Genomic DNA, 144179 nt, shown 5'->3' on the forward strand with positions numbered 1-144179 from the left:
GGCATGAGTGGTTAAAGAAAAGGTAATATTTGATATTTGGATAAGTTATGGAAATGACAGAAGACATGCATTTAATCACAAACTATATAGAGAAATTAAAACATTAAAAGAACGAAGGAGTTATAGTAACAAGGCAGATCACGTCAATGATAAAGATAAAGAAAAAAAATAACCATCGCTCAATATATGCTGTAAAATCTATATATGTATATGTATGTGTGTGTGTGTGTGTGTGTGTGTGTGTGTGTGTATGTATGCATATATATATATATATATATATATATATATATATATATATATATGTTTTCTTAAGTTTTCGCGGGTACTTACATGTATGGCCTTCAGCTTTGTTCGGGTATTTTATCTACACGTGGAGCAAGAAGATCTGCTTGTAAGTTTTGACGTGGTTTCACTATTCACTCAAGTCCCGATAAAAGAGACCCTTGAAATCATCAAAAATAAATACCAACCAGCTAAACACCTCATGGAACTAACAGAACACTGCTTAACCAACACATATTTCATATACAAAGGACAAAGATACAAACAAATAGAAGGAGCTCCCATGGGATCACCACTGTCACCTGTCATTGCAAACCTGTTCATGGAAAAATTCGAATCCAGAGCCCTGGCCAATGCCATCCTCAAACCCAAACTATGGTTAAGATACATCGATGACACATTCGTGATTTGGCCCCATGGACAAGAAAACCTAAACAATTTCCTAACATACCTAAACAGCGCACACCCCAAAATCAAGTTCACCATGGAAACAGAAACAAATAAACAACTACCATTCCTAGATGTACTAATCTACAAAAAAACAGATGGCACACTAGGACACACCATATACCAGAAGAAAACACACACCAACCGCTACCTCAATGCCCAATCCCACCACCACCCAGCACAGATAAACTCCGTGGCTAAAACACTAATTACTAGAACCAAACGCCTGGCAGACAAGACACACATTAAGACTGAACTATGCACCCTGACTAAAATATTGACAGCCAACGGCTTCCCACAAAAGCAAAATCACCAACTTGATCCACAAAAACACACTGAGACATAATAGAGACCCAGAAGATGAACAGACCCATGGAACAGCTGTCCTGCCCTACATAAGAGGCACTACAGACAAAATTAGTAAGATACTATACAGACACCACATCAAGACTGCCTTCAAAACAGACAGAAAAATAGCAGCCATCCTCAGAAACCCCAAAGACAAAATTGACCTGGAAAACCAAGGCATATACGAAGTCCCCTGTCCATCATGCCCGGCCACATACATTGGACAGACCAATAGAAGAATAAGCACCCGCCTGGATGAACACAAAAATGCAGTCAAAAAGCTGGAACACACTTCCTCACTAGTCCAACACATGGAAGCCACAGGTCATAGCATCAACTTCAATGGCACCAAAACCCTAGCCACTATAGAAAACCCTAACCACAGAATCATCAGAGAAGCCATAGAGATTGAAAAAAGACCAGAAAGCATGAATAGAAGAGATGATTCCACCAGGCTGTCAATCATTTGGAAGCCTGCACTCACAAACAAAAAATCTCCACACCACAAGCCAGGCAAACACCTGGGCACAAACAGATCCCCCCTGATACCTCCAGCTCAAACACATCCCAACCAGGCACCCAGATGAAGCCCAGCTTCCTAACTAATGATAGCCGTCCATTTACCCGAAGCCAAGCTGCACTAAAGGCCTCCAATAAAGCAACACAATGCTGCCAGCCAATCAAGATACAAAAAGAGCCAAAAAACAGACAGAAGATATTAGAGACACCAATCAAGCAGAACACAGCAAACTCCGAGACCAATAAACACAGACCAAGACTCCCAACCAATCAGGATGAAGAAAAAACCATTCTGGCACAGCAATAGGCTGCCCCAAATTTAAATCTGAAACCACTGTAAAAGTCTGACTCACAGACGGACATAATACAGAAGCCTGATGATGGCAGATGAGATTCTGCTGAAACGTTGCTACAACTTTAAAAGCACCACTACTATGATGTGGGAAAATACCCGAACAAAGCTGAAGGCTTGTTTTTTCTAGAAAAAAAAGAGATCTAGAACATGGATGTCAAACTTGTGGTGTCGCATTTCCATCACATGATGTATCACAACTTTTTTCCCTTCGTGGAGCTGGGGTGGGTGTGGCCTGCACATGACGCATCCAGCCCACAGGCTGCCAGCTTGACACCCTGAACTAGAAGAATCAATAGTCAATTTAATTTAGAATAATTCAAATCAAATCATATAGAGTAGTGGTTCCCAAAGTGGGCGGTAGCGCCTCCTGGGGGGGAATGGGATGCCTTGGGGGAGTGCTAAGAGGCAAGGGGGCTGGCAGGGGGACGCTAAGAGGCAAGAGGGGGCATCGAACATCGCCAAAGTGGCACGTAACATGCCACCGCTTCCGCATTGGAAGCGCCGGCTCCAGAGCGGTGCTAGTCAATGGGTAAAATTGCAGAGCCAGCCAGTGCCTTGAACGCCTCCCTGCCGCCTCTTAGCGCCCCTCTGCCGGTCCCCTTGAGGACGCAGCAGGGGGCGTTCAAGGCACTGGCCAGCCCTGCAGTTTCACCCATTGACTAGCACTGCTCGGAGCCGGCGCTTCCAATGCGGCAGCACATTGGGAAAAGCCACCACCACTGCTTTCCCAAAGTGCCGCCGCTGTTGCATTCTGTCTGTCCGTCCATCCATCCATCCATCCATCCAAAAGGTCTGTCTGTTTGCCTGCCTGCCTGCCTGCCTCTCTCTCTCTCTCTCTCTCTCCATCCATTCATTCATGTTCGAAGTGCCAGCCCTGCAGGCACATCGGGAAAGTAGAGCAAAGTCAGTCTGGGAGGGAGGGAAGGAGGGAGGGAGGGAGAGAGAGAGAGAGAGAGAAAGAGAGAGAGAGCTGATGCATCAGATTGAATGAGGCCTAGTTTACACTGAGGCCCTTTTCCACATTGAAACATCTTTGCCAGAATATTGAAACCACTTTGGCTTCTATTAAAGGTTTTGTCATGGTCAAGACTATCAGGAAGCTCTCACATTTTGTTGAGGATTTAAACAGGATCCATTGGACCAGATCTCCACCCTAAAAATTACTTTCCCCCCAAGGTATTACAGTGCCAATTCTAAAGAAGGCAAAACCCTTCTAACCCTGCTGGAGCAGGTGATTGGAATAGAACAGATATCTCATTATCTTTCTCCTCCCTCTCTCCCTCCTTCTTTATTTCTTTTTCTTTCTGTCCCTTCCTTCCACCACCACCCCTTCTTTGTCTGTCCCTTTTTCTTTCTTTCCCTTTTCTCTTTCTTTTCTTCTTCTCTTTCTCTCTCTCTCTCTCCCTCTCTCAGGCTCACCCCTTTACAACTCCCTCTCCCTTATTCTACCTCTTCCCTTCTTTGCCCAGCTGGACTTTGCCCTTCCCCAGTTTCCTCTGCAGCCGAGGGAGCCACACTCCCACTCCCTGTCAGCTATTCATCTTCCTCCTTGGATTCAGACTCTGACAGGGGCATGACATCCAGAAAAGTAGATGAAAATCTGATTTTCATGACCTCCTAGAAACTATTTTCTCTTCTTTTGAAAATGGAAATATATTCTACTGCTCTAAAGTTCAAATCAAGGATAAGCAATCTATATTTTAATCTGCAAGTAACACAATGGTTTGCCACTGATTCTTTCTACTAGGGTTGATATGAGTTGGTCTTCTATTCACATCTCTAAAGTATACTTTTCCATTACATTACATATGATCAAAAAATAAAACCAATCTTAGAGACAAAAATAAAATTTAATTAAATCTCTCTGGTTGGGTTGTTCACTGAATATTATTTCTCACTAAAGGCTTTACATTCTAAAATATAATACAATGAATTAGTATCTTTCATTGTCTTTCATTAAGGAACTGAATTGTACTAAGCCATAACTATTATACAAAACCAGATTCTTAAACTTGATTTGGTTTTTGATTATTTTTCTTATGAGCTATCTTTATAGTAGCCATAAATTTAAAGAATTGGCACTTTCTGCAATACTACAAGGAAATATGTCTTTCTGGAGAAATCTTTTAAAGAGGATACTGATCAAAGGGGAGAGGAATGATAACAAGGGAAATAAATGATTAGATTTCTAATGTTGGCACTGAAATAAACTAAGGACGCTATTTTCAGTTTATAAAAAATGTGTATTGTCTATTTAGCTAGATAGAACATGCATAGGCTAATAACCTGCTCAAAACTTGCTCAGATGAAAATCTGTCAAAGTACAGTATATAAATATAATTCTAATGTAATAATTTTAACACAATAAATATAGTGTTAAGGCAATACCTTGTGTTCTTCCTACAGAATTGGGAATAATGTTGAACCACTTTGAAGCATCTGTGTCATAAAGACCACGGCTGACTGGGAAAATAGATAATCAGGTGGATTCGGGTTTAATTTTAAACTTTTTTATTTCTAAAACCATAAATCTGGTTTCCAAGCTAAAGGCTGTAATCCTACAGCCACATATCTGGAAGGGCTTACTTCTGAGAACATGAGTATAGGATTGCATAATAAATATAATTGTCTATATTTGTCAATGACTTTACTGGGTTTGCTTTTCATAAGAATTAACATGTTCAATATTAGGTCTCAGCCTATTTTTCTTCATGCAATTCTCTATAGCTATTAACAAATTCCATTCATTTTTAGCTATGTTTGAGTGACAAGATCAGACAGCGATTTATTATGGGAAACCACGGTTATGATTATTTAGCTTTTACAAACTACAAGCACATCATAATGTTAAGTCTACATTGAGCAATATAAATAAGAGAATCAATTCAGCTTCTTCTATGTTGTTTTGAATACATTCATCATTGTTCATTTACCAAGTATTTTAAACTAACTTTTCACATTCTGGATTTGCTGTATTAACTGTTTGGGTTTTATTTGTTTGTTTGAAATCCTGGATCAAAATAAGAAGCTTACTTATAAAATCTAAGTTGCTCACTTATTAAACATAGTCAGCCTGAGACCTGCACTCTTTGAAATTGTTTGTCCTACAATGACTATGGATAAATAGATTAGGGTAAGTCTTCTCTGTTTTCCTTTTCATTTTGTAGATATTGATTTCCAGTCTATCGCATTTGGAGGCCAATTTTGAAATCCCACATAGAAACAAGCAAATCTATTTGGAGAAAGTGGGATTATCATGAATGTAACTTCTTTTTTTAACAACTCAATAGCAACATCCACCTTTGCTCTTTCTACAATCTTGGCCAATGCATGCACATACATGAGGTCAAAAGAGCTGCTGCCAAAATTTCTTGTATAGGTAGTCCTCAATGTACAACCAGAGTTGACCCCAAAATTTTTGTTGTTAAACGAGGCAGTTGGTAAGTGAATGTTGCCCCATTTTATGACCTTTCTTGCTACAGTTAAGTGAATCACTGCAATAGTTAAGTTAATAACATGGTTGTTAAGTGAATCTGGCTTCCTCATTGACTTTGCTTGTCAGAAGATGGCTGTCAACTCATAAAACATTTTGTATACATGTTGTATAGTTGACAAGAGAAAGAAGGGGGGGAGTTTCAAAGAGCAGGCAGCAGTATGGAATCAAAAATACATTCCATTCATATTTTCTTCAAACACTGATTAGTTGACTGAAGCTTCTGCCACACAAAAATCTAATTGGAGAGCATGATTGATGACTCTTGGCTATGGACATTTTTCATTGGATGATATACCCAGAGGGATGGGGGGAAAAGTAGGATCAAGGGTGACAGTGAATTACATATCTCAGAGTTGGCTACACCCAGATAAATGTTGGACATAGAATGTTACCTTCAAACAAATCTTTTTTAGTTTTGGAAGTGTGGCTCAAGGCTCATTATTTAATTGGAGTAACTGCCAGAATCCTGACAATGGCAATAGATGATCACTTGACTCCAGGACACAGCAACCATCAGAAATATGAGTCAGTTGTCAAATGTCTGAATTTTGATCATGTGACCATGGTGATGCTGTGACAGATGTGTGAAAAATGGTCATAACTCACTTTTTTCACTGCTGTTGCAATTTCAAATAGTCACTAAACGAGCTGTTGTAAGTCAAGGATTATCTGTAGCTCAATACTTCTACAATTTTACAAAGCAGGTCTATTTACACCACCCGCTAGCCAATCTGTCTACCAACAGCCCCTCCAACATTAAATCCATATCCTTGAAACTGACTGCCAATGCAAAAGTACAGTGCTAACAGATGGATCACAAATCAAAAAGTTATCTGTTATTCTGTGTGTCTTATTAGTATGACATCAAGCTCAAAATAGACTTGCAGGTTCACACTTAAAATTGACTCACCAAATGGTCAGGTTACAGTCAATTTAATAATTACAAATGCTCATCAGGGTTCTGAACCCCATAAATATCAATAAGAAAACAATCACATATTTCATTTGCCAGGTAAGGGGGAAGTGAAATTTCACTGTATGAATTAGTGCAGAATATTTTTCACAGGGTGCTGATCTAAAGTAAATAATTGCTAAATGATTCCCTGCCAAAGTCCTACCCATGTGGTCTGTGAATGGAGAAAAAGAATAGGCTGCACAAAAGAGATGCCAGCTCTGCCTAATCTGTGGCATTTGCTGTCTTCTGAATGGTCACCTCAGTATCTAGCATGTTCCCTTCAGGAGGATTTATAAATGAAATAGACTTCCTACCTAATTAGCATCGTTATACCCATGGAGTATAATTAACTTCACCTGACTGTGCTGTTCAGTGCACTCTTGCTAAAAATACATGGAACACCATAAAAAGCACAGAGAAGTAATTCTGAGATGAGCAAAAATGGCTGCAATTTTGATGATCGATTTATCTCAAATGAGCTGTATAGGCTTTCCAATCCTCAAATATAACCTGGATTAGAGAAGTCCTAGAAGTAAAAATAAAATAAAATTAAAGGTTTAGTCCAGTGGTGGGATTCAAATAATTTAACAACTGGTTCTCCCAGGTCAGTTTGGCTGTTATGGGACGCATGGCCCATCCCCATTCGCCAGCTCAATTGCACATGCGGGATGAGCCCCCCGTGATGGCCAACCTGACCCTGGGCAAATTGGTTGTTAAATTACCCCACACTATCAAAGTGGACCTTGGGTGCTACACTGCCCTGCAATAGAGAAATAGGCAACAAAGCAGCCGGCACAAGGGAAGGAGGAGCAGGAAGAAGAAAGAGGGAAAGTGGCTTTCTCCTTCTCTTGTGCCAGCCACTCCGTTGTCCGTTTCTCCATTTTGATAATGGGAGGTAGCTAATTTAACAACCAGTTTGCCCAAACCGGTGAAAACCAGCTGAAGGTTTAGTCCTTAGTAATATGCGGGATTGAAGGAATGTATAGGTTTCACTCACACATGATTGCTAAATTAAGCGTTTTCTGACTTTAGCACAATAAATGAAACCCTAACCTAAATAAACCATCTGCTATGGTTTGCTATGATAAAAATGGCACAAAGTTTCATGCTAGCTGTTTGAAGTCACTGACTGCAACTGCCAGGTTTTTATTTTAGTTGGTTTTAATATATTGTGCAAACACAATTGCGGAATATGTCATTTGCTAGGCCATCCCTGCATCCAGATTCTTATTTTTTTTAAATTCCACGAGCTTCCAATTTTTACCATTTGTGCTGCAGTGACATTTCCCTTTCTTGTTGTGTTTCTTTTATACTACCTACTGCACTTGTGAGACAAATATATCTGAAAAAGCTGCATTAAGATGATGAAGCAGACTTCAGGAAGGATAGAGCCAATATAGATATTATTCCTCCTAAGATTTAATTATAACATAATTCTTTAAAGACCTGGAAATGTATATCCATGACAACTATAATGCTGCATAAGAGTGGGGGCAGAATAAGCTGCCTCCCTATAATTTAGAACCTAAAGCGGAGAATAGAGTACCATTAAAAAAGATACTTCACTTCTTTTACATAGTCCAGTGAGGAGTTCTGTATCATTTTTACTAACTCATATAAAAGTTGGCAAAAGAACCATTGGATGGGGAATTTCTTGGCAACTTTTATGTACAGCCGTAAGCTTTATTTGGCAATGTGGTGGTTGTAATGTAACTATGCTCTTAAAACACAAAAGGGTATTTGGGAGTGGAAAGGGAAATCACAGTTAGGTTTAGGAACTGTGCCTCTATATTTTTCTATAGATCAAGGAAGGATATTTACAGGACCCCAGATGTTTCAGGTGGACAACTTCAGCGTCCTTCAAAACTGGCTCTACTAGGACTGGTTTCGCAAAATCTGAAGGGCCACAGACTCTCTTAGAACCATTTCCCCCCACATTCTTTTGGCAATTTTTGGCAATTTTAGTTAGACAAATCCTCCCCTGCCTCATAGGCTATTTAAAGCTTGGGATGCAATTGGCAATAGAGCCAGTCAGCAGTCATCACAGAGCCATATAGCTGAACCTGCTGGGTTTTCCCCAATTTCCCTTCTCCGAAAACAGGTTGATCCCTGCTACTTACAGATACCATTCCTGCTACAGCATGTAATGTTGCCAGATTCTGCACAAAATCTATCAGGTGCTGGCCTATGCTAAAAAGTAGTCCTAATGAGCATCTAATCTGTCATACTAGAGTTCTCTGCAATTTAATAGATTTCTTCTTCTTCTTCTTCTTCTTCTTCTTCTTCTTCTTCTTCTTCTTCTTCTTCTTCTTCTTCTTCTTCTTCTTCTTCTTCTTCTTCTTCTTCTTCTTCTTCTTCTTCTTCTCCTTCTCCTTCTCCTTCTCCTTCTCCTTCTCCTTCTCCTTCTCCTCCTCCTCCTCCTCCTCCTCCTCCTCCTCCTCCTCCTCCTCCTCCTCCTCCTCTTCCTCTCCTCTTCTTTCTCCCCCTCCCCTCCCTCTCCCTCCCATTGGTCTTCACAACTTATTAGGACATTTAATGATCATCATATTAGTGCATTGGTTTTTCTTTCTTTGACAGAAATACATGAATGTCCTTGGCAGTGAAAATATGAAAAATATTGGCAACCTGCCTTAGTCTCTACCTATAGCACAGAGTTGACTCGTTCATGTACTTAATGTTGAATCTGTGCCCACATATTGAGCATAAATAAATGGCTATGTTGACTCTATAACATCAGCTTGTAATATGCTGGAGTAATGCCCTCCAGTCTCTGCAGTTCATTTAACATCATTTATCAAAGTTGTTACACGTTGTTTAGTATTTTTATTCATAAAGGACAATGACATATTCTAAGTTTTTTTTCTTAACAAGAATATTCTTGCTGTTTACTATGTGAGATCACCTTAATTTTAGTCTTGAAATGTGTACTGTAGTATGAGAGTCCATTTCATTTTGCTAGAATACTACTACTTCCATTTACATCTACTTTAGGACAGCATAAATCTTTGTACACCTTTCACCTATGTCATCTTGAATATAATCTGATCAAAAGCCAGATCTAATGTCATATTAAAAATTAATGTCATAGCATTCCTTCTGAAAGCAAATTATCATTGATTGTACTGAACTGTTTCTTCAGTTTTAAGACAATAACTGACCTTTCTTCTTTTTGCCTTAACTTCAGAGTCTGTTGTCTTTTGTTCCCCCACTTGTTAGAAAACAGATGGGTTGTTTAAGAAAGTTTTTGTTTGTTTCTTTCTCGGTTTATTATGAACATGGTTTCAGTGATAGCCTTACTTTTAAGATTTTAATCTAGTTTTCCCCTCAAAATTTCATATAACAGAACTCTTGTTATAAAAGTTAGAAGGCTTGTGAGTTTGCATTTTTAATCACAAACTATTGAAGTTCTCCATTTGCAATGTATGCAATTCCTTCTTTTAAAGAAGCTGGGTTCATGGAAACTACATGTCTGTCATCATAGCGCTGTGAAGAATTCTATAACAATTTCAATCAGAAGTCCTAAAAAATAGCAATAGCACTTAGACTTATATACTGCTTCACAGTGCTTTACAGCCCTTTGTAAGCACTTTACAGAGTCAGCATATTGCCCCCAACAATTTGGGTCCTCATTTTACTGACAGAAGAATGGACGGATGAGTCAACCTTGAGCCTGGTGAGAATTGAACTGCTGAACTGCAGGCAGCCGATAGTCAGCAGAAGTAGCCTGGAGTACATTCTAACCATTGCACCACGACAAAAAAGATCAAAAGAGGAAAACCAACAGGGTCCAAGCTGATACTATAAGTGTTTTGGGGACCAATTTCTACAACCACTTAAAAGCATCATAAATTCTATTTTGTAGAAGTATGCTGTGTCAGAACCTTGGAAAGTGGCTAATATTGCTTTGTTACCAAAGGAAGGACAGGTTTTAACTTCAACTAAGAATTATAAACTGATTTTATTGCTGAATAATGACTATAAAACATTTACATCAATCCTGACTTATGGGTTAAAGAAGATTTTACAGAACTTACAGAACGATAATAATTAAGTATTATCAAAGGATAATATGAGAATTCTACTGGATATAATAGAGTATATATCATAACATAATGAGAAGTAGCACTGATTTTTCTGGGTTCAGACAAAACTTTTGACAACTTGAATGGGTCCGTTACATTTAAAGTCCTTGAAGATATACACTTTGGGGAGAATTTTAGGCAGAATATCAAATTGATCTAAACATTTGCTTTTCATTTTAATTTTGCAAGTGTTGAAATATTAGGATGAGAAATAATGGGTCTGAACTTTTTTTAAAGAAGAAGCTTAGAAATTGATATTTTTTTTGCCAATGACTGAGTTTAGATCTCATACTGTAACAGTCTCAGAATGATATTGAACACTTAATGAAGAAATTGGAGGACTTTGGTGCATTAGCTGATTTTAAAATAAATAAACAAAAAACAAACATGTTGGTTAAAAACATGAGCAAATAAGACCAAGAAAATTTGATGAAAAGGATTTAAAATGAAGAATAAAATTAACATTGGCTAACATGACAATTATATTACAGTATGCAGTGATATTTAAAAGACTTATTGAAGTGAGACAAATTACAACGGTTGGATAGAATTTCAATAATTAAGATGAATGTTTTACTGATGATGCTATTTTTATTTCAAACAAATAAATTGTAGCAAGGAACTAAAGAAAGAGATGGGCTAAGATTTCCTGGCTTAAAATTGTACAAGGCCTCCCACTCCCATCCCCTGAAGCCGTCCCATGGTCAATGGTATCAAAAGCTGCTGAGAGGTCAAGTAGAGCAAGGATGGATGCACTACCCCCATCCTGCTCCCACCAGAGATCATCCAAAAGTGCAACCAATGCTGTTTCTGCCCCAAATCCAGGCCTGAATCCTGACTGGTAGGGGTTGAGATAATCTGTTTCATCCAGAAACCTCTGGACCTGCTGCACGACCACCTTCTCAACAACCTTCCCCAAAAAGGGAAGATTGGAGACAGGTCAGACATTATCCAACCAGGTGGAGTCCAGCGATGACTTCTTAAGAAGAGGGCAGCCTCCTTAAAGTGCTGGGGTAGCGTCCCCTCATGTAGAGAAGCATTAATCACTGCCAGAGTCCACCCGCCTGTCACCTCCTGGGAATCTTTCACAAGCCAGGAGGGACATGGGTCTAAAATACAGGTGCTTGCGCACATACTCCCTAGGATCCTGTCCACTTCCTCAGGAGCAACAGGGTCAAACCATACCCAGATAACAGGGCAAGAACCTGCCTCAGAAGCTTCCACCGGATCAGCAACCACGCCAGCATCTAACTGGGAATGAAATCGGGTGATTTTGTCTTCCAGAAAATCCACAAATTCCTCAGCGCGCCCCTTCAGGTGGACCTCAATCTCCTCCTTCCCTAAGAGGAGATGGCTCACCTTATAGAGGTCGCTGGGCAATTATTTGCATATGCAATTAGTGTGGAGGAGTATTTACACTTCACCTCACGAATCGCCACAAGGTAGGTCTTAGTAGCAGCTCTTCCCCGTGTTCAATCAAGTTCATCTCCTGTTTTCCTCCAGCAGTGCTCTAGATCAGTGATCCCCAACCTTTTTGGCCGCGCGGCCCGGTACCGGCATCAGCTGGGCGCCGTGGGAGTACCGGCATCAGCTGGGCGCCGCCATCTTTTTTGATGAAAAAGTGCTTCCGGTGACCTCACCGGAGCACGTTTTCATCAAAAAAGATGGAGGCAGCCAGCGCTCGATGAGCTTTCCGGGTAGAAATGGCTTTCTACCCAGAAAAGCTCACTGGAAGCGCTAGCGCGCCGCCATCTTTTGATGAAGCGTGCTTCCGGTGAGCTTTCTACCGGAAAAGCTCACGGAAGCACTTTTTCATGAAAATAAGATGGCGGCGCAGCAAGCCATGGACCGGTAGGAGTTGTTCAGCGGACCGGTGCCGGTCCACGGACGTGGTTGGGGACCCCTGCTCTAGATGTCTCCTCATGCATTTCATCCCTCTCAGTTCCTCTGTATACCATGGGCACAGAGAGGTCTACGGGTGAGGAGAGGTCGCAAGGGTGCAATCCTATCCAGAGCCTCAATCACCTTCCTATTCCAAACAGTGACTTAAAGCTTGGCTGGACTGCATAATAGATCTGTAGTTATAACCCCCAGCTCCTTCTGGAACCTATCTGGGTCCATTAGTCGATGGGGACAGACCAATCTAATAGGTCCTGCCTCCCTGTGGGGAGATGCAGGTTTTGAGAAACTCATTGCCACCAGACTGATCTGACCATGACAAGGGGACCAAGGAGAAGTCTACCAATTCCAGGTCACATAGACACTGCTCTGACAAGAACACAAAATCGGAAGTGTGACCACTATTATTAGTCGGGCTCTGGATAATCTGGGACAGGCCTATGGAAGTCATGGTTTCTATAAAATCTCGGGCTACCTCCGACCCCAGAGAAGGCAGGTTGAAATCCCCCAGAACTATAAGCCTAGGGAATTCCACTGCCAGTCCTGCGGTGAGGTTCAGGAGCCCAGGAAGGGAAGCTGCCATGCAGCAGGGTGGCTGGTATAGCAGAAGCAATCCCACCTGATCCCTTGAGCCCAATCTAAGAAAAAAGGTCTCACAGCTGGGGACTTTTTAAACAGTGCCTCTGGAGGCTAGTAGAGATTCTCTGATGACAACAGCCACACCTCCTCCCCAGGCCTGAGGTCTAGACTGGTGCCATGCTGGATAACCCATTGGCACATTTCTGCAAGAGGAATGCCTCCCTCTGGGTTCAGCCAAGTTTCAGTTATCCAAGCCAGATCAGCATCCTCTTTGAGGATCAAATCGGCAATAAGGCTAGCCTTATTGCAAGCTGATCTCACATTTAAACGCAGCAGTCTAAAACCAAGGCCACCACAGATCTGCTGACCAGAAAAATGAGGTGAGTGCAATGGGGCAGAACATGAGATTGGTACAAAACACTAAGGTCATGTTCCCCGTGCCTGCCCTCTCTCTTGTCTCCCATATCTCCTGTTACTCGACACCACTGAAATAGGATGCCCTCCTCTGCCTTCCCTGAGAACCATTCTATCCCCCATCCCCAACCTTTTTCAACAATTACTGCTATTGAGTTAGGTTTCACCTAATCTGTACCTGTACATTTGGCTTTTCTTGCCTAAGTGTAAAACCTTAATTTTTTTCTACATTAAATTTCATTTGTTAGTGTTCAAGTTTGTCGAGATCCATCTGGATCTTGAGCTTGTCTTCTGGGGTGTTGCCTATTCCTGCCAGTATTGTGTCATCTGCATGTCACCTTCTATTCCCTCATCTAAATTGTATATGAAAATGTTGAAGACTGCTGGGCCTAAGACGGAAGCTTGTGGTACTCCATTGCTTACTTCCCTCCATGTAGATGTAATTCCATTAAAGAGTACATGTTGAGTGTGATTTGTTAGCCAATTACAAATCCATCTGGTGGTGATGCTGTCTATCCCACATTGTTCTAGCTTATCAAGAAGTAGGTTGTGGTCTATTTTGTCAAATGCCCTACTAAAATCCAAGTATACCATGTCCACAGCATTTTACTGCTCCACTAATTTAGTCACTTTGTTAAATGATTTGGAGCAAAGTTTGGGTTTAGGATGCCATAGATACACAACAATTTCTCTCATTCTGTTCGTTCCTGCCATTCAACATCGTTTTCCATTTTAAATTTCCTAATTATGGCAGTTGGTAATATAATACAGTTTTTATAAGTACAAGTTCACCTCCAGATTAAAATATCCCAGACTTTAGAGAAAGAAAAAAAAAACTTTAAATATCTTGAACTTTTGAAGGCCAAATATAAACCTATTTTCAGAACATTTATGCTCCAGTTAATATCTTTCTCTTTCCTTCAAAGTTCAAACATTCAAATATAACTACCTCAGAGAAGAGTTGAATTGATAAATATATTTCCTAGAATTAATTAGTATTTAGCTACATTTAAAACATGTAAAACTGAATAACCCTTTGTTCATAAAAATATCTCCTACAACAGTGCCTGTCTTCCATCTTCTCAATGTGTGTCATTATGCATTTTGTCTTCCCCAGAGGGCATAAAGCATTCTTGAAAGTCTATTGTTTATATGGGGATATAAAATTTCATAACACATCTTTAATCACATACAGTGTCAGCGGAAGGAAAATATCACACAAAGCCTTTTTTTAAAAAAAAAATCTATAGTATCATTATCTATTTTAATAGGACTTTTGTTGCAATTCTTGGAATTTATGTATACTTCAGAGCTCATTTTGTCTACAGGGAGATGCCATTTTCTCAGACAGCAAATGCAACATACTATGGATGAGAACTTATAAGATGCAGTACATATATAGTTTAGTTATAGTTATAGTTATATATAGTTATATAGTTTTTTATATATAGATATAGTTATAGTTATATGCATATATATATATATACATACACATATAGTTATAGTTATAGTTATAGAATATATATATATATATATATATATATATATATATATATATATATATATATATTCTTAAGTTTTCACGGGTACTTACATGTATGTTATTCAGCTTTGTTCAGGTATTTTCCACGTCATTATAGTTGTGCTTTTAAAGTTGTAGCAACGTTTCGGCAGAATCTCATCTGCCATCATCAGACTTCTGTATTGTGTTCGTCTGTGAGTCAGACTTTTACAGTTGTTTCAGTTTTAAATTTGGTGCTAGCCTACTGCTGTGTTAGAATGGCTTTTTCTTCATCCTGAAGAAAAAACTGAAACAACTGTAAAAGTCTGACTCACAGACGAATACAATACAGAAGCCTGATGATGGCAGATGAGATTCTGCTGAAACGTTGCTACAACTTTAAAAGCACAACTATAATGACGTGGGAAAATACCTGAACAAAGCTGAATAACACACACACACACACACACACACACACAGATATATATATATATATATATATATATATATATAGATAGATAGATAGATAGATAGATAGATAGATAGATAGATAGATAGATAGATAGATATAGATATAGATATAGATATAGATATAGATATAGATATAGATATAGATATAGATATAGATATCTATATTTGTATAGATATAGATATCTATATATATCTATATATATATTTGGTTATTCGGGTTTTTCCCACGTAAGATTGGAAGTATCTAGGCAACGTTTCGATGAAGTCTCATTCATCATCTTCAGGCTTGTGTCTTCAGCTCTGTGCTTCTCAGAGTGATGTGAGCTTGCAGCTGCTTCTTCCTTTTAACTGCTAGTGGGGGTGTGACTTGATTGGGTGGGGGCTTGGCTGTATTCTGATTGGGTGGGGGTGTGTTCTCATTGGTTGGGGGTTTGGCTGTGTTCTGATTGGTTGAGGGGTTGGCCGTGTTCTGGTTGGCTGGAGGTGTGTTCTGTTCAGGTGGGGGCTTGGTTGTGCTCAGGTTGGTCTTAGTTGCTGGGGGATTTGAGCTGGTGAGCTGTGATCTTTCTGTTTGGCTTCGAGTTCGTGGTCGTGCCACTTCTTCATGGTGGGGGTCAGTTCGCTTCATGTATGGCTCGGAGGGGTTTGAAGTGGGTAGTGATGCAGCTGCAGTGCGGCTTCTGGTCCGTGGTCATGTCTCATCTTCTGTGTGGGTGTGAGCCTGCTTTTTACGTGGAAGTGTGGTGGTGGCATCTTGTGTGGCCCTCGTGGGTGTGGGTCTGGTGTCATTCTTCATGTTAGGTACTCGTCTGTTCGTGAGGGCGGGTTTCCAAATGGCTGGTAGGTGGGAGGTGTCATCTCTTTTATTCATGCTGTGTGGGCGTTTTTCAATCTCTATGGCTTCTCTGATTATTCTGTTGTTGAAGTGTTCGGTTTTGGCAATAGTTCTGGTATTTTTAAAGTCAATCTCATGTCCTGTGGCTTTGAGGTGTTGGACCAGGGAAGAGGTCGGTTCTTCTTTTTTGATTGAGTTCTTATGTTCTTCAATGTGTGCACTAATTCTTCTGTTAGTTTGTCCAATGTATGTGGTGGGGCAGGCGGTGCAAGGGATTTCATATACTCCTTGGTTTTCTAACTCGATTTTGTCCTTAGGGTTTCTTAGGATGGTGGATATCTTTCTGTTTGTGCAGAATGCTGTCTTAATGTTGTGTTTTTGGAGGATCTTGCTGATTTTGTCTGTAGTGCCTTTTATATATGGGAGGAGGGCTTTGCCGTTCTCTTGTTCTCTGTCTTGGATTTTGGTTGGGGTTTCTTTTTGGATTAGGTGGGTAATCTTCTTTCTTTGGAATCCATTGGCTGTTAGTACGTTGGTGAGAGTGTGTAGTTCGGTTTTTAGGTGTTGTTCGTTGGCTAAGCATTTTGTTCTGGAGATGAGTGTCTCAGCTACGGAATTGATCTGTGCTGGGTGGTGGTGTGAGAGTGCGTGTAGATAGCGGTTAGTATGTGTTTTCTTCTGGTAGATGGTGTGTCCTAGGGAGCCATTGGATTTTTTGTATACCAAGACATCTAGGAAGGGAAGTTGATTGTTAGCTTCTGTTTCCATGGTGAATTGTATTTTGGGGTGTAGGCTGTTGAGGTGTGTGAGGAAATTGTTCAGTTTTTCTTTCCCATGTGGCCAGATTATGAAGGTGTCATCTACGTATCTGAGCCAGAGTTTGGGTTTGTGATCATATTTTTCTAGAGCTTGTGTTTCAAAGTATTCCATGTAGAGGTTTGCGATGACAGGTGAGAGGGGTGATCCCATGGGTGCTCCTTCTATTTGTTTGTATTTTTGTCCGTTGTAGGTGAAGTATGTATTGGATAGGCAGTGGCTGGTCAGATCTAGGATGTGCTTGGGGAGGGGTGTATTTGTTTTGGATGGCTGTCAAGGCTTCTTTTATTGGCACTTGGGTGAAGAGGGATATGACATCGAAGCTCACTAGTAGGTCGCTGGGTTGTAAGTTTTGTTTCTTTATGATCTCGATGAACTGGAATGAGTTTCTTACATGTGAGTTGATGGATTCTGCATAGGGCTGTAGTTGTTTGATGAGAAATTTGGCTAGGTTTTGTAGAGGTGAGCCTATGGAGCTGACTATTGGTCTAAGTGGGGTTCCTTCTTTGTGTATCTTGGGGAGACCATAAAGCTTAGGGCATCTGGATGATTTCTCTCTGGGTATGATTCTTTGCTGGATTTCTTCACTGATGGGGGAGGCTTTTATTTTGGATCTGGTGGTTTTTTTCTAGGTAGGTGGTGGGGTCTGTCTTTAGGGGTTTGTATGTGGGGTCTTGGAGTATCAGACTCGAAATCACCAACATCCTCTGCACTAGCAAACCACCCAAAAGCAACTTATCCAAAGAAGAACAAACTGCACTACTTAACCTGAAAGAAGACACCAGCATAATAATCCTACCAGCAGACAAGGGCAATGCGACAGTGGTTATGAACACATCTGACTACCAAACCAAGTTAACCAACCTACTCCAAGATATATATGGTATTCAGCTTTGTTCAGGTATTTTCCCACGTCATTATAGTTGTGCTTTTAAAGTTGTAGCAACGTTTCGGGAGAATCTCATCTGCCATCATCAGGCTTCTGTATTGTGTTCGTCTGTGAGTCAGACTTTCACAGCCATTTCAGTTTTAAATTTGGGGCTAGCCTACTGCTATGCCAGAATGGTTTTTTCTTCATCCTGATTGGTTGGGAGTCTTGGTCTGTGTTTATTGGTCTTGGAGTTTGCTGTGTTCTGCTTGATTGGTGTTTCTAATATCTTCTGTCTGTTTTGTGGCTCTTTTTGTGTCTTGATTGGCTGGCAACATTGTGTTCCTTTATTGGAGGCCTTTAGTGCAGCTTGGCTCTGAGTAAATGGACAGCTATCATTTGTTAGGAAGCTAGGTTTCATCTGGGTGCCTGGTTGGGGTGTGTTTGAGCTGGAGGTATCAGGGGGAACTGTTTGTGCCCAGCCTGGCTAGTGGTGTGGATATTTTTTTGTTTGTGAGTGCAGGCTTCCAAATGATTGACAGTCTGGTGGAATCATCTCTTCTATTCATGCTTTCAGGTCTTTTTTCAATCTGTATGGCTTCTCTGATAATTCTGTGGCTGAGGTTTTCTATAGTGACTAGGGTTTTGATGCCATTGAAGTCGATGCTATGATCTGTGGCTTTCATGTGTTGGACTAGTGAGGAAGTTTGTTCCAGCTTTTTTACTGCATTCTTGTGTTCATCCAGGCGGGTACTTATTCTTCTATTGGTCTTCTATTGGACCAATAGAATTGGTTCTAGAGTATTCCAGACATTGACCACTCTGTTGCTGAAGTCGTATTTCCTGCAATCAAGTTTGGTGCGGTTAACCTTGAGTTTGTATCTATTGTGTGCTCTTGTTGTTATGGTTGAAGCTGAAGTATTCATTGACAGGTAGGACATTGCAATGTATGATTTTATATAATATACTTAGATCGGACCTAAGGCAGCGTAGTTCTAGGTTTTCTCAGTCTAGAATTTCAAGTCTGGTGGCATAAGGTATTCTGCAACGAGTAGAGGAGTGGAGAACTCTTCTTGTGAAATATATGGTGCATAATGACATCATGAAACACATCTCATAATTTTGACATCACTCTAACTTGCTTGTGTAATAAGACCATCGCTGGTTGGTTCCCCATAGCCATTAACAGTGGTGAAACTGTAATCTGCATCAGGAAAAATCAGAAGAAGGCAGCTACTAGGTCTTTCAAGATTTTTTTGATAAATGGGGGTGGGAGATCTTGACTTTATTCTTGCCACCTCGTGATTATACAAGATTCTTATCTTAGCTGTTGCATGATGATATTTTGCAAACTGTATTATCCAACTGAAGTTATTTATTGTATGGAAAATATACCAAATTAATCTCTTATACCTACAACTGTTTGTCCAACTTCCCTGCATAATTATCCCTGACAAATCTCTTTCCTTTGCATAAATCTTCAGTGACTTATCTGTTTGAGACTTGACATGCATACACCTAATATTATTGTGATTATCTTGTGATTAACATCAGTAAGAAAACTGTTCTGATCAGTTGAAGTTGGTTCAGATTCCTTGTGGATGAGAGTTAGATATGCTCTTTTCTGTATCTTTAGGATTACTTTTGTTACTTGGGTTTCATTCATGCAGTGTGCAGCAACAGCCAAAAAAAGCTAATACAGTCCCTGATTGTATAAACACAGACATAGAATCAAAATCATGTGATATATTAGTACCGCTTTATAAAACCTTAGTAAGACCACACCTGGAATACTGCATCCAGTTTTGGTCACCACAGAACAAAAAAGATGTTGAGATTTTGGAAAAAGTACAGAGAAGAGCAAACAATATGATTAAGAGCCTGGAGACAAAAGCATATGAAGAACAGTTGCAGGAATTGGGTATGGCCAGTCTAGAGAAAAAAATGACTAGGATCAAAATAACTGGAATAGCAATATTCCAGTATTTGAGAGACTTCTACAAAGCACCAGAAGGCAAGACTAGAAAAAATTGATGGACATTAATCAAAGAGAGAAGCAACCTGGAATTAAGGAGAAACTTCCTAACAGTGATGACAATTAACCAGTGGAACGGCCTGCCTTCAGAAGTTCTAGGTGCTTCATCACTGGATATTTTTAAGAAAAGACAGGACAGCCACCTACTGTATCTGAAATGGCATAGGGTTTCCTGTTTGAGCAGAGGGTTTGACTAGAAGACCTCCAAGGTCCCTTCCTTCTCTATTCTGATTCCTCATAATGCTCAAGAATTGCTCCACCAATTCTTCATTTTGTGGAATTGTGCCATCAGCACATCTGGATCTAGTCCATGCCTTTGAATGCATGAATGTTTTAATGTTTTCCTGCTAAGCATTTCGTGTTATTTTTTTTCATTTGTTACAATTCCTTGTGATTATCTTTACATGTTTTTGTAAGCTGCTCAGAATGGTTAAGAAAGTGGGTGGCATGTAAATTTTATTGGAATGCGCTCCTTCCTTATTGCATTCCATCATATGATTTCCCCCTATGTAGACATGTTGCAACACAATTTCTTAGCTTCATAGTGGTTGGCCATGGAGTCTTCAGGGCTCCATTTTATCTCCTAGACTCTTTAACATCTACATAACATTTTTGAGAAAAGACATCTGGGGATATGGTTATTGAGCACTTATTGAGGTGCTGTTAGTAAGCAGATGACACCCACCATTACCTGTTCTTTTCATCTAATACAGGTGAGGTGGTTGGCATTACGAAGCAGTGCTAAGGCAGATTAATGGACAGTAAACAGGCTTTAGTATAGTTGGTGGGCATCACTCCAGTATGAGTGATGCTGGAGGAATCCACACCTGCTCTAAAGGAGCAGTGTCAACTTGCGAAGCTTTCCTGATCTGCTCTCGAGTTTCCATAGGCAGGGAGATGGGAAATCGCGCCTCACAGCTACACCAAGGAATTCATACCTCAGTCAAAACAAAACACAGCCTAGCCAGCAGAAGTCAAGACCATTTCCACTGAGACCCACAACAGCTGGAGGGAATGACTTCTATGACCCGCAAAATTTCATCATTGGGAAATGTGACTGGTGATACACACTTTTGAGGGAGGGAGATACAAGGTCAGAGGCAAGGCGTGAAATGGGTGAAGTCAGAGCTGGCTTCACCTAGGTAGTGCCGACATGGTGCTCCTAATAAACAACTGGATTTTTCTTGCTAAATGGCTTGAGACTTAGGGTATTGGCCAAAACCCTGACAAGCAGTTTCACAGTGTGGTTGTCAAGCCTGAATTTAGTTGGGTGGTGGAATTGTATGAATTCAGCTTGACACACTTGAGTACTGGAAGGGAGGGAGAACTGTGGTGGATGGAGCAAAACCATATAGCTGGGTGATGTGTCAGCTGATTCCAATGGCTGCTTGGCCAAAGGAAGGAGGAGTGCAGTTGCCAGGAAACTATTCCATATCCTGGTTAGACAATGTGACATATTGTTTTGCAAAAATGAGTAAATTCTAATTATAGTGACATGGAAAGCCGGAAAACTTTCAGTACTGGCTTTCCACCAGTTAATGCCAAGATGGTGTAATTAAATAAAATTGTTCTTTGAGGAATCACAATGCCTCTGAGTTTCTTTTATAATGATTGCATTACTTGGAACCTGATGGTGGTTCTCCTAGAACCATCATTATCACTAGAGACCCAGATAGCTTCAGTGGCCCATAGTCCATGTTCTCGGCATGATTGAGAACTATGACATTGTGACATGCCCCTGTTAGAATCTGACTCTGAGGGAGAGGAGGAACAGGGACAGGGAGTGGGAGTGTGGCTCCAGAAGTTGTGGAGGAAACTGGGGAAGGGCATAGGCCGGCCGGGCATTCAGAGGAAGACCCAGGCCCATCCCCTCTTCATCTTAGGGCATGCAGGGAGGAGAGGATAAGAGAGAAACATGAATGGCATGGTCTACAGGGGAGGAAATGGCCTTGATCCCCTTCATAGACTGCAGCTGTGAGGCTGTTTAAAAGGACAAACTGCACATGGGCCAGTGCTGGAAACAAAGCGTGGAAATTTCTAGTTTGTCAGTTCTTATCTGAGGTCTGGCGTCCTTCCCAGTGTGTGTATTTTGATATCAGTGGACATTTTCAAGCCCTTATCCTGCCTTGTCTCATTAATTGCTTCAGTGTGGTTTGTGTTGTTTTATTCTATTTATAATTTAAATGTATTTTGAGTTTGAATGAAAGTTCTTCCTTTTAGCAATTGTTTGTGGGGGAGTTTTTTCTCCATTCAATGATAATTGGACTTTGGAAGCTAAGTTGAAGGAATTAAAGGGACTTCACATGTTTTTGTGACTTTGTTGCTTTTGTATCCCACTCTGGGTCATCACACATTGCCTGGATAGAGATAGCCTCACAACAATTATTCACACACTGATACTTTCTCTGTTGGATTATTGCAATGCACTGTGCCATGAGCCTGATTGTAAAATATTGAAGAAACTATCAAAAATGACCTGAAAACTATAGTTGAAAATAAAGCAGCTAGAAGTTGAAAACAGAGCAAGTAGATTGGTCATTATGCCTGTTTATGTATCTACCCAGCCCCTAAGATCTACCCTGACGTTCTCTTTCAGATTCCCCCATTGGAGGAGATAACAATAAGCATTTTTCCCCCTATGGTAGCATGTTTCAATCCTCTTTCTCCTTGGTAAGGTAAAGGTTAGGAGAGGAAGAGAGAGAAAAAATTTCACCCAATTCTGATTAAAACCAACCAAACAAAAAGTTTTCAATTTCTGGTTTTCTCCTGTCAACCTAGAGAAGGATAATTTTCTATTTTTCAAGGTTTGCTCAGGAACTGGGCAGAGTCCGATTAAATTACTTTCAGAGTAATCTGGATTTAATTTGGTCAGTTCTGAAACTGGTAGTTTCTTAATGGCCACAATTGGTATGTGTAATTCTTAAGATATAATTTGAAGATGGGGTCAGTTTGAACAGGGCAAGAACTATTTTCTTCTGAGATTTTTTCTCTATTCCCAATTCTGTTTGCTTGTCCAAATATACTACAGTACGTCCTTCCATTAAATTAAGGGTTTTGCTGAACACAACAGAAATAACCTTTCGCTCCTGCAGTGGAATTCACTATATCATTCTATTTTCCAAATCCACTCTGTTGCCCAAATATGGTACATTCAGAACAGATGTAAGACTACTGGAATGGAGATTAAGAATCAATTGTTGCGGTGAAATAACTGGAATAACTGGCACATATCCATTGAATAACACAACTATATTCAGCTCTTTGCCTTTTTCCAATGTTTATTATAGCCAGAACATAACAGAGCCTGAATAAGCATAACAATACACAAAGTTTGCAATAGTCCTTTCTCTCTGTGTCTCATTTGGACAACTCTAGTAATAATATTACATCTAATAATGCATTGTTCTGAGGACTAAATGCCAAACATCCAAACTACTTTTTAAGTGACCTTCCCAAATTTTCAACAGATAATTTTTATTAAGGAAAGGTCACTGGATTTGCCACTTCCATTTATCTATTCAGTCATTCCGTATATTTATTTACAACAGAGAATAAAAATGGGAATGTATTGTGAAACTTTCAGAGAAGAAGACATTTGTATTCAGTGTGCCTAATGTGATTTCATGTAATGACCTTCACAAAGAAAAGGAGGCTGACAGAAGCCAGTAGACACAGAAAGTCAGTGTTACAGAAACACTTTGATCAGTGGGATAAATTACTTCCAATGTTTTACCCTTACACTAACCAGAACAATAATAGGAGTGTATTAAGAATAGCTTCTTCCATTTTCAAATGATCCTGCCTTCTCTGGTGGACCTCCTTGATGGATCTAAAAAAAATACCCTGATAACTGTCACATAGCAGGAAAGAAGTTTCAGAATAGGATCAGATCTCCAGATTTCAGTAGAAATTTGGATAAATAGGCTCTGAGTGGATAAAGTTTGCAACTAAATATTTGATCTTCTAAGGATCATGCAGTCATCTAGCGATACCAATGGATGAAGCATGCCCAAAATGTATCATTCTATTTTGAAGAGATATAAGTTTAGGAATGAGAGCAAGTGGCATCTGGAAGGCAAACTATTCCTATTTTTATACTTCACACACACACACACACACACACACAGAGAGAGAGAGAGAGACAGAGACAGAGACAGAGACAGAGACAGAGACAGAGAGAGAGCGCCAAGAAGGCCAGATTTTGGTTTTGGGGAACTTTTAAGGTCAAAAATCTTGTAGGAGACAGATTGCTTCTATTCCTACCCTTATTCCTACTCTCAAATCTGAAGAATTACCCACCTTTCCACCCTATGACAAACAAACAAGCAAATCCTATGACAAACAAACAAGCAAATCCAACAGTTCATTTTTGATATTGAAATTTAGCATTACAGTTTTGAAAGCTGAGACCCACAAGCAAGGTTCTGATGGCCAGATGTAGTAGAAGGTTTGCTCACAAAGGACAGAAACTGTCACTGTTTGACAGTGAGATGATGGGCCATTGTGCATCTCTTCAAGTAGCTTCCTTTCTTCAGGTGTAGAAGAAGATGCTGTGGATACAATCAATGTTGGATTGAGGTTTGTCTATCAGTAGGTTGGCTTAAGTGTAAACAGAAGAGGAACTCCATTTATTATTTAATTGAAGTAGCAATGAATAAATCTATGATGAGAATGGCCCTCGCCATAGGATAGACTCCTACCTTGCTAAAACTTAACCATTGTTCCCTTTCATGTTGGCAAAGGAACAAACATTTTTCTTTCTGACAATGGCTGTGATGTAATATAATTCCAAAATATTCCAGAAAATTAAAATGTCAACTTCCTTTTTGCTATGCATGGTGACCCAAAATGGGACCAGAGCATGGGTATAAGAAGGCCAGGTACTACAACTGATACAATGGTATCTATAGGAGGTAATTATCTGTAAATGTCTGTAGTTACCATCATTTTATAATGCCTCTTTCCTAGAATCTCACGTACTATGGTAGATGCAAAGCCTTGCTTCGGTTCTAGTCTCCATGTGAGATAATTAGGTGGGGAAAAATATGTGCTTTCTAAAAGTCAACTATACAGAAGACTAAGATATAGTTTATGGGATATGTTCAAATTCTTACAAGATTAAGAAACACAGAATATTCTTCTGAATGTCAGCAGAGACAGCATATCAGCTCAAAATAGCAACAGCTTGTTTCACAGTTGATGGCAAACTTCTTCTGGAGTTATTTCTCTTCAGATGCTTACAGGTCTTTTAGGAATTCTTCTCCACTTGTCTTCAATAAAGCATGTCAACGTGTGTGCCATTCTGCTAACTAGTAAGCTGTCATCCCATCAGGAAAAGGGATTCATAACCCATAAGTTTTGGTGCTGGTTACAAAACACTATTAGCATATTTAAGTGTTACCAAGTCACGGTGTTCAAATTTGAGTTTAGTATTATGAATTATCACATTTGATCTTTTAAGTTCAACTTTTTTTTTCTTTAGTAGCCAGTCAAAAATTATAAACAGAAACATATCTTCGGAGTAAAAAAAAAAAGTTCTTGTTTGCATAATTGTATTAAATGTGTTTTTTTTAAAGCTAAAAACTGATATAATGTGAGAAAAAGGAAATCAAAAGGATATCTAAAAGTGCAAGAAAAGAGAAAAGGAAAGAAAGAAAAAAAAATACAAAGAAGTAGCTTTTGAACTTTACCACAATTTTAAGTATAATTATAAATTTATCTCTTACTATGCAGTTATAACAAAACTCTTTTCTTTCTATTCTATTCTGTTTAATCATTAAAACCATAAATTGTAAATTCATTTTTTTCTCTTTTAAACAAAAAGTCCATAAATCCTTTCCAATCACCAATAAACATAGATATTGTCTATTATCTGAACAAGTCAATTTAGCCATCTCATCTAGTTGTAACATCTTCACCAAGCATTCCTCCATTATGAGTAACGTTGCTTCAATTATCATGTATAAAAACAAAATTCCATGACTATTTTTCCATCAGTCCCAAAATAAAAAACTTGGCTTTCATTTGTATATTAATCTTTAAAAATCATTCCAATCAGTGTGTGTATTTAAATCCAAAATTTTCTAGTTTTTTTGTACATCCACTATACACAATAAATGCCCTGTCTTGTACTAATGTCCAACATAAATCTGATGTGCCTTTATACATTCTAGACAATTTCTGTAATGACATATACTGAAAATACATCATCTTATAAAAATTCTTATTTAAAATTACAATATAAATTTAAGTCCTTTATATATTTTGCCATTCTTCCATCTGGATATTATAACCAAAAAAAATTAGCCTACTTTATCAATCGTTCTTTCACTTACTTTTCTTCTGTTTCAAATTTCAATGAAGTTTCCAATTTTATCAATTATATATTCATTTGTACACAACTGTATTTCAAACTCAGTCTTACAATATTCAAAACCTCTTTTCCCTAGTTTAAATATTTTTAATAACTGTAAGTACAAAAACAATGTGTTCATCTACCAAATCAAGTTCTTCTCTTGATTTTATTTTACATCCCCCTTGACAAAATTTTAGTATTTTACAATAAGTTAATATTTGCCTATTATTTCTTATCTGTAAAATGCTTTTCGTGCCAAGAACTACAAAAATGTTCTCAGGCGCAAGATGGGTTTGAATCTATTCCAAATCCTTAGTATAGCACAACTAACAATGATTTTTTAAATCCACATTAACCTTAACTTTATTGTACCACAGATATCCATGCCACCCAAACCTCAGGTTATATTGTTCTACCTCTAAGAGTCTTCTATTTCTTAGCAGCAATGACTCTAAAACAGAAAACTACAACATACAATTTCAAATCAGGTAAACCCAATTCTTCTCTTTTAGTACGTTATAGCAGTTAGATGTATATACCACTTTACAGTGCTTTATAGCCCTCTCTAAGCAGTTTACAGAGTCAGCATATTGCCCCCAAATAGTTTGGGTCCTCATTTTACTGACCTTGGAAGAATGGAAGGCTGAGTCAACCCTGAGCCTGGTGGGATTTGAACTGCCAAATTGCAGTCAACTGGCAGTCAGCAGAAGTAGCCTGCAGTACTGCACTCTAACCACTTTGCCACCGAGGCTCTTATATTTAACTTTTTTTTTTCCCCACCACACAAATTTAGATATAACCTTCTGTCATTCTTTAAGTGGTTCATCAGTTGTCAAAACAGGTATTGTCTAAAACAAAAACAATTCTAAGCAAAATATTCCTTTTCCTCACAGAAATTCTCCCCAGCAATGACAGTTGTAATTTCTCTCATATTAGCATATCTTTTTAAATTTCATTCCATGTCTTAACATAATTCTTTTGAAATAGCATACAATTCATATTTATCATAGTGATACCAGATACATTCTTATCAATCATAAAACTCATTTTATTCATCAGGTCTCTTTGAGCTTCTATTTTCATATTTTTGTTAACATTTTCATCATCTGTTTATTAATCTTGAAACCTCCTACTGTACCAAATTCTTTTAAATTCCCCATGAATGTTTCATTTCTCTTTAAGAGATCTTCTAAAAGCAACACCAAATCATCTGTAAAAAGAACTTATCTTGTAAGCCTCTTTTTAAATCTTTAACCCCACAATTCTTGGATCTTCTTTCTCTGTTTAATATTTTAAAAACAAATATAAAAAAGAGAAGACACAGTGCGCAATCCTATCTTGTTCCTTTTTGCATCTCACAGAGTTTTGTTAGATTCTTCATTGACAATTATTGGTGCTTTCATGAAGTATAAATTGATCTTTCCCATTTTATAAAGTTCTCTCCAAAATTCCTATCTTCCAAAACCCTAAAGATGAAAACCTATTTCAAATTGTCCAAGATCTTCTTTGAATCTAAGTGAATGTTTGGTCTAAGTACACATAGCCCATTTAATGTATATATCCATGAAAATACAACAGCATGCTTGAATGGACCGGCAGACCAAAAATCAGGAGAAGTCAAAATATGACCGTTGGATAAAAAAGCCATCTAGGACATAAACTTCCATGGCTTTCAAAGAACAGCCTAATTCATCTTCTAAACCAGGAGTGTCAAACTCGATTTCATTGAGTATCATGGTTGTGTTTGACCTCGGGGTTGGGGGGAGGGATTGGAGTTGGCATGGCCAGCATGGGCATGGCCAGTTCAATATCACTCATGTTGGGGTGCCTATGGTGGCCTGAGAAAATGGGCTCCCAAGCTCTGTTTTTGGCTGCAATGTCCTCCTGCAACCTTCTACCAGTGAAAACAGAGCTCAGGAGGGCTGCCTGCAACCGTCCCAAGCTCCGTTTTCACTGGCAGAGGCACCACAGACCAGTCCTTCACTGTTTCCAGGGTGGCCCCACAGGCCAAATCAAAACACCCTGTGGACCAGATTTGGACCCTGGGCCATGAGTTTGAAACTGTAAAGATATTCCATGACAAGATGGGTTAAATCAAATGGTCAAAATCCAACGTTTGTAAATTATAAAATAAGAGATGAAAAGAAATCAATGCATTGTAACCTGCCCAGAGACACCTGATAGTGAGATCCTAAAGGTGCACCATATTCCCCTAAGAAATATAAATCCTTCTATTATCTACCATTCAGTCAGAACTGAAGAAGCTTCTTGGATGAGAAGTGAAACATCTTCAAGAGAAAAAACACAGAAAGTCCAGTTGCCTTTTGAAAAAAAAATCACCTTTGAGACAGCCATGACCTGGATGACTGCGAATCTCCAAAGACATTGATGGTGAGATGGGTGACATACACATTTAATAAATTTTTTAAAAATCTCTCTTTGTACATATGTATGTAGAATTTAAAAACTTCTCTATGGTTCATTGTTTTATTTGTTCCTATCTGCCTGCTACTTCTCATGTTTTCTACATTGTGAATTATTGCTGGAATCATGAAGCTGCCAAACAACTTTGGTTAACTATCTGAACACTAATTTAAATAACTTCCTTGCTTACATTAGTTGGGAAAATATTGATCAGCGTCATGCATCTATAATTGATAAATTATTTATAAATTATAATTGTCCATTTAGTGCACTGATAAATTATATTCAGTTTGGGATTCAATAAACCTTTTCCATCATATTGTGCACTGTTTCTTTCTGTGATGCTAGTGTCCACCAAAGGCAATGATTCTCACAAACTAGAAGGAAAGTTTCTCTTCCAAGAACCACCTTCCCCATTCGTTCCCTAAAGTCAGAATTCACACTCGTTCTACAGTCTCTAACACAGCCAATCTTTATGTTGCTCACATTACACAAGAAAGGAGAAGAGTGATGGGGAATCAGGAAGAGATGAGGTAGACGATGCAGATATGGTGATTTGTCTCTCTGCATACCCATAGCTGAAGTCAGTGATCTTCAATACAATTCTATTTTGGAAACAGCATTAATTTAATGAAGTTACAAAGATCCATACACGGATAGAATAAACACACTCACTAAATAGAAACAAAGGAGGTAAAACTTCAACACAATCATTCATAACAAGCAAACTTCCTTTCAAGACGAGCATGGATTTTGGACACGGGAATCAGAGACATCCTAGAAAACAAAAATAATACTGAAAATTGTGTTTTGCTTAGAAAAATGTCAATTTTCCATTTTAAAAAAATCATGAAACGTATATACAGTTTAAAAAATACATAAGGATGTTAACAGACAAATGGGAAGAAAGCTTGAAAGGAGCCAAGAAAGATATCAACAGATATATGAACAGATACATGGACTGTGTTGGAGACCAGAGTTCTAGAGAGTCCATTCATTAAATTGGTCTCAATAAAAGTCATATCCATCCATCTCCGCAAACAATGATCTGACAGACAGACAGACAGACAGACAGACAGACAGACAGACAGACACAGACAAAAATGAACACCTGCATAAAGTGAGTCATTTTTGGCAATTATCCACCTGAGTTTTTCAGAACAACTTGGGAGATGTTGACAGGTGGCATCAAAAAGAATTATGAAAAAAATTGTTTTATTCTGCTCAAAAGGTCAAAATGCTTTGAATTCATAAAGGGATACCAACTAGCCAAAAAACAAAGATTCACAAAATGTCTGTACGCATGTAAATCCAATATACCTAGTCTTTTTTCTCTACCAGGTAAATAAATATAATTTATTTTACATTACAATAACTTTAATATTTCACTTTCTCTGTTTCTGATTCTCTGGTTGATTGTCTATTTTGTCTGTAGATGTTATTAATGTCTATGTATTTATTGATGTTCGGGACATGGTGGGTCAGTGGCTAAGATGCTGAGCTTGTTGATCAGAAAGGTTGGCAGTTTGGCAGTTCAAATCCCTAGCACCGCGTAATGGAGTGAGCTCCCATTACTTGTCCCAGCTTCTGCCAACCTAGCAGTTTGAAAGCAAGTAAACTTTGATGGGAAGGTAACAAGATGCACCTTCGGCATTTAGTCATGCCAGCCATATGACCACAGAGATGTTTTTGGACAGCACTGGCTCTTCAGATTTGTAACAGAGATGAGCACCGCCCTGTAGAGCTGGAAACAACTAGCATGTATGTGCAAGGGAAACTTTACCTTATTTATTGATGGCTAATTTGTCAATGTGCCAGGCTTCTAGAAATTCCCTGGTGTTTTTGGATTTGGCCTGGCCAAATAAACACATAAAAATTAACATCTAGAGACTATGCAAACAAGACAACCAACCAGCCCAAAAGGAAGCAAATAGACCCAAGCGCTTCTCCACCATCAATAAGTACCCAGATCAGCATAGATTAACTCCAATGTTAACATTAGACCAACAATCAAGTACACAATACCTCAGTCAAGAGCCTGCCAAAGTAGCCAGCAGCCAGCAGCCCAACCAAAGAATCTCTAAGAGCTCCTTCACCAACACTGACAGGGCAAGCCACCAGAATATATAAACTGACAGCAAATAGCTCCCCTTACTAGCACAGATGAGGTTACCTAGTTGGGGTAATGAAACTTCTGCAAGTACACAAGCAAGCTCAGGGAGTACCAAGGGCCCTTCAGATTAAAAATTGTCATTATTTGGAAACTAGAAAAATCGGATTTGTTCTGCATTGCTATCTAGTCTTCTCAGAACTATATTTATGTAAAATTAGACTGGATTTCATTGGTCATGGCACATATTCTTGATTTCTTGATCTTATATAGGTTTCTTATAGCTCAGAAGCAGGTCTGTGAAATATCCTGTTTAGATATACAAACACAAATCTATATGCCTATATATGTTGATATCATTCTTCTCAAGAACCTCCTTGCAATGATTCCTAGATAGAAACTTATTGAGGACTCTGGAAATTTTCCAAGGCTTCAGTGTGGACAGATGGCTTAAAATCTGCCTTTTCCCACTATCACTCTAAACTCAGACCAAATTACACTGCCTCTTTGTCACTACTATAGTTTCTTTCCTTTCTTTTTTTTTTTCCTTTAGGGTTTCTGTCAAAACATATGTGCTTTAAAAAGATAATGTTTGGGCTCTTTTTCCCGTGACGGATCTGCATTCTGTTTAATTATCTTTCAACAAATGGCCAAGTAGTGCCCCATTACTTTTCTGAAAAATGGATTAAAGGCTGTTCAGTATTGCAATCTCAGTAGGCTTGCCTATTCTAGTTGTCATACAGCCTTCAAAGTCAGCCATATGCAGGGAAGTGCAGAGAAAATGGCCAGAAATCCACATCGCTTAATATCAGCTCAAGTCCAAAACAAGATACAACAGACAAGATCTGCTATCACGAGGATAAAACTTCAAGTGGATACTTGTGCAGAACCAGGCTTGGAATGATTCAGAGGAGGAACCTATTGTCTTGCATGCAGTACTTACCTCAATTTTAATTCATAGCCATTCTACATGGATTAAATGTGACACCCACATGACACCAAGTGATATCAGACTAGTGTCTGACAATGAATGGACTATAAAGGGGTCCCAAACCATATGGGGCTCTCAAACCTCCTTTCCATGGTTTTGTGTAGCTTCTTGATGAAAATCAGTATCTTCACAAAATCGAGGAGGAAATCGTACAGATTCTGATATGACCCAATCGATATTCATCATTTCCAACTTTACTGGTTTCCAAAAAAAAGTACAAAGTTAAAAGATAAATACAGAGAAAAAAGAAGAAAAAACTCAGGGGAAAAAAATAAAAGTGGAGAAAAAATAGAAAATAAAGTAAGAGAGATAGAAAAAGAATGACTTCTGACTTTCTTTAGTACAGATATAAATTTTAAAAGTACAACAAACGATTGCTCTAAGGATAACATTTGTCTACATTACTTCAATAATCTTATATGTTACTGATCAGCAAATCCCAAAGTCAATTTTTCATTCAATTTCACCATTTAATCAATTCTATCATCTTCACCATCCATTCTTCCATTGTAGGTTTTTGTAAGTTCTTCCACCTTTAAATATAGAAAAGTCTCACTGCCATTATCATATAATAAAAGTTTGCCCATTAACTCCAAAAAAAATGTATCTGGTTACATTACAATGATACTTCCACTTTTAAAATATCCTGCATCAAAATACATCCCAGTATATTCTAACTTTCTTACATGTCCACCAAAGATGAAAAAAGATATTCCCTCAATTTGGCAACATCTCTGGTCTGATCAACAGTGGTAACACTTTGGCGGTATCAACAGAGGGAGAGCATCAAGATCATAGGGAATGATAATACTGCTGTATATTCTACTAGTGAGGACACACTTGGGACACTGTATCCAGTTCTGGCCACCACAACACACACATACACAAATGCTGAGGCCTAGAAGGAGTGCAGAGAAGCACAACAAATATTATAAAGGGTCTGGAGGCTAAATTGTATGGTAAATTGCTAAGGGAATTCTTTAGCTTAATGAAGAGAAGGCTTAGGAGTTGCATGATAGTCACCTTTCAACACTTAAAGGGCTACCACAGTGAAGAGGAGGTCCATTTATTGTTCATAGCACCTGAGGGCAAGACAAGAAGCACATGGGTGAAGGCTCATCGGAGAGAGATTCAATCTGGAAACAAGGAAGAATTTCCTGATAGTAAGAACAATTAATCAATGGAACAGCTTCCCTCCTGGAATTGTGGGTGCTCCATTAGTGGAGGTTTTTAGGAAAATATTGGACAACCAGTTGTCCAGGATGGTATAAGTTCTCTTGCTTTGGGCATACTAGAAGACCTCCAAGATCCTGTTCAGCCTTATGATTCAACATCCCTCATCATTATCACCTTGCTCATTTATTTCCTGACTTCTTCTTTCCACCGAAAAAAACCCCATTAGGTGCTGTTTCCAATCCAACGGAGACAATAAAATGTTTAAAAAAACTAATATCCAGGTCAGCAGTGGGATCCTAACTGTTCCACTACCGGTTCGGTGATTGTGCATGCACCTAACACACACACACACACACCTAATGCACATGAGCAGCTTTCCAACACACCAGCCTGAGTGAGGCCTGCAGCACCAATCATCTGAGAGGATAAAGAAGAAAAAGGCACAGGGGTGGATGGGATGGATGATCCTGCTCTTTTCTTTCTCCTCTCACCTGATCGTTGGAGGCTTTTTTTTACTACCAGTTCCGCCAACCGGTCTGAACCAGTAGCATACCAACACTGATCAGGGTTGCCATCTGGCCGTTTTTCCGGCCAAATTCGAGAAATCTGTTTGGCCATGAAAAATCGTGTCTCCGGCCAAATATATTTGGCGGAAATTTGGCCGTATGAAAGTTGCTTGGCCGTGAAATTGAAATTTTGGCCGAATACCTGTTTTCAATACAATATATATATAATTGCTATTTTTGTGTCATTTTATTTGTTTAGTGATTATATTTTTCAATTGGGGGAATCCCCTAAAAACCCTCATGCCCTAGCTCCCCCTCCTCAGGATCGCTGCATTTGGCCCTGAGCTTTCCAAACGGTAGTAGCGGTTATTTGAAGTGAGCTGCCTAGCCTGGATGTGAGTAAAGAAACGCAGAAATTCCCATGACGTCACGTCACGTTGTCGAATAAAGACTATTTTTATGATTTGATTATTTAAAAACAGTTAAAAAAAAAAAACAATATATCCTCATGTTATATTGCATAAAAAATTTGGGCGGGAAAATTTGGCTGTGAGAGAAAAAAATAATTTGGCCGTATTTTGACTTGAGTTTGGCCGCAGAGCCAAGCTGCGATCTGGCAACCCTGCCACTGATCTAGGTTGAGTATAAGAAAAATGGATCTTTTCTGTTCTGATGAGTCAAGGCTTTCTTGTCTTTTCTCCCCGTCCTCTCCACAATAGAGATGATCTGATGAGAAAAAAAGAGAGTTGCTAATTAACAAACTTTGCCTTGCATTTGTATCTCCTTAAAACACACAGAGAGAATTTTCTTGTTGAACTCCAATGTCTATCAAGTTTAGCTAGCATAGTCAATGGTAAGATGTGAGGAATAAAATTAGCTGCATTTTAGCTAATGCAGCATGTGTCAACCACCTCACTGTTTCTCTAAATCCTTGGTGACATCAACAGACCTTCAAGAAGGCCAAAAACTGATTGTTCCATCCTATTCTAGGGGTTATATTTTCAACAGTTATTTTGATCAAGCAGAAGTCCTCAATCCCTTCCAATGAGAGGTAGAAGAATGGATTTGGAGTCAGGGTTTCACACTATGCTATTGCAATGATCTCTCTGCCACTCGCATCCATTAATTATTGATTACTCCCCTTATCCCACAAACAGTCGCTGTACCTAATTACTGAAAATATTGCAAAAGATGAATAGAGTATGTTTACAATATCTGGTTTATAGATATTAAGCCTGTGGGAAGTAAGTGCACTCTTGTTCAACGCTATGTTCTATATGACAGCTGAAATTAATTTAGTCTGCTTTGGTGTAAAGAAAAGTGCACTCTGCCTTGTAAAGAGGTAAGGTGAAGCCATTGCATCACAATTGGTGGCTGGACCTTGAAGTCAGGGGAATTGGTGCATGCTCTATATATGCCCAGAAACCACTTTCCTTAAATAAGACAGCATGCTACCCTGCTTTGCTGCTGTTCATAAATGCAAGAACATTCACCTTGAAATTTTGCTTGGAGAGAGTACATCACTCAAACCTTTAACTCCTTCAGACCTCTGCATGTGACTAATGGATATGCTTCCTATCCATTTCCCTGACTTCTATTCAAAATAGCTGGCATTTTGTTTGTCTTCTGCAATTGGAAAGAAAAACCCCTTCGATTTGCATTCTAAAGTCAGTGGCTGAATATAAGCAGAAAGATGTCTCGCGTACTTGCAGCTACATGGAAGAAATTGCATAGAGAAAATGGGGGAGAGCAGGCATTGGATAGTGTTAGTGGAGTTGTGACTGAAAAGGTACGTAAATAACAAAATTTCTAAACCTGGCTATGAGAAAGAAGTCCAGACATTATGAGGCTGCTGAATGAAATACAGGTAATCCTTGACTGACACCAGTTCATTTAGTTACGGTTCAAAGTTACAAAGAGCACTGAAAAAAGTGACTTATGACCATTTTTCACACTTATGACTATTGCGACATCTCCATGGTCACATCATCAAAATTTAGACACTTGGCAATTGACTCATATTGTTCTTTCCCTGGTATTGGTGCCCCTCAAGTTTGGAGGCCCTGTACTATTTGTCTGAAATGGTACAGGGTCTCCTGCTAGAGCGGGGGTTTGGACTAGAAGACCTCCAAGGTCCCTTCCAACTCTTTTGATGTTCTATGTTATGGCACAATTTTGGACGATTGCAGGGTCCCATGATCATTTAGATCCCCTTTCATGACCTTCTAACAAGTAAAGTCAATGGGGAAGCCAGATTCATTTAGCAACTGTGTTACTAACTTAACAACTGCAGTAATTTATATAACAGCTGTGGCAAGAGAGCAATATAAGTGTATTAAGATCACATATGCTATTCTAAAATGGCATCAACACCAGTGAGGGAGGACAAGGATTTGAAAAATCACACTTAGCATGAAAGTTGATTGTAATGTTTGAAACCTCTGGTACTACAATTGAGCGTCCATATGAAGTGGCAAGTAAGATCAAACTGATGCCAGCTACGTCATTTGAATTACGCCATTATGCCATCACTGTTGCATTTCAGGAAGATATGACAAACATCAATCTTAAATGAAAGGATATGGAGAGTGTTGCTGCGGACCAAGAACTGTGGTACATGCTTGTAGCTCAATGTGCTGAGCATAGAATGTGATGATGTTGTCACTGTGGTTTTCACCAGCCAGAATGATGGCAATGTCACCACGAAATCATTTTGCAAATGACATGATTATACAACTTTTTTCACAGTCTGACACAACATAAATCATGTCATTTGCACAATAAAGCTCTCATACTAGTGTCATGATTTGCTACTTCTGTGGATGATGTATTTATCACATTGGGAAAGCTCTTCCCAAGTCTTCAAGAGAGAAAGGAGAGAGGAGAGGAGAGAGGTGGAGAGAGGAGAGGAGAGAGAGGAGAGACAGCATAAGGAAGCATAAGGAGTTATTAACAATATCTACTGGGAGAGAAGTCTTAAAATGAAATATTTATCACATTAATCTGAAATATGCAAGTTTGCAGTTCTCCATCAATCAGATCATCTGCTTCACCTGATACAAATCCTATTGCAAGAAAGATATGAACTAAATCTTGAAAAAAGAAACTCATTACAATTGAGACACATCAGTAGCCTTTGTCAACATATCACAGAAATATACCCAGTGGTCTAGTTAAAGGATGAGCACTAAAAATAAATAGACATGTAAAAAGACATCTGAGTTTGCATTTATCATTTCTGTGGATTTGATTTATCACCATTTTAGATATGCTTCCATATTTGGATTTCTTTTTAATGACAAATACATATAGCTATTGGGCAGCAACCTGTCCATGACTGGTTGAAATAATGTAGAAATTATGTTCATGGAAGTAGAACATTAAGTTGGCAGAAGGAAGATTGATTATTGATAGCCCTTCAAAAATGAAAACACAGCTTTGCATTTTAGGGTTCTTTTTCTCGCCAAATACTATTTATAGCGCTATTTGCATACTGGAGTAAGGAATAACATGCATATTACAGGGGATATATTAAATTAACTGCAACACTAAAGTAATGGTGTCAAGGGTCAGGTCAAATGAGGAGTATGATTCCTGGAAGATGGGTGTTTGGGAATGAAAAGCTTTCCCCCAAGAATATTCAAAGCATGAAAGGATGTGTTGGTCTACATATGCAATGAATTAAATAAGTATTCTTTTGGAATTGCATTAATAGTAACTTTCAGAGCAACAAGGGTGCATCTCTTCTAAGCATCATTTACTCTCCCTGACTCCAGGTGACTTATAAGGATAAAACCAGGGGTGGCATTCAATTTTTTTAACAACCAGTTCTGTGGGCGTGGCTTAGGTGGTGGGCATGGCTTAGGTGGTCATGTGACTGGGTGGACATGGCTTGGTGGTCATGTTATTGGCTGGACGTAGCCAACTCAATATCACTCACATTGAGGCACGCATCTCCTTGCCTGGCCTCTCATGTCTGTGGGGATGCTGCAACAGTCATAAGTGTGAAAAATGGTCATAAGTCATTTTTTTCAGTGCCATTGTAACTTTGAATGGTAACTCCACACAAGCAAAGTACCAGCAAAGGATGGGGGGAAAAAACTCCAGAGAAGTTCCTGAGACAGGAAGTCTAGTCCTGCCAAGAATGTAATAAGGGTTAACGGAGAGGCAGTTTCTGTAAGCAACACCAGAATGTTTCCTTCCTGCCTTCCTTACAGGATTAGGCCAATAATTTCTTCTAACAACCGGTTCTCCAAACTGCTTAGAATGTTAACAACCGGTTCTAGCAAATAGGTGCGAACTGGTAGAATCCCACACCTGGATAAAACATGCAAAATAAAATGATGATGGTAATGATGATGATGATTTAATGCATCTGATTTAATGCATAATAAAGTCAAGGAATCAACTTCAGACAAGTACTTTTGAAGAATTCACAACATTTTAAAGTCCAAATTGAGTAGTGGAAACATCATAAAAGCAATAAATACCTGGGTTATACTGTGATTTGATACTCTGCAGGAATAATTGATTGGACGCAGATGGTGATGGACAATTTGGACAGAAAAACAACGAAGCTTATCACTATGAATCATGCCTTGCACCCTAAAAGTGATGTTGATCAATTATATTTACCGAGAGCACAAGGTGGTTGAGACCTCCCACAAGTAAAGCAGACTGTAGAAAAAGAAAGACACAGCATGAATTACTACATCCAGAAAAGTGAAGAGCCAATGATTAAGGAAGTACATAAAGGAGGCCTTTTGAAGACAACCAAGTCAAAAGCTGAATACAAAAAAGAAGCAATTGAGAAGTGAACTGAAAATTGGAAAAGCAAAGCTATGCATGGCCAATACCTGAAAAGTATTGAAGGCAAAGCTGACCAAAAGCTTACTTGGAACTGGCTAAAATCAGGAATACTGAAAAAAAGAAACTGAAGGCTTTATTTTGGCTGCTCAAGAACAAGCCTTAGCCAAAAATTGCATGAAGGCAAAGGTTCAGTATGTCACCACCAACAGTAAATGCCACCTCTGTAATGAGAAAGATGAAACAGTTGACCATTTAATCAGTGGGTGCAGCAAAATTTTACAAACTGACCTCCTAGAATGCCATAACCAAGTTGCTAAAATCATTCACTGGAAACTGTGCCAAAAGTTTGGATTTGAGTCTAGTAACAATTACTGGGAACATCTGATTGAGAAGGTTCTGGAGAATGACAAAGTCAAGATCTTGTGGGACTGCAGAATTCAGACTGACAGGCACTTGGCTCACAACACACCTGACATAACAATAGTTGGAAAAAAAATGGTTTGGTTCATTGACATTGCAATACCTGGTGATGCACGAATTGAAGACAAGCAGCAAGAAAAAAATTACAAAGTACCGGGACCTAGAAATTGAAGTTGAGTGACTTTGGAAAAAGAAATCATGTGTTATCCCAATTGTAATTGGAGCCCTTGGAGCAATACCTAAAGGGCTATCTCACTATTTGGAAATTCTGAATTTATCAGACTTGAATACCCTGATTCTACAAAGAACCACCCTACTTGGAACAGCTTATATCCCCCAATGCTACCTTAACAGTTCCTAGGTCCTTGGTTAGGACTTGAGCTGTTGAGCTACCAACCAGCCCCAAAGGCTGTGAATCTTACCAAAGATTAACAACAATAACAACAACAACAACATAAAAATAAAAAATAACAATAATGCACCACTTGAACACCACTGGCATTGACAAATTTGCTATCAATCAATTGCAAAAGGTGGCTTTACTCAGAACAGCTTCCATTCTGCAACGATATCTATAAAACCATCAATATCCAGATCTGCTTATCCCAAATCCTTACAAAGACAAAAATGTCAAATCCAGTCTGAACATCTGGCTGACTGTGTGATGATCAATAACAACAACAACAACAACAATAACAATGGTGACAATGATCAGATGAAATGAATGTCTATGGAGATTCTCAGGTATTGGTTCTCCCAGAGACGATTTTTCAAAACACTAGACTTTCTTTGTTGTTTCTTGAAGACATTTAACTTCTCATCCAAGAAGCTTCTTCGATTCTGACTGAATGGTGGAGAATGGAAAGCTTTATATTCCTTGCAGTCATCTGGTAATTAGCACTCTCTCTGAGAGCCACGGAGGCCATTGGGAGGTTTATCTGTGTTCTCGGGATCACCTGAACAATACAAATGGGTGATTAATAGTTCTAACTGTCAGGAAATTTCTCCTTAAATTCTAGGTTGGTTCTCTCCTTGATTGGTTTTCATCCATTGCTTCTTGTCAGGTGCTTCGGAGAACAGGTTGACTTTCTCTCCCTCAATCAGAAAGGTCAGAGGTTCAGCGGTTCGAATCCCTAGCACCGTGTAACAGAGTGGGCTCCTTCTCCCAGCTTCTGCCAACCTAGCAGTTCGAAAGCATGTAAAAATGCAAGTAGAAAAATAGGAACCACTTTGGTGGGAAGGTAACAGCATTCTGTGTGCCTTTGGCATTTACTCATGCCAGCCAAATGCCCACGGAAACGTCTTCGGACAGCCCTGGCTCTTCAGCTTTGTAATGGGGATGTGCACCACCCCCTAGAGTCGGAAACAACTAGCATGTATGTGCAAGGGGAACTTTTACCTTTACCTTATATTAAAATAAAGTGAGTATTCTTTAACTTTTTTTATCATTCTGAGAATTTCAACAAGCTACATCAGATTGAGCTTTGTCTCTTTGACTCTTCCTTTGTCCGTATTTAATTGGCCAGTGAGAATTATTTTACTTTCAGTTTTGAGGAAAGCAGAATTTCACATCTTTGGGTAATAATCCTTTCAACATCCCACAGTTTCAAAAGAAAAGGATTTGGCACTGTTTGCTGTCAACATTTGCTTTTCACTCAGCCCATGATGCATTCTACCTACCTGACTCTTGGCACAGGGCCCTTGAAACTGTTATTTTAGGAATCTCTCTCCGTGGACTTGATATTAAATAATTGAGACATGAGGGACTTGAGACTGACTTTGTCAATTGTCTCAATGCTCAAACAGAATAAAATCCAAGCTTGCAAAAGTCATCTTCTTTAACCCAAGTGGAGGTTGCAAAATGAGCTGGTTTGACTGAGCATTTCTGCTTAGGCTTCACATTGCAGGATAGCAAAGACAAAAGAAATGTAACAATTAACTGCCTGGGGGAGAGGGAGAAAGGGTGAGGGAATGGGAGGGAGAGAGGCAGAGGGATGGGAAAGAAAGGGGGCAGGAGAGGGAGAGGGAAAGGGGAAGGGAGAGGATAGAGAGAGAGAGCAGAGGGGGAGGGCAAGGGAGGGAGGGGATGGGATGGGGAGGGACAGAGGGAGGGGCAGAGGGATGGGAAGGAGAAGAAGAGGAAGAGGGAAAGGGAGGGGAGGTAGGGAGAGTAGAGGGAGAGGGCAAGGGGAGGGAGGGGGAGATAAGGGAGAAGGAGAAAGGGAGGGAGAGGGAGAAGGGTGGGAGAGGGAGAGCTGATTTTTTTTTAAATATAATCCACCTTACCGAGGGACATGACTGTATTTTAATTTTGGTTTTGCCTTGGTTTCTGATCCGCCTTGACTATCTTGAAACTACAATCCAATTAAAGCAGAGCAAGATAACTTAAGGTCAAGCTCCATATTCCATTATTCAGTCCCTTTAAAAACAGAGACAAGAGAGCTGTTTAAGTCTGAAAGAAAGTTAGCTCTTCAGGCCACTAATATAAAATGCTATCTGGTTATTTGAGTCTCTCTTCCTCCCTTGCCTGGCTACTATCTTTTCCATTTTAAAAGAGGCTAATCTAGGGCTGCGTTTTCTCAACTTGTTTATGTATTCACTTATTTATTAAACAAATATATATATATTGCTACCCAACTGATTCACCAGTTAACTCCTGCAAGTAGAATTACCTTTTAAATATAAGCATTTAAAATCCTTCATTTACCATTAGTGTATTTTAAAAGCTGGAGGCAGGAGAGCTGAAAAAAATGGAAGTTAAAAAAAAAAACAATCCTTAATATTATATTTTGTGAGGTAGGGGGAGCCCTGAAGCTGTAGCTGAGGGAGCAAGAAGCAAGGAAAGGAGACCGGGGTGGGGGTGGGGGGTTAGTTCTGTCAGGTTTTTGGTGGGAAACTTTTGGGAGAAGAGTTGACTGGAATCCTGAAAGGTGAACTGGGGGGCATTTATCTCAGACTAGGTTAGAAATTGAAGAATTAGAATTTTTTAGTTAGAATAGCCATGGAGCTTCCCTGAGGCAGGGAAAGGCAGGGAAAGGTGAGAAGGCAGTTCTGTCAGATTTTGACGAGAAAGTTTTGGAAGTGAGAGTTGGCTTGAGTCCTGAAAGGGGAGAGGAGATGGCGAAGGCGAGCTGACCCAGGCAAGTAGGTGATCAAGTGACCAGAGAGGGTGTCAGGTGTGATGTAGGCAAACTGATCAAGGCAAGTGGACAAGCCAGTGACCAGAAGGGGCGCCAGATGTACCAGCAGATGATGGAAGCGATCTGACCCATATGTGTGGACAAGCCAGTGACCAGAAAGGTGCCAGACATTCCAACAGACAGTAGCGGTGATCTGAGCTGGGCGAATGGAGATGCCTGGGCAAGAGATCAGAACAGACTGACATCAAGAACGATGGACATTGAGCCACCCAGCAAGTGATTGTATAGTGGAGAAGAGTCTGGATACCTGTAAAAAGTGAGGTAGAGAAATCCGATTTTAGCAGCCACTTTAAGGGTAGTGCTAAATATATATTAAATAATTGTATTGCTTTTGCACCCAGATTCCTTGTTATACTAACAAATCACAGAGACAATATTGTGATCTCTGCCTTTTTTTTTCTTTGCCTGCAGCAATGAAAACTTATCACATTAGATAGATTGAAAGTTACTGCATTCATCTTTGAAAGAAAAAAAGGACAAGTACAAAAAATGGAAAGAAGGACATACAACTAAAGCAGAATATCAGCAGATAGCCAGAATCTGCAAAGACGAAGTCAGGATAGCAAAGGCTCAGAACGAACAAAGACTTGCAACAAAAGTCAAAGATAATAAAAAAAAGTTTCTTCCAACATATAAATAACAAGAAAAAAATCAAGGAAACAGTCGGTCCACTAAAGAGAGAAGATGGTGAGGAAGTAACAGGCAACAGAGAGAAAGCAGAACTGCTTAAATCATTCTTTGCCTCTGTCTTCATGCAAAAAGAAACTATAGCTCAACCTACCAAAAACATAACTGTAAAAGACAGACCAGAAATAAAAGTTAAAATAAGCAAAAAAATAGTAAGAGAACACCTGTCTGATCTTCATGAAAACAAATCACCGGGGCCTGATGGATTACATCCCAGAGTTTTAAAGGAGCTGGCAGAGGTCATCTCAGAACCACTGCACCATATCTTTCAAAAATCCCGGAGCACCGGGGAACTACCAGAGGACTGGAAAAGAGCTGATGTGGTTCCCATTTTCAAAAAAGGAGAAAAAAAACAGACCCAGGAAACTATAGACCAATCAGCCTAACATCAATACCCGGGAAGATACTGGAAAAGATAATAAAAAAACAGATCTGCCAACATCTAGAAACAAGTAACAACTAGCAGTCAGCATGGGTTTGTTAAAAACAGATCATGCCAAACCAAACTTATTTCATTCTTCAACACAGTGACTAAATTAGTAGACCAGCAAAATACTGTGGACATAATATATTTAGATTTCAGCAAGGCATTCAATAAAGTAGACCACAACCTACTTCTTAGTAAGCTAGAAAAAAGTGGAACAGATAGCACCACCCCTAGATGGATTTGCAACTGGCTGGCAAACCATACTCAACGAGTAGTCCTTAATGGGTCAAAGTCTACATGGAGGGAAGTAAGCAGTGGGGTGCCACAAGGTTCCATCTTAGGCCCAGTACTCTTCAATATCTTCATTAACAACTTAGATGAGGGAATAGAAGGGGAACTTACCAAATTTGCAGATGATACTAAGCTGGCAGGAATAGCTAACACCCGAGAAGATAGGCTCAAGATCCAGATGGATCTTGACAGACTAGAGCACTGGGCCATATCTAATAAAATGAAATTCAATATAGAGAAAAGTAAAGTCCTACACTTCAGCAAGAAAAACCAAAAGTACACATATAGACTGGGTGAAACCAGGCTCAATAGCAGTAACTGTGAGAGGGATCTTGGAGTCTTAGTGGACAACCAGCTAAATATGAGCCAGCAGTATGCAGCAGCTGCCAAAAAAGCTAATGCAATCCTAAGTTGTATTAACAGAGGGATACAGTCAAGATCAAGGGAAGTACTAATACCACTCTATAAAGCCTTAGTAAGACCACATCTAGAGTACTGCATCCAGTTTTGGTCACCACATTATAAAAAATATGTTGAGATTCTAGAAAAAGTACAGAGAAGAGCAACCAGGATGATTAGGGGACTGGAGGCTAAAACATACAACGAATGGTTGCAGGAACTGGGCTTGGCTAGTCTAGTAAAGAGAAGGACCAGGGGAGACATGATAGCGGTCTTCCAATATTTGAGGGGCTGCCACAGAGAGGAAGGGCTCAAGCTATTTTCTAAAGCTCCTGTAGGCCAGACAAGGAATAATGAATGGAAACTGAACAAGGAGAGATTTAACCTGGAAACAAGGAGAAACTTTCTGACAGTGAGAACAATCAACCAATGGAACAGCTTGCCCTTGGATGAGAGAGAAAGTCTCACTTGAGACTTTCAAGAAGAGATTGGACTGCCATTTGTCAGAAATGGTGTAGGGTCTCCCGCTTGGGGGGGGGTTGGACTAGATGACCTACAAGGTCCCTTCTTCCAACTCTGATTATCTGTATTAGATTTGAAGTATAATTTGCAGGTCTTTAGATCAGAACTTGGGAAACTATATTTCTCTTTCCACTAAGTAACTGCCTGCAACACAGAGAAAGAACATCCAATGTTTGTTTATTACTCCCCTTTCCATACTGGAAAACTGAACTGAACCAAACGCAGCTTACAAAATAAAATGAAGTGTAATTAATAAAATCACAAAAACTGGGTTTTTAAGAGGGGGGATACCTTGAGTCCTGGGTGTCAAAATCTCATTTCTCTCAACATTTATTTATCACATTTATATTTCTGCCCATCTCATACAAAGCAACTCTGCATAGTGTATCATCATCATGATGTATGAGAAGCCAGAGATTGCATTGCAACATCTTTATTCATTTTGGCTTCATTAAAGTTAGGAACAGACACTGATGTGTAATTCTTCAATTCTTCTGTTTTAGAAAACAGCTAATTGCTGGCAGTTAGAGAAAATGCTTCTATTCTCTCTTACAATTTAACAAGGTCCTTGCAACTAACTCTTTCACTAGTATACAGGAACAACACTGATTTATTCTTCCTAATAGGTTTTTTATGTTGCTTCTCTCAGATTATCTAAAAGGTTGTTCATTTGTTCCTTAAATACCAGGTTTATCTTCCTTGTACTCCAAAGATGTAAAATGCAAATAACACAATGTCAATAAAAGTTCTTTAAATGCATATTTAGTATGAGAATGGTCATTTATCTGAAGTCAAATTAGATTATTCTGCTGAGTGTTCTCAATAAAGACAAAATGTAAAGCAATTTTACTGGTTAAACTGAGAGTGCTGTTTTAAGAGATTGGAAGCATTCAGGCAAAATGAAAACATACTAACTGAGTCAAAAAATTCACTTTCTCCAGGGATTGTCTAATATTCTATGAGAAGAGACTATTAGCAAGATTTCATGTCATCTCCATTCCCTGGAAAAAGACCAGGCTTTGTGGTAAGTTCTGTAAGAGAGAAAATGTTTCCTTAAGTGTTTTTTTAACTAACTCTTTTTCTTGGAGGAGTACATATGCATAATAGGACAACTGACTAAGTTTTAATATTTCCATAACACAACTCACTGTACAGAGCTAGCTTAACTCTGTAGGAAGTTAGCACCCACCCCTCTCCTAGAAGAATTTCTATGTTTTCTAGAATTGCCAGAAATATTCTAGGAAATATTAAAACACAGAATATTATATTTCCCTGGATGAGAAATGGACAAATATGTTTTTTTTAGGCAGGAAGCAGACTCACTCTTAATAGCCCCCATCCTCCTCAATAGCCCACAGCAAATGTCAGCACTTAAGAGATAAAGAGTTGGCTAGGTCTATTTATAAGCAAACTGTCTAGGTCTATTCATAAGCAAATACCCTCACTCAAGATCCTTCAGGGCAAAGCCATTAAGCCATAATAGGAATTGCCCCAAACCCCTTCATTACATCACCCAGCATCACCCAAGATTCAACCAAGCTTGGGACTCAAGACAACCTACAAAATTACCCCTGCATGGTCCATGGGAGTCTGACAATCAATCAGGATTACATTTCTTGCCACAGGAACAGAAAGCAAGTTCAAAGCCCAACAGAGTGTATAAATATACCTCATTCTCCACTCATGTGGTCAGCTACCTAGAATCACACCTGCTTGGTGGTTCTGCTTCACCATCAAGCCATCTTTCCAATCAGCCTCCATGTTTCCAGTGTCTTTCTTCCCACTTGGAACTGAACCCAAGTGGACATTTCTTCGAATAATTTGATGCATGATTGTTCTGGGATTCAGTAAACTGGATTGTTTGTACACTTTCTAATTTAGTGCAACACATTATTATGCTCATTGACTCTTAGTCAAACAAATTGTGAGGATATGACTTCAATTTGTCTGCTGAGAAATCAGACTTGGGGAAAAAGCAAAAGGATAAATTTATCATGCTGCCCAGGGTTGTTGCTTACAATTCATAAATGTGACCACGGGAACAAAACTGGATGATAAAAATGATCAAAATGTTGTGGTGAACTCTGAAAAAAAGACACTTCTAACAGTCTCAGCCTTATTTCAACTTCTGAAGAGCAGTGATTTTTCAAAAAAAAAACAAAAACATCCACGATGACTTTTATGGGATTAGTAAAGATAATATCAAACAACAGTGGTCATTCCAATTTATTTGACTAAGAAAAGAAATGGAATCAGATAACTCCTATGATCTTTTCAAAAGAAGATAAAAATGGCAGGAGAGAAGGGTCATGTTGCACAATACTGTATGCTTATCCCAGTCAATGCAGACTAACTCCATAATGCTATCAGACCTGGGCTGCAAAAACCATAGATAATCACAAGGTGGCAGCAAAGAGACAGAGAAAAATCTAACTTGCTGTTACCATCTAGGGCAGGGGTCCCCAAACTTGGCAACTTTAAGACTTGAGGACTTCAACTCCCAGAATTCTCCAGCCAGGTGGCTGGAGAATTCTAGGAGTTGAAGTCCACAAAGTCTCAAAGTTGCCAAGTTTGGAGACCTCTGATCTAGGGGTTGTGTGGATTTTTAAGTCTGCATCTACAACTCAATTTATACCCACTTGTGATTCTGTTGATCATGCTAATTGAATCAAAAGAAATCATTTAGTGCATTTAGGGTTCTGTCCACTGTTTCCAGGTATCCCGTGAGCATATGCACAAGAAACATACTGGCAAGGCAGTGGTGGTATTCAGCAGGTTCTGACCTGTTCTGTAGAACCGGTAGTGGAAATTTTGAGTAGTTCAGAGAACCAGCAAATACCACCTCTGACTGGAGATTTTACAGTATCCTTCCCCTGCCACACCCACCAAGCCACGCCCACAGAACCGGTAGTAATTTTTTTTGAATCCCACCACTGTGGCAAGGTATATTATATCCCTAATTTTCATCACATCTGATTTGTTAGAATTTGTTTAAACTTGTACAAGGTTAATTCTTTGAGTCTAAATCTTCCTTCCTATGGATCAGTTAATGAAAGCCAGTGTTTTCTTTTTGAGTTTTCAGCAACAAACTTATTTACCTCCTTACTCCCACTGAACCAATGAGGAATTCTGAACAAAGTCAAAGAATGATAGTCATTGGAATAAAAACAATCAAAAGAAAGTGCACTTTTACAAAAGGGCATGGTACTATTTGTTAGCTCCTAGGCTATCCATGCAAACATTTCTAGTGAATAGCTAAAGCAGTTTTCCTCTTGTTTGAGTTCAGGAAATCCTAATTTGCAAAACTATATTTTGTAATTTGATATTTTTGAGCTTGTTGGGGCTTTCTTGGGGCTTGGGGGGCAGGTACTCATGATAGTTCTGATTTAGTACTGCTTTATAAGACTTTGTAAGACCACCGTTGGAATACTGCATCCAGTTCTGATCCACAATATAAAAAAGATGTTGATACTCTGGAAAGAATCCAGAAAAAAACAAAAAGGTGATTAGGAAGCCTGGAGGCTAAAACATATGACGAACAGCTGCAGAAACTGGGTATGCCTAGTCTAGTGAAAATAAAGATGAGGGATGACATGATAGTAGTGTTCCAATATGTGAGGGGCTGCCACAAAGAAGAAGGGGTCAACCTAGTTTGCAAAGCACCAGAAGGCAAGACAAGAAGCAATAGATGAAAACTAATCAAGGAGATATCCAATCTAGAACTAAGTAGAAATTTCCTGTCAGTGAGAAAAATTAACCAGTGAAACAGCCTGCCTTTAGAAGTTGTGAGTGCTCTATCACTAGAGGCTTATAAGAAAAGTTTGGACAGTCATTTGTCTGAAATTGTTATAGTCTTCTGCTTGAGCAGGGGTTGTGGGTCCATCCCAACTCTGTTATTCTGTTAAGAGTGTGTCTAAAGATTCAAGATGGGCTGGAAAGTTGTAATGATAGTAATGTAGCACAGAAGTGCAGGCAGGCAGGCAGGCAGGCAGGCAGGCAGGCAGGCAGGCAGGAAGGAAGGAAGGAAGGAAGGAAGGAAGGAAGGAAGGAAGGAAGGAAGGAAAGACTTTGGGTTCCATGTGCATGTGGTTATTGAAATGTTTTGCTGGTAATAGAAAAACTCTTGACGTTTTGAGGTGTCCAATGAAAGAAGCTTCCTTCATCCCTGGTAATAAGACAAATCTATCCTTGGAGCATCCTGTCTTAGCAAAATCTTTCATTCAGACTTTTCATACATAGGTTTATGATGGCAGGGACTTTATGAAATTGTAAGAAACTATCATTTCTCCACCTTAATGAAAGATCCCACAGAATATGATTCAGATGGTGCCCAATGGGGAGGCCAAGATGTGATTTTAAGACCAAGAAAACTGCACAAATGCGTTTGGCTATCAATCTATTGCATTATTTGTAATGTTTTCTGCTGGGACTATCAAAATATTGGTAGGAAGTCTCACTTGGTCTGAAAGGGATATGCTGATACTGACTTTTTTTTTTGTAGCAATGTGAAAGTAGCACAGAGGGAGGAATGACAAGTCATTTTTTCATGCATGATTACTCTCAGAAGAGAAAACAACCGTTAAGAATTGCTGAGTGGTAGAAGCACTGATTTGCATTTACTCATGATATGTACCTGGCTGAACTTGATAGACACTATTTCCAGGACAATATACAGAGGGATTATGCCCAACAAATGCAAGTAGACATATAATCCATCCAGTGAATGGACATATGTTAAATATCATCTAGTGTACATGTGTGAAACATATTTTATATAATGCAGAAGCTAGGTCAGATTTTTCCTAGAATACATTCACTATCAGAGAGTATTATTTTTTTCTTAAGATAAGCAGGGCTATTTTACAGAATTTTTCCAGAATTATCTTCTGTCGATGTTATTATTTCTCCCAAAGACCTCAAAAGAGGATATTAAAACGTAAAGAGGTAGCTAGGTTGTTGCAGATGCTGTAATTTGCAATGGTAAGTCAACATAAAAATAACAATAAACTTAGGCAGGGAAGTATCTATGCCACTGATAGTGTCCCTTTCCTTAGAAAGAAATCTGTATTTGCATTATAATAACCCTAGTCTCTACTTCTATTTTGATTTACTATAATACTAAGGATCGTAAGGTTCATGTTCTGTTTTTTAAATAAACCATCATTAAGCAAAGGAATCTCTCTCTCTCCCCCTCCCCCCATGCGTGTGTATATGTGTGTATGTGGAGAGAGAGAATGAGAGAGAGAGAGAGAGAGAGAGAGAGAGAGAGAGAGAGAGAGAGAGAGAGAGAGAGTTACATGATAGTATATCACAAACACACATATAAAGTAACACAAAACAATGTTGTATGAAAAAGGACCAACAAAAAGAGTTCTTCAATGAGACCTGAAAATATTCCCTATAGAAAAATTGTCCACCCATAATTAAGATAATGGATTTTGAGAAGATATTTGCCAATAACTAAAAAAAATATACAGTGAGGAACTTTGTCTAAAGGACATCTTTTAGGCCAGCATAATTTGGAGAGAGGATACATCAGACAAAATAACAATCCACCATTATCTCACAGGGTGCATTTTCAGATGTATTCATTTTAAATTATGAGATGGAGATGGAGAGAAATATTCTGGTTGCCTGGAACAATTCTATGCATTAATATTAACCAGCCATGCAATGTGTTCTATCACGGGAAAAGTTATTTCACCTCTGCGACACATGTGAGCTACATTTACTACTAAACCTATGAGATGGCCCCACCATCACATCCACACATGCAGAACTGTTTAAAGTGACCTCATAAGAAAACATCAAGCTGAAGAACCAGTCGGGAACCTGTTGCCCAGCAAATCAAATTGTTTCTATTCACTGATCATATCTCAAAGGCAGTACAGCTGTCGTGCGAACCTGGTAGAAAGGGGTAAATAATAACGTGAGCCAGATGGGTGTATCAAAAACATTCCAGTGTTATGCTGTAATTAACAACATGCTTTGGCCACAACAAGTGGTAGCTAAGTAATCTAATAAACTAATCAGCATAGAGTGTAATGAGCCTGGACTTTCCCCAAGAGTGTCTAACCATAGCATGAAGATGCCCTGAAAACATCTTTTTCTGTCATATCCTCACATCTGTCATATCTGTCATGAGCCTTCATATCATCTCCAGCTCATGAATGAGACAGGGTTAAGTCATCCTTAGCAACAACATTTTGTTTCCTGATTTTTCCTACACACTGTTAAAGTACTATCATGGCACATCAAATCTTTGACAATCACTCTCTTGGAAAGAAGTCAGAGGACTCCAATGGTTAGGAATAGAAACACTGAGATGGGTAGCAATTGGCAATGAGAGAGCAAATTTCATGCTAGTGTGGTTTTCTGTTGAGTCAGGGTTGGGTGGAGAATGCTACAATGCAATCATCCTCTGTGATTTACGTGCATTTATACAGCTGAAGAAATGTACATACCAGAGTGGTGTTCTGTTTGCAGGAATCCTAGCGTTTCATGAATAAGCAAACACATTTTCTGGTTCAACAATCAGTTGAATTATGATTTCTGCCAAAGTGTCATTATGTAAATTACAGAACTGCCTTAACCATTTACAGTATTTGTTTTAATTTTGTCAATAGCCATGAAATCTGTTGAAGGAGAAGTGGCCTCTTTTTTCCCCTCAGGGTTTATTCAATTCTAATTGTAAAGTAAACCCTGATTTAACAGATTTAACAGATAATCAGAGTTGGAAGGGACCTTGTAGGTCATCTAGTCCAACCCCCCGCCCAAGCAGGAAACCCTACACCATTTCTGACAAATGGCAGTCCAATCTCTTCTTGAAAGCCTCAAGTAATGAAGCTCCGACAACTTCTGAAGGCAAGCTGTTCCATTGTTTGATTGTTCTCACTGTCAGAAAAATTGTCCTTATTTCTAGATTGAATCTCTCCTTGATCAGTTTCCATTCATTATTCCTTGTCTGGTCTTAGGGTGCTTTGGAAAATAGCTTGACCCCTTCCTCTCTGTGGCAGCCCCTCAAATATTGGAAGACCTCTATCATGTCTCCCCTGGTCCTTTTCTTAACTAGACTAGCCAAGCCCAGTTCCTGCAACCGTTTGTTGTGTTTTAGCCTCCGGTCCCCTAATCATCCTGGTTTCTCTTCTCTGAACTTTTTCTGGAGTCTCAACATCTTTTTTTTTTTCATGTGGTGACCAAAACTGGATGCAGTACTCTAGATGTGGTCTTACTAAGGCTTTATAGAGTGATATTAGTACTTCCCTTGATCTTGATTGTTGATCCTGACAAAAGTAGATTCAAATTCTAAATGATCACAATTGTGATCTTTCTCCTAATATTTCTAGCTCTCTTTAAAATATGACTGAATGAACAGAAGGGAGTGCGGGGTTGCTTTACAATGATAATGAAAATTTGAATGAGCTCCATAGAAGAGAAGAAATGAGGATGAGTTATATTAAACTTTGAATGGAAATTGTCACACAATGGGTTTTTTTTGGAATATTGTTTGGAACAAATAATCATGGTAAGGAAGGAATATTTATATTTATTCTAAGGTCACATGTGATTTCTGAAACTTGCCACTCAGCTTTGGAGAATCTGTTATATCTATATCCAAGTTACTTTACTTCCTGTAGCAAGAATAGACTGGATGTTTAAGGGTTATGGAATGTAGTTCAAGATCCACCAGATGTAAATGCTTGGGATCCAGAAAATGAGGACGATGCCAAGAAGCTTGCTGACTTTAAACAGAACAATGAACGAGCTCTTTGTATAATTGGACTAATACTGAGTGAGCAGCAGCTAGTCCATATTCGTGGAGAAGAGTCTGCTGCTAAGTGTTGGGAGAATTTGAAGAGGATTTATGTTCGTGACAGTGTAGGTGCACACATACATCTTACACGTAAACTGTTTAGAGCACGTCTTCTGAAAGGTGGAGATATGTTAGCTCATTTGAACTTCATGAAAATAACTTTTCAAGAGCTATATGAAAAGGAACTGATATTTTCAGAGCTGCATCAAGTTTACATCATTCTTTCCTCATTGGATGAAAATTATGATGATTATGTATCTTCACTGGAAGTCCTGACCAAAGATGAACTGACATTAACTGACATAACTGGAAGGTTGTTAGAAGAAGCAAGAAGACGACTGGATAGGGACCAACTGAGGAAGGAACAACCACAAGAAGAGGATTTGTCTTCAACTGCCTATACTGTTAGGAAATGTTTTTCTTGTGGGGCTAGGGGACATATAGCTAGATTCTGTAAGAAAGGAAAACAACAGAATACTGGTAATCACCAGAAGGCTAAGAAGAATGTTAATTTAGCTATGTCTAGCAATTCAACTGTAAACCATGATTTGTGGGTGGTTGATAGTGGAGCATCACAGTGCATTACTAAAGATAGAGAGAGGTTTGTAAAGATGTCCATGAGTAAACAACATGTATCATTGGCAAATGGATGGAAGATTAAAGCATCTGGTGAAGGTACTGCATATTGTTCTTGTGTAAATGAGCATTTAACTATGTTATATGTACCTAAACTGAAATTTAATTTATTATCAGTAAGGGCTTTAGTTAATCTTGGTTATGTAGTAACCTTTAAGGTAGTAGTATGTAGTAACCTTTAACTGTATAATAGAGAAAGAGGGTAACTTTGTGTGTAATGAAGCCACAAATGCAAACATTTGACTTTTTATTTAGCATTGATAAACAGCAGACTTTTTCATGAAAACAGAGACTCACTGAGACTTCTTCTGAGACTAAGACTAAACAACCCAGGTTTCTGGCTCCATCTTATGGCCATATGAGAAACCACACCCAATTACACTTTTGCATTTTCTTAAAGATACAGTTTTAAAATGTTTATCCTGGTTTATATATTTTCAACCCAAATACCTGTTAGGTGACTTATATTCCTAACATTCTCCCCTTTTGGGTAGGACAATATATACAACCTTACATTCTAAGTCCATAATCTTCACAGCAAGCCTTATGCTTTATAGAGCCTTGGGCCTTCGATAATGATCTGCTATATTGTTTTCTGATATACAGTATTCTAACTTAATCATCTTACTTTGCACACATTGTCTCACATTTAAATATCTTAAATCTGTTTGTTTCGTTCTTGTTTTAACAGCAGTATTTGAAGCCATTTGTATTGCTGATTGGTTGTTTTCATAAACAACAATAGAATCTGTTACATTAATTCCCATGTCAATTAGTAGTTGTTTATACAAAACTAAATATGTACATAATAAAGACAAACATGAGAATTCAGCCTCCATTGTTGACAAACTTAGATGTTTCTGTCTAATAGACCTCCATCCAATCAACACCTTTCCTAATAATACTACAGTACCCGGTGCAGATTTTCATGTGTTTATGTCTGTAGCAAAACTTGCATCAGCATATGCAGTTAAATTCAGTTCATCTTTAGGCTCCAAATACAGATTGTAAGTTTTTCTATTGGGGAAACTGATACTCAGTACTCAAGGTCTTTTCGCACAAACAGCATGTTTCCCACATTCTTTTGATTTGTCCTTTAGCAGGACAGAGTATTTACATTTATTAGACTAGTCCCATTCTGTGTTTTGCCTCCTTTTTGGTTAGTTCAATTCTTTTCAGTTAGCCCTAATAGATAGCTACCTTAAAGTAATCCCCTACAATAAATTATTTTGCTTGGGTGAGAACGATGTCCTATGATATGAATCTTATGTTTGTGTTTCTTTTGTGCATATTTTGAGATATTTCTGACTTAATATGAGTCAACTTGTCTTCAGCATCATTTGATTGGTGTTTAACATTTTAAACTTAATAACTGTATCAAAGTGTATTAAACTCAATCACTGAAGTTTTGGTAGCAGCTATATAACCCTGGCTTATTGAGTAAATCCTTTTATTATCCTACTTTGTGTATTTTTTGGCAGCAGCTACGTAACACTGAATAACTGGGTAACTAGGATTAAAGTCAATCACTTAGTTTGGTAGTAGCTTTGTAACACTGGCTAAATGAGTAAGTCCTACTTTATGTGTTTTTCGCAGCAACTATGTAACACTAACATTTTTGGCTGCAGGTATGCAACTGTCTAACTGGGCAAATCCTTTTATTGTCCTACTTTGTGTCTGTATATGCATGTGTACAACTTTTAATCTGAAATATAGTGTTGTTCTTCAGGTTTAAGCTTTTTTATTGTTCACTTTTGTATTGATTTGTGTATGTGTGTGTATGTGTGATCTGTCATTGCTTTGTTTCTATTAATTTAATTTGCAATAAGGCATCTGCCATAAAACAGTAGATTTCAGGATCTCTCTGTTATATAATTGGGCTTAGGAGCTATCTCTAGAGGAAGGCTGTGGACATATAGAGATGGTAGGTAAATAGGCAGGCAGGCAGGCAGATATAGATCAGAGGGGGTATTTAGCAGGTTCTGACTAGTTCTGGAGAACCAATACAAGAAATTTTGAGTAGTTCAGAGAACTGGCAAATGCCACCTCTGACTGGCCCCACCCAGTGGTGGGATTCAAATAATTTAACAACCGGTTCTCTGCCCTAATGATTTATTCCAACAACCAGTTCACCAAACTGCTCAGAAAGTTTAACAACCAGTTCTCCTGAACTGGTGCGAACTGGCTGAATCCCACCACTGGCCCGCCCCCATCTATTCTTTGCCTCCTGAGTCCCAGCTGATCAGATGGGTCTTCTTTTGTTGCCCTACACAGGAGAATGAAGCTGGAAAGCAGGTTAGTGGGGTGGGGAGGGAATGGGATTTTGCAGTAACCTTCCCCTGCCATGCCCACCAAGTCAAGCCATGCCACCAAGCCATGCCCATAGAACCGGTAGTAAAAAAAATAAATGAATCCCACCACTGATATAGATCCTCTAGATCAGGGATCCCCAACCTTTTCGACGCCGCGCCCGGTTCCGACATCAGCTGGCGCGCGCTGCCCGTGCCGGCGTCAACTGGGCGCCGCCATCTTTTATGACGAAAAGGCGCTTCGGTGACGTCACCGGGCGCTGTTTTGTCATAAAAGATGGCGGCGCGCTTTCTGGTGAGCTTTTCGGGTAGAAATGGCTTTCTACCCGGAAAAGCTCACGAAGCGCTAGCGTCGCCATCTTTTATGACGAAACAGCGCCCGGTGAGCTTTCTACCCGGAAAAGCTCACCAGAAGCGCTTTTTACCAAAAAAGATGGCAGCGCCCAGCAACCAGCGGCCCGGTAAGGCTTGTTCCGCAGGCCGGCACCGGTCCGCGGACCGGCGGTTGGGGACCCCTGCTCTAGATAATCTCCCCCATATGCCCCCCTCTCTCATAAGAGCTCTAGAATTACAGAACTTGGAACAATTCATTGATCCCAATAGATTACTCAAGGACCCTTTGACTATGCCTCAGAACAATGTAACGTTCCAGGTCAAAGTGGAGGAACTCAAAGAGTTCTGAAGAACAATTCCCTTTTCTTATTTTTTATTATTCAAATAAAATAAAATCAAACCTTTATTGTCAATGCACAACATGTAGACAATGAAATTGAAATGAGCCTCCCTTGATGCAAACATAAAGTACATCTCAATAACAATAAATGAAAGAAATAGAATCCCTAAACCCAAATAAGTAATAACTAGAATAACTATATGTACATTTCCATATACATATATGTATGTAACATTATATTACATTATACTGGTATGAACATGTTGCACATTACACTGGCCCCTCAAGTCTATCATATTAAATCTAACTGGTGTTATGTTGTGTTCAGAAGTCTGACAGCCCATAGATAAAAGCTATTTTTCACCCTATTTGTTCAGCTGGCTATGCTTCTATATCTCCTGGCCATATATATTATGATTATTATTATTATTATTATTATTATTATTATTATTATTATTATTATTATTATTATTATTATTATTATTATTATTATTATATCATCTTGGGGATGATATCACATCTGGCACCATAAATCTAACTTGGTGAAACAGAACAATTATTGTATCTATATTGATTATAAATTAACTGATGTTTTTCCTTCCAACATTGTTGATCAAGGCAAGGTAGAAAAGATTTTCTATTCAGAAGTCAAACATCACCTACAAAAGTACATAAAATAGGTATAACCATCTCTGCTCCTTTAAGAACTAGAACTTAAGGAGAAAGAGTAAGTGTAGCAAGTTTGGGGTACATATTTTCAAGCTAGTAGAAGAGAGGAATACTGAAGATTTGGAAATTAGCAAAGATCAGAAGGAATGGACAAGCTGATATGAGAGTAAAACAGTCAAGTTTAATGAAGAAGTTGACAGAAAATCTGAAAAGCAGTAAGATCACTAGCAAAGATCAGAATATAATCAATTCTGCTAGAGCAATATCTTGAATAAAATTGACTTCACCAGGTAACACAAATAAGGATTTGCATTAAGAATCAAGGTGAGTTACCATCTGAATTAAGCAGAAACTAGAAAAATAAAATAGAAATTATTTGGACAATTATTTAGAAGAAAACTGAGCATCAAAATCTGCTTAAAATCAACTTATACAGCTACATGGTTGAATAAAACTGGGATTTTGTGTTGAGAGCATAATATTTTATAGTGCCCCAAACTGTCTACTCAAATCTTTGCTGGATTTACACTGTTCTGGATCCTTATTCAAGGTATATTCAGAACACTGGCAATGGTGAGGTGGGTGGATGAGAGGTTGAAAAAAAGATGTGATTGAAGCCCGCACCCCATTTTTTAAATTATAGTGCATAGATATAACACACAAGGAAATGGGTGGGGTTTCAATTATGTTGCAACTGCCATCTTGTCTTTTTTTACTGCAGGGTTCCCAGTGATGTCAAATATTTTAATAATTAAAGCATACCATAGCTCATCAAGTGAAATAATAATTTAATTTAATGTTTATTACAGTTCTTCCTTCCCACATCTCAGAAATCCTCCATCAAGATTTCAATACACACAGATATATATACAGTCAAGCTATTCTCCAAAGCACCTGAGGGCAGGACAAGAAGCAATGGGTGGAAACTAATCAAGGAGAGAAGCAGCTTAGAACTATGGAGAAATTTCCTGACAGTTAGAACAATTAATCAGTGGAACAACTTGCCTCCAGAAGTTGTAAATGCTTCAACACTGGAAGTTTTTAAAAAGATGTTGGATAACCATTTGTCTGAAGTGGTGTAGGGTTTCCTGCCTAGGCAGGGGGCTGGACTAGAAGACCTCCAAGGTCCCTTCCAACTCTCTCTTCTCTTCTCTTCTCTTCTCTTCCATTCCATAGATAGATAGATAGATAGATAGATAGATAGATAGATAGATAGATAGATAGATAGATAGATAGATAGATAGATAGATAGATAGATAGATTATATCTGCACATTGATTATAGAACAAACAAAAGTATACGATATCATCAAGAGAGTAAAAGAATTGAAATGGAAATGGACTGGTCACATAGAACTGCAAAGAACTGACAGCAGATGGATCAAAGTAGTCATAAAATGGATTCCACTTGATAAAAAGTGCCCACAAAAGAGATCTAAAACAAGATGGATCTATGACATCAGCATGTCATTGTGGGCCCAATTGGCAAAAGAAAGCTCAGGACCATATTGGTTGGAAACATGCAGAAGAGGCCTTCATCCTGCAGTGGATAAATAATGGCTAAAATGATGGTGATATACATTACATATTTTATATACAGTATATATATATATATATATATATATATAATAAATACAATAGCATGTATTTGAGTCCATCTATATGACTCAGCTCCCTGTTTGGATTAGAAAATATTGCTTCAGCTTCTCTTGGCTTCACATCAAAGCACAGAAGCCAAGTTTTTCTATTATCAGCTTGGCACTGCTGGAATCAATAAGGCATTCTGAAGTGTTTATACTCAAGTATACCACACCATATTGTGAACTGGTCAGAGAACACTGAAAGGACATCTGCTTGACCAGGATTTCCTTCATTGCCCCAGTTATGAAGAAATGAAAGAGAGGACAAAGGACCATGACAGCTGGGCAACAGTCCTGTTGATTTCGTAGTGATATGAAGGCAGTTTATATTCTGGTAGTCGTTTGTTGGAGGGATGCAATGGCTCAGTGGTTAAAGCTGATAGCCTGAGTTTGAGCCTCGAGTGCTGCCTAATTGGATGAAATTTTGTCCTTCCCCCATCTCCTGCCCTTCAATTCAAAAGCATGCAAGTAGATAAATAGGTACCATTTCGATGGGAAAGTAATAGTGTTCTGTGTGGTCATGCTGGCCACATGACCATGGAAATGACTTCAGACAATGCTGGCTAAAAAATGGAGATGAACAAATGGAGATAACTGGACAGGAGAAAACTCCCTTTTTTCAAAACTTCTATGCAATCAGAAGATTAACAATATTCAGCAGATATGTTGTTTACTCTCAAGATATACTTGATGAGATTCATCAATGCAAAATCAATATCATCTACTTATACAACTGAATGCATTGCTATGAATCACTTTCATAACCAATGCATTTGAGAAAGAGGCCTAAAATGTTGTAAACAAATGCATAGATTTTAAAATGCATCTTAAAACCATACTGCAAACACAAGAGAAAATCTTCGGATGTGGAAAAAAATGTTTCTTATAACCTGAAAATGACAGGGGAAAAGATCTGTGGAAGCCCATGAGATGCCAAATATTTGTTGAATTAATTTACCACCATGATAAATCCTGCTCAGTAATAGTGGGCAGTTTATAGTAGAAAATAGTACAGGGTCACATGATAGTAATTGCAGCAGAAAATATATATTAGCAGAGGAAAATTTTAAAAAATTGGATTTCTAAAGGAATGGAAAACCTTTTATTATTATTATTTTAAAAAATTAAAAATCCAATAAATAACCATATAGTTTTTTAATCACCTTTTCATCAGTACCTGTCAAAATCTTATCTAAATCAGTCAATTTATCATAAAATCCCTCTGTCTTAAAATCTTCATCATACCTTGAATGTATTTGCACATATGAAAACCAGTTCATCTTTATACCTTGTTCCTCTAAATTTTGCATTGATTTAAGTTCACCCTTTTCATCCAGTATTTCCCCATATCTAACTGTTTGTTCCTTCTTATATATTATAGGATAAGAAAATGCTTCAATGGTCGATAACCAAACTGGAATTTTCAAATAACGTTGTCTTTTAATCTTCTCCCAATTCAACCACAAAGACTCCCTTATATGATGTCTTCTAAAATAACCCTATGTTTTAGTTCCCTTATACCATAGAAAAGCATGCCAACCCAACAACAAATCATGTCCTTCTAATGTCAACAATCTAGTCTTTCTTAGTGTTATCCATTCCTTGGCCCACATCAAGTTTGCAGCTTGGTAGTACAATTCCCAATTAGGCAAACCAAAACCTCCTCTAACTCTGGCATCTTGTAGAAGTTTTAACTTTATTCTCGCTTTTTTGCCTTGCCATATATACTTCAATACAATTTTATTTAAATCTTCAAAATAGTCTTTTCCAAGCCTAATTGGTATTGTTTGAAACAAGTATAAGATTCTGGGTAAGATATTCATCTTGATTGTTGAGATTCTCCCTATTAATGACAATTGTAGATTTTTCCCATTTCATCAAGTCTAAGGCTATCTGCTGTTTAAGTTTAATATAATTATTCTCTTTTAATGTACTACATCTTGGTGTCAAATATATCCCCAAATACTTGACCTTATTCGTAACTTGAATTTTCAATAGGTCTGCAAGTTCTTCTCTTTGTTTTGATAACATATTCTTCGTCAAAATCTTTGTTTTATCTTTATTTATTTTCAAACCTGCCACCTCACCATATGTCTTTATCTTTTCCAATAATTTTGGAGCTGTTTCTAAAGGGTCTTCCAAGATAAAAGCCAGATCATCCGCAAAGGCTTGCAATTTAAATTCTTCCTTATTAATTTTCATTCCCTTTATACTTTTATCATCTCTAATATTTCTATTCAACACTTCCAAAGTCAATACAAATAGCAAAGGTGATAGGGGGCATCCTTGTCTTGTACCTTTTCTTATATTAATAGAGTCTGTGAATTCTCCCTCTATCATTACCTTTGCCGTTTGCTTATGGTATATGGCTTCTATTGCTTGAATAAATTTTCTGGCAAAACCCATCTGTTCCAATAGTAATAACATAAATCTCCAATTCACATTATCAAATGCCTTTTGGGCATCTAAAAATATCAAAGCCATTTGCTTTTCGGGATGTGCCTCATAATATTCCAAAGTATCCAGGATTACTCTCATATTGTCCTTAATTTGTCTCTTTGGTAAAAATCCATTTTGATCAGGATGAATAAAGTTATTTAAGTATTTTTTAAGTCTTTCTGCCAAAATTGAAGCAAAAATTTTATAATCTTCATTTAATAAAGAAATAGGTCTATAATTCTTGATTTGCAATGGATCAGCCTCTTCTTTTGGAATAAGTGTAATATAAGCTTCTGACCATGTTTTAGGTATCCTATTCTTTAACATAGCTTCATTCATGACTTCTAGCAATGGAATACTCAATGATTCTTGTAGTGTTTTATAAAATTCTGCCGGAAGCCCATCTGGACCTGGTGCTTTCCCATTGTTTTGCTTCTTAAGTGCTTCAGTTAATTCCATCATTGTTATATTACTTTCTAACATTTTTTCAGTCTCTTTAGGTATCCTAGGTAAATTAGCATTCTGTAGATACTGTTTGACTTTTTCCTCATCAATATTCTCTTGCTTATACAGTTGCCCGTAGAAGTCTCGAATGATTTCCTTTTTCTCTTTATTACCATAGCAAACTTGGCCTTGATCATTTATCAATTGTAATATTTTCCTTGACTCTTTCTCCTTTCTCAATTTATATGCTAACCATCTGCCTGGTTTGTTTGCATCTTCAAAATAGTTCTGCTTAGCACTTCTAATTTTCTGTGCCAATTCTTCTTTCTCTATTAGACCCATTTTATGTTTAATTATGTCCAATTTTAATTTAATATCTTTTTTCTGTGGCATTTTCTGCAGTTCTTTTTCAAGTCTTTTATGCTCATCTTCTAAAACTTTAATAGCTTGCCTTTTCTTGATATTCTTTTTTCTTATATAATCTATTATCAAGCCTCTAGCATATGCCTTCATTGTGTCTCAAACATTCTGTATTGAAGTATCTTCTTTTTTATTTTCTCTTTAAAAAAAAGGCCAATTCTTTCTCCATCCATTGTGCAAAGTCTTTTTCCTTTACGATAGTATTATCTAACGTCCATCTCGATCTTTTTTTTTGTCCTTTCCATTTAATTGTCATTGGGTTATGGTCTGCCCAAGTACTTGTTTCAATGTTTGTTTCTTGAATGTTAGATATTAGTTCTGTTGAGATCCAAATCATATCTAATCTGGACCATGATAAGTGTCTATTTGAATAGAAAGTATATTGTTTGGTTTTAGCATTTCTTTCTCTCCATATATCTTTTAGATTTAATTCATCTGTCATTTTAAAAAAGGATTTAGGGAGAGTCTTTCTATTTTGCTTTATTATTGTTGCTGTATAGTCCAATTTTTTGTCTACAATTCCATTAAAGTCTCCCATCATAACTATATTAACATAGTCCAATCCAATTATTTTCAAATGTAATTTTTTGTAGAATTCTTCTTGTTTATCATTCGGAGCATAAATTGCAATCAGGAGTGTTTTCATATTATTATCCATTATTTCCACCATTAATACTCTTCCATTCTCATCAGTATATCAATTTAGCTGGAATAGTCTCTTTAATGTAAAAAACCACTCCTCTTTTCTTACATTGAGTCAAGGAAGTGAATATTTTACCTAATTTTGGCTGTACCAACAATTGTTCATATTGTTTTTTAATGTGTACTTCTTGTAGACAAATTATATCAAATTTTAATTTCTCTAATTTATGAAAAATTTTCCTCCTTTTAACAGCTGAATTAAGTCCATTTATGTTCATTGTAATCAATTTTTTCTCTTCCATGATTATATTTTATAATTGGGTTTGGCCGCTCTCGTAGATCTTGGATATGGGATTGATCTAGAGAAATGGCAAAAATTGTGGTCTCAAAATTATAAAATGACAATGTCAACAGCATATAAAGAAAATTTGTATAAGATGTTTTACAGGTGGCACCTTCTCCCGACAAGAATAGCAAGAATGTTCAAGAATAAATCTGAAAATGCTGGAAATGTCATCAGATACCTGGCTCATATTACCATATGTGGTGGACTTGTGAGGATGCTAGAAAATATTGGACTAAAATTCGCATGTGGTTGGAAAAAATGACAAAGAAACATATAGACTTGAAACCAGAGATTTTTTAATTGGGAATCTTAAATGATACATACAGTAAAGATTTGAAATACCTTATTGTAAATGTATTAACAGCGGCTAGGATTGTATTTGCTAAAAACTGGAAAAATGAGAAAATACCATTGCAGGAAGAAATTATTAAGAAAATATTGGAGTGTGCTGAGATGAGTAGATTGACATTTGAAATTAGAGAACAAGAGGATAAACAATTTTATGAAATTTGGGATCTTTTCTATAGATGGTTGGATGATAAAACATAATAAATAGAATATTTAGAATTTTAGATAATAATGAATATATAAAGAGACATTTTTTTCTTTTCTATTTGATATTATAATGTTTTTAGGATAGATCTGGTATGATTATACGATTTGCTATTAAATAAACTAAGTAAATTATAGCTATCTCCTAAAGCATGAATGAATAAAATTGGAGTCAAATGATTGTTTAATAGTGATACTAGGGTATATAATTTTTGATTGATAATATGAGTCATTATGTAATGTAACTGTAATTGAGACTACGAAATGGATGCACACAAAAATTGGTAAACCAACCAACACACTGTTTGTATATTTATGGAAAGTTGGATGTTTTTTATGTTTTGTTTGTTTTGTTTGTCTTTAAAAACTAATAAAACTTTTTTCAAAAAAAAAAAAATTAAAAATCCCTTTATGTTGTACTGAAAAGACAATAAGGATCCTTTCTTTGTAGGAAGATTGTGGAAACAAAGCTGGATATCTTCTTGATAGTTTATGGTATTACATTGTCCCACCGCTTATTTATTTTAAAAGTGCTAAAGACTATTCCTTTTCAGCAAGTTTTTGCCAGTTATTTTTTTAATGTAATATTGTTTTTTTTCCCTTATGTGTGCATTACTCATGTTTCCATGATTAGGACAGCCTATGATTATTCAATAGATAGGTTTTCAGGATGATGCTGTATATAAGAGTAAGATGACATTTTAACCCTCTTTTTTTAACTTTCTCATGTTCTTGCTTAATTATACCACCAATTCAGATTCTTGGTGATCCAATAAGCATCATTCCTCCAGGATTGTCTGCTACTATAACTTCTCTCAAGGCCTTGCTTGCTTGTTTCATTAGAGATGGTATAGAAAGCAAGAAAGCCTTGACTGGATTATTTAAGAATCATCACCTTGACAAAAGGAGACTGAAATATTTTTTTTAAGTCCAGAGACATACAATTCAAAGTAACATTCAGAAGCAGCTCAGTAAGATGCTATCCTGATTCGCAGTAATATAAGAAGGCAGAAGAGTTGTACACATATGGAAGATAGCTTGATGTTTTTATGTTTTGTTTGTTTATGTTTGTTTTTAAAAACCAATAAAAAATAAAAAATAAAAATAAAAGAAAAAACAAAAACAAAAAAAAGAAGGCAGAAGAGTTGTAACCCAACCAGCCATGCAAGATTCTGTTATAACCGCCTATCTCAATTAAAGTAGTTTTAGCCTTCTATGAAGTTGATTTCCTGATCTGGTCTAACTAGTGTGGTTGCTGAATGGTATTGAATTAAGTTGCCTGTTTCAATTGATTTTGATTTTTCCAAGGATGAAAACCATCTCTAGTTCATCTTGCCTTTACATTATGTATTACAAATGTTTAAACTTTAGCTTTATTATTGGCGTTTCCAGGAAAGTGTCTGGTTTTATTTATATGCCAACTCAAGTGTGGGATCTTTGGCAACAACTTCAGATCCAAAGGGACTCTTTTCAAGGAGGACTCTCACTGAGTTCTACCAGTTACAATAAGCAAGACCTATTGAAATTTAAAAGTTAGGGTTACATGAAATTCAGTAAGTGAATTATTTTCCATTTAGAACACATTTATTCCCTAACACATCACATTGGAGACATTCGAAATTTATTTTTAGCAGCTTCCTACAATCCCATGAGGAGGGGTGGTCTTTTCAATGATAATGAAAAAACTTGCATCTGACTGTTTGCATAATAGTTTCCTGAAAGTTAATTAGTCTGGGAACCAGCTGTTACACAAAAGCATCCATTTCTCTTTGTTCTGCCTCTCACAATCTTATGTTACAACTGGGAAAACCACAGCCTTGACAATTTTAAGATTTTGCCTAGATTCATCATCTCTTTATTGCATGGCTCAACTCACTATCCATGTGAACTTCTAAAGCTAGGGAGACAACTTCAATTATTGCTTCAGTGTTTCTCTATCTATTTGCAGTGGATTGGCCCTGCCTACTAACATAGTTGTTCGTAGGTAAGGAAATTCGTTATGTCTTTCTTGCTTCAAGCTATTAGAATGGCATCATCAGCATATCAGTAGTGCTGATGACAACCCAGCAATTAAAATTCCAATTTCTATTTCTTTTTGTCAACACTTTTCATGATCTGCAGGTAGTCCTCAAGTAACAATGGCAATTGGGACTCAGATTGCCGCCACTAAGCAATAAAGTCATAAAGTGCAACATCACATGACTGCTTCATGATGGCAATCCAATCCGGTTGTTGATGTAACCCCAAGATGCACAGGTCATTAAGTGGGAAGCAGCAAGAGTCCCAGATAAGGAGTGCAACAGTGCCACAAGGAGGTGGTGGAGGCCCTAGAAGGGGGAATGGGACAACTTGTCACAGCCAACTTGCTGTGGCCAACTTGCCGTGGCCAACTCATCACAGCCAACTCATTGCAAGATAACTTGCCAGGGCCAACTCGCCATGGGCCAACTTGCTACAGGACAATGTAACAATTTTATTTAATTATTTAAAGTAAATAAAAAAAAATATTTTAATTTTTGCCATTCATATTTCATTTTGCACCTTCCTTGGCATCCTTTCTTTAATGATTCTTTTCCACCATTTCTTTGAAATTAGCGTAACTCTTCTCCCACAGCAAGTTGTCCTGTGGCAAGATGGCCGTGGCGGATGTACTGCAGCAAGTTGGCTGGGGCAAGTTGGTCATGGTGAGTTGGCCATAGCAAATTGTCATAGACCCTCTGGGAGGCCTGAGGTACACAGCAGTTGAGTTGGGGGAGAGGGGGCTGTGGAGTGGTGTGATCTCAGGAAGCAGAGGGAAAAAAGAGCATGGTACATGCACTGGAAGTGAAGAGAGTTGGGTGGTGGGGAGACTTACATGGCTGCCAAACACCTGAATTTTGTTTACATGACTGTGAGGGGTTACAATACCTGGGACTTTGAGAATCAATTGTAAGTCCCTTTATTTAGCACTATTATAACTTTGAACAGTCAATGAACTAATGGATGTTCAGCAAAAACTACTCGTATTCCTCATTTAAGTTATATGCATATTCCTTTCCTAATCTTTAATGCTCCATATTCTATTTGCTTTCATATAAATAAATTTATATCATATAAATTCTTTAATAGACAAATAATGTGGCTCAGTGCACCCATGTTTTTAAGAGCTATCCAGTTTATTGTGGTCTACACAACCAGAAGATCTTGTATAATTAATCAAGTAAAAGTAAACATATTTCGGGAACACTGTTCTCTTTTGCATTATCCATCAGATATGAACAACATGATTTCTGATGGCTTTGCTCCTTCTGAATCCAATTTGTACATTTCTCACTGTTGAAATCTAGACTGCAAAAACTTGAGCGTACAAACAAAAGGTTAAAAATTATTTAACAGTAAGAATTTTCTTTAAGACTTCTCATTTTCATATTGAGTTATACAGATCTTTTCTAGTCCTTTGGCTACAGCTATTTTTTCAATATAAGCTTAAAAATTGTAAGTAGCAATTTCATTGTATGATCTTGTATGATTTAAAAAGTTTTGCCCCTCTAACTTTCTTGTTAGTAATATAGTCTAGGTTTCACTTAATTTCACTTTTGGAATATCTTCATACACTTTATTGATGCTGGCACCTTTTCTGTACAGTTCATCTATATATTCATCTCATATTTTTCTTAGATCTTTGGCTTCTTTGTCATTTATCGTGTTCATTTTTGCACGAAAGGATTCCTTGGTTTATGTAATTTTCTTAAATGGATCTCTCTCAGCTTTTCTAATGAACGTTATCCTCAATCCTTTGCAAAGCATATTTAAATATTACTTCATTTCTTGTCTTCCACAGTTAGATTGGCAAATAGTTTTCACTCCCTTTTACTTTCTGCTGTGCCTCAGTTTTCTCAAGCAGGACACCATTTCATCTTATTTTAATTTTTTTCCAGTTTGTAGTATTTTTTGTTTGCCTCATCTTTAAATACGGCACTGGCTGAACTTCAGAGTTGTTCAGGCACTCTGTCATATTATCTTTGAAATTTGCTATTTATGTTCACCACATGATCTTATGAAATATTGCTGAGCTTGTGTCTTTTTGGTCTGATTATTTTGTTTTATATGTTTTCTTTCATTTAAGCTGTCATTTTGCAAGGAGTTCACAATCAAAGCCAAAGTCGGTACCAGGTCATGCATTGGATGAGACAGGACAATTTCCCCATCTGTCTTTGCAGAATACAGAATTCAGCATGATTTTTCAGGCAGAACTGTATTTCTCGATCTTCTGCTTCATTTCATATAGCATGGCCAAGTTTTCCTATCATTTCAAATGCCATTTTCTTTTAAGTAGTACGCCATCATTTTAGGGTAGTGATGGTGATAAAATTAGATGTTACTGTGGAATGGATCAATTTATACTTCCTCTGAATATGTGGTTGCAGTACAGACTTAGATGAGGATCACATTGGTTGGCCTATCTTTGACTTGACTTGAGATAATTCTTTATTTGGGAAGGTGAACCTGAACACTGATTTTATCACCCTTTCATTAATTGAGATGGTTACTCCATGTATTTGATTTCCCCCCTCCTTCTAATTGATTTCAGTTTACTATTTTCCAGAATATCAGTGTTTGGTCTTGGCATTTCTGTTCTGACATCCTGCACATCAACAGTTTACATATTTTTATAGCATTCTATTTTCCTTTTGCCCCTAAGCATATCACTAGCTAGATGTCTTTTTGCTTCAATTCAAGGCATCATAAGCCATAGTGCTACTTATGCTTACAATCTGTCCTTAACTCATGGATTTTCAAAAAGCTTCAGACTTGAGCTTCTGGGGTCATATTTAACAGATTTAACAGACAATTAGAATTGGAAGTGACCTTGAAGTTTTTCTTGCCTAAGTGTAGGACTTTACTTTTCTCTACATTGAATTTCATTTTGTTAGATATGGCCCAGTGTTCTAGTCTGTCAAGATCCGTCTATCTTCTCGGGTGTTAGCTATTCCTGCCAGCTTAGTATCATCTGCAAAATTGGTAAGTTCCCCTTGTATTCCCTCATCTAAGTCATTAATGAAGATATTGAAGAGTACTGGGCCTAAGATGGAACCTTGTGGCACCCCGCTGCTTACTTCCCTCCATGTAGACTTAAACCCATTAAGGACTATTCGTTGAGTACGGTTTGTCAGCCAGTTGCAGATCTATCTGGTGGTGGTGCAATCTACCCCACTTTTTTCTAGCTTACCAAGAAGTAGGCGGTGGTCTACTTTGTCGAATGCCTTGCTGAAATATAACTATATTATGTCCACAATATTAGTCACTATGTTGAAGAATGAAATAAGATCGGTTTGGCATGATCTGTTTTTAACAAACCCGTGCTGACTGCTAGTTGTTACTTTACTTGTTTCTAGATGTGGGCAGATCTGTTTTTTTAATCTTTTCCAGTATCATCCTGGGTATTGATATTAGGCTGATTGGTCTGTAGTTTCCTGAATCTGTTTTTTTTTTCTCCTTTTTTGAAGATGGGAACCACATCAGCTCTTTTCCAGTCCTCTGGTAGTTCCCCGGTGCTCCAGGATTTTTGAAAGATATGGTGCAGTGGTTCTGAGATGACCTCTGCCATCTCCTTTAAAACTCTGGGATGTAATCCATCAGGCCCCGGTGATTTGTTTTCATCAAGATCAGACAGATGTTCTCTTACTATTTTTTTTTGCTTATTTTAACTTTTATTTCTGATCTGTCTTTTACAGTTATGTTTTAGGTGGTTGAGCTATAGTTTCTTTTTGCGTGAAGACCGATACAAAGAATGAGTTAAGCAGTTCTATTACCTCTTACTTCCTTGCTGTTCTCTCTTTTTAGTGGACCGACTGTTTCCTTGATTTTTTTCCTGTTATTTATATGTTGGAAGAAACGCTTTTTATTATCTTTGACTTTTGTTGCAAGTTTTTGTTCGTTCTGAGCCTTTGCTTTCTTGACTTCATTTTTGCAGATTCTGGCAATCTGCTGATATTCTGCCTTAGTTGTAGTCATAGTCTTTCCATTTTTTTGTACTTGTCCATTTTTTCTTTCAATTTGCCAGAGAGGTCTTTGTGCAGCCGTGCTGGTTTCTTCTTGGATTTCTTGGTTTTTCTTCTTCAGTGGTATTGTGCTGGTCTGGGCTTCTATGATCGTACCTTTCAGAGTTTCCCAAGATTCTTGTGTTGTTTTCCCCTTTAGGATTTTCATCCATGGAAACTTTCCCAAGTTCTCTCTGACTTTATTAAAATCAGCTCTTTTAAAATCTGGTGTCATTATGTTCTATTGCTTGTATTTGTATTATGTTGAATTCTAGTATGACGTGGTCACTCTCACCCAAGGTTCCAAATATTCCAGTATCTTGTTGATGTTTTCATGGTTGTGGAAATCTGTAAGTTTTTTGTGGCAGAATCTGGGAGTAGGGTTGCCATTTTTCCCCAAGTGATTTATTTTGAATGGGATTTGTCCTCTGTGCCCTTTATTTGCATATCTTGAAAATGTTGGAAATTTCAAAACATTGTTCATAACATCATTGATATGTGAAATCTCAGAATTTGAAAACAACATTTAATACAGCACATAAAATGATCCAATTGAGATTGGCATATGTGGGCCTGATTGGGGTAGATTGCAGGGGTGATACACAGATATAATTTTATGTCATTTTATTCTATTTTACATGTTTAAGTATTAAATTATTTTATTTTATCCTATAACTATTGTATTTTGCTCTACTCTTATTTTAAATTGTTTCTATAGGATTTTATTGGTAACATGGGTTTGAACCTTGTATGTTAATCATAATCATAATCATAATCATAATAACAATAACAACAACAACAACAACTGGATATGGCTGACCAACAAAACACTGAAGAAAGTGTTTGATTAGTGATTTGTAACATGAAACCCAGCATAGTTATTGCATTTGCTGTGTACACTGTCATTTTTGTGTATAACAATAATAATGTGAAATCCCTTAATCATTATAAATTAATAATCTATACATGAATTGTCATCAATTGTAGAAAGCATCAGCTTACAAAATAATAAGGTGTTCCAGCATTGACTATATTAGATCCATTTTCCGATTAGGATTTCAGGTTTTAGATATTTTAGATTTTTAGATCATTCAACTGCTTTGCATTCTTCTTTGCTAAACATTATGGAACTTCCGTGTCTAGACTTGCTCTGCAAAGAGTTAATATTGTAGGAAAGAACATTAGGAGGAACTATTGCTTCAGAACAGAAGGCGCTCTAAGAACTCTATTTTCTCATTTTTCAATTCAAAAACTATTGAGTCACCACCATGTTTGAAAAAGGAAGCTAAAGACAAACCGTGCCACATTTTGTTTCTTATTTTTACACAGGAAGTTTATTACTTTTACATAAGCATCATCCAACGGTTTATACTTTTCTTGCAACTTCTTAAATATAAATTATGCTTTAACTCAAGCTAATTCCTAGCAATTTTATAGGCAGCTAGTTTGCCTTCTTAGATAAAGGTCATCCGATTGTCCATATTTTGCTTACAAGTCTTTAAAGTATAACTGCAGTGCCAGTTGACTCTTTGTAATGCCATTGACATAATAAGTGACTTTCTTGGCAACATTATGAAAATGATATATGAATGTTTTCTTCCAGACGGTTTTGTTGCCCTTGCAGTCTAGCCATCAAACCTAGGAGCTCATAATAGATCTCCATGGAAGTACTGGCCAATTCTGACCTTGTTTAGTTTTTAAGAGCAGCCCAGATCAGCAAGCTGTCATCACCCAGCTGGGCATTTTGACTATACTTTTTAGAAATACTCAGTATCAGAGCTTTTCTCTGAGGGAGGGGGGTCAAGGAGAGGCAAATGATAAAAAACATTGTCTAGCTGTCATAATATAAGCTGTTCCCCTTTTGTATATGCTTTGTGCCTTGGTGTATACATACCATATAAACTGCAATGCTGAGACACTGCCACAGCTTCTTGCAGTTATCTTTGCTAAATACAGTATGTATGTTCTTCACTGTGTACTTGCTAAAGCAAAATATGGAAGGTCACACATTAACATTTCTTTAACTCACATTGCTATTCAAAGAGGACACTGATTTTCTCTTTACTAACTTTTGAATGCATACCTTGACTTTGAAACGGATGTTTGCTTTATCTCTTGGGAGATGTCGGTAGATCAACTTAGTTATTAGTAGCTGAAAAGATGTAGCTTAGGAAGTCTGTTGTAGGAGCAAGTTAATCCTGTAAATATTAAACATGCCTCTGAAGGCCTTCTGGTGAGCCTAAAACTTAGGCTCATTCTCCCATCCACACTAGGGTGGAGCTGGCATAGCTAATTTCACCTTCAGAGGGTTTAAAAGAGAGAAAGGTTAACTGGGATGAAAAGCCTATATAGAGAAAAGGCCTACCTCCCTTTCTAGCAATACTAGCCAGGAAAACATTAAAAATCGTGTAGAATTGATAGCTTCACTCAAGGGGTAAAGAATAAAACTCTACTTGATAAAAGACTTAATGAAATACATTGGAGAATAAAGACCTCACCCGATACAATAGCTGCTTTTGAGTCTATGTAAGACTCTTTTGAGTCTTTAAATTATTGCTATCCACTTTGCTCTACCTTAATTGCCCTGTTAGTCCTTGAGTACAATCAAGAGCCTGAACATTTTAAAATGGAAAGAGGAGAGGGAAATGATTTTCATACTCTGGGGGAAAAAAAGCTTGAATATGAAACTGTTGACAAGATGGATTGTGTTTCTTTCCATTTCCCCCCTTAATATTAAAGGAACTTACAGCAACTCATTAAGTATTGATTAAGGAACAATAGGATAAAATGTTTAAAACTATCAAAAGTTTTTTCTTTATGTGTGCATGTGCGCACATAAGTACAGTGAACTGTTTCATTGCATATTAAAAGAGTTCTAATCCTGTATTCAATATCTATATTCAAAATCTTTGTGTGTATAAATTTTCTCAACCTTACCATTAAATGTTCACTTAATTCAAATCTTCTATGCTTTATTTAAGAACAGATTACATATTTATTCAGTTATTAAACCATAAACATTGATTGAATTTATACTTTCACTTCACACTAGAAACTAAGCACAACTTTTTAGTCATCTAAGCTTGATTCCTGCTAATCAAATGGATGTGCAGTTTTATAAAGGGAAATCAATCAATCAATCAATCTTTATTATGGCCACAGACCAGCTCCACAAACAAAAGCATTAAAAACAATAATAGTAAAAAACAAAAATAAAAAACAGACAGAATAATATATTGCAGTTGGTGGTAGATTATCAGTGGGTAGTTAAAGTTTGCCCAATTTTACAATACAGCATAGCAAAATTTGATCACATTTCAAAGAAACTACTTTGTACCAATCTGATAACAGTAGTTGCACATAAAATGATCGGTATTTGCCAGATATTTTGTTAGGTAAGGTGTTATAAATTGTGAGTCTTATAAAGGGTAATCTCTCTCTCTCTCTCTCTCTCTCTCTCTCACACACACACACACACACACAGACAGACAGACAGACAGACAGACAGACATAGACATAGACACCAGTTTCTGGGCAGAGCTTCAATAATCAGTCTGCATTCATTCATTCATTCATTCCATAAAATGTTGCTGTGGAATATCAGTGCATCTATTTCTTATCTGGGTACCTGATAGAAGTCGACTCCCATAATATCTCAACTTGGATACTTCTGCCAATTCTGGGAACTGAAGTCCACATTTCTAGAAAGTACCAGGCTAAAAACAGCAAATGTTCAGTGAATAAATAATCCTACATTTGTTCAGTGAATAAATGGTCCTACATCAACCTTCTTCAATCTGATGTTCTCAGGATATGTTGGAATTGCAACTTGCACAAATCCTAAAAATCCTGAAACATCTGGAATACTATCATTTGTTTCCTTATAAAGGCTCTAAATCCCCATGCTGGCTGGTCAATTCTGGGAATAGAAATTCACAAGTCTTAAAGTTGCCAATGTTGGACAACCCTGCTGTAAATTATGCATAAAATGTAGATTCCGCATTTTTAGAAAAATTATCCTTCTTTATTTTTTGCCAGTCATGTGTATCTTTAAGAGTGCTTGTGATCCTTGCCAGAAAAACTCATAAAAAGAAAAATATAAGCTCTAGCACCTATCTCTTAAATGCATTCAGTAGAAAACTTAACTTAATACAGAGCCAAAGCAAAGGAAGTTTTTCACAGCATGGGGTTATGAGTCCTCAAATCAGGGAATACAGATTTCATAAAACACAGATTTTGTAAGCTTTGCTGAGCTTGTCAATTCGTTCTGTGAACCCCACTTTTCTAACTCTTAAGGCTCTCCAGGTATCCAAAAAAACAACACAATCAGAAAGATAAAAGAGTTAAAGTAACTCACCATCATCATTTGACATAAAAGATCAAATGACTCCCAGTGCAAAGTGTATAGCAATTCCTTTTCATAATTGGGAGTATTTTTTTCCTTTAATTTGTTTATATGTTCTTGTTGCTTTGGGAAACATTATGCTTTCTAAAGTCCTGAGATCTAGAGAGGATTTTTTAAAGGTTTGAGAAAATCTACTACAGTACTAATGAAGGATTTTTAAAACACACGGTTCCTTCTATATCCCACATTGTGTAGAAACAGTTGAACTGTTTACATACCAGGTGTTTCATTTTCTTTGCAGGGTGTGCCTTAATCAGGAAATGGTAATGCTTAATGCTATCTCTACTATCTTTTTAACGTTTCGGCAGAATCTCATCTGCCATCATCAGGCTTCTGTATTGTGTTCGTCTGTGAGTCAGACTTTCACAGCCATTTCTGTTTTAAATTTGGGGCTAGCCTACTGCTGTGCCAGAATGGTTTTTTTCTTCATCCTGATTGGCTGGGAGTCTTGGTCTGTGTTTATTGGTCTTGGAGTTTGCTGTGTTCTGCTTGATTGGTGTTTCTAATATCTTCTGTCTGTTTTGTGGCTTTTTTTGTCTTGATTGGCTGGCAACATTGTGTTCCTGTATTGGAGGCTTTTAGTGCGGCTTGGCTCTGAATAAATGGATGGCTATCATCTATTAGGAAGCTAGGTTTCATCTGGGTGCCTGGTTGGGGTGTGTTTGAGCTGGAGGTATCAGGGGGAATCTGTTTGTGCCCAGCTGGAGGTATCAGGGGGATCTGTTTGTGACTTCAATGGCACCAAAACCCTAGCCACTGCAGAAAACCCCAGCCACAGAATTATCAGAGAAGCCATAGAGATTGAAAAAAGACCTGAAAGCATGAATAGAAGAGATGATTCCACCAGACTGTCAATTATTTGGAAGCCTGCACTCACAAACAAAAAAATCTCTACACCACAAGCCAGACAAACACCTAGGCACAAACAGATCCCCCCTGATACCTCCAGCTCAAACACACCCCAACCAGGCACCCAGATGAAACCTAGCTTCCTAATAGATGATAGCCATCCATTTACTCGGAGCCAAGCCGCACTAAAAGCCTCCAATACAGGAACACAATGTTGCCAGCCAATCAAGACAAAAAAAAGCCACAAAACAGACAGAAGATATTAGAAACACCAATCAAGCAGAACACAGCAAACTCCAAGACCAATAAACACAGACCAAGACTCCCAACCAATCAGGATGAAGAAAAAACCATACTGGCACAGCAGTAGGCTAGCCCCAAATTTAAAACTGAAACGGCTGTGAAAGTCTGACTCACAGATGAACAAAATACAGAAGCCTGATGATGGCAGATGAGATTCTGCCGAAACGTTGCTACAACTTTAAAAGCACAACTATAATGACGTGGGAAAATACCTGAACAAAGCTGAATACTATATATCTATATATATCTATCTATCTATCTATCTATCTATCTATCTATCTATCTATCTATCTATCTATCTATCTATCTATCTATCTATAGATAGATAGATAGATAGATAGATAGATATATGTTTTCTTAAGTTTTATAGATATATATAGATATAGATATATAGTATTCATATATATATATATATATATATATATATATATATATATATATATATATATATATATATATATATATATATATATATATATATATATATTTGAGTAAATGAATCTTATTAGGAGCCAGTCTATATTTGGATGACCGTTACTATGTGATAACATGAATAAACTGTTAGCCACACCTGCTGAATCCAAATCAGAATCCATAAATGTATTCAAATTTTCTTTTATGCTTGAATTAAGTACACTGCCATTGCTTCAGCTTTTAAAACTGAACATTGTTAGATCGGAGGTGGGTCGGGACGAATGAGGCGAGACCATTCTGTGAGTTCAGCTCTTTATTTGTAATAAGAACAGTCTGAAGAATACAAGCGCGGCAGCCCTTCATATAGGGCTGGCTCGCGGCTCGGCAGCCAATGGCAGCGCTTTGAATCTCCCGCGATCGGCACAGCCAATCGCGGTAGCTTCTAAGCGCTCCAATCATGGCCGGGTTGCCGACCAATCAGGTCTTTGTCCGTCGGGACAATCGGTTTCGAGGGTTTGGAGTATGCTAATACAGCACACCCCTCCCCTCTTGGTTTCGTCTGTCGGTGCGTCGTGACGTAGTCGCGCAGGTAGGCGGGCCTTCGTACCTACCTAGTTGACTTGCGCAGAATCAGTTCTTGTTTGGTTGTCGACCGGTTCGGAGGCCTCCTCTGTTGCTCTGGTTCCCAAGGATGGAACCGCCTGGAAGGTCGGGCTGGGCCTTTCTTGGTAGCTCCCTCCCGGTCTACCCGGGCTGGTTGAGCTGCCGTCTTGGCTGTTCCTGCGGGAGCTTTCCGGGCTGGTTGAGCTGGCCCAGCTACTCCTTCCTGGTGATGTTCCTGGGGTTGCTTGTTCGGTTGGACCCTCGTTTGCTGGTGAGTAGGACTGGTTTATTTGTGGGTTTTTGTTCCAGGTGGGGTTTGTTCAGCTTGCGCTAGGGGTTCCCTTTTTCATTAACGCTTTCCGTTCCCCCTTCTAGTTTCTTGGTCGGGTGTATGGTTGTTAGCTATTCCAGACCTTAGCTGGTTAATGTGCCGTTTCAGTGTTTCCGTCGGTTGTTTCTAGGCGGTATGATATGGGCCCGGTTATTTGGGTGATCGTTGCTGGTATCCATAGTGGTTCCCCCGACAGGTTTTTTGCGTATACGGCATCCCCTATGATAAATTGTCTGTGTTTGCTGGAGGATCCCGGGGTTTGTCGGGGGTGTATGTGGGGTGCATTCTATCTAACGTTGAGCGTAGTTTCCTGCCCATCATTAGTTCCGCTGGGCTTCTGTTTGTGGTGGCACTTGGCGTGATGTGTTGGATGAAGAGCAGTTTATTAATTTTGTCCTGTATATTGGTTGTTTCTATTTTCTGAATGGCCTTTTTGTGTATTGTACCATGCGTTCCGCTTGTCCGTTCGCCGCCCGGGTTTGCGGCGCGGTTAGTGCATGGCGTATGCCCAGGCCTGCCAGAAATTGTTCAAATGCTAGTGCGGTGAACTGGGGCCCGTTGTCCGACACTATTACGTCCGGCAGGCCGTGTGTGGCAAAAGTTTGCCCAGTTTTCCGCTTCTGTCGTGGTTGATTTCATGGTGCTTACCTCCAACCAGTTGGAGTAAGCATCCACTGTGATGAGATACATATGCCCTTTGGTTGGCCCGCTTGAAGTCTATGTGAATCCGAGACCACGGTCCTCTTGGTGTTTCCCATTCATGTATTGGGGCGGCGGGAGGACTGGGTCTGGACTCTTGGCATTGATTGCACCAGGTTTCAATCTGTTTGTCCATGCCTGGCCACCATACATAGCTTCTGGCCAGGCTTTTCATCTTGACCATCCCTGGGTGCCCCTCATGCAGCATTCCCAATACCCTTTCTTGCAATGCCTCTGGAATTACTACTCTGTCCCCCAAAGTATACAGCCCCTTTCGGTAAAAGTTCGGTTTGCCTGTTTCTGAAGGGTCTGAATAGTTCGATCCTTGTCCCCTTCCGGCCATCCCTTTCCAACCCAGCTTAGGACTCGCGCCCAGCCGCTTGTCTTTATTTGTTTCTCTGGCAATGTCTGGCGCAGTCACTAGTGGGTTGGGCATTGTCTCTATTTGGAATACCTCCGTCGTGGGAGCCGGGTCGTCTTCGAGGTCGGGCAAGGGTGAAGCGGCTCAGGCGTCTGCGTGGGTGATGTCCTTCCCGGGTCGGTGAATCAGCTGGTAGTTGTATGCTGACAGGAACTCAGACCACCTTGTCATTCTTGGTGATAGAATGTTCGGTGTGGCCTTATTTCCTGCCAGGATCCCCAGCAATGGCTTGTGGTCCGTAATGATTGTAAAAGTCCTACCGTAAAGGTATTCGTGGAATTTCTTGCGCGCGGCGATGACCGCTAGGGCCTCCTTGTCGAGCTGGCTGTAGTTCGCTCCGGTTTTGAAAGTGTCCTTGATGAGAAGGCGATGGGTGCTTCCCTTCCGTCTGGTAGCTGGTGGCTGAGGATGGCGCCCGATTCCAAAAGCGCGTCGTCGCACGTTACCGTTAATGGCAGAGTCTCGCTGTACTGGATTAGTACCGCGTCAGATGTTAGCAGTTTCTTTGTGTTGTTGAAAGCGCTCTCCTCCCGTGCTCCCCAGGTCTAGGTGGCTGTTTTATCTAACAGCCTATGCAGCAGTTCCGCCATGGTCGCCTTTTGGGGTAGGAAGACATTGTAAAAGTTTAACAGTCCCAAGAAAGCCTGCAGTTCCGTTTTGCTTTTGGGTCGTGGCGCTTCCCTTATGGCTCTCAGTTTCTTTTCTGTGGGGTGGATGCCATGTTTGTCTAGGAGGTACCCAAGGAACTCGACCCTTTCAGCCCTTAGCTGGCACTTCCCTTTTTGACTTTGAGTCCCGAGTCTCTGAATTTCTTCAGTACCTCCCTCAACCGGTTTTCTAGTTGCTTTTCATTTTCGCGGCCACCAAGGCGTCGTCAAAGTAGGGCACCACCCCTCTATGCCCTGGAGGAGTCTTTCCATGAGGCTTTGGAAGACCCCGGGTGCCACGCTGACTCGAACTGGAGCCGGTTGCAACGAAAAGCCCCCGGTGCGTTACGATGGTCTGGGCTTCGGCGGTTGTGGCGTCGACCGGTAGTTGCTGATAGGCTTGTGCCAGGTCGAGCTTTGCAAAGACCCGGCCTCCCCTCAGTGAGTGCAGAAGGTGTTGCACAACTGGGACGGGGTATGCGCTTTGTTGGAGCGCGTGGTTGAGGGTGGCCTTATAGTCCCCACAAATTCTCACGGACCCATCTGGCTTGATGGGGGTGACTATTGGGGTCTCCCACCTGGCATGGTCAATTGGCTCCAGTACCCCTTGTGCGATGAGCTTATCTTGCTGCTCATCGATTTTGGGCTTGAGGGCAAATGGCACCGTCTGGGCTTAAGGCGGATTGGTGCGATGGTCGGGTCAATATTGAAAGATATAGGGGACCCCGGTACTTGCCTAGGCTGTCATCGAAGACTTCCGGAAGTCCTCCACGAGTGCCGCTTCCCAGTCCGACTCTGCGGTGTTGTTGATTCCGGTTACTTCATTGCCTAGCGACGCGAACCACTGTAGTCCCAATAGGCTCGGCCGGTCCCGGTCAATGATGGTCAGGGTAGTACTTGGTGTGGTTCTTGAATGTGACTTTAAAATCTGCCAACTACAGGGATACGGTTTAAAATCTGCCAACTACAGGGATACGGTTTCCCTGGTAGTCTTTGAGGGTTAGTGCTTGATCTTCCAGTTCCTTTCGGCGGATTGAGGGGACCAGTCGCTTGATGGTGTGCCATGAGACCATGGAGAGGGAGGACCCAGAGTCCACCTCCATGTCGCATGGCTGGTCTTCTATTCCCACCGTGACGTATACCTTCCTGGCGTCTCTTGTTGAGGAATGGCCACGATGATGGTCTGGTGCATTTCCTCCCTTTGCCTTGCTTTGTTGAGCCGCCTGTTCCGACCTTCTTGGCTCCAACGGCTCTCTGACTGTCGGTCTCTGTGGCTGTTGGGGGTGTTTTCTTGTCTGTGCGGGCTGCCATCTCGGCGCCGCGGGCTGTAGCGTCTTCTATTTCTGCACACTTTGGCGATGTGCCCTCGTTTGTCGCACTGCCGGCAAACGGCATCTAAGAACCGGCAGTCCGATCGGGGTGATCGCCTCCGCAGCCAGCGCACTGTAACCTCGACTTGCGACCTTGGTTTTCCCGATGCCCTCGGGCCGCTTGCAACGGTGGATCTCCTCCTCGTCGTCCTCGGTTCCCGAGAAGGAGTCTATGTCACCGTGGTGTGTGGTGGCGTCCGGGGTCATTCTCGGGTCACTTCTCGGTGTTTGGTGCCGTCTCGCTGGTCGCTGCTCGGGCGTGATGCTCGATTGTCGCATCCGAGCCGCCGATTTCTTGGCTGCTTCTGCCGCGGATATGTCGGTCAGGGCGTCGGCAAGGGAGATGTCGCCCTTTGCCATGATGCGGCTCTGGAGGATAGGGTCTCAGAGCCCCAGGACGATGCGATCTCGCAGGGCCTCGTCCAGGTCGGGCGAACTCGCATAGGCCGCCCAAATCTTGTAGGGCCGCTATGAAGTCGCCAAGCCCTTCGCCATCGCGCTGGTCCCACCTGTAGAATTCGTGCCGACGGATGAGGATGGGCACGACGGGGCGTAGTGGCTTCTCAGTAGGGGTTCGAGTTCGCTCCATTCCATGGTTTTAACGTCCTCAGGCTTGGCCAAGGCTTTGGCCATCTTAAATACGGTCAGCCCGCAGTGTGCGAGGAAGACGGCCCGCTTCTTGTGACCGTTGGCATCTTTAAGATTGCTACACTCGAGGAACATCTGGAACCTATCGGTATAGGATTCCCAGTCCTCGGTAGCGGGATTGAAGGGTGCGTGTGGCGAGTTGACGCCGGCCATGCTGCTTGCCGCTGTGTGCTGCTCCGCCACGTGCTGGGTGGTCTCTTTGTCTCACAATCCCATCCTCGTCGCCAGTGTTAGATCGGAGGTGGGTCGGGACGAATGAGACACGAGACCATTCTGTGAGTTCAGCTCTTTATTTGTAATAAGAACAGTCTGAAGAATACAAGCGCGGCAGCCCATATAGGGCTGGCTCGCGGCTCGGCGGAGTAATGGCAGCGCTTTGAATCTCCCGCGATCGGCACAGCCAATCGCGGTAGCTTCTAAGCGCTCCAATCACGGCCGGGTTGCCGACCAATCAGGTCTTTGTCCGTCAGGACCAATCGGTTTCGAGGGTTTGGAGTATGCTAATACAGCACAAACATGTTCCCAAGTATCATTATGTGGCACATACTAGATCTATATGCATTATTTAGGAGAGGAACTGGATAGTGAACTTTAGTTGATTTCCAAGGTCTGCTAGACTAGTGAGTCTATTTATGTAGAGAATTTTAATAAAGTGTTTACATGATAGGAAGAGAAAAGGCCTATTGCTGCAATATTCATATCAAATAATATGAATTTTCTCAAACATTATTGCATTTCAGCTAAATCCCAAGGCTCTAGCAAGATAAAGGTTGGTTCCTAGTCGGAATAATAGTGTAACTAGTCCTAATAACTCGACAGCTATGTTATTAATTTTTATTTATTTACAATGCTTGTATTGACTGCCTCATAATGCAGTGTTTTGGAGGGAAGGAGGGATAGAGGGAGTCATTATCTATGGTGATTCATTGTCTGAGATGATTCCTCAAGTCATTCAGGTCATGGTTTTCCCGAAGGTGGGTTATTATTGTTGTTTTCCAAAGGACAACTGGACTTAACTTTGTTTTTCCTTGAAGACATTTCACTTCTCATGCAAGAAGCAGAACTGAAGAAGCTTCTTGGATAAGAAGCAAAACTTCTTCAAGGAAAGACAGAGATAGTCCAGTTGCCTTTTGAAAAAAAAAAAAAAAAAGCACCTTCATATCTGCCCTTCCATTCCAGTAACATTACTGGCAGCTCTCTAGTCATTCACCCATAAAAATAAAGTGGTAAAGAGAGATTAAAAAAAATGGGGGTGAAGAGACAGACAGAGATATCACCATTCTTAGGGAATGAAAAAAATGTATAGAAAAGACAGACTTTTAAAACTCAAAATTAAAGGGTGAATACCATCACTCCACCTCCCATTCCTGCTTCATTATGTGCGTAAGACGCTCTCATGCAACGGAATACTGTAGTATATTGGGAAAGCAAAATAGAGAAAAAGTTGCTTGCATAATCCATCTCTCCAGCTGACTTAGCAAACAGTGGAAGCCCTGAGCAAAATTTAATCAGGAGTAATAATTGGACTCCTTTCCATTAGACTTCAGATATAAAGGATTAGATTTCAGAGATGTGTGATTTAACATTTTTTGAAAAAAAATACATATTTGGTTAATCAGAAAATGTCACATTATCTCTCCCTTTAGAGAATATTTTTAACAGTCTTAGTCAATATTAAAAGCTTAGGGTGTTGTTGTTTTTTAAAGACAATCAGGTGAACTTGAGATATAACTGAAATGACAGGTTTGTTTGTTCCTTCTATGTATTTTTGTTGTCTAAAGTTTTTCTTTCCTTTGTTTTTGTGTATGGTAAATTGTTTATTTTTATTGTATATTATTTTATGTGTCTGTTTGAAAATGATATTTGGTGTTGGGGGGGGGAAGTAAAAAATAAATGTAGGACTAGGATTACTTTTTCTTCCCTTGTGAATAAAGTGATATGCATTTCAAGCCATTTTCTTGTAACAAAACTGAATAGTGTTTTGTGTATTGTGCTCACCAAATTGCATCCCCAATCTCTGTTATTTTAATAGTCCTTGGCAGGAAATATAATCTGGCTACTTTCCAGTCAATTCTCAGCAAGGAATTTATTTCCCACCGTACAATCTCTCAGTAGACCTAATAGACTTACATTCATGGCAAAATCTCAGATACCAAACTATCAGCTGGAAGAGGTTCATAGCTTCCCCATCAATGATTTCAGAAGAGATGAGTCCTTGGTAGTGGGAAGATTGTCTTTGTTCAATTTTGGGCAAAAGTCAACTCTCCTAAGTCAATTAAGCCATTTCCCTTTGTCACTTAAAGAAGAGTAAAATTCATGTTCCTCTTGCTCTTTTCATTTGATTGTTTTACCCTGCCTTTATTATTTTCACAAACAACTCAAGATGGCAAAAATATCTAACACACCTTCCTCTTCCTACTTTCTCCACAAAAACAGCCTTGTGAAGTGAGGGGTTGACTGGGCCAACCTTGGGTTGGAGAGGGTGATTGGGCCAAGGTCACCCAGCTGGTTTTCATGGGAATAAGGTTGGAATTAGGTGGGAATAGAATTCAAGGTCTCCCAATTTCTAGCCTAATGACTTAACCACCAGACCAAGCTGGCTCCTTTATTTCCCTCAACCACGTCAATTGCTGTGCCATCACATTTTTTTGGGGGGTGGGGGGAGAGAAAGTAGGAGAAGGAGCAGTCTATGCATTGGTCAGCAGTGGTGGGATTCAAATTTTTTACTACCGGTTGTTTGGGTGTGGCTTGGTGGGCATGGCTTGGTGGGCATGGCAGGGGAAGAATACTGTAAAATCTCCATTCCCTCCCCACTCCTGGGGGAAGGTTACTGCAAAATCCCATTCCCTCCCCACCCCACTAACCTGCTTTCCAGCTCCATTCTCCTGCGCAGGGCAACAAAAGAAGACCCAGCCGATCAGCTGGGACTCGGGAAGCAGAGAATAGATGGGGGTGGGGCCAGTCAGATATGGTATTTGTTGGTTCTCTGGACTACTCAAAATTTCCACTACTGGTTCTCCAGAACTGGTCAGAACCAGCTGAATACCACCTCTGGATAACAGGTAGCTTAGACAACAAACATCTCAGAAGAAACCATTCCTTGGACCATAAAGAAAAAGGGGAGAAAATTTCTTTCAAACTTGCAAGATTGAAGTAGTCTTATATCCCTTTGAAGTATATTTGTGTGCCTTTGAAGTAGTCCACCCAAGAAGCACCAACCAGAAGTACCAACACTACTTTTATTAAAATAACAGAATCTTTAAAATATGAAAGCACATCATCTTCTCCCTTGCCTTGGTGGTCCTAAAAACTAGGGGTTGTCCCTTCTGAGCCATTAGCTGGGCCTCCATTGATTCATACCCCCCCCCCACCTTTTCTCTCTTTCTCTCTATGTGTGTATTTCTCTGTGTCTTACTTTGTCTTTCTGTCATCAACTGTTTATTTTTCTCCTATATATTTATTCTGCTCTCTGTCCATGTGTCTTCTCATATCCACCACACTTTTTTCTTGCATCATTATTTCTGTCTTTTTCTGTGATTGAAGACTACATTCCCAACTTTTCATGATTGACCCAGAAAATTGAAGATACAACTCAACTTCATGAAATAATTATATCAATGATACTGGTTAAGAAATCTTCAAAGCTTCTGCTGACACCCTGCTCTGCTTTAGATGTACTAAAAGAAAATATTTTGCTGCCAGTAACTTGTTTCTTGTCTAAATGAACTGAAATCGCAGTTTCCGCATTTCTAGAGAGGGCACCATCCATTTTGTAAGTTCACAGGATAAGCAACACAATGACCAAACAAATGTTAAAAAGGGCTCTGGATGAATGTAAATGAATTAATGAATGCTCTATGTGAACATAGAGAAGAATGGCTTTCTATCCACCCATTCAATTGCACAACATTGTGATAACTTTTGGTGAGAAAGAGAAATAATTGGAACTTAAGTATCTCTTGTGATCCTATCTTAGCTAATAATACTTTAAACATACAACACCATTTGCCAGCTTGTTCTGCATAGTTAGACATCTCTATACACTTGTTTGAGGGATTAAAAGCAAAGTGTTCTATGAGTTTTATTCTTGATGGATGTCCATGCTTTTTTTCCCAACAATTTTACTTGGCTAGACTATAGCCCTGGTAAACTCTCTTCCAAGTTCTACCCCAGGCTCATTCTTGTTTGGGTTCTCAAGGATAGCCATGTTTGAGAAGATGCTACAACCTGCTTTATACACTTTCAGGTGTGGATATTTAATGGATTATTATATATATTTTTGGGAATGAAGTATTTCAATGAGGACAAATGATTCCAATGATGTGGTAATTATATTTCAATTATACCAGACTACAGTCAGCTCTGAAATTGTGAGCATTTGAGGACTTAAAGAATAAGATGCAATGTGAAGGAAACAATGTTCGGATGTGTCACAGCTAAATCAAAAATAGATATTTTATTTATATTTTCATTCACCAGAGTCAATGATTAAGCTAATTGAAGCCATTAATTCAACTGATTTTTTTCCACACTGAATCCAATGTCTATTTAAAAGACGAACAGCTAATGTTGCTATCAAATACTGGAGAGCATCAGGAACAGAAGAAAACATTAAAAAGACAAATCTATATTGTCCACTTAGAATCACAGATTTTAAAATGGCCATTTCAGATACTGAGTCCAACATCAAGCAAAATACAATGTAAAGCAATCCTCTGAAACTAATGCCTTTGCTTGAAGACATTCAGTGAAAACAAGCATATCACCTCTTCTGGTAATACATTGCTAATGGCTTTCCTTTTTCCTCTATCCAGTTGCTCATCACTCACACATGCCTAGGTTGTTCACTATAACTCACAAATGGTCTTATCAGCATATACAATCTTGCTGACAAGACATTAAATGTCTATCATCAGGTATACTGTGCATCATAAAATATATCTTTCTCTCAGAGATACCTAATAATAGGTGATGGTTTGTCAATGTCCCTCAAGGGTTTCTTGGTAAATTCAAACATTTTTCCTTCAGGTATATGAAGGCACAAGGAGAAAAATCCTTGATATCCATTGTACCTTCAGTAAGACAGTTGATCTGATACATGTATGTCACCAACCATCTGGTGGTATTGGCTAATGTATCTGTTGTTCTTTAATTGCATTGAAATCATTTGGACCAATGGATGCCACATTATAGCAGCATAATTTAATTTGGAGCTTTTCATTATACTTACGTTACCCTTCGGAATTGGATCACAGCCATAGAATCACCCAGGAGTGGCCAGCTATACATCTCCTGGACTGCTAAATACACACCTTTGCAGAGTAGAATGCCTGTTCTTTTGCAGAAGACAATTCTACCATGGCCTTTTTTGGCCAATACCTCTGTCAGCTTCAAAATAATAAACATATCTTTTTTCCTTCATAAGCTTTTCAACCACATTCTAACTATAGCTTTTTAAATCTTTATTAATAACTTGGCATGAATTATGCACACTCATCCTACTGTTAAAATGTTGTGGAATCCTATCCAGATTTACATAGTACAAATAATGTGTAAAAAAAATTCCAGTGAATTCATTCGAAGAAAAAAAAAAACATGTGACAACAGTAAGTGTTTTAAAGTTTATATCTGCAAGCCAAAATGTTTCTCTGCTTCCAAGAGTTTCTTTTTAAAGCATGTAATAACCCGACATTTCTAGGGATTTATTTATTGCAAGCTTTCACCATTAATGGGGGATAGGCACTGTAAAATAAATAAATAAAGTATTTATAGCTGATATTGTAAATGTCAAGTATTCTGTTATGCTAACTTTGTCTAGGATTCTTTTCAGAGACTATTAGAATGATTGGGGTAAAGGATGTTTATTAACAACTCCACAGGATGTATTCACCTTTTACAGTTATTTATGGAACCCATTATGTCTTACTTGTTGCTAAAATTAAGAAAAAGGTTTGGCCATGATCCAGCCAACATTTAATACATCTCAGTCATTTGAAAGAATATTAAGCATGTTCCTCTTTCATTGACATGGGTATATGGCACCTAAATATGATACATTGGACTGGATTCTGTACTTCTTGTACAATATTTAGCAGCATTCATGTCCACATCACATGTTGAACTTCAGCCTACAGCACAGAAAATATTTAACCTTAATTTTTAAACTACTCACTATACTTGTGCCATTACTGTACATGATGTACTCAAAATATAAGATATCACTATCAATTTCTAGGTGGTAAAAGCACCATTTATTTATGGGTAGACTAAAGTCTACCTGATTTTGAGCGGAATCCGGAGAAAACTTTCCATGAGCCACGGTGGTGCAGTGGTTAGAGTGCAGTATCTGCTGACTGCCAGCTGACTGCAATTTGGCAGTTCAAATCTCACCAGGCTCAACGTCAGCCTTCCATCCTTCTGAGGTGGGTAAAATGGGAACCCAAATTGTTGGGGGCAATAGGCTGACTCTGTAAAACCACTTAGAGAAGGCTGTAAAGCCCTGTGAAGCAGTATATAAGTCTAAGTGCTATTCCTATTGCTATCAAAGTGTAATCTGAAAAAAGTAGGTTGATCAAAACAAAAATGTAATTCATTTGATTATAATAACAGTAGTTAATGTGCTTGATCTCAAGTGTTTCTAAATACATATCTAGTACAAACATACATATTCTTATTTGGTTACAAAGCAAAGTTACAGTTCCATTTGAGCTCTAAATTTATTATTACCTTTATTGTCAGAGTACAGCATGTGTGCAATGAGATTTGAAGTCAAGGATGAATCAATTTTGTTCTGAACAATAGAAGGCAAATAATAATCTGTATTTCCAGTAATTGCATGAATGAGACTATCTGACAGGTAAAGTACAATATTGTCAAGAGTTAAGAAAAAAATCTGTTCTTGCCTTTCCCTGTTTTACAGGAAGTCCTTGACGTACAACCAAAATTGAGCCCAAAATTCCCATTGCTAAACAAGGCAATTATTAAATGAGTTTACAATTATTTTTACTACATATATTAAGTGAGTCATTGCAGTAGTTAAGTGAATCATGCTGCCGGTAAGTGAATCTGGCTTCACCCATTGATTTTGCTTGATGGAAACCAATTGGAAAGGTTTTAAATGGTAATCACATGATCCTGGAACAGTGTCACAAGTACATATTAGTTCCCAAGCACTCAAATTTAGATCATGTGACTATGGGGATACTGCAACGGTCATAAATATAATATAATTCTTTATTGGCCAAGTGTGATTGGACACACAAGGAATTTGTCTTGTTGCAAATACTCTCAGTGTACATAAAAGAAGAGATACATTCGTCAAGAGTCAAGAATCATAAGGTACAACACTTAGTAATAGTCATAGGGTACAATAAGCAATCAAATCATACTAGGAAACAGTCAATATAAATCATAAGGATACAAGTGACAAAGTTATAGTCAACAAGTGGGGGATGGGCGATAAGGAGTGATGAGGAGGTTAATAGTAATAGTAGTGCAGACTTTGTAAATAGTTGGACAGTGTTGATGGAATTATTTGTTTAGCAGAGTGATGGCGTTCAGGGGGAAAAACCTGTCCTTGTGTCTAGTTGTTCTGGTGTGCAGTGCTCTATAGCATCGTTTTGAGGGTAGGAGTTGAAACAGTTTATGTCCGGGATGTGAGGGGTCTGTAAATATTTTCACAGCCCTCTTTTTGACTCATGCAGTATACAGGTCCTCGATGGAAGGCAGGTTGCTACTAATTGTTTTTTTCTGCAGTCCTAATTACTCTCTGAAGTCTGTGTCTGTCCTGCTGGGTTGCAGAACCAAACCAGACAGTTATAGAGGTGCAGATGACATGAAAACAATGATAAGCTTACTTTTTTTCAGCGTTGTTGTAACTACGAACATTACTAAATGAATGATTGTATGTTGAGGACTATCTGTCTTCACCTTTTGAAGCAAATGAGTTCCACCCCCTTTTAAACTAACCCCTGGCTTTCTCGGTTCATGGTTTGATGTTATGTAAATAGACTAGGGAGAAAAAGAGAAATCCCAAGTGCCATTGAAAAAAAAAAAAAACCAACAGTAACCCCCCTCCCCATTTATTGGCACTTGGAATCCCTAATTTAATTCATTTGTTGAATTAGATCATCATATGTTGCCTGGACCACAACTGAGGTCCGAAAATGTATAAGAGATATTGAAAGATGGCTTCAACAGTAAGAGCATGCACCACAGTGCAATATTTTTACTACTGTAGAAAAGCAAAGTACCCTGACAAACTTGTAAGTTCTTGTACTGTCGGCTTTTTTTCTTATGCTCCAGTCATTTCTGCCTTGTGGAATTATTACAATATTAGGCAGGCTTGGGGAGGTATGACAAAATACTGTATCTGTTAGTTCAGGAAAAGCTGTGCCTAAAGCTGTGCCTAAAGAGTGGCAAACATCCACTCTTTGCTTACATCCATCTTGAGAACTACAGTGCATTTTAAGGATCTTTCCTTATGACAAGGTTTGCTTATTTATGTGTATGCTTGTTGGATTTATATTCTGCCTTCCTTTCAGTAACTCATGGTCATAGACATAATATAGACGTAATATAGATGGGAAGTGTTAATACCGCTTTATAATGGCTTGGTAAGGCCACACTTGGAACACTGCATCCAGTTTTGGTCACCACAATGTAAAAAAAGATGTTGAGACTCTAGAAAGAGTGCAGCAAAGAGCAACAAAGATGATTAGGGGACTGGAGGCTAAAACATATAAAGAATGGTTGTTGGAATTGGGTATGTCTAGTTTGATGAAAAGAAGAACTAGGGGTGACATGATAGCAGGTTTCCAATATTTAAGAGGTTGTTAAGAAACAAATCAAGGAGAGAAGCAACCTAGAACTAAGAAGAAATTTTCTGACAGTTAGAACAATTAATCAGTGGAACAACTTGCCTCCAAAAGTTGTAAATGCTCCAACACTGGAAGTTTTCAAGGAGGGATTGGATAACCATTTGTTTGAAGTGGTATAGGATTTCCTACATAGGCATAGGCATGGAATTGGACTAGAAGACCTCCAGGATCCATTCCAGCTCTGTTATTCCTATTCTATTCTATTCTATTCTATTCTATTCTATTCTATTCTATTCTATTCTATTCCAGTCTTTTCTCCAGTTTTCCCCTACTTCAACAGAAATATGTGATAGGATGGGTTGAGAGAGGGTGATTGCTGTAAAATCATCCAGTTAGCTGCCATTGTTATTAGTGGACTAGAGCCTGTGTTTTCCACTCCTGCTTCAACAATGGTAAACACCACAAATATTGTCTACCTGTGCTTGACTTGGCAGAATAATATCAGCATGAAATTGAAATTCCCTTCACTAATCTCAAGTTACTGCTAGTTGTAGGAAAATAAAGGGGAGCAACATGTTGAAGAGTCCTAATTATTCCTTCATTTCTGCACAAAAGAAGCTTTTAATAAATTTACTGATTTGAAGTATCACCAATAAGATGAAGGAGAGTTGCTCTCTTTCCTTTCAGAATTTGTCTTGTTTGATGAAGGCTAAAGAGAGGATAGCAAGCTTGAGGAAGAAGGTCTTCAATTTGAAAATTACCGTATTTGCCGGTGTATAAGACCTTAAAAAAAAAAAATGGAGGTAACACTTTCATTCAAAAAGTCTTCCAGTATCTGGAGTCACTCAGACATATTGAAGTGAGGCAGGAGAGTAAGTGAAATTTGAAATGATCCAGCTACCGTTTTCTTCCCCTCCCGCCCGAAGGCCATTATCTCCACGTCAAAACGAACGAGGGAGGCAAAGAAGCCAAACACGCTAAAAGGATCTCTTTATTTTCCTACACCAGGTCACACCTACTTTTCCGCATTCAAAGGACAACCTCTCCTCACCACCACCACACACACACACCCCAATACCCGCAAACAATGTTCTGGGCATTAATCACCATTGCTACATTAACCTGGTAAATTTATACCCTGCCTCCCCCAGTGTTGCTTTGACAGCAGGATTTCACACAGCGGGGCGCTCGCTCGCTCTCTTCTCCGCTCTCCCACCGTTCGCACATGTTGGAAGCACCGTAAAACCTGATAACCCACCCGGGGCTCCCCATCCTTAACCTACAGCCGCCCGCATGCAAAACCTCGTGCAAAAGAAAAAAAGAAAAAGAAAAGTACGCCGCACGTGAGGATCTTCGAATCCTCTCCTCCCCACACCGCTAAGGAAGGAAGAGGGGAAAGATTGCGCAGCGCGTGGCGAGTGACACCCACCACACACACACACACACACACACACACACACACCGCTCCCCCCAGCCTCCCTCCCGGCTGCAACTCAAGCTCGAAGTGGGAGTCGAGTCCTCCCGGCGTATAAGACGCCCCCCACTTGGAGGCATGTTTTTCAGGGCAAAAAGTCGTCTTATACGCCGGCAAATACGGTACTTTGAAAAAAAATGAAAAACTAAAATTTCTAGTTTCAAGGGAAATGGAAAATGTTTGTTGTATATTTTCGAAAAGTAAAGTGCCAATATTTACTTTAAAAAAGATAAACATTTCAGCAATCTCTTTTGTATAGACATGTGAATTATTATAATAGCATGTTACCAAGATCCTTGTTTAAGATAGTAAACTAGTTTCTGGAACCATTACATCCTGGATAATGTAGGTTGTATGATGTTTAATTTGGGCTAGCAGACAAATTATTTTTGAATCTGAAAGTAACATCACACATCAAAATGTCATAAATTTTAAAGGATATTTCCTCTGTGCAAGTAGAAATATCAATGGATGTTTCTAGAAGCCAAAGATGCACCACAGTGATGTTATGCTACAGTATCTTGACCCACACTTTGTCCCCTGTGGTGCTTGTTTCACAATATTACATGTGACTATATCAAGGGCAGAGTTTCTATCCTGACACACATATACATTTGGTCAATTTGACAAAATCCAGGTGCTGTAGTTGTTCCCAATAGGCACCTGACCCCTAGCCTATAATAATTTCATTTAGACTTATATACCACTTCAAATTGTTCTTACAGCCCTCTCTTAAGTGGTTTACAGAGTCAGCATATTGCCCCCAACAATCTAGGTCCTCATTTTACTGACCTCGGAAGAATGGAAGGCTGAGTCAACCTTGAGCCTAGTGAGATTCGAACTGCCAAATTGCAGTCAGTTGGCAGTCAGCAGAAGTAGCCTGCAGTACTGCACTCTAACCACTGCGCCACCACAGCTCTAGCAGAATTAAGCTTGCTTCTGCCTAAAATATATATTCCCTGTACATAGAATATATAAAAAATAAATATGTTTAAAAATATAATATATTTAAAAAAGAAACTTCTAGCTGGCAAGGAAAGAGTGATGCCATGCAACAGGGAGAAGGCAAGATCTACAATACCATGTAAGATCAGTTGCAGTGAAGCAAAGGCAATTTTACAAAAGCATTTTAGGTTTTGCCCTGTCTACTGTTTCTCTTTTGGGAAGCTGCCAGGTGTAACAAGGACTGTTGATGGAGAGAGAAACACTGAGAATAAGCTCTCAGTGCAATTGATGGCAGCTAATGAAAACTGATGCTCTCTCATTTCATGATTCAGCAGTGCTTAGAGAGGATGTGGCTATATGCACCAAAAGCATTCTCCCTAAAGCACTCCACATGCTCTAATGATTTAGGTCATTGAAATCTGAATGCCACTTTTTCTGTTGCTTTTTTTTCACAGTAATTTGCAATAGACAACCACTCGAGTATGCAATCATCCCCCCCCGCCCCCGCAAAAGTGAAAGAAACTAAGTAATTCCTCCCAAACACCTATTTCCTAGCTAAGTTGTTTCCAAGTTCTCTAAAACAACATCATGGATGAAGGTATCAAAAGAAGAGAAGGAGAAAGGCAGAGGAGAGTCGGAGATGAATGTCCTCACCCTTCTTTGAAACGCAACCCTATATTCAAACTTTGAATACATTCTCCATTTTTCCCAGCTTCACTTTGAGACATAAAACACCACCAAAGGGCTGTAGCATTTTGCAAAGCTATATGGAGAAATAGAATATGTTCAATAGGATTGCTTCTGAGTAAACATATACTGGGTTGTGTGAACTGTCAATAACAGTCTTAATCAGTGGTGGGATTCAAAAATTTTTTACTACCAGTTCTGTGGGCATGGCTTGGTGGGCGTGGCATGGCTTGGTGGGCGTGGTTTGGTGGGCATGGTGTGGCTTGGTGGGTGTGGCTCGGTGGGTGTGGCAGGGGAAGGTTACTGCAAAATCCCATTCACTCCCCACTCCACTAACCTGCTTTCCAGCTCTGTTCTCCTGTGCAGGGCAACAAAAGAAGACCCAGCCGATCAGCTGAGACTCGGGAGGCAGAGAATAGATGGGGTGAGGCCAGTCAGAGATGGCATTTGACAATTCTCCAAACTACTCAAAATTTCCGCTACCGGTTCTCCAGAATTTGTCAGAACCTGCTGAATACCACCTCTGGCCATTTTTCCCTTGCACTACTGTGAAGCACAGGAGGTCCTGATAAGCATTTATAATTGTGTTAATATTTATATGCTATTTACTAGAGCAAAAAAAAAAGTCATTTCATTAGAAAGTTATCATCTAAATCATGGATGGTAAGTTCTGGAATTCTGGATAGTTTAGTACTGGTGTCAGGATGAGAAGTTCCTTATCCACAAAATAAATATATAAAACTTTGGTACATATTGGTTGGGGAAAAAATGCCTGTAGGTTTGGTAGAAGAAGATGGTAGGAGATACAGCTACAGGATGACTTCAATTGAAGGCCCTTCATGAATCTCAGTTGATGTTTGTTTCAATGCTATTTTTTCTCCAAAAGGGAATTAACTTACTTTTTATATGTATAAGTTCCCAAATTATTTGAATTATTTGAATGATAAAGCGCAGATGCTTTTGCGATGCAAGTAGTCTTTGTCTTGCAACTATTCACTTTCAAAGTTACCTTTCAAAGTTACGATAGCACTGAAAAATGTGACTTGTGACTATTTTCCACACTCAATGTCCATTGCACTGTCCCCATGGTCCAATGATCAAAATTTGGACACTTGACCACTGACTGGTATTTATGATGGCTGCAGTGTCCTGTGATCGTGTGATCCCCTATTTTATCCCCTTCCGACAAGCAAAATCAACAGAGAAGCAAGATTCACACTTAATCATGTGTCTAACTGAACAACTATAGAGATTCACTTAACAAATGTGGCAAGAAAAGTCATAACATGAGACAAAACTCACTTAAGACTGCCTCACTTAGCAACAGAAATTTTGAGCTCGATTGTGGTCATAAATCAAGAACTACCTGTATTTTGCCACTTTGGAAACATCCCAAATGACTAAGACATGATTGTGAAAGCATCATCTTCATATGATTTAATCTGATTTCAATGTGGATCTAGCTACTGAGTCCTTATGCAAATAGGCACAGCGGTTTTATTCACCAATGAGATGCACTGAGCAAGTTTAACTCTGTAGGTGGCATTTTAACCAACTCAAGAATGTTGTGACTGAAAAGAGTGATGCATATTCTAACTTCCCAAAAATTAACTTCAAACACTTCACTGATTACATGCTTCCTACTTCAACTGCTTTTATTTCAAAGGCCAAGACTACTCTAAATTAAATATAGTGAAATTTACAGGACAGCCAAAGCAAAGTGATCTAAGAAGCTATCGGGAGCCTGACAATGTTCTATATGATTACACGTGCAACAAATAGTGACTAGAGTTGAAAAAAATAAATGGGTAGAAATCATCAATAGTCATAACATTGTGACACTTGCTGTAGCATAGCAATGGTGGTTAGAATGCAGTATTGCAGGCTAATTCTGCCAACTGGTAGCAGTTCAGTCTTGACTGGCTCAAGGTTGACTCAGCTTTCTATCCTTCTGAAGTCAGTAAAATGAGGGCTCAGATTGTTGGAGCAATATGTTGACTTTGTAAACCTTTTAGAGAGAGCTGTAAACCACTATGAAGTAGTATATATGTCTAACTGTACTTTGCTAAAATATTCCTTGACCTATTCAAGTAAGGTGGTTTCTATGTATTCACTATTCTCTGAAATTTCTCAAGAAACATTAGACTGAGATAGTCCTTTGTAGAAGAGGAAAATATGCCTCTAGGGGTATAACCTGAAGAAGAAGAGGAGGAGGAGGAGGAGGAGGAGGAGGAGGAGGAGGAGGAGGAGGAGGAGGAGGAGGAGGAGGAGGAGGAGGAGGAGGAGGAGGAGGAGGAGGAGAAGAAGAAGAAGAAGAAGAAGAAGAAGAAGAAGAAGAAGAAGAAGAAGAAGAAGAAGAAGAAGAAGAAGAAGAAGAAGAAGAAGAAGAAGAAGAAGAAGAAGAAGAAGAAGAAGAAGAAGAAGAAGAAGAAGAAGAAGAAGAAATGAGAACTTAACCACTTTTAGTTACAAAAATCTTTCTTAATGGTGGGCAGTCAAGTTCTATTAACTGCACTGAGTAAAATCTTACAACAACAAAAATGAAAGGAAGATTTTCATATTTCCACTGAATTCTTTAAAAGAAATAAAACCAATTAATTGAATCATTTAGTTACAATAAATAGACTGAAATTTATTAGATCTAGTCAAGGTTATAAAAATTAACTGCAAGGATATTGATTAGTCATGTATTCAGAAGTATTAAATAAAATTAATTTAATAAAAGCATGGATATAAGTAACCTATTATATTTAATCATTTAAAATGCTTGAATAATGTGAAACATTATCCAGTTGGAAGCTTTCCTAATGAAACTTTGCAATCGACACTGGTCAAAAATGAAAATCCAGACTGAAAGAAACAAAATAGATCCATTAGATTTTCATCATGGCTCTTAGTGGCTCCTCTGAGTTTAGTTGCCAAGTGGGTAGATGATCCCCCACTTCAATAGCTAGCATACCATAACTTTTCTAACCAAAAACATTTAACAGTTTTTGCCAAGCTGAGGCATTTGTAAAGACAAATAAATCTGATTAACTAAGTACCTCATTTAAAAACAAACCAGGTTACTTTTGTAGAGTTGTTAGCAGCAATATTACTCGGATTTCATCTCTCTTTTTCCTCAGAGGAAAAAAACTTATCTACAGGCTCAACCACTTTGTTCTATGTCTAAATAACAGTAACATATCTACTGTAGTAGGTCATTCGCATAAAGCAAAAAATTTGTCATGGGACTTTTATACATATTCAAATTGTGGCTGTAGAATCTGATTGCAACAAAGCCAGATAATAATACAGTGAAGTCTCTCGCAGTCTTCAGAACAATAATATAGATCACACTCATCAACTTTAATTTTAAATTGGGTCAGATTATTTGTCTAAAGCAGAGTAAAAACTGAAAATCTCTCTTGTTTGAAGTACCCCAAATCACATAATTTTGGTACATTAAATAGCCAATTATAGTACCAACAGCAGTTTTCCATCTTCCCAGGAAGCAAGAAGTCAATAATAATGCCAATTCCTAATAATTTTACTGTGTTTTTCATGATACCTACAATTAGCTGTTGAAATTCAGATAAATTATCATCAGGAGTGATGAAATTATTATTTTAGCAGGTACAGTGTTTTATCTTTCAAATGGTATGAAGGGTGGGACATTTTTAGCAGAGCTCTTTAAAGACTGGTCTAAATTCTGCCTTGTAAATGTGTTTCACAAACATTCACATATTCTTGCACTTATCAGTTACATTATGTATTATTGCATTGTTTTAAAGAATGCAGCCCGGAAAATCTGACATAGATTCTGGATGTTTCTGTTCATCCAGATGTTTTGTTTATATGTGGGATGGTTTTGTATACTGTTCCACATATAAACTTTTTCTACACAACTTTCAAAGGCACACAGTATTTTATGCATTTTTATACAAATTCCTCGAATATGTATTGACTGTTCTCATTGATATTTATTTTATTCTCATTGATATTTACATTTACAAAATAATAGAGTTGGGAGGGTCCTTGGAGGTCTTCTAGTCTAACCCTCTGCTCAGGCAGGAAGACTCTAAACCATTTCAGACAAGGGGCTGTCCAGTCTCTTCTTAAAAGTCTCCAATGATGGAGCATCCAAAACTTCTTCTTTTTTAAAATATTTTTTTATTAGACAAACACAAAAAAGAATAAAAGAATGTTAAAAACGAAGAACGTGGTGCAATCCTCCTAACCCACATAGTTGTCTTACATTGCTAAGTCATATATAAAAATAGTACATATTTACATTCTATATACATAGTACATAATATATACATATAATCTTTTCTTATTGTCTTGATCCTTTCTCTTTTCTAACCAACAATAAAACTTATCCCATACTTTGTAATAATCCGATTCATCCTTATTTTTTAATTCTTTTGTCAATTTGTCCATTGCTGCGCACATCCAAATTTTCCTAATTATTTCTATTTCACTTGGAGTTTCTTTACATTTCCACTGTTGTGCATAGGCCAATGCAGCAATAATTACATGAATTATTAGGTATATAATATCTTTGTTGTATTTTCCCACGTTAATTCCCAACATGAAAATTTCAGGTCTGTATTCTATTTTAATCTTACACATCTCTTCTAACCATTTCTGAATTTTCTGCCAAAACTTCTTTACAATTCCACCATAAATGACAATAAGTCCAATTTTCCTTATTGCACTTCCAACATGCAGGGGAAGAGCATCTAAAACTTCTGAAGGAAATCTGTTCCACAGGGGAGAGGGAGGGACGGAGGGAGGGAAGGAGGGAGAGAGAAAGAGAGAGAGAGAGAGAGAGAATGTGTGTGTGTCATCCTTTGCCAAGAAAAGGGAAAACTGTTCTCTGTGATATGGAAATAAAATCTGCTATGGTAGAACCTGATATTCTGAATTTTAAGAAATAGGTCATGGACGTCATATGCACCATAATGTCTAATAGGAGAATGTGATTATCACAAGGCTGAGGACCTGGCCAAAAATATATATATACGAGAATAATCAATGGCAGACAGGTAATAATGAAAGAGCAGAGAAGCAATGATTAGAGCAGATGCCAGTTTGTTCATGATCAGAATGTAAATAAAAAAGCTGCAGAGCTAAATGGCCTTGAAATACATAAATACAAATAAACAAATGTATTTCCAATGATACTGTATGTTAATGAAAATTCCAATGCATAATTTTAATTTTCTTATTTTTCTCTCTCTCTCAATTATATTTAAAAGACCATGCTATCAGCATTCTTTATCTGACGAAGGTTTGCTGTCTCCAAAGGTTCAAGAGATGGGATGCTCCAATCCAAATCCAGGGGCATCCTTGAAGTCAAACTTTTTATATGCTGTTATTTCTTTAAGGCCACAGTGATTTAATTCCATTAGATTATTAAATGAAAACAATGTGAGGTCATCCTGGCACTCTTGAGTACATGAATAGTTTATTTCATTAATTTTCAAAATCACTTTTGTTCATACATACATTATTTATATCCAAGCATCAATTATGCTGAGCCTTTATGCCTTAGGATCCAGGTAAATGAGCATTATAATGTTCAGGGTATATGGAACAAGCTTTAAGACAAGCCCATTCTACTGTTCCTGTATCCAGAAACATATATATGTTGTGCAGTCTTCTTCTCACAGGAATCAAGGTATGTGCACTGTGTTATGTTAAAAAAAAAAGGCTGAAGAAAGCATTCAAATGTAAAACTTCATAAAATGTGCCACACAAATGAAGCACCTCCTGAAGTATTGAAGCAGTCACAGCCTCCGAAACCACTCACAAGGCTAACTCAAAGACTAAATACAGAGCTACTGTGCTTTGCAGTTGGTAATCGAAAACCATGCAGGTTTTGAATCATTGTTTCAGAAAAAGTCCAGGGACAATAAGCAGAGATAAGAAAGAAACATTTCAAGCAGGTCTGCTTTTTTCTGTCTTAACCCACTATTACCATCACGAAGCAGGGAAGGGCATAGCTCCCTTATTTTTCCAAATAAAGAAAGATGACATTGTGCTGTTGATGTTTTGTATTTTAGTTATAGATTGCAAAGTCTAATGCATAAAGGAAGTCACTGCTGGGTATATGTCTTATATGGACACATATATCTTATACTTCCATTAAAAATATTGGATGCATTGCTCCAAGCTGTTCCCACCTCTGTGGAGAGCAGCCTCTCTGTTATTTAAAGAAGAAAGACATTTCCACCTCATTAAAATTAAGCTTAACTTATTCCACTTTAGTACTAGTTTTCCAAGCTATGTTTTCTTTATGGTTGGTTAATAGCAGTGGTACAAATAATAATATGTGTAAACTTTTGTGAGCTTTAAGAAACCATTGAGTGATGTTTACACTGAGTTCCATTATGATAGTTCTACATGGGATAGATTAAATAGTAGCTAGAAATATTTTTACACTCTCCTTCTCTTTCCCATTAAGTGCCCATTCACATGTGGAATGCACCAAGTAAGCCAGAACAGTGTGTATACACCTTCGGGGAACCACATGGGTTGAGATGGCCTTTAAATACCTACTTGAAAGAACATATCCCACTGGGATATGAACTGCAGATTGTCCTATTTCCTCCAGGGCTCTAATGTATACATTGTGAGCACAACTGCTACGTACTGCTACGTTTATAGTTAAAGCAGTTGAACTAAGAACCCATTACTTCAAACAGATTTAGGTTTCCTGTAAAGCTGATGCATTCATCTGAAGGTGGGTTCTTTATATTTGCCATGTATGTGTTTTATCCTCTATTTTCTTTTAACTATTTTATCCTAGAATTAGCTCCTGTATTTGATTTTTATTTTTATTTTTTGATACCTTTCTGATTTAGCCAAGAACATTTTCTTGAGCAGACAAGCCCACCTCCACAAACCAGTGAGATATTTGTATTATATAAATATCTCTAAAATTCCGAGGACATTAACTCTAGCACAATGCAATACTCTCCCTACAGCAATTCTGGAGGCCCGACATTTTAAAAAGTTCCATATGAGCTGAGATTGTGCCTCTGTGGAAAAAGGGGGCATTGAAACTACAGCTCATGTCCTGTTGTATTGCCCCTCTCTCTAAGGACTCACAGACTCATTTTATGATTAAATACCCCAGAAATTTCAATCTCTTTTAGGTACTATTATCAGATTGGTTTGATACAATTTCTCTGAATGTAGCTAAGTTTTGCTATACTGTTTGTAAAATTAGGGAGACCTCAGTCACTTATGATTTCACCATCAAGTGTAATATATTACTATGCTCTGTCCTGTCCTGTTTATTTCAGTCCTGTTTTATTTTAATGTTTTAACTTTTGTGCTGGCCTGTGACCATAATAGAGACTGATTGATTGACATGGTTGTAAGATTAATCAGATAAGAAACTATTTAAATTATCTGACTGCTAAATAAATGTATACAGGAAATCCTTCATTTACTTTGAAGCTGCAGTTTTTTACATGCTTATCAACGCAGATGAACATTGGCATTTGTTTGACTGTGCTTTAAATGGTGCATTACTTGTACTACTCATATTACTCATGAGACTACTTGTGGAAGCAATACTTTCATTTCATTTCTACATGACCATGCTATGTAGTTCAATATGGGCTACTTTCAAGGCAGATACATTTCTGAATATCACCCTGAAGTTTTGAGAATGTTTAAAGATATTTTCAAGTACTGCTATTGTTGAAATTATTGAGGTAATTGGAAGTATCTCTGAAACAATGACCCAAAGGTTCATAGGTTTTTTTAGTTGATCTCTAAGATTTCAAAGGCTCATTATGCAGCTACTCTCTGGTAATACCACACTACTAACTAGAGCATACAAAACATTTGCTAGACCTATACTTGAATACAGCTCATCAGTCTGGAACCCATATCATGTATCTGATATTAACACAATTGAAAAAGTCCAGAAATATTTCACAAGAAGAGTTCTCCGCTCCTCTACTCATTGCAGAATACCTTATGCCACCAGACTTGAAACTCTAGACCTAGAAAACCTAGAACTACTCCGCCTCCGGTCCGATCTAAATATAGTATATAAAATCATACATTGCAATGTCCTACCTGTCAATGAATACTTCAGCTTCAACCATAACAATACAAGAGCAAACAATAGATACAAACTCAAGGTTAACCGCACTAAACTTGATTGCAGAAAATACGACTTCAGCAACAGAGTGGTCAATGTTTGGAATACTCTACCTGACTCTGTGGTTTCTTCCCCAAACCCCAAAAACTTTAACCTTAGACTGTCTACTATTGACCTCACCCCCTTCCTAAGAGGCATGTAGGGGGCGTGCATAAGCGCATCAATCGTGCCTATCTTCCCTGTCCTATTGTTTCTTTTTATTTTTCTTATATGTATCTATCTCATGTATTCAAAACTATGTTTATTCTTATACCTGTATCTTGTAAGCGATTGACAAATCAAATAAATACAAATAAATACAAAATACAAAGGCCTGAGACCTGGGACCTTCTGCTAGCTAACTCACTTCCACTGCCCCTCCCTTTGTGTGATGTAATCAATTGGGACAATTATTCCAGGTAGTAAAGCTTTCCTTGAACAACCAGGTTCCCAGAGAGCAAATGCAGACAAAGGCATCAGCCCCCACCTTTCAAGGTTTAATCACAATTCTGTTCCTTTACAGATAAAAGGCTGCTTTCCAACAGCTCTGATAAGAAAGAGCCTTGCCAAGTTGTTTGTCAAGGCTGCCAAAAACCCAGAGATAAGAACTAATTTACAAGATTGGGGAAGAAGGCGGAGCCTCCTCACTGACGGACTGTAGATCGCGACTCTCTGCGGCTATGGTCTGTGCTCTTTCATTGGAGAGCCCCAATTATTATGATTAGGGGCTGAAGCTGCCTTGGAAGGATGGCAGAGTAAGCGGAAGCCACAAGCCAGGTTGAGGGAAGCCGCATCTCCCCCCCCCCCCCCTGGGCTTGGTCTTTTCCCCCGCAAAGACAACTGCAGCAGTGGTTTAAAATGGCCACCCCGAAGAGGAGGACTCAGCTGGATTAAAAATTGTGCAGGAGGGAAGAAAGAGGTGAATAACATCTGAACTGGGACAACTGGGCAATACAACTAAACAAAAGTACCCTGGGATTAAGGTAACGTGGAATTTTTAAGAAAAGAAAAGTGAGTGGCGAAATTACAAAGGGACAGGGGGAAAAAAAGAAAATATTTTTGACAGCTAAGCGAGGCTTCGAACCGGGAAAGGAAGAAGCTGGAACTAAAGATTTAACTAAATTGGACTAAAATATTTTGGGAATAAACAGGCATATAATAAAGCTGGACTTAAGATTGTCAAAAAATAATAATAATAAAGTTTACAAATTGGAGACTGGACTGTGCTGGAATATTGAGGTTCGAAAAACCCTAAATAAAACAATAGGGGGAAAAGGTGCAGACTTTGTATAATGGAGAGTGCCACCTTTTGACAAAAACTTGAGCTCAAACAAAAGGGAATGCATCCTGTTTCTGAATGAACTTGTGTGGATATAACATTAAAGAAATGTTGAAACAAAGTAAGAATCTTAGAAAGTGAAAGCAGAACCAGAATAAAGAAAAAAACAAGGAAAGACTGACTGTGGGATTGATTGATGTTTTTGGTATAGACCCTCGGCTGGAAGAACTGAGAACTTTAGAAAATTGAAAGAAGAAAGAAGGAAAGTAAAAGTGGGTTTTTTGTGGACTTTAACGATCATAAAATATAAGAGTGTGTAATGATGATATCTCTTCGGGAATTAAAAATGGAACTTAAAAATATGAGAGAATTACTACAGGAAAGAAGCGAATCATTTTGCTCTGTGTTAGAAAAAATGGAAATGGTGATTGAAGAACAACAAGAAAGAGCTTCAGAGGAGGAGGAGTTGATTCAAGGAGAAGACATTTTAAATAGACAATTAACACAAAGAACACTACAAAGAAGTGGGGAAAGAAGGAAGATTAAAAAGTTGAAATTTAAGAAGGCAATCAAAAGGGGGAATACCTGTGAAGTCAGGAAAGACAGAAAGACCCAGCAGAAAAGGGGAAAGGAAGATATTAAGAAAGAGAGGGATATAAATTGGAATGAGAAAAGATATGGGGAAAAGAGGGGGAGGAGAAGCAGTAAGAAACAGGTGCATGAAATAAGAAATACGGAAATAGTAAAATGTTGAAAAGAAATTGTTTTTTCAGAGATAATGGTTGATGAATTAAAAAAGGGATTCTGCAGGGTGACAAGAATATTTCTGCAATTAAAAATATTTAGAAAATAGGGTAATATAGATACTGATAACTCTTATTAAAAATCAAGGGGGGGATATGCTGCAGAATCTAAATGAAAAGATGTAATGATTATTATTGTAACTTCTTAAAAATAATGGTTTATTGGGAATCAAGATGAGGGAATAAAGGTATATTTTAATCATTGAGGTGTCACACTCAAAACAGTAAAGGGAAACCTATAAGTGTTAAAATTTGGAATTTATAAAAAGAATTGTAATAATATATGACAGACTAAAGAATTAAGTATGCATATTATGAATGTATAATTGCAATTGTTTGTCATATTTGTATGTAAAGGAAATAATTGAAATGAAACCGGAAATAATGTTGTCCACTGCATATATGAAAAGAGATGTTTTAAAAGAGATTTTGTTTTTAATGTGAAAAACTGAATAAAATTTGTTAAAAAAAAAAAAAAAGAACTAATTTACAAGATTCTCCAAACACGAACTAAGATGTCCACCAGTTGAGTTTCAGAGGTTCTTTGCTATCTGTAAACAATGCTTTTCCAAACCTGGCTTTTATCCTATTGAGGGAGGGGCCTTTACCTTGCAGCCTTATTCCTGAGTCGCCTGTGCTGCTATAATTGTTCTTTCCTCTGAACGATCCTTCATGCATGTGCACTTGGCACAGGCTCCTCGGGAATCTCCTCATCACTGCTGCCAGCCCCCACAATCTCTGAAGGCAGCAGTCCACTCCCTGATGGTCCTGGCCCCTCATCTGAGTCTTCGCTCCCCTCAGCCATCTGCACCTGCTGCCGGCTAACCACAACAGATCTGAAGTAGTTGGTCTTGAATCAGAGGCTTCTTGAATCAGTGGGGATAGAGTCCTCCACTGTGTAAATAATTCAGGCTTAACAAGAAGGGAGATTTAACGGAAGTCAAGTGGCAGCAGTTGCCTGTATACCCTGTCACCAGTCAGATTAGATCTGGTAATGTGGTTTGATTGCTGAGAAATCTTCCATGGGCTGCGCACTACTTTGAAAACATATTCAATTGACCACAGACTGCTTTTGTCAATGCTGAGTCTGACAACAAAGGACAACCTGCTGCCAATAGACCTGCAATCAACATGAATGCCCTTGAACTTTCTTTCCTTCATTGATTCTCATGGTCCATCAATATAAGCCAGGACACCTACCACTGTCCCGATGTCTACAAATTCAACAAAAAAAAGAGATGATGTTTACATTGCAGAATGGAAAATCCTCCCTAATCTCTTTTCCTTTCTCTCATGCACAATTTCTTTATGTTCCTGCTGCTGACTCGTCCTGCCCCTTCACTCGAGTAGGAGGCAATCAACCGTTGAAACGCAGCAGGGATTCTGCTCTGCTGAATGGAGCTTTCAGTGATCAGAAGCGCTGAACTACCCCAGTCTATTTTCACTTTTTTCCCCTTTCTTGAATGTTTGGTGGGGAAATAAAATAGGCACTGAAGATAAGAGAATGCCCTGAAGCTGTACTCGCTTCAGAGAATGAGGAGCCCAAAAGAAGGAGAAGGAGAAGGAGAAGGAGAAGGAGAAGGAGAAGGAGAAGGAGAAGGAGAAGGAGAAGGAGAAGGAGAAGGAGAAGGAGAAGGAGAAGGAGAAGGAGAAGAAGAAGAAGAAGAAGAAGAAGAAGAAGAAGAAGAAGAAGAAGAAGAAGAAGAAGAAGAAGAAGAAGAAGAAGAAGAAGAAGAAGAAGAAGAAGAAGAAGAAGAAGAAGAAGAAGAAGAAGAAGAAGAAGAAGAAGAAGAAGAAGAAGAAGAAGAAGAAGAAGAAGCATGAGAACAATGGGACAGGGAGCAAAGCCTCTAAATGGATATGTGCAACCTTGCTTTATCATAGATTGTTTGTGTGTTGATTGCATTTACAAGGCACACTAAGTCATAGGCCATGATTTGCCAATCACTGTACTTTGAGATCATACAAGTTAAGCCAAAATCAAACAAAGATAATTGCATAGTAGAACTGAAAGTGCTAATTCTCTATTGAGTGAACTGAAGTCCTTTTCACAAGGACTAAAGATCTGGAAACACTTTGAATAGGACTACCATGAAAACAACAATACCTTTTTGCTACTATCTAATAGTCAAACAGGTGTTTGCAGCCTAAATAATATAGCCCTAGCTTTCATCACAACCCATAAAATATTGGATAGTCAGTTTGTCAGGCCAAATTAGATTCATAAGGTTTCTCATAAGTTTTTCATTCCTGCTTTAGGAAACAAGCCTATCCCATACTGCACAGTTCAGAAAGAGGGCTGAGAAAATATCTTATTGACCCCTCAACTTCTTTCTTAGGACACCACTGTAGGGCATTGTATGCCAAAACAACTAGACACACGGACAGTTTTTTCCTTCATGCCATCACTCTGGTGATCACCTAATTGCCACAGTACTGTCTTATGTCTCAGGATATTTGCATGTAGTCTGGCTGTATTACCATTATCCTTCTCATCTTTTCTACTACCTTTTCCTATTTGTATCTTATTATTATATTTCATTGTTGTTTTGTATGTAAACTGAGAGCTTATGGACCGGAGACAAATTCCTTGTGTATCCAATCACACTTGCCCAATAATTCTATTCTATTCTATTCTATTCTATTCTATTCTATTCTATTCTATTCTATTCTATTCTATTCTATTCTATTCTATTCTATTCTATTCTATTCTATTCTATTCTACCCCTACCCCTACCCCTACCCCTACCCCTACTCCTACCCCTATCCCTAGTTCCATTCCATTCCATTCTTAAATTGAGAGAAAGATAATATCCAGATATTCAATTCATCCATCTTAGATAATGAACTTCAGCTGGTCGTGACCAACTCTCTCTACTTTTGCTACATGTTTCAAAATGGCAAGGACAAAAGAAATTGTCATGCCAGTTTTTCAGTCTGGAATGTAGGGGCTTCCTTATGAATGAGTCAGTCTTGGAAGCTCTTTCTCATGTAGTTGCCCTACACTAAATAAATAAATTATTAATGTGGTAATTGCTTACTGGCACATGTGTGGTAAAAAGCAGTGGGAGATAAATGAATAGAAAGCACTACTTTCTTTGTTCTGTGGCTTCTTCCTCCTTTCAGAGGTAGCAAAACTTTCTGGGTTTCCGGTGAAAGTTTTGTAGGCTGTTAATTTGCAAATGGGGCTGACAGATAACCATATGCATTTTTATCTAAATGCTGATATAACATCTTGTCACAAACCATTTGTAATGTACTCAAGAGAGTTTATCCCAAGGAGACATTATGTTCATAAGCATGTACCAGAAAGCTTTATTGAAATTTGAACAAATACCAGCATGTGATCTGAACAAAGCACGAGGTCTGTAAATCAATTCTAAAGTAAATTAGTTTTTATGTATATCTCATTTCATTCTTGATGTCATGACGGACTATTATGATCAACTTTGGGAATTGCATTTGCCTAGAGGAAGAAGTGCATTTGCTTTTATTTTGCAAATAATTAAGAGTATTTGGAAGATTGAGTGTATCTGTAAATGAAAATGTGAAGCCTTAATTACCATTTCTATTATATTTTATTAGATTTCCTTTGCCAGTCAGACTTAAGGAAAGAAACATAATTTGGGGAGACAGATATTCATTCGGCATCAAATTTAATGTTTCATGTCATTAGAATTTTTCTGTTCAGTTTTATACATTATTTAGAATATTAACAAATTAGAAAACTGTTTGGGAAATATTGCTGTGGTTTGCCAGTTGTAAGTCAATTTTTCCTTTATATTTTGGCATGCTACTTGTAGGTTATCATCAGCTTTGCAGCTGAGTTGATGTCTAATGTCTCTTTGACTTCAACCTTTTCCTCTAATACAGTGTTTCTCAACCTCAACCTTTCGCAACTTTAAGTTGTGCAGACTTCAACTCCGAGAATTCACTCAGCATGAGACCACAAGACTTCTTACTCAGCATTAGACCACAAGACTTCTTACATTTACATTGTCCTTGCTATACTGTTTCTCTGTAGTGGTGGCAGGAGTGCCTTCAGTGTTTCTTCCAGAGAAATCTGATCAGTTCTACTAACAAAAGACACATCAGCAGACAATTTAAGTATAGAATCAACCTCAGCCGTTCATGGTTTCATCTTAAAAAGTCTTTCCAGAGAGTCCTCCCCAAACTTGGTCCTCTTTGATATGTAAGACTCAACTTTCAGAATTACCATAGTGTTCTGGAAGTCCAAACTTAAATAAATATTCATATAATTAAAAATTAACTCTGGCAGTAGGTGGGATTAAGAGTAAGTTAAGGGTTGACTTTGCTGCTATGGACATGTCCAGAGAGCAGTATCTTCCATCGTGGCCAAGACCTACCTAAGCCATACTACAAGTCAATGCCGGTGACCTCGCGGCATCCAAATCTTGAGATGGCAGGATCTGCCATCAACAAAGCAACAATAGCATCAAGCCTCTAACGCCTTATGCCCTGGAGCATGACTAAAGTGGTGTTCAATGATCTGAAAAGCTGATCCTGCACCTGTGGGAATATGCTAGGAAGACAAAGAAAAAGAAGAGGGAGAGGGAGAGGAAGAAGAGGGAGAGGGGAGGAGGGGGAGGAGGGGAAGAAGAAGAAGAAGAAGAAGAAGAAGAAGAAGAAGAAGAAGAAGAAGAAGAAGAAGAAGAAGAAGAAGAAGAAGAAGAAGAAGAAGAAGAAGAAGAAGAAGAAGAAGAAGAAGAAGAAGAGGAGGAGGAGGAGGAGGAGGAGGAGGAGGAGGAGGAGGAGGAGGAGGAGGAGGAGGAGGAGGAGGAGGAGTTAAGGGTATTAGGAAAAATACATAATAATAGCAGAATTGCAGACTGAAGATTGAAAGAGCATAAATTCACTATTGAACATTAATCTGCTCAAAATAATGCTTCCTCTCTTTCCATCATTTTTCTCATATTTATCTCAAATATTTTAAATCATTTAAGAAGAAGGCTTTTCCTTCTTCTACTGGGCTACATTAATGTCAAGAAGCTCGAAGAAGAAGAAGAAGAAGAAGAAGAAGAAGAAGAAGAAGAAGAAGAAGAAGAAGAAGAAGAAGAAGAAGAAGAAGAAGAAGAAGAAGAAGAAGCCATCTTTAATGAATCCAAAAATTTAATTAAGAAAGAAAGGAGAAAGAGAGGAAGGAAAATGAAGGACTTAAGACTTAAAAAACAGCCAAGAAAGAGAAAAATAAGATGCAAAATCACCACAATGTTGGAAAGCAAAAAGAAAAAGGAATACAACAGAGAGGGAAGCTAACAAGGCAGAAGCTAGGAGAGGGTGGGGTAAAAAGGCCAGGTGGGATAAGAAAGGAAGGGAAAAGGGGGAAAAGCCACCAAGGTTTGAAACAAGATGGGAAAAAAGGAATTTTTTTAGGGACAAAGGGTAATGTATAATTTTTTTAAAAAAAAAAGATTCTGCAAGGTACATAAGATGGTATTGTAGTATTTGTATTAGAAATAGAAAATGAGAATGTTATAAGAATTAATAAAAGATTAAAATATTGAAATGTTTAGTAATGATAGACTTTAAAATTTCATAAAATATTAAAGGGAATGTTTAGAATATTGAGTTTAATTAAAAAGTTTACTATTCTGTTGATGTTATTATAAACTTATTACTGTAGCATTTGTTTTTGAAATAGATAATTGGAATGTTACAAGATTTAATATTTAGATTTATTATTTAATTATGTATTTAATCATTTTGGATTTATTATTTTTCTTCTTTTTAAAAGTTAGTAGGTAGAATGTACTAAGCAGAAATAAGATTTTGGCATAAATTAAGGAGCGTTATTTTAAATGTTAATTTAGGGGGACGATAGAAAGGCATCATACTCTGATTAGTGATTCCAGGAGAAATTCTTTTTTTTTTTTTTTACTATAGGGAATGAGATAAATGGATAATTTGGAAATGGACAAAGATACAAGCACAATGATTTAAATTAAAATGAATTAAATAAAATAGAATTAAGAAGAGTGAAAAGCGGGAGAAGCTATATAGAAGATATAGAATGGTAAATAAGATAGGTAATGGTATATAAGATGAGCATGAATTTAATTGAAGTCCGTATAGAGAGAGGTAATCTGGGGCCAAGTTACCTTCTTAAAAGAAGTTTTATATTTTTGTGTTTTGTGTGTTTATGTCTGTGTGAGAATTAATAAAACCTTGGAGGAATGTTGGAGGGAGAGGAAGAAGAGGGAGAGGGGGAGGGGAGGGGAGGAGGGAAGAAGAAGAAGAAGGAGGAGGAGGAGGAGGAGGAGGGGGAGGAGGAGGGGGAGGAGGAGGAGAGTTGTTAAGGGTATTAGGAAAAATACAAAATAATAGCAGAATTGCAGACTGAAGATTGAAAGAGCATAAATTCACTATTGAACATTAATCTGCTCAATAAAACAATGTTTTATTTGACTTGTAAAACTTATAATGGAAAGAGGTTTTATGTATTCAATGGTGAATGATGGTTGGTTTTGTCTTTAAAATTAATAAAATTTGTTTCAAAAGAAGCTCTTATAATATCATTCCGTGCTTGGTATTGTGTTATCCTTCTTTCAACTTTGAAAGGTTAATGTTGCTCCATCTTTATTCACTCATAGCTTAATTAACACTAAACCCAAATTTACACAATATTTTTTTCAAATCCCAAAGCTAAGAAATGTTTGAATCTTCAACTATATCAACCAGTGTTTGAGTTGATTAACTGATAGGACCAATTTTAATCTCTTGGTCTGATCTGGTTATTGATATTCTTGGGGTAGTGGTTCCTAATGCAATATCTGAAGTGGTCTTTGTTATAGTGGTATGGCTCACAACCAATGGAAGGAATATGTCCAAATGAATAGTAACCAAAATTAGTTATGTTATTTTGCTATGTTACCCCAAATAGAAAATTTCTTCCTGGAAGTGAAGCTTAAGTCTCTTCTGCCATCTTCTTAGCACTCCAGGTCACTGCCTTCTCTACAATGTTAGGATGGTATGAGAAGTACATAAAAAAGGAGAGAGAACTCTGGAACTTTATGAACATCTTGTTCTTGTTAAACAAAAAATGTCTAACCCCCCCTTAACACAAAATATGACAGGGAGAAAAGAGAAAAGAAAAGAAAAACAGTGTAGACTCACACACACACGTCAAACAGAAATCATTTTCAAACAACTAATACCCCTCTAAACAATCCCAAATCAATTTAGGAAATGTTGCAACACAATTTTAAAAGTTTTAAAAGTTACTAATTACCTGAGCCCTGGTGCACCAAACTTCAGCCGTTTCCAGCTCCTACTATCACAGACTATCAAGTCAAGGCCTTAAGAGCGATTTCTTTGGGCGGAAGACCCAGCAACTGCCTCCACAAAACCCAGCGGAGAGGTGGCATTGCAGTCCTGAAAAATCATCCGTCCAAAGGAAGAAAAAAAATGTCTACCTCCTGGCAGCTCGCCAAAATTGTGAGAAGTACATAAAAATGAATCAACAGACTTTTGATAATCTGATCCATAGGATGCTTTATTAGGGAAAATACTGCAGTATGGACCCCCTTACTCCAAAACCATGTTTAGGAGCAAAGGAGACACCCCCATTTAGTGAATACAGCTTATATAGGTTTATTAAATCACATGGTTACATAACCCTTCCTTTTGTCCATATATAGAGAAATTATACAACATTTTCATAAAAAAGTTCCAACCTTCCATGGAGAACTCCCAACATTCTCATTATAGTCAGATTTCCTGTTATTCAAATTCCAGAAGATTATAAGAAAACCATTAATATCTCTTAATGTGACATCTAATGTCAGAGTGCCCCAGCACATACCTCTAACTTATGCCAAGTACATAGTTTTGCAAACTTGTATTATTTCTAGCAGAAAACACATTACATAAATGTTCTGAACTTTAAAAGTTCAGACTGTGAACACAAAATGGCTTCAGTTTGGCTCTTTATATTCTCAGGTGTAATAACCAAATTTTCACCTATAACAGATGGCCTTGTTGTTGTTGTACAAAACTCTTCCTCATGAAGGAATTGTGGAAAAAGAAAATGGACAAATAGTAATATCTGCTGAGGCCATTTTCAGAAAGTATACATTTTAGTGGATATGTGATAATAGAACTTCATGAATCCATATGCTTCTTTCCTGACAACCATAAAATGAGGAGGAGACAGGTCTCTCATTTTTTAGTTGCCTAACAATGAGGGAAGCTTTCTGCTTTTCGTCACTATTTTGATGCAGCCCTTTCTTTTATAGTTTTATAATGCATTCCTGTGGCAGTCCCAAAGGTATATTTTATTGAATAGAATTTTCACAAAGTTTTAACCTTAAATTCATAACTTACATTTGCAAAACAACTTTGGACCGGTAATCCTATTCCATACAAAATGCGGACAAAATAAATCCAGACATGAAAGCTGAGAAAAGAAATACATACTGCAGGAGGCATAACTTAAGAACAAAAATCTACTTGAGACATTTTTGCATGCATAATAAGATTCAGTGCCCCAAATCAGAAGGCTAGCTGTTCAGTAGTTATTAAAGCCACTAGACAGGAATTGTGCCTGACTGTATCAAATTTAAAAAAAAAAAAAAAAACATGAGGGAAAGATGTATACCATTGAGTTTAGAAGTCTGTCTTTTCTTTTAGAATCCTGATATAAAATATAGTTTTAAAAAATTGCTCCCAAGGGGGAAAAGTGTTTTGCAATTGTATCAATGCAAGGACGTTCTTCAGTAAACCTCAAGCAGCCCAATTCTACCACCATCTTTCCCAATTTTCCATTTTTCTACCATCCACAATTACACTATTATTGAGCAATTTTAGGCCTTACAAAGTATTTTTAGGAAAAATCTTAGGTTTTTTTTCCCCTGACCCTTCTCCCCCCCCCAATCATTTTCAGTTCACTATTAGGGGAAAAGAAAAGAAAAGTTCAAATTAGCAACCAAATGCTTCACACTTGCCTCTGTGAAGTAGCCTTCTTAACAGAAGTATGGTTGTCATGAAGATGAACATGTTATATTTGTGGGAGACATTATCTCCTCTTTGGATTCACAGCTTGAGGTTTGAAGGCTTCAGGCAATGTGGGTACTTAATTCAGTTAAGTATCTTCTGAATATACCAAATTACCTTCACTTAAGGCTTTTTCATTAGCAGAACATGCTGTCTAAATGGCCTTTGAAGTGGCTACTAACTATTAGATGTATGCATTCCACATGCTTCACAAACAATTTAAGAGTTATGTATGGTGGGTGAAAAGGAGAAAAGTTGCTGCTAACTAATCATGAAGAATTTTGCAGTGGGGGATTTGCAACCAATATTATTTGCCTGAGCACTTCATATAAATATATAACTTAATAAGCAAATATAGATATTTGATATTATTTTCACCACAAGCAAACTAACCTTATGGATGCATTTACTGTGGGATATATCTATGGATTTACTGAGACCACTATAAGCCACTATAATCAGGATAAGTTCCCCAGCAGTTTACAGTATCATTAAAAGCAGAATGTCAAAATTAAACCAATATTCACTAAAAATCAGAGGTGGTATTCAGCAGGTTCTGACCAGTTCTGGAGAACTGGTAGTGGAAATTTTGAGTAGTTTGGAGAATCGGTAGTGGAAAATTTTGAGTAGTTTGGAATGCCACCTCTGACGGGCCCCACCCCCATCTATTCTCTGCCTCCCGAGTCCCAGCTGATAAGCTGGGTCTTCTTTTGTTGCCCTGCATAGGAGAATGGAGCTGGAAAGCAGGTTAGTGGGGTGGGGAGGGAATGGGGATTTTACAGTATCCTTCCCCTGGAGTGGGAAGTCAAGCCATGCCACGCCCACAGAACCAGTAGTAAAAAACATTGAATCCCACCACTGCTAAAAATGTAACACTATTTAATCCCAATGCTTACCCCAACTCCAAATAGCCATAGTTAAGAGCTTCAAAAGCTCTACAAAAGAGCTCCATCTCTTCAGACTTTCTAAAGATTCAAGAATATTTTCATTTAGGAATATTAACATACCTGCAGCGTTTCTCAAGTGTTCAGAAGCAATTCACAATCACTTTTCAAAATGTTTATTATGTCCTTTCAAAATATAGCTGTAACGCTGTGAAAATCCAAGTTTAGTTTTCAATCAAAACTTAGGCCAAGGTTTTGTATATGTTTTATATGGTTGTATATGTTTTAATGGCTGTACCATTAAGCACAAAAATTGTCCCGTATAGTTAAAACTCTGAAAATAGCCATGCTAAGGGCTTCCAAACTGTCACTCTTTGCCATAATGTTTCAATGAGTCTACAGTACCTTGCAAAATTGTTTTAAGGTAAATAAGAACAGAATAGGAGATAGATTTCCCTTGTGTAAGATATGTGTCCTGTGTTTTCAGCAAATATAACAGCAAGGCGGCCCAGAAATTCAGCGAGATATTCAGAATATGGTAACACATTAACTTCTGCTTCCATTTCATGACATTTCCATGAGAGCTTGGTAATTCTTTAATTCCCACAGAAGATGACAAGCCCACAGGCTTGCTAACATGTTATGTTTGATGGTGACAAGAAGTCCCATTTCCTTCAAAGTTAGAGCTGGCCCCAGGCTCTGGCAGACAGTGGCTCCACCTTACATTGCTACAATGGGATCTTGAGACTGTGGTTTTTCTTTGCTTAAGGTTTGTGGGTGCTGGAAAAACAAAATATTCCAGATGAAATAAATGCTTAAGATGAGAGTTAATAACCCCATTAATGTCTGTGTTACAACATGTGCCAGATGTTACCATACTTTTACAATGCTTGCAACATAATAAACAGGGTAGGATATATTCAAGCTCATGCCAAAGGTTCAAAGAATTGATGAATAAGATAAAGAAGGAAGGAAGGAAGGAAGGAAGGAAGGAAGGAAGGAAGGAAGGAAGGAAGGAAGGAAGGAAGGAAGGAAGGAAGGAAGGAAGGAAGGAAGGAACCTTGTTTTGCTTCTTTTGATCTGATTATTTTGTAACTTCTGCTTTTTTATCATATGAATGATTTCCATTGTTGCGTAATCATTTAAACCAAGATTTTGCTAATATAGCCACTGTTGCGGCTATATTAAAATACTAAATGAATAAGTACCAGACCCTGGGACCCTAAATAACTGTAGTACACAACTTTCAGAAATAAGTATGCTTTGTCAGTTTATTTGGCATATTTATCCTGATAGTCATTGTGTGAATGAATATATTACTGCTATGGTACCCTTAATGTAAAATAATCTATCAAGGATAGACTGTCTCTCACTGTATTGTATTTGCATGATCAAATAACAAATACAGTATATGTTTGTTCAATCATGGCCATGGAAAGCACATAAGAAAAATGAAATAGATGTTAGAGCCAGTAGGTGGAAGTTAATAAAATAAGTAGATGCTGAACAAAAATCTTTACTGTAGAATTAATCTGGCTAGCTAATAAATTAATAAATCAGACTAATAAGATGAACCAATGTTGGTATTTTCTATTGCATCAATTGAAAAAAATGAGTTTGAAAAGCTTGTCTAGGATAATCAAGCAATTTCTTTCTAGAGAACATGGAGAAATGATGATGTTGCCTACTATTATTGTTGTATTAGAAGACAAGTTAGATGCATTCTACCTTCAAATATAATAATTAAATATCTATTATGAACCACAGTAATATCATCCACTCTGTTAAGCTTCTCTTACCCAGTTGAACTAGAAATATTCAAATATACAAAACTACTGATTGGTACAGGGGTCTGCAACCTTAAACACTCAAAGAGCCATTTGGATCTGTTTCCCATAGAAAAGAAAACACTGGGAGCCAATAATTCAAAAACTAGTGTGACTGGGTGGGCATGGCCAACTTGACGTCACTCACTCCCATCCAGTCACCTCCTGCTCTGAAATATGGAGTGAGTCTCCATCCCCTGCCACCTTACCTTCTCAGGCCAGGCTAGGAGTGATGGGAAGGGAAGGGGCAGTGCCAGCCAGTGGTGGGATCAGCCATCAAGGAGTCACAGCAGAGGACTGAAAGAGCTGCATGTGGCTCCAGAGCTGCAGGTTGCAGACCCCTGGATTAGTAGATAGTCAGTGTTAAAGCCATTATGCAATAATTCAAGTAATTACCCTGTATTAAATGTGTGAACCCTATTTACAGCAAAATCAGTTCAACACTGCTCATTGGATTGGTAGACTAGTAGGCACTCTCTTTGTGTGCGAGCAATCTCTTGTTTTGATACCCGCAGGTTCATCACCTGTGCAGCCACTTGGGTTTGATGGTGATCAATTGGTACTTTATACTAGAGCACAATATTGGTAAACTGTCTAGTAGGCAGTAGCATGGCTAGGGGGTCCTACGTATTACAGTCAGTTTGCTTCTGTTGGCATCATAGAGTCATTTGGTAATTCTGAAAATTGCTGGCTTGAAAATAGCAAGTGTTTTATACTTCCCAGAAGTGGATACTTAAAAAGGATTTTAGCACTTTAGAAAGTTAGCAAATATCTATGACTGTTGAGAGGAAATTATATTCCCTTCCCCCTTTGCTCTTCAAGTGCATTTTGTAGCTTTTGCATAAAACACAACATTGATCAAGCTGTGTACTTCTGAATATATTGGAATGGCTTCGTTTGATATTGGTTTGTGTTTTTTCTTATTTAAGGCTGAATTTTTGAGTTAATCTAGTCTGCATTGCATCTCTATATTAGGTGGATCCAAACCAATCTCTTTTCTGTGGTCCCACTTCTCTATTTTCAAGCAAACCACCAGGAAAACAAAGGATCATTCTCATCAAAAACTTAAACTATTCTCATGAAAGAATGTAGACATGTGGAATTAACTAGTGGATTTCACTCCGTTGATTGAAAGAGTGCATAAAGATTTTGCACTTTGTAGGCTACTAATTATCTTTACCTTTTTTTAAAGTTCTCTAGAATGAACAGTTTGCAGTTCAGGCAAATACTAGGTTACCTGTATTCCAAGATTTTCTCTGGAAGCTTATTGCAATCATGGTTAATATAGGACCGAACATTTATTCCATATATGAAGTAAGAAGAGCAGAGTCAAAACAGGTGAAATATTAGGCAAAGAGTCCAGAGTTCTTTTTAGAATTTGGACTGATAAGATAAGGAGTTAACTTGTCTTCTGAAGTTCTCTTTTTTTCTCTCCTTTGTTTTTCTTCTGCTTAAAAAAGCAATAATAACCCACCCAAATATATTTGCAGCGATCATCCAAGTTTCCATTATCAAAACTTTAACTTGTTTCACTTAGTGAGGTTAACGAGAATTTATTTCTCCTCCTCTTCCTCTTCTCTGAGAAATTGCACCTCTGAAAAAAGAAAAATAATCTACTTCAATTGTCCAAATTAGATAATGTGTTTAAACGATCAGTTAAAAGCACAATTTCTTTCCATAATCCTATAAATACCTGTTATGCTTATGTATTAACAATTTATCTTTCTTCGTCTCATTTTAAACATCCTTTGTAATATTCAGCTTTTTTGTTGATAGGCTAATTGTGTACATGCAAGTGAATGAATGAAAGTGAGTATCCAGGATCAATGATTAAAAACGACAGTCCAGAAAGAGAAAGATCAGAGTTTGTATGATTAAGAGAAAGAAAGAAAAATTGAATTAGTAATGAAACAGCATTTTCAGTTCCAACTTCCACCTAGGGTATTTTTTTAAAAAAATCAAATCAGTAAATGTTCTTCTAGAAACTTAGTGCAAGTTGCACCCCATTTTGTTACCACCACCTCTACTATATAGCATTCTTGAAAAAACACCTGGGAAAGCTATATTAGATGTTGGGACCATTTCATGACTTTTAAATGAGATTTTGTTACAGTTAAGAGGAATGTGGAGTTTTTATACATGTTAATTGATGTTCATATTTTAGAGCTCTGTGTAGATCTCTTGCTGGTAACTGGATTAAAGAAGATGTTACTTATTTAATTTGCTTATTATTAAGAAATAGGTTTGAGATGAAGAGTTTTCTATTTATATTGGTTAAGAAGAGGTGAAGAGATTAGGGTATTGATTATACTGTATTTGCTCACAAGAGGATTGGGAATCATTTTCTTGGGAGACAGTTTTTTTTTCCTTTATACATTTATCTTCCTTGTGATTATTTTTTCCTTTCTTAGTCTCTATTGCCTTTTATTGTTGTATTCAAACTTTTAATCGGATTATTTGTAAAAGAAAGACATTTGAGGTGTCTGCTTTTACCAACTTAGGGTATAGATATTGCCATTATCTTCTCTTGCTAGGACAGGTTGAGTATGTAGCACTTCAAGATAGGGTGAAGAGAAGTAGGGGAGATCTACAAATCCTTAATTTATAGCTGTTTTTAATCATGATCAGGCATGTGGCGTGATAAAACAATTAAACAGGATCACTAGAAGTCAAGCTCAACTGGCAGGAGACTTTAATTTTCAAATGTAGTGAAATGGGGAGGGGAGTTGGAGGTTGTCAATTATTAGATATTACTTTTATTAGAATTGTTATGACCCCGAATAAATGAACTCTTCTAAAACAGTCTTAGAAAAATACATTTACTTTAATTAAACACACTAGAAAGCATGCTGACCTTAAGAAAGCTCAGAATAAAAACAAAACAAAACTACACAACAGTTTTATTTGGTGGACAGATAAAAAAAATACTGTTAGCTAAGGGGTTTATTAAAAGTTAACTTGAAAAACGGGGGAAAAGGAGTTGAGACTGACTTTGTTTCAGCTACGTGGGAGTGAGTCTACAGCTATATATGGCATCATAAATGCTAATAGCCATAAAAATCATTCAGGCCTATTAAATTCTAGCAGCAGAAACCCATATTCCTTCTTTCTTATGCCAGGTAATAAGATTCCTTCTCAATGAATGATAGAATTAAATTGCTCCAAGCAGTCTTTATATGCACAATACTGTTATCCTGCACATTCTTGATAATCAGAACTAAACTAAATAATCATGCAAAATGATGTCAGCATCTCTGCAAAGATGGCATAAAGTCTTTTTTTTTTCTGTACACAGCATAATTGCTGAATAACTTAAAATAATATTTTCCATTTTACATAAAACGTTCCTACAGGCATGTTATTCTTCAAAAATGCAAAAAAAAAAAAAAAGCACATTCTAATGCATCAATTTATTTGAGTAGTCACAGGTCTTTACAAAACTCTTCACCAGACTCCATTATTAAAACCAGAAAAAGGGAGGGGGACTTTGACATCGTTTGGTATGACTATGTAATTCAGAGTTGCCTAACTGAGAATTTGCCTACTCACAAAATCTTAAGTCAGTTTTTTTCCAGACTGGTCTCTCACAAAAGACTACTTAAATTATTATCCCAAACAAAAGGGGCTGAGGTTATAGTATCAGATGTTAACATTTAACAAAACATTTCCTTCCAATTTTACTACTCTTAGTTCATCACGAGAATATTGACCGCTTAAAACAGGGGTATCAAACTCATGTCGTCATGGCAGCATCACGTGACATATCGGGACTTTTTCCCCCTTCGCTAAACCGGGTGTGGGCATGGCCAGCACGTGACAGATCCGGCCCGTGGGCCGGGAGTTTGACAGCCCTGACTTAAAATCTTATTTACCCTTCTTGAAAGCAGCTCTGTGGTATCTATACATGTGAAATGTTTCCTTGCAGCATACAGTGCCCTCTGCCCAATTAAAACACTATGCATCTGCTAAAAATTCAGCAATGAATTCTGTTTTGCATCACTATACTTTTTAAAACCAATATAACATAGATGGTTGTACAGTCTTTGTTTGAAGATGCTCAGAAAGAGAGAAGCCATTTAGAATATATGGACATAATATCTTTGGACCACAGAAGGAACTTCATATTCTAGAAGGCTAAGGGTTTGTACTCTGAACACCTTCTCATGCACCGTCTATGTGTTAACAGTTCTTCTGTGACTAGCTGTTCATGGCATTAATGTAGACAATCTGGTGCTCCAACACTGGAGGTTTTTAAGAAGAGATTGGACAACCATTTGTCTGAAATGGTATAGGGTTTTTTGCCTGAGCAGGGGATTGGACTAGGAGACCTCCAAAGTCCTCTGATATTCTGTTAGTTTCGGAAGGACCTTACAATGACAGTATTGAGTCTTCAGAAGAAGACAGCAATACAAATATTTCAAGAAACAGTTTTTATGATGTACCCATTCATATGCTTTGCAGTCTTATTGGGGCGACCTTTTGCAGATGAAGCAAGATCTTCATATTGGAAGGCAATTTTTCAGGAGCTAGTCCTATGGGAAAAAAAACATGTTCTTTGTGATGGATATTCATGTCCCTCTCTTCTTTTTTCAGTCTTTGCTTCTCCAGGCTATTCATAGTCTACTTGCTTACCGTAGTCCACTTACTGTATGTTTTAGATAGGTTTTAGACTAGGTTTTTAATTATTATTTTAATTATTTTAATTTTTAAATACTCTGTAGTGTGATTGTGATGTGGTGTTTGGGACACTGTGCTGGAGTAGCTTTCAAATTTCATTGTATTTGTAGAATGCAATGACAATAAAGGTATTCCATTCTATTCTATTCTATTCTATTCTATTCTATTCTATTCTATTCTATTCTATTCTATTCTATTCTATTCTATTCTATTCTATTCTATTCTATTCTATTCTAGTCAAGATTTGTTTTATTTTTTAATACTACTAATAGTCCCACTTCCATCAGCCTTTCCTAACCACGTTGCCCTTCGGTAATGTGGACTTCAATTCCTAGAATTCTTGGCAATGACATCCAGTTTGGGAGGATCCCTGAGTTGAAGGTGACTGTTTTACAATTTTATGAACCTACTCTAATTGTCTAGGAGTGACTGAAGTTCAAATGTTCATTAAAAATGTTGATAAAAACTTTGATTCAGATCCAGTTGTGTAGGGCAGAAAAACATCTGCTGGAAATTCATCTGAGACATCAAGCAGTGTGGGTTTTGAGCAGTGAAGGGAGGGAAGCTAAGCTCCTCTCCATTCCATCAAACCAACTGGCACCTTTTCCAATTTTCTAGGAGATTTTCTCCTGTATGGCACTTGCAGCTGGAACTAAACTGGTTTTTGAATGCAGCATCTGTTTAAATGCATGATCCTGTTAGAAGACAAAGCTGGGTGGAATAAAAATGCTGAAGTCCCAACAGATCAAGTCTTTATTGAAATTAACTAGCTTTTAGCAAATGGGTCTGTTAGTTGTGCAAGACAGCAAACAGCACTATGTACAAAACAGTGCAGAGCAAGTTGCTAGCATTATCAAGAGATAGCTCAGGCACCCACCCAAAAAATAGATGCCAGAACTGTTACAAGTTTTCTCTTGGTTGATCTCTCCATGTAACAATGCTGAAATGTCATAAGACCAGGGAAAAGCATCCTTTCTTATCCTTTCATGCAAGAAATCCCTGTATAATGTATCAATTTAATGTTATCCAGGACTGAAAAACATTGCTAACCTAAAGTACAGGGCTACGTATATAAAACCTATTTTTGATATTTTATCCCTAAAAGTTCAGAATTAGGCTGATTGTACATATTTCACAAGCTACATTTGGGCTGATGTCGGTCATTCTTCTTTATCAAACTGATTGGCAAATAACTGTCTTGATTGTTGCAATCACTAGTGCATAAAAAAGGAACAGTTTTTGAGCATGGATTCCAGAATATTTTAAAGCTTCATTACTTCCACAAGGTCTCACAACAACAAGGAATGTGGACAGATGTTTTTTTAAAGTGATTTATCTGGTACTACTCTGATAAATCACATTACAATTAGCTTGTAACTATATTGTATCCTGAAGGCATGTCAGCACATTGTGTGTTCTTTCCAGTTGATGTGATGTGGACAACATTATGTTGGTCTGCCAAGGATTAGAGCAGGGGTCTCCAACCTTGGCAACTTTAAGACTTGTAGACTTCAATTCTCAGAATTACACAGCCAGCATAGAGAGCATGGGAGTTGAAGTCCACAAGTCTTAAAGTTACCAAAGTGGGCGAGCCCTTGATTAAAGAACCTAAACTGATGGTTTGAATATGCTTAGGATAAACCTTGGCTTTGGTTGTATGTGAGGTATTTTGATTTTAAAAATGTGCTAAAGTGTCCAGTGCTACCATTACTTTTCATGGGAAATAGGGCTTGTGTACTAACACAACCAGGACTACTCCAGATCTTCATTACATCAATAAAAAGTATTGTGTAAAACCCTCAACTGATTAAACTCATTACTGAATGAAAACAAAAATTGAATGAAGTGAAATAATAGATCTGAATGAGGATAGGCTAATCCTGGAAAATTAAATGGAGGAATATATGTAGGGAAATATAGGTGAAAGTTTTGTTGTAAATGAAGGGTTTAAAATATATCTCACAAACTATGAATTAGTTATATTGGTCATTATGACATAAGACAGTATGAATCTATAGGTTGATTTTAGTTGCATAAAGAATGCTTGAGGCAGAGTTAGAGTTGTAATACTTGAATGGATGCACAGTTTTATATTTTATTGACTGATTCATAGTGAATGTTAAACTGTACGATGCAACTTGAAGTATGGATCTGAAAATTAATGTATCAAAAACCAAAATAATGGTGTCAGGTAGAGAAAATGAAGTGAATTACTACAAGTTATATATAAACAATGAAAAAGCAGAGCAAGTGGTTGAATCTGAATACCAAAATCAAATGTCTACTAAAGGCAGAGAAATGGATGCAAAATTTTAAGATCTGCAAATGCTAGGGAAATGATAATTTGTTGTATATATTATGGAGTAAAAGAAGCAGAAATTGCTATGTGTAAATGTATGTTTCTGTCTACCTTGTTATATGAAAATGGGACTTGAGTATGTCAGAGAAACTTAAAATTAAGTTTGAATGTAATGAAAATAGGGTACTTAAGGACTAGGTATGGCAAAACAAGAAGAAAGAGTGAATAATGAATGAATGCCGAATGAATGTACAAAAGTAAGATACCAGTACAAAAGAAATATATTGAGGTGATACACATACATACACACAAGTATACACATACAAAGAGAGAGAGAAAGAAAAAGACAAACACAGTGTGAGTATTCGAGAGTTGAATGGATTGACAAAAAAGAGAAGACCAAGAAAGTTGTGATTTGAAGGAAATACAATTTGTAATGCTAGAAAGGTTTGGGTATAGTTTGATATAAATCAGAAAATAAAATACAAGCTGAATAGTCAAGGCCTTGTTGATGATCCAAACTCTGTCAAGGACCTTGGAGTACTCATCTCTAATGATCTAAATCAGTGGTAGTCAACCTGGTCCCTACCGCCCACTAGTGGGCGTTCCAGCTTTCATGGTGGGCGGTAGGTGTTTGTCCCCTACTTTATAAAACACCATTACTGTGGAACCGTGGGTGGGTGGTTAGAGAAAATTTTACTACTAGCAGAGATACAAAAGTGGGTGGTAGGTATAAAAAGGTTGACTACCCCTGATCTAAATGCTAGACCCCACTATAACTACATAGCCAAAAAGGCATTAAGAGTTGTTAACCTAATCCTGCGTGCTTTTTCTCTGGTAATATCACACTACTAACTAGAGCATACAAAACATTTGCTAGATCAATATTTGAATACAGCTTATCAGTCTGGGACCCGCATTATGTATCTGATATTAACACAGTTGAGAAAGTCCAGAAATATTTCACAAGAAGAATTCTCCAATCCTCTACTCATTGCAGAATATCTTATGCCACCAGACTTGAAATTTTAGACCTAGAAAACCTAGAACTATGCCGCCTTCAGTCTGATCTAAGTATAATACATAAAATTATATATTGCAATGTCCTACCTGTCAATGAATACTTCAGCTTCAACCATAACAATACAAGAGCACACAATAGATACAAACTCAAGGTAAACCACACCAAACTTGATTGCAACGACTTCAGCAACAGAGTGGTCAATGTCTGGAATACTCTACCTGACTCTGTGGTTTCTTCCCCAAAGCCCAAAAACTTTAACCCTAGGTCTAGGATTACCCTTTTCTTCACCCCTTTCCTAAGAGGTCTATAGGGGGCATGCATAAGTGCACCAACATGCCTACCATCCCTGTCCTATTGTTTCTTTTTTCTTTTTCTTATATGTATCCATTTCATGTATTCATAACTATGTTTATACTTATACCTGTTATCTTATAATCGCTTGACAAAATAAATAAATAAATGGATGTGTTCCATTTCTTTTTCTTATCTGATCCCTTTGAGAAGACACCCACAATTAGGAGAACACCAGAACCCAGATAAGCCTCGACAAACAGAGATAATGCACGCTTTGCTTCCAGCAACTTTGCTGTGCATAGTTTTCCTTTTTAACCCATTTTCTCAGCTGCAGTTAATGAAGGGGATCAGGGCCCTTTCCTCCCTTGTAAACCATGTAACTCACATTGTTTCCTTCTCCGTTCCTCCCTGCATGCCCTCGGATGAAGAAGGGGTGGCCCTGGGTCTTCCTCTGAATGCCCAGCTGAACTGTACCATTCCCCAGTTTCTTTCACAGCCACTGGAGCCACACTCCCATTCCCTATCAGCTGCTCAACCTCCCCCTCAGAATTGGATTCCAACAGGGGCATGACACAATGCCCTATGACACCACCTCAGAGAGTTTGACTTTCTTATTCCAGAAGAAGTGGACAGAATGAAAGGAATTGGATTTCTCTCTTACTAGGTTTATATAAATGGCCAGGGAAGGAACAGGGATCTGGACCCTGCCCATAGTGAATATCTCAGTGTGAGAGGGGGGCATACCAGAGAATTCCCTAATGGTCCTTCTTCTCAAGGAAGTGATGTTGGATAAAGTGGGATACACAGTTGTAACCTCCACTTTTGAGAAAAAAGGTATTGACAAGATGGTGGGGGTAGCAATTAAGGGTTCTGGAAAAAATGGATTATCTTGACACTTGTCCTTCAGGATGTAGATACAGGTATGGGGCAGAAAACATACTGATTCTTTCCAACTGTGAAAGGAACTTGACAGCACTGGTTCACTCAAGGAAGAGATGTACAACTTGGTGTGATCAGTATGTTCATGATATCAAACATCATGCCAGTGGAAGATATTCAGAAAATATAGAATTCAAAAATGAAGGACATAATATGGTAAGTAGGAATTAAGATGGCTATGGCTCTGTTTAGCACTACAACAATTGTTGCCTGTGAATGGATTATGGTTTAATTTATGTTATATCTATATTTGCTACGTATTACAGTTTTGTTTTATTTATAAGCCTCTTGAATTCACTTAACTGAAGCAGCATAAAAGTACTTATAATACTAAATAAACTAATAAATATTGTAGAACAAACAAATAGAAATATTTTTGATGTTTTATTTCTGGGTATGTTGTATACCTCAAATGAAACAAAGGGATTGATATTTTTATGTTTATGTATGTATAAATATATTCATCATGGGACAATATTTATGTTTGTGAAGATGCTGCGTGGTCTTATATTTGTCAAAGAGATGTTTGGAAGAGCTATGCAGTCTAAACATCCATACTAATAAATTTCCACTGTAATATTCTAATTATTTTATCCTAATTATTTATTTTATCCCCACTTCATTTGTAACTAACATAATAATTACTTATCTAAAAGGTTATTTATTTATTCCATTTTTATAGACATCCATTTCAATCAATGAGTCTGGGTAGGTTACAGTTCAAAAAAAGATATACTGCACTGCAATTAAAACAATAAGATAGGGCCCTTAACACATTCAGCACCCCAGACTCAGGAATACAACCAGAGGGGATAATGTTTCACAAAGCAAGTCTACTGCAGAAAAGGCCCATCTTCTAGTCCCCATCAGCTTTATACTCTTTGGCTGATGGGATCTGCCTTCCCTTCTCACCCCTATGAGAAGGTGTGGGCTGCTGGGGGTTCGCAGGGGTTTGGGAGAGCCCCTAGCTAAGATTCTGTTTGGAGAACCCCCAAATCCCACTCCTGGCTGGCTCTGCCCATCCCATCCCTCCCTTCCAGGAGTCCCCATGTGACCCATTTTGGATGCAGGTAAGTGCAGGGCACATACAGAGGCATGGAGAAGGTGAAAAACGGATCTCCTGGAAGTTCGGGAAGGCTAGAAATGAGCCCATTTCTGGCTTCCAGAGAGCCTCCAGAGCTGGGAGGCTGTTTTCACCCTCCCAGGGGCTCAAGGAAACCTCCGTAACCCGGGGAGGGCAAAAACACTCCCCCACCATGGTGCAGGAGGCTAACTAGGCCATGCCCACCATGGCCATGGCCACCCCTCGCAGAGAACCCTTTGCTAAAATTTTTGAAGCCCAGCCCTGCCTATAAGTGATATGTGTTTTCCTCAATCTTGGGTCCTTTACTAGAAGTCTGGGAGTTTGGGAGTTGAAAGTTCTGTGCAGAATCTTGGCAGTTCCTAGCACAGCATTTCCTCTGGACAGAGAGTTCTGATGTCCCTGGTATTTTTGGAGGTATTCTTCCAGCTTAGGATCACAGGCCTGAGTGCTCCTATGACCAATTCAGACCACTTTGCCTTTTACTTTTCACATCCTCTGGAATCCCTCCTTCAGGCTGGTTCTTTTCCCACTTCTTCCTGATGTTGCTGTCACAGCCATTGCTACACATATCCCTACTGCTGTCTTCTGGTACTTGTCTACTACCATGATGTTTGATTGATTCCCAACAAAAGATCATAAAGTATGGGAATGGAAACTTCAGGCTTCTTCTTCAATCCATTTTTTTTTAAAGTCTTAAATTGTTTCATAGATGCAGGGGTGGGATTCTACCAGTTTGCACCTATTCGCGATAACCGGTTGTTAACATTCTAAGCAGTTCAGAGAACCAGTTGTTAGAAGAAATTACTGGCCTAATCCTGTAAGGAAGGCAGGAAGGAAACATTCTGGTGTTGCTTACAGAAATTGCCTTTCCATTAACCCTTATTACATTCTTGGCAGGACTAGACTTCCTGTCTCAGGAACATCTCTGGAGTGTTTTTCCCCTCCTTTGCTGGTACTTTGCTTTTGTGGAGTGACCACTTAAAGTTACAATGGCACAGAAAAAAGTGACTTATGACCATTTTTCACACTTATGACTGTTGCAGCATCCCCACAGTCATGAGAGGCCAGGCGAGGAGATGCATGCCTCGGTGTGAGTGATATTGAGTTGGCCACACCCAGCCAATAATATGACCACCAAGCCATGTCCACCCAGTCACATGACCACCTAAGCCACGCCCACCACCTAAGCCATGCCCACAGAACCAGTAGTTAAAATTTTTGAATCCCACCCCTGCATAGATGGTCTATGATTCTTCATAAATTAGCATGTAGGGATGGGGAAAACTCCTCTTTGGGTTAAAATGGTTGAGGTGAAACGAGCAACTGCTCTATATTAAAAGCAAGTGCTATTTATAGTGAAATTACTGTCATTGTTGTACCTTTCTGCCATCTGAACTATGCAATTGATTAGACAGCCTGTTTTATGCTCATGGAAGAACTAATTCTCACAAAACAAGGTTTCAATCCATGTCATGTTCAACTCCGTATGACGTCTTTTGTACACAGTGGCTGGGCTAATGGACATATATCAATCATCCTGTTTCATTTCTGTTGTGTAATCTGTAATCTTATTTATTTTCAAGAATGATCATTCTGGCTGTGTTTCACTGGCATATGAATGCAAGAGATGGCATTAAAGAAGTCTACTTTTCTTATGCCATATCTCCTGCTGTGCTCTTCATTTCTGCCAGACACTCTTTTTCTCTTGGTACTTTCTAGAAATAACATAAATGTAGAAGATTTATCTTCATGACAGCTGTTATCAAGGAAGATCCATTTGGGATTTTCTAGTCAAATATGATATGTTATTATTGGCAGTATCTGACACTTAACGCCCTAATCAAGACTGAAGTTCAGCAGAGCTGAATCTAGCTTGAAAGGTTTTCTGAACAATGAGGTTCATATGACTGGAATGAGATGGAGGTATTTAATATTTCTGAAATACTCAAGTGAAAAAATGATGGAATCATCATCATTATCAAAAATAGCAAATGATACTTTCCTGGAATTTTAGCTGGCATTTGTGAGTTTTAAAAGTAGAGTTCGGAAGGGAACTGGAAAGGGGCCCATTTTCAGACCACTGACGCAGAACCTCTAGAGTATGCTTTGAAAATTATTAGCCACTGTTATTTTCTCTTTATTGATTTGGCCTGAATAGATCCTTTTATTTGCCACTTTCAATTACTTCTTCCTCTGCATTTTTCTCTGAAATGAATTTTAAGTATTTTGGTCCTTGTATTGTTTTCTTACCCTGAAAAATAATACTGCCAGCTATCTCAATGCAATCTGTTGCAGCTGCATTGTGATGTGCCTTTCTTCTAATGTGGGTGCCTAAGGGAGTGGCAAGTAATGCTGTGTGCTTTACCTATCTGCATCATTTGCCCAATGACATTGCAACCCACATATCACTCTGAGATCTTCGTGGCTTTGCTATTAAATCAATCAGTCAGTTAGTCAATCTCATTTCCCATAATGTTTTAGTATATGCATACAACATGATCTGGGTGGGGTAAAGGAAATAGAGCTGTATTACACCTTCTTACAGGTAGTCCTCAACTTACAACCGGTCACCTAGCAACATTCAAAGTCATGACAGACCTCACCCCCACCCCCACCAAGGTCCTAGCAACCTGATTCCAACAGTTGCATCAACCACGAATGCACACACACTACAGTCACAGGATCACATTTTGGGTGCTTGATAACATGTTCACCTTTATGGTGATAATTCTGGGTTCAGTTTTAATTGTAAGTCAAGGACTAATTGTAGAATAAGTGTTACGCTCTCATCAAATTCTCCAATTTACTTAAATTTTAAAACAAAATCTGACAGTACAATTGAGATATATATATATACATATACATATACATATACATATACATATACATATACATATACATATACATATACATACCAGTAGTTAATATATATATATTCTTAAGTTTTCGCGGATACTTACATGTATGGTATTCAGCTTTGTTCGGGTATTTTCCCACGTCATTGTAGTTGTGCTTTTAAAGTTGTAGCAACATTTCGGCAGAATCTCATCTGCCATCATCAGGCTTCTGTATTGTGTTCATCTACTAGTCTCCATGCACCTAGTCAAGCAGTTTTAACCATTATGCCACACTGTCTGAAAGTAAACTTAGTAAAAAATGAAATAGACAAATAAAATCATATTAGTGGGAAATTCCCATTATAAGATAGTTCAAGTCTTTGGTGTTCTTTGATCTGACTACAGTCAAACTAAATATATATACTGTCATGCTGCTTATTCTTCATTTTAAAATATAATTCATTTTTCAAGCAATACACACAAACACATTTTCTCACACATACATACACATACATCTATACAAGTGTTAACTATGAATATGGTGTAATAATGTATAGCTGTTTAGCCACATAGTCAACATCCTTGGTCAGGAATTTAAAAACAAATAGAAAACTCAACTAAGCTTCAAGGTTGTACCATTTTCTATGTATCTGTACCTATTTCTCTGATATGATCATTCATTTCAGAGCTTAGTACTTACTTATTATATGAATAAGGTTTTTTTCCCTTCAGATGTGAAGTGGTATTTAGATCATGATTTTTAAAAGTAACAAGGCAATAGCAGAAATGAGATGCAACTTATATAGGACTTATATAGGACTTGAATGAAAAGAAAGCCCATGAACAGTACATTATTGAAACCATTATTCAGTTTTGCATTGGACTCAGTTGAATTATTTTTTGTTATCCTCAAGAAAAACAACAGTTAATTCCAAAGTTAGGTTTAATAGTAAGAATGGAGCCCTTATAACAGTTTGATCTGCCTCCTCTCTAGCTAGTTTTTAAAAGAATGGTAAAACTTTCCTTCATAGTTCTTTAACAGTGTTGAATCTGTCATCCATAATTACTAGTGACAGAGTTGTGTATTTAAGCACAACTCTCTTATATCCAATGCACTAGGGAGAAATTCAACCTCTCTCAGATCACCATAGTATATTTGACAATATAACAGTTGGGAGAGAGAGTGAATGATGCTTTTTTATTTAAAAAAGCCCTGGTTTGTGTCATCTGCCCTGGTTTGTGTCATTATCAGTAATCTGCAGTCTAATTCTATTTAGTTAAAAAGTATATGAATTACTCCTACCTTGAGCAGCTTGTATCCTTAGACCAAATAGATGGAATGTCACCTCTCTTTCTAAGTCAGGTTCCTCTTAGAGTCAGTGTTCCAAGTAATGCACCCATAGAAAGCAGAACTCTGAGGCAGTTAGATTCCTCAAAGAACACATTGATTGGATACATCATATTGGCACAACTGGTGAAAACCGACTCTGAAAGTTCCCATGGTTTTCACCTAATTAAGAGGGAAAATTTTCCCCCTTTCCCCAAGTCATCAGTCACAGGGTCCAATCGAAGTTCTGGCCAGTTGCTTGGTTACTTTGATCCTTGTCTCCCAGCTACCTGTTGGAATGACTTTGGTTACTATAGGAAAACCTTTTGTTTTGACTGCAAAACCCCAGTTAACTATTTCCCTCCTCCTCCCATCTAATGGCAACCCTGAAGCCTCAAAGAGGGCCCAGCCAGGTTCGCGTCAGAGTTGACACTTAGGATACTTCCTCTTTTTGAACAGACTATCCGTGTCAGTAAGTTTCAGGATATTTTAACATTCTGTATTGGACAATGGAGCTGAATACTTTCTTTGTAGAGATACGATCTCAACGTGTACTGCTCAAAACATGTACTGCTTGTTTGTCTTATTGTTAGCTGCCAGTAGCTAGTCATCAATACAGATCACTGTTTGGTGGTTAAGTTTTTAGCCTCCAGCTCCATATCAGTATCACAAAAGAGGTTTCAGATGCACATTTTCTTCAAAAGACACCAGTTCTTCACTGTCTCTGTCAATCAAGGCATATTTATTGGACGTATAGGAATGTGGTTCACATGATATATCAATATGCTGCATGTACTCTTCTATCAGAGCTTGTTAAAGCTCTTTAATGTCCTTCCCTGGCTCAGAGCTCTACCTGTGCAGTTTCTTTGAAATCCTATTGCTTTAACTCTTACTTTTATTTGTCTTGACTCTGTTGTCCTTTTTCATGCTGTTATGTTTCCTATCTTCAGTCACAATCCCCTATTACCGGTAGGTGAGATATGACTATTTTCTAGTAGCCAGTGGAAAATAAGAGATGCAAGGAGAATATTACAGTTGATGTTCATTGGTCATTGGTCACAAGATGGTCATTCACTGAGTTTGGAGGTGCCTCCCATGACTTCTAAAATTCAGAGGCATTTTGCGTTAAATATTGATGGATCTTTTGCCATGCAAGGACAATCATGAATTTAATGAAAAAAGAAAAAAAAGTTAATACTAGAATATGAAGTTGACTTTATTCTTGTTTAGATATATGTTTTGATGAGTGGGAGAATTGATGAGTCTGTCATCTGGATTTTAATGCTGACTTGTAGCTTGTTTCACATTTTTAATTATTTATTCTGCTAATACTTGTATGATATTTGTTATTGCTTGGTTTTTATTTATCTTGATTATCACTTTTGTTAATCTCCAGGAAGCATGCACCATACAAATTTACCAAACAATACATTATTTCTTTTAGATTTTAGAAATTCTGAATGCATTGCACTTAGAGAAGCAGTCTTAGAACAGGAGCAGATTTGTGTTCCATAAAATAATTAAAATGTTACTTTTGTTAAAAAATGTTTTTCCTCTAAAAAAAAAAAAAGCTTTTAAAGTATTTACAACATAATGTTATTTATGTAGAAAAGATATGATGTTTTCTTTGTTCATCCTGTTTGGATTTTATGCACTATTCTGATATGGTAACTATTCCTGGAGGTTGGAACACTTGTTCAATTAAGTACTTATAAATATACAATCCTTGTTTTGTTTTGTTTTTAAAAGAACTTTCTTCTTTTTAAAATAATTGACAGTTTCTGGCTTTGCAAAAAAAAAAAAAAAAATAGATACATTTGTAAGGCTCTTCTCATTCCTGCCAAAGATGCTGAAAGAATAACTACATCAGTCACATACGGAAAAATTGAAAATAGCTTTCCCACAAGAGTAAGGGGATGAGAGAGATTTATCACCAGTCAATTGGTATAAAAGTTAAACAGCAGAGGAACCTGTCAAATTCTAAAGGACAGCGGGAGGACAATGGGATCTGCACACCAGGTGGAACAGAGGTGAAAAGCTGCTGTAAGTTACACGATGTAAGTAAGAGATATTTTCTGTTCTGATTACAACCAGAACTGGAGAATAAAAAAAAATACATGGGAGAACAAGAAATAGTCTGGTTCGGAATGCAAGCATACCTTCCTTAAGATTTAATTTAAACATTCAGCAACATGGATGCCCATCAGTGAGGAGGTTTGGCAATGTTACCCTACATTCATCATCCAAATGTAGATCTTAATATCTAATCTATGTAATTAGGCAAGAAATGCAGGACTATTTTCAAAAGTATATTTATTTATATATCACTCTTAAATGTATGTACATATTCTATATAATATAACAATTATATGTATGTGTGTGTGTGTGTGTGTGTCATATAAAGGTTTAAAACAAATATCATATAAATAGCTGGATATAATTTGTTTCTTGGGTTCATTTCCATGTTTATCCCTTATGTTCTACCCAGTTCTATCCATCTTTCAACCACCAAAAAGTTTATTTGAAACACCAAAGTCCTTCTGAAAAATGTGGGATAAGAGACAGAGAAAGACAGTTCTTTATTAAGCTACTAAGGATTTCAGCATACGTCTTCAGTGTTCATAATAAGCAGTATTATGAATGAATACTTAGGAGTTATGTTTTTAGACTGTGAATTTTCTGTCCTACTATCTTTTTTGGAAATTAGCTTTCAGGTGTATTCTGGATAATATCTGTAGCTATGAAGAATCAAAGTGCTGAAAGCAAACTGATTCCTATCAGTTCCCTAAATCTAGTCATTTAATATATATAAACTCTAATTAAGAAGTCATATTATTTATTTAATTAGAATATGGCATAGAATCATGCAATCACGGATAAGGGAGTCACATTATTTTGGAAAATAAGGTGATATTCTAGATCAGGGGTGTCAAACTCAAATTCATCGGGGGCCGCATCAGCAGTTTGGTCCCCATCAAAGGGCCGGTTGTATCTGTAGGTCTATGTGTCCACTCTTTATTATCATAAATTAATGTCACTGCATTCAATTATTACTGTTTTTGCAATAATGTAAGTAATAACTAGCTCTGAAAGCAGAAACATAGTCAGAATAATGACAAGTAGATATTCAAATGTACAATTATTGTACAATGTATTGAAAAATGTTTTTTGGTAACAAACATTAATTTTTTTTTAAACATACAAATATTGCCAAACACTGTTTATTAAACATATGGAAAACACAAGGCATTACCTTTTTTTTAACTTTACTGACTAGATGGCTGACATCGCTTCCTAAGGTCAGTCCATCGATGTTTGGCGTTAGGTCTTGTGCTGTAGCAATCCGCAAAACAGCATGGAGGTTATCATCAGTGATGCGTGATCTGAGCTTGGTCTTGTTCAGATTCATGACTGAAAACATCTGTTCACATAGATAAGTGCTCCCAAACATGGACAGAACACGTGCAGCTTGAAGTCGGAGCTGTGGCATCAAAGCAGGGGGAGGAGACGGTAAAGTCGCCGACTGTCGCATCCTGGAACTTCGCTTTCAGGCTGCTGTTGGACTGCCCCTTTTATAGTGCCCAGCCATCTGCCCCCTCCATTTACTTTACTTACCTTTTACTTCTTTCTTTCTTTTACTTCTTTCTTCTTGCTCCTCTCTCGCGGCGTCTGCGCGCTCTCTGATCCCTGGAGATGTCGGGCGGACGCCACGTGATGACGTCACGTCCGACACCCAGGGAGCAGTGCGGGGCAGGAAGAAGTCGGGCCAGGTCCCGGAAGGTAAGTATTTTTTTTTTTTTAACTTGAGCTATTTTTAAATGAATTTACTCCGTGCAGGCACGGAGTAAATTCATTGAAAAAAAAAGGGGAGGCTGCAAGGCTGGCGGCGGCACCGCTGGCCATCAGACGAGGTCTGGCGGGCGGATTTGGCCCGCAGGCCTTGTGTTTGACACCCCTGTTCTAGATACAATGAATTATTTAAAAAAAATCCACTGACATTATCTGTTCCCACATTTGCCAAGTTTTAAGCAAAGATATGCATTGATCATCCTTTTTTGGTAATATTTAGTCCAGGTAACTGATTTAAGAACTATCTGCAAACTAAGCTGCAAAATTGGCTGTCTTTTCTTGTTCAAACTCAAAGTACAGATTTCTCCCATGATAAGAAAGTGTACTATTTTTATTCCTCCTGCAAGAAAGGGTGTGTAAAAAATTGTGACATGCATGTTGAACTAAAGATTAAGTTCAATGCTTCATGGGAACTGTCATTTGTTTCAGTGTGATTTATTCATGAATAAATAGATTTTGAATAAAAGCTCAGAGCCCACAAAATAAGTTTAATTCAGCATCACTGGACACATCGACTTTTCAAATTAAAGCTTTCAGCATTACATGTACCATTAATTACCAAATGGATTGTTAATAAGAGAAAGACAGATGGATTTGTATAAGCCACATGTGGTTTTTTTTATCAATAACCATTGATAAAATTTATGAAAATTAATTTTGGAATAATCATGATCTCTTATTTAGAAAGTGAAAGTTAAAAAATCTTAATACATCTGCCTCTAACAGATCACTAACTATGCTGAGAGCTAGTATAAAAAGCTAGTGTTGCATTTTAAAAATAGCAGCTATGTATGCATAAAAATTACCTCACAATAACAGAAAATCCTTGATATATTAACCCAACAGGGCTTCTCCCACTAAGTGTAATAAGCATTGAAGGTTGATGTTCTGATCGTAATGTCAGATGATAATAAAATATTAAATAAGTCACCTCTGTCTCTATGAGTCATGCTTTCAAACTGTGGACTGGGCTGTCATTTATATTGAGTAGGTTGCCTAATGGATAACTTTAAAATGGGTTAAATAAAGGAGTGGGCTATTGGAAAAGCTCCATTCTTGTTTGAAGAACCCTAAACTCTTCTATGATTGGTTCAGACTCCTCCAATGATTGCAGTCTTCTATTGAGGTCACTTAGAATTGTAGGAAAGGTCCATGAAGAGCTATCCCCTTCTCTTAATGTTAAAGCCATTTGAAAAAAATCGTTTTTGTTTTTAATTTTTTTAAAGGGCTATCTGATTATCTCTTACACTTAAAAGAAAGCATTATAAACTCCCCATTTCTTTAAAAAAAAACTTTTATTTCAAAATATTTATTTCTTTAATTATTATTCTTGTTTCCTTTTTCTGGCTCATCCTTATTTATAGGAATAGGCTGTATGTTTTAGTACAGTTTATTTACTTATGTTCACTAATTAATAAAAGTTAGCATTCATTTGGTCACCTCTTTACCACCCAGAATTAGTAGTCAGAAATATGTATACAGTATCTCTTTGTTGATACCCTAGCAATTTACATCTGTTTTGAAGTTGGATTTCATCAGTGCAATTAGTTTCTTGCAGTTTCAATTAGTTTCTTGCATCAACTGATTCATAAGCCTAAGTAAATATCAGCTTGAATCTGCTCAAACCTTCCACATTAGCTTGAATACCTGCTCAAACCTTCCACATTAATATCAGCTTGAATCCTGCTCATAGTTCCACATAGTCCCACAAGTCCTGGATTTTCCACAATTTTCAGGACATCCATTGTCAGTTGGTTCTGAAAACAGCCCATTGTTTTTATTTTTAGTATTCAGTTTAGTATAAGGTTGACTAGTCCTTAACTTCTAGGGAACCATGATAAAATAAAATTAAGAAAAAGATTAAGAAAAACCATGAATAAAATAAAAACCAGGAACAATATTCTACATAAACTTTCTGGCAACAGCTGGGGAACAGGTGCTACAGTTCTTATGACATCAGCTCTTGCTCTGGTATATTCAGTGGCTGAATATTGCAGCCCCATGTGGTTAAATAGTGTTCACACAAAAGCAGTGGACACCCAGCTTAATCATACTATGAGGCTATTATCAGGAACCATGAAAATTGATGCTTTTCAAATGGCTACCAATACTATCTAACATACTAACTTCCACACTTCTGCACTCCCACACTTCAGAAGACAATCAGCCTTAAAAAGAGAGTGACAGAAATGGTAGGCAAACCAATCATTACATATATACAGGGTGGCTTCAAAATTTTTAGCAAAGGGTTCTCTGCCCGGTTGCTAGGTGGGCGTGGCCATGGTGTGGCCTAGTCTGCCTCCTGCACCATGGAAGGTGGTGGTGGTTTTTCCCCTCTTTCGGCTCCAGAGGGTCTCTGGAAGCCAGAGGAACCATTTCCAGCCTTCCTGAACAGGGTTATTTGCCCTTTCCGAGCCTCCATGCACCCCTGCACTTACCTGCATCCAAAATGGGCTGCATGGGGCCAGCCAGGCGTGGGGTTGGGGGAACTGCATCTTAGCTAGGGGCTCTCCTGAACCCCTGCAAACCCCAAGCAGCCCACCCCTGCCTATATATGTGGACTGAACAAGGAGAGATTCAACCTGGAAATAAGGAGAAACTTTCTGATAGTGAGAGCAATCAACCAATGAAACACCATGCACTCAGAAGTTGTGGAAGCACCATCACTTGAGACCTTCAAGAAGAGATTGGACTGCCATTTGTCAGAAATGGTGTAGGGTCTCCCGCTTGGGCTAGATGACCTACAAGGTCCCTTCCAACTCTGATTATCTGTTATCTGTAACTGTTGTGATCAAATACTCAGACTCAAATCTCAGAACCTGTCCTGGAAACTTAGACAGAAATTAGTCAGAGTAGGCTTTGATATCGAGGCAGCATGGTGTCAGGAATGGTCAACTTCTAACCAAAATCTTGTTTAATTTAGTGTCTGATCTGCCCCTCTGGTTTTGATCTTCCAAGAAAAAAAACTGGACAGCACTCAACCAGATCCTAACCAAGCATGAGAGGTACCAATATTGAAAATATAAATGGGGGCTGGTTGATAATACTATACAGCTAGTCTTTGACTTACGACCACAACTGAGCCCAAAATTTCTGTTGTTAAGTGAAACATTTGTTAAGTGACATTTGCCCCATTTTATGACCTTTCTTGCCACAGATGTTAAGTGTCTCAAGTCTGAGATTCAGCTGCCAAGATTGTTATAAGGAATGCAAAGGGGGGTGAAGGAGTTGGAAAGTTCAAGGTTATTTTGTATGTTGTATTAAAACATTCCAGTTGCAGTTAATTGGTTCTCGTGATTAATGAAGTGGGGTGAGAGAAGGTGGATTTTGTGAAATGCACTGAAAATGACTTTCAGTTTGGAAATTCAATAGAAGTACCAGATCTGTTCCTAATAAATCAGTTGGAGATTATACTTGTCTCGGAGTGATTGATTACCATGGACTTCACACAATGTGAAGTCCTATTGATATAGAATAGCAAATGTTTAAATAAGAATTTTAAAAATACAACTTAAATTAAAGCACTTGTGTGTTTATGTTTCATTGCTTTTTATTGTTACAGGATTGTTTGAATTCTCTTTTTCTTTCTTTGTTTCTTTCTTTCATTCATTCTTTCTTTCCTTTCTTTCCTTCCTTCCTTTTCTTCCTCTCTGTCTCTGTCTCTGTCTCTGTCTCCCTTCCTCTCTTTCTTCCTTCCTTCTTTCTTTCCTTCCTTCCTTCCTTAGTTACTTAGTTACTTACTTACTTTTGGTTTCTGGAGAAAGATTTTAAAAATTACCTACTCGCTGATAGGTTTTAATTCCTGATTTCCAGTATCTTTTTACCCTTTATTTGTCTTTCACCGTCATTCACCACTGTCAGACCACAAAGATAGAGATAGAGAAACAGAGAAATTAGCATTCAGGATGTTCGCGTATTGTACAATGTGGATTTTTCCCTTGCTGTGTTTTCCAAGGGTATTGTTCTCAGTGAGAATGTTATAATTTTTAATGAGGCCAAAAAGTCTGACAGATCAATCTAAGCCAAAATAGATAAGTTATTTTAGAAATATGTCTCTTTTGATTGTACTCCAATTATTTCCATATACGCATGGGTAGGACTGCAGACCAAGGCTCCAAATCTTAGAATTTGGTTGATACTGGATGCAAGTAACATATGCACTCAGCTCAAATTCCCATTTGGGCTCAGCAAATTAAGCTATTTTCTTGAATAATGGGAAAATGCTTGAGTTTTCTGACCCCTATTCTAAAATTCAGATCTCATCAAGATTCCCGCCTCCTTTGTGTCCACAGACAAATTTCTTCTTACATCACACTTACATTCCTGCTTGACACAACAATTTTAATCTACATGAAAAGACCTGACTGACCTTTATCAAATTTCAGCATATGTCTCTATTCTCGTGCAGTAGACAACTTCTCAAAAAGCGTGAAAATGGCAGGTAGTTCAGATAGTCATCACAAAGGCACTGTGCAATATTTACAGCAGAAACATTCTTCATTGGGAGATGGTTATGAAATTTGTACTGTTGTTATTTAGAAAACAGATTTATTCTAATTTACCCTTAAAAACATGCACACAGACTACAATAACAAAATCTTAAACAATCAGCCATCACATTGGCTTCTTTACATATATAGTTTTTATTTATTTAACCAATGTCAGGGTTCCAAGTAATAGACCCATAGCAAGCAAAGCGCCGAGGCAGGTAGATTCCTCAAAGACTAGCTCTCAGCCAGTCCTTGAATATTGAAGATTTGTCCTGAAATGAATACAAACTTCAGCTCCTTTGCAGTGTAGCTCCTTTATTCATTAGCTCAGCAAACAACAAATACTCTTCTTGACAAGAAAGGCTAAAAGCCAGGCAAGATTAGAGTTGGGTTTGAGTTTGCTCCCTTTCCTTTTATCACCATTATCATGAGACACACCCCACCACACCCAAGCCTATACGCAGTTCTAATTCTGGCCACGCCTAACCCATTATCCCTAAATGCTATTAACCCTAGAACATGTGTATATCCCTACCCTATTCCGACCCTCACCAACTGATACCCACCATGTTTTAACCTAGGGCTTAATTACCACCTATATGTGCCCCAACCCCCTTTAACAATATGCACCACATCAATACATGGAAAGAGCCATTTCCAACAGCCCCTCAGTTGTTGCAGAATCCATACTGCAACCCCGCAGTTGTTGCAGAATCCATCCTCAGCTCTGCTGAGTCATTCCAAAGCCATCGGCCAGCACACAAGCAGAAATACAGATCTGGCAGCAGCCGAGATAAGGTGACATGGCCAGCTGACTTGCTGCGAGGCATATTCGGAGCTGACGGGCTCTGAGTGAACTCGAAGCCCGACGATAGCTTTATTGGATATATCATATTGGCACAATTGGGTGAAAACTGACTCTGAAGGTTCCCGCGGTTTTCCCCTAATTGAAAGTAAAATTTAATCCCACCACTGATACAGATACAGAGTGGAACAGGAAAACAATTAAACACAATCTATAAAGAACAGGACAGCATTTATATAAAGCTGACCAGAAATCATAAAAACATATTTCCATATTAATTAGAAATAGAATAACAGATATGGTCAACTTGTAATTTGCAACCTGCAATTTCCATCTTTCTCTTTCTTATTCAATAGGACACCATTTTGTATTTATTTCTTAAATAGAATGGCAAAAAGCCAAGCAATGGCATTTTATTACTGAAACTTTGGATAAATATTGCATGACAATATTTTTGTTTTAAGTTACATCAATTCAAAAAACTGAACCTCTGAAGCTGGTTGTGGTAACTTTTTCATATGAGGCATATCAGTGCATGATGTACTAATTAATTAATTAAAGCATTATATATAATTTAATTGACTTTGTAAAATTAAAAAAAGTATTACATCAACTCTCATAGCAAGAAGACATGGATCATGCAAGTTTGGGCAATCTTTATTTTTGTTTATTAAATTATTCAAATTTGGATGTCCTGAAGTAGCATTTGGTAGAATTGTGGACATCGTGTTACTAAGAGAGCTTTAATGAGAAATTCTATATTTAAGGGTTAAGGGGGAGACATGAAAAAGATAGGGATTGACTTTAAACCTTTATGGAAAGTTGATTTCAGCAAGAAAGTTGACTAGGCAATTATTTTGCTTTGATACAGAAAATAAGTTATGCTGGATGATCATTGAATAGGGCAGGGGTTGCCAACCTTTTGGACCTCATAATTTTAAATCCTGCAGACCACTAATATGAATTTTGACTGACGGTGGCTTGCTGACATTGATGGGAAAGTCGGTCCCATATTCCAGAGCTGCAATAGTCACAGGACTGGCCCTTTGGTCATCCCGGAGCAGCTTCTCCTCCACCCGGGTGCACCGACCTGCTGCTCCAGGATGACCAAAGGGCCAGTCCTGTGATTACTGCAGCTCTGGAATATGGGACCAACTTTCCCACCAACATCAGCAAGCCACCCCGAGGTGGATTTCCCTCCCCCACCATTGGTCTTACCTTCCAATTCCAGCTCGCGTGGCTCTACTCAAGGTAAGGTTTGTGCTCGGCCGAAGGGTGGGGACCAGTGGGTGGGCAGGCCATGTGGGAGGAGCAGCCTTGTGTTCCCACACAGCCTGTATTAATTGCTTTGGGGGGGAGTCCTTTGGGAAGGATATTTCTCTGCAGACCACCAAAATTTTCTCACAGACCACCAGTCATTGAAAAAGGAACTCAGTATCCTGGGGACTTAACTTAAAGATTAATTTTTCATCTTTACTTTTGCTGCTGAATTTTTAAAGGACTGGTTATATCTTTTCCTGCCTATTTCTCTATTTCTCCTGAGAGTCTGTCGCTTCTTCTCATCTACTTGCTATAAAATGGCAGAGTAAAACAGCAGTAGATAATTTTGAGGTGACAATCTACAAAATGAAGACTGACAATCTGTTTGGGCAGTTCACATTTGTGCAATGAACACTGAAGAGACACAGCTAGAATTGCTTCCCAATCTTTCTATGGAAGCCTAATCTCCCCCCAGTAAGATGGGGAAATATTTGATGGGTGAATTTCTTTCTGAGAATGTCACCAGGCAGATAGTTGAGATGACTTGTCAACACTGCATGCTTGGACTTTCAAAGAATTCCTCATTGAAGGATCTTGAATAAATGTAGTAATTTGTCTGATGCAAGCAACTAGAACCTCTCATGACCAGCTGAAGTCAGTAATGTTATTGTCTACCACCTATGTTACAAGACTCTCACCAAACTGCTTGCCCTCTCCTGGGAATGACTAGATAAGGCTTCATGGATCTTGGGGGAAGTCAGGCTTATGCTGCTTGTGGCTGCATGATTACTTCAAGCTGGAGCCTCACTTGACTCCTCCTTCCAGCCTAGCTGGCAGTTACCCAACATAAATATTGGTTAAGGGGACATGTCCTTTTATGGATGAGTAATGATTAAAAAGCAGAAAGGTGAGGAATAAATAGACAATGGTGGGAAAGAAAATATCCTCAAAAATCATTTTGGGACAGTGGTTTTAAACATTCAAAAATACCTTGCCTAATGAATAAACAGGGACAGGTATTATTTGTCAGTCCGCAAATAATACCCAACTATTCAGAATAGTAAAATTCAAAAGTGACTCTGAAGCACAAAACAATTTAATTAAATGGGATGTTTGGTCAACCAAATGGAAAATGCATTTCAATTAAAGTAAACATAAACTGATCTAATTGAGACCATTCAATTTCATATATGCGCTGATGGAATCTAAGCTGTCTGTAACTAACCAGGAAAGAAGATCTTGGTGTCATAGTACATGGCTTGATGCAGATATCAACTTGGTGTGGCAGTAGCTGTGAAAAAGGCAAAGTCCACACTAAAAATTATTTGGAAAGGAGCTGAAAATAAACTTGCTATTGTAATGTCTTTATGCAAATCTGTGGTTCACGTTGCATGACTTTAAAAGTGAGGGGAAAGATTGACAGCACAAATATGAATGCTGATGGTTTTGTGAATTATTTACTATCAGCTTGAAGTCAATTGTGACTTCTTACAACAGAAATCAAGGGAGACAAAGGTGAGAGATATGGTGGTGTCCCTCTGCTTGTGGGCACCTAAGTGACATCTGGATGGTTACTGAGCAAGCAAAATAATGATTATAATCCACATTGCCTGAACTTTATATTATTATGGCGAGGTGATGAATTTAAGATTAGGGTAGTTAAAGCCCAACTAGCATCAGTCATGCAGTGGATGGGTTCTTCATGTAGATATCATTTGTAACTGTGAATTATTTTATCTACTGTGTGCCAAGACTATCATTTTTAATGTCTTTTTTTCATTTATGTTTTATGTTCTAACCACCCAGAGTTGTAGGATACGAAATGGGCAGCGAATAAATTTTCTAAATAAATAAAAATTTAGAAGACTCAAAAACTAGAATCTCCTCCCTTAGCTTTTCTTGGAGATATTGCTGTTTTTTAAAAACTACTATACATTAAGCTTAGTTAGACTTCACACTTCAGTTTTTCCTATCTCAAGATGACAGACAACATTTGGGCAGGGCGATCAGTGAGACCTTGGAGCTACACTTTGTCTAGAAATGTATAGGTTGGTTGCACGTGAGGCATCGAAAGAACATTGTGTAAAATGTTGATTCATGTGGATTCCCTGTATGATTTGTAACGTTGATTTTCCAAGACTGTGTCACATAACTCTAAGACACATTTTCCAAGAGTCAAAGTCACTAATCCAGAGGATTACTTGGGTTGTCTCTCCAGTGGTGGGCTTCAAATTTTTTTACTACTGGTTCTGTGGGCATGGCTTGGTAGGCGTGGCTTGGTGGGCATGGCAGGGGAAAGATACTGCAAAATCCCATTCCCTCCCCACCCCACTAATCTGTTTTCCAGCTCCGTTCTCCTGTACAAGGCAACAAAAGAAGATCCAGCTGATCAGCTGGGACTCAGGAGGCAGAGAATAGATGGGGGCAGGGCCAGTCAGAGGTGGCATTTGCCGGTTCTCCAAACTGCTCAACATTTCTGCTACCAGTTCTTCAGAACTGGTCAGAACCTGCTGAATACCATTACTGTGCCTCTCTGAGCAATGGACTGAGGAACCGCCCTCGCTGCACTTATCACATTTTGGAGCTCAGTGGTGTTGCCTGTTTACCCTCATTTTGTCTTCTGCTTGTCATTGTGATGCTGAGGCTTTGGAGGTGTGAACAGTGGCTGGATACACCGGAGTGTTGCAGTAGAGTAGCACCCTTTCCCCTCTCCTGTAGTGGCCTTTCTGTTTTCCCCTCTGCAACCCTATGGAAGAAGAAACCCATAGCTCCCATTTAATAGTGACATGCATGGGAGTTGGATTGTGGGCTGCCCACTCAGAATTGAGTGGCATTCCTCCTTTTTTGCCTTTCTTGGGGTATGAGCCAGAGTGGGCTTGGTGGGATGAGGAATGGTTTGGGAGCCTCTGCCAACCAGTGGATGGAGCAGGGTAGGGGGTCTTAGATGTGAGTGATGTGTGAGTATGTTGATTTTTCTCTCTTAGTGAAAGTTGGAGGAGGATGAATAGGTAGGAAGCCCCCTGCCTGCTGGTGGGAGCAGCAGAGGAGATATCCTTATATATGTTTATGTTTGAATTTGTTGCTGGGGTACAGATGTCACTGACAACTGGCAAAGCTAAAATATGTTGAGGTGCTTGGTTTGTTTCCAGGTATGGCTAGTAAGTATAGCATGTGCTTTCTTGGGAATTGAGGGGCTGAGGTATGGAATGGGGCTGCTGTTGGCAGGATGACTACAGGCTGAAGTATTTTAGTGGTGAGAGAAGTATGTTGGAGGTCCTATGTGCCAATGTTGTGGTTAGCCGGCAGCAGGTGCGGACAGCTGAGGAGAGCGATGAGGGGCCAGGACCATTAGAGAGTGGACTGCTGCCTTCAGAGATTGTGGGGGTTGGCAGCAGTGATGAGGAGGTTCCTGAGGAGCCTGTGCCAAGTGCGTGTGCGTGCAGGATTGCTTGGAAGAAAGAGCAGTTACAACAGCATGGGCAATTCAGGAGTAAGGCTGCAAAGTAATGTCCCCTCCTTCAAGAAGATAAAAGCCAGCTGTGAAACGAACATACTTTGCAGAAGGCAAAGACGTTTTGAAACTCCAGCCTCGTGGACGTTCCAGTATCCTGAGTTTATATTTGAAGATTCTTGTATTGCAAATTATTTCTTATCTGTTATCTTTTGGCAAGTCTTGCACAGTTTGGCAAGGCTTGTGCTTATTATAGCTAATTATTTTGCAAAAGCATTACAAGGTTTCTGTTCTATTTGGACTGTGTTTGATTTGTTGGAAAAGGGCGTGGGTCAGAACAGCCAAGGAATCACAACTGGTGGGTCCCAGGAGGCAGGCCTTTTCTTGGTTGTGCCTCCCACCATATGGAATCTTCTCTTCTTGGAGTTCAGATTAGGTCCATCTATCTCAATATTCCACAAGTTCCTGAAAATACGACTGTGCCATCAGGTTTTGTGATGGCTTCCTTACTCTGCTTAATATAATCCTTTCCTTTTTTATGTGCCTTTTTAATGGTTCTTTTTAATTGTGGCTGTTTTAATGTATTTATGGTTTTTTTTAATCAAGTGGTGCAGTCTGCCCAGAGTCACTTTCTTGTGACTCTGGAGGGGATAAATCCAGAAGTGATATTGAAGGACATCTGCAATAAAGTAAGGGATGGGCATGGATGAAATAATAAATGTCAGAAAATAGTAAGAAGGTATTAAAAGTCACACCATGGAACTAATATATGAGGACATCAGAGTGACTTTCATTGGGTGAAATGTTAGGTCAGATAATAGAGGAATGAAAACTAAAAACTACAGAACATGTTTCTTTTCAACTTCATTCAAATGAATTCCATTAAATGTCTTTAAGGAATCTGTGTGTATATGTATGTATGTGCATGGGTGTATATACAATACTCTCGATTTGGATATCTATTTGATATTCATATTGATATCGATATAGAAGAGCATGCCTACTTCAGGAAACCTTCTCTGCAATCTCACTATGTTCTCTTGTTGCTTCTTTCAATGAAATGAAATAATGAATAATGAATAATGGCTAATGAAAGCCATTAATTGACTTCTGGACTGTTTTCTCTTGCACTGTTTCAAAACTGTAATCAGTAGCAAAGAAAAAAAAATGAACAGGAGGTTCATTAATGAGGAATTCAAATTCAATCAAGATCATGTGAGGTACTAGTACCACTTTATAAAGCCTTAGTAAGACCACACCAAGAATACTGCATCCAGTTTTGGCCACCACCCTACAAAAAAGATGTTGAGACTCTAGAAAAAGTACGGAGAAGAGCAACCAGGATGATTAGGGGACTGGAGACAAAAACATACGAAGAACGGTTGCAGGAACTGGGCATGGCTAGTCTTGTGAAGAGAAGGACCAGGGGAGACATGATAGCAGTGTTCCAATATCTGAGGGGCTGCCACAGACAGAAGGGGGTCAAGTTATTTCTAAAGCACCTGAAGGCCAGACAAGGAATTGTTAGGAATAACATAGTTACCTAACTTAGTTTGGGTAAAATAATATATATATATATAAACTATGATTGTGTGTGTCACTTTAAATGCAGACCATGTATTTTGGGTGCAGTTGTAAAATCACCATAAGAGGGAGCAAGAGAGCTCACTGTTTGCTGGCTTATTGGATTGATGATTGATGGTTTGCTAACTGCGTGTTTTCCTTGCTACTGAGTTTGAACTGAGAAGGAAGAAAAAGAGAAAGGAGGCTTGACTTCTTCTTATCTCATACTGCGAAGAGATAAAATACTGGACTGATATTGTAAGTTTAATGACCTCTTTTTCGACACTGGACTTTGCTAATGGATAATCCCCCGACGGACTGAACTAAGTGTATGATATATGGACTGTTTGACTATGCATATATATCTTACTGGAATAAAAACTATTTAACTGGCACAGTGTATCTGATTTACTGAGTGTAAGCTACAACAAAGTTTATCTCACATATCTGCCTGACTGACTGACTGCTGTTGCACATTTTGCTAGGGTGTATGTCCCTAACAGGAATAATGGATGGAAACTGATCAAGGAGAGATTCAACCTAGAAATAAGGAGAAATTTTCTGTCAGCGAGAACAATCAAGCCATGGAACAGCTTTTGCCTTCGGAAGTTGTGGAAGCTTTATCACTGGAAGCTTTAAAAAAAAAAAAAAGACTGGACTGACATCTATCAGAAATGGCATAGGAGCTCCTGCTTGACTTGTTGGACTAGATGACCTTCAAGGTCCCTTCCAACTCTGTTATTTTACTCTATTTTAATGGTGGAAATTGGGCTGAACAGTGGTTCCTTTTCTCCTTGGTGAAGATCAGTCTCAACCTTTGTGCTTCAAGTCCATTACTGGCTAATTGAATATCACTTGGATAAGAGATTAAAGTTAGATTCAAGAGTGCTGTCT

The 144179-nt window shown here is 38.2% G+C and overlaps 1 pseudogene; it reads right to left on the reverse strand.

The window, feature by feature from the left end:
• Nucleotides 1–12462: 12462 nt before the first annotated feature.
• On the reverse strand, nucleotides 12463–78804 carry LOC148130829 (uncharacterized; annotated as a pseudogene).
• Between the last annotated feature and the right edge of the window lie 65375 nt (nucleotides 78805–144179).

Source organism: Notechis scutatus, chromosome 4, assembly GCF_049901735.1.
Source record: "Notechis scutatus isolate UNSWTSFEM ecotype Mainland chromosome 4, rNotScu1.2, whole genome shotgun sequence".
Taxonomy (NCBI): Eukaryota; Metazoa; Chordata; class Lepidosauria; order Squamata; family Elapidae; genus Notechis; species Notechis scutatus.